The sequence below is a fragment of the Mesoplodon mirus genome (genome assembly GCF_964341445.2).
Source record: "Mesoplodon mirus genome assembly, chromosome: 2".
Taxonomy (NCBI): Eukaryota; Metazoa; Chordata; class Mammalia; order Artiodactyla; family Ziphiidae; genus Mesoplodon; species Mesoplodon mirus.
Genome location: NC_138977.1, coordinates 222,117,927 through 222,260,748, shown reverse-complemented (window position 1 = coordinate 222,260,748; position 142,822 = coordinate 222,117,927). Strand labels below are relative to the sequence as shown.

The 142,822-nt window shown below is 42.7% G+C and overlaps 5 protein-coding genes across 12 annotated transcripts; 3 read left to right on the top strand and 2 right to left on the bottom strand.

Moving 5' to 3' along the window:
• Positions 1 to 32,494: 32,494 nt before the first annotated feature.
• ACADSB (acyl-CoA dehydrogenase short/branched chain) lies at positions 32,495 to 71,648 on the bottom strand. 2 transcript variants are annotated; one of them, XM_082631965.1, is made up of 11 exons: positions 71,544 to 71,648; positions 49,724 to 49,883; positions 49,411 to 49,511; positions 46,413 to 46,619; positions 45,691 to 45,861; positions 44,243 to 44,368; positions 42,962 to 43,054; positions 39,728 to 39,817; positions 38,671 to 38,808; positions 36,221 to 36,320; positions 32,496 to 35,490 (listed from the first exon to the last, which is right to left on the bottom strand). In XM_082631965.1, exons 1-11 carry the CDS (start codon positions 71,583 to 71,585, stop codon positions 35,420 to 35,422), a joined length of 1,299 nt encoding a protein of 432 aa, XP_082488091.1. In that variant the 5' UTR covers positions 71,586 to 71,648; the 3' UTR covers positions 32,496 to 35,419. The 2 variants fall into 2 exon arrangements, with proteins under 2 accessions (XP_082488092.1, XP_082488091.1); XM_082631966.1 differs by lacking the exons at positions 38,671 to 38,808; positions 39,728 to 39,817 and having other exon boundaries at positions 32,495 to 35,490.
• A 158-nt stretch (positions 71,649 to 71,806) lies between these two features.
• Positions 71,807 to 87,229, top strand: IKZF5 (IKAROS family zinc finger 5). 4 transcript variants are annotated; one of them, XM_082631993.1, is made up of 6 exons: positions 71,816 to 71,917; positions 72,652 to 72,720; positions 73,431 to 73,579; positions 80,135 to 80,315; positions 82,368 to 82,550; positions 83,156 to 87,229. In XM_082631993.1, exons 4-6 carry the CDS (start codon positions 80,183 to 80,185, stop codon positions 84,097 to 84,099), a joined length of 1,260 nt encoding a protein of 419 aa, XP_082488119.1. In that variant the 5' UTR covers positions 71,816 to 71,917; positions 72,652 to 72,720; positions 73,431 to 73,579; positions 80,135 to 80,182; the 3' UTR covers positions 84,100 to 87,229. The 4 variants fall into 4 exon arrangements, with proteins under 4 accessions (XP_082488118.1, XP_082488119.1, XP_082488120.1 ...); XM_082631994.1 differs by lacking the exon at positions 72,652 to 72,720 and adding an exon at positions 72,912 to 73,010 and having other exon boundaries at positions 71,817 to 71,917; XM_082631992.1 differs by lacking the exon at positions 72,652 to 72,720 and having other exon boundaries at positions 71,807 to 71,917.
• A 107-nt stretch (positions 87,230 to 87,336) lies between these two features.
• PSTK (phosphoseryl-tRNA kinase) lies at positions 87,337 to 117,169 on the bottom strand. The gene is made up of 7 exons (XM_082632024.1): positions 117,078 to 117,169; positions 104,420 to 104,905; positions 101,752 to 102,043; positions 101,306 to 101,504; positions 92,038 to 92,113; positions 91,418 to 91,511; positions 87,337 to 87,899 (listed from the first exon to the last, which is right to left on the bottom strand). Exons 2-7 carry the CDS (start codon positions 104,633 to 104,635, stop codon positions 87,700 to 87,702), a joined length of 1,077 nt encoding a protein of 358 aa, XP_082488150.1. The 5' UTR covers positions 104,636 to 104,905; positions 117,078 to 117,169; the 3' UTR covers positions 87,337 to 87,699.
• Positions 117,170 to 117,319: 150 nt separating this feature from the next.
• On the top strand, positions 117,320 to 134,506 carry LOC309798610 (ATPase PAAT-like). Of its 4 annotated transcripts, XM_082611126.1 has the most exons (6): positions 117,320 to 117,624; positions 118,387 to 118,590; positions 119,413 to 119,485; positions 122,565 to 122,771; positions 128,812 to 129,263; positions 133,031 to 134,506. In XM_082611126.1, the coding sequence occupies exons 1-6, from the start codon at positions 117,461 to 117,463 to the stop codon at positions 133,263 to 133,265; spliced, it is 1,335 nt and encodes a 444-aa protein (XP_082467252.1). In that variant the 5' UTR covers positions 117,320 to 117,460; the 3' UTR covers positions 133,266 to 134,506. The 4 variants fall into 4 exon arrangements, with proteins under 4 accessions (XP_082467252.1, XP_082467253.1, XP_082467254.1 ...); XM_082611127.1 differs by lacking the exons at positions 128,812 to 129,263; positions 133,031 to 134,506 and adding an exon at positions 124,237 to 124,912; XM_082611128.1 differs by lacking the exons at positions 119,413 to 119,485; positions 133,031 to 134,506 and having other exon boundaries at positions 122,665 to 122,771; positions 128,812 to 129,082.
• Positions 134,507 to 140,658: 6,152 nt separating this feature from the next.
• Positions 140,659 to 141,885, top strand: FAM24A (family with sequence similarity 24 member A; the record flags this gene model as incomplete). Its single annotated transcript, XM_082643830.1, has 2 exons — positions 140,659 to 140,768; positions 141,708 to 141,885. 2 exons carry the CDS (start codon positions 140,659 to 140,661, stop codon positions 141,883 to 141,885), a joined length of 288 nt encoding a protein of 95 aa, XP_082499956.1.
• Between the last annotated feature and the right edge of the window lie 937 nt (positions 141,886 to 142,822).

Genomic DNA, 142,822 nt, shown 5'->3' with positions numbered 1-142,822 from the left:
TCTTGGAACCGGAAATTCCTCATCAGTAAAATTGTCATGATAATCACAAACTCACAACGTCACCATGAGGATAAAAGATGATTAACACCAGTGAAAGTACTTCAGAACAGAAACAACAAACTATATTGAACACTGTATTTGCTGAGTAATTTACATGGATGATCCCTTTTAATCTTTATGATGACCCTATGACAAAATTACTACTATGGGGCTTCCCTGGTGACGCAGTGGTGAAGAATCCGCCTGCCCATGCAGGGGACATGGGCTCGAGCCCTGGGCCGGGAAGATCCTACAGGTTGCGGAGCAACTAAGCCCGTGCGCCACAACTACTGAGCCCACGTGCCACAACTACTGAAGCCCGCATGCCTAGAGCCCGTGCTCCGCAACAAGAGAGGCCACCGTGATGAGAAGCCCTTGCACCGCATCGAAGAGTAGCCCCTGCTCGCCGCAACTAGAGAAAGCCAGCGCACAGCAACGAAGACGCAACGCGGCCAAAAATAAAATTAATTAATTATTTAATTAAAAAATATCACTACTATGATACTCATTATCTCTGGTCCCATTTTAGAGATAATGACACTGAGGTTCTAAGAGGCCAGTGATGCTCCCAGTCTCCCCAGGTAGGAAGGAGCAGTGCTGTCCCTGGGACCTGTGTGCTTTGCCACCTGCCAAATGACCTCAGCAGCAAACACTTTAGATGTCAGGAATGATTAATCGCAACAGTTGCCATAGCGCCTTTTGTCTTGAGGGAGACGGCAACCCAATCCAGCACTGGGGATGCGGAAGCTTCTGGAGCAAAGAGGCCTGATGATGGCACCCACCGGCTAAGGGAAGCAGCCGGGGCAGCACAGCCCCTCAGCAGAAACGCCCAGTCCTTCCTGCTGGCAATCTCTCTTTCTGCTGGGAGAAGTAACTTCTTGCTTTCAGCTTCTAGGTTTCTTTCGTTAGGCTACGGTTGTATTTCCACAACAGCCTTGCTGTAAACTGCCTGCTACCCAGCGTCCAGTCTGACGATGGTCTACGTTCCCTTGCTGTCTCTGGTGGCCCTCAGGCCCGTGGAGTTATATCTGAAGTGGTCACCGGTAAGTCATGTCATTCTCCAAACAAAGGTTATCATTATTCACGTCAAAGAGTAATCAAGTGGCACGCACAGCAGGGGGAAGGTAAAGGTATGTAGAATCTGCAAATGATGGCGAGGGGGCCACAGCCCCAGAACAACTCCAGGTGGCAGGTGAGTGGGCACCCTGTGATGGTGAAGATGCCCACGGTCTATCTGCAGTTCCCCCTTCCTTTAAGGACAATGGCCCTGTGAATACACACATGTATATTTAAACCCCAAATGGGTCTATGATGTTCAAGGCCACTGATAAATCCACATGGTCCGAGGATTCCGTAGCACGTTGAGAACAAGGCTGCTGACCGGAGTCCACACTTGGGTATTGGATTGCTTGCGATGGGGAACCTGAGCACCTGCCTTCTTGCTCAAATAGAGGCCAGGCTCAGATTGAAGCAGTAAGAAGACATTCATAGCATTAGCAGTTTAAGATGTTACAACCAAATCTCTATTTAGACCCCCAAGCTGGTTTTTTTTTTAATGGCTCTGGTCCATCTGTTCATTTAAGAAATATGTATTGAAGCCTTATTCTGTGATTATTTTATAAAAGGTTTCACCAAAAACATTTGTGGTTGATTTCAGGGAGTCAGCCATCAGGTGATCAGATTTTAAGTAAAAGCAAAGAAGCCTGACTGTGCAGGCGGTGGCTCCATGCCCCGTGCATTGGGCTTTTCTTTTCTTTTTTCTTTTTTTTTTTTAAGGCTATTTATTCTTTTTTTTTTTTAAGACCATACTTCATTCAGATTTTTTTTTTAATTTTATTTATTTATTTATGGCTGTGTTGGGTCTTCGTTTTTGTGCGAGGGCTTTCTCTAGTTGCAGCAAGTGGGGGCCACTCCTCATCGCGGTGCGCGGGCCTCTCATTATCGCGGCCTCTCTTGTTGCGGAGCACAGGCTCCAGACGCACAGGCTCAGTAATTGTGGCTCACGGGGCTAGCTGCTCCGCGGCATGTGGGATCTTCCCAGACCAGGGCTCGAACCCATGTCCCCTGCATTGGCAGGCAGATTCTCAACCACTGCACCACCAGGGAAGCCCCATTGGGCTTTTCTGAAATACTCATTTCACAGGTCTCCAGTCATCAGCAAGGAGAATGAAAACAGGGAGTAGGGGTAGGGATGTTAACACGTTTGACCTTGGGGCCCTGGAACAGTGCGCCTCCCGAGACGGTAGGGGGCTTTTTGGGGTGTCCGAGTGGAGGGCAGACAAAGGCCTGAGGTGGAGGACCTTGGCTTGGCCGGGGGACACCAGGCCTTCACTTCCTCCAGTTCGTCCTCATGGGAAGCTGGGGCTCTGAGCAGCGTATCTGGCCCTTCTAATTTGTATACATCAGGTTTACTTCCATCACCTCCCTCGATCCTCACAGCTAACCTGGGAGACTTGTACTGTTATCATCATCCCCATTTTACAGATAAGGAAACCAAAGCTCGGGAGAAAAATGGCTCATCCAAGGTCGCACTTCTGGCAAAGAAGCAGAACCAGGACTCCAATGTAGGTTTCCTGACCCTGACCCTGACCCACCTATCTGGAGACAAGCAGGTGAATTTCCCTGCTTCTTCTTGGAAGACAGTGAAAAGAAGGCGTTGGCTGGGGCCCAATAAAGGTAGCTCTGAAGATGTACTCTGAAGCCAGTTTTGTTGCTTTTATGTAAGGTTTGTATATTCTCGGTGCAGTTCTGGTTGTGCTTAATTTAATTATTTGAAACACAGCATTTTCACAGCCCCCAGTAAAAGTACGTGTAATTATGGTGTGTAATGATGTAAGAATCCCTGGAAATCCTTATGGCAGCCCCTTCCGTGGGAAGGCTAAAATTCCTGAATGAAGCAGCCCACTGCTTCTTTACGAAAACATCCCCTTTAATTAGGTCACATTAAGGATGCAGTGCCCGTAAAATTGGATTGTTTAAAAATAATGAAACTTTAAGCAGGAAAAAAAAAAGAATTTTAACAGTTAAAGATTTTCAGAGGGTGATTAAGGGAGACTTTTCTCCAGTTCGAACTGATTAAAATGTCACCAAGGGAATCAGACGCTGGGAAGAAGTGAAAGGAGCACATTTATCCCTATGATGTGGGTGAAACCATGGTGAGTTCTAGCTCCGAGAGGGCGGCCATGGTGAGTCACAGGGACGGAGTGTCAGAAGCTTAGAGGCTGTGGGGCATCGCCAGTTACGGTGTGATTATGGGTTGAAATACGGTTGACGGTTTTTGAAAGAAGCCCAACTACATGCCTTTTGGGCTTTCATTTTAACACTGGGAAAAATCAGTGAAGCCCACCCAAGATGCCAGTCTGGATCCATCTCTCCTGCCACCATCCCTGGGGCCCTCCCTCAGGCACAGCCACCATCAGAACCCACCTTGTTGACAGTGGTATCTGCTTGGTCTCTGTGCCCCTAGACTTCAAGCCTGGGATCAGAGAGAGGAGGCCAAGAATCTTCCTCCCTTCTGCTCTGGAAGCTTCCAGAAAGCTCTCTAGAGAGTCCTGGAAACCAGCCCAATGAGCTGAATTGGGAAGAATGGTGGGGGGGCATGTCTGCTCACTCAGGGAGGGGGTTCAATTTCCGGCTGAGGTTTCATCCTGCTTCCGGGTTCCCTCCTTACCATCTGTGGAAGATCGTTCCGGGTCATGAGCATCCCTCACATTCATCCCTCATCCACTCACTCCTTCATCCAGAGTCACTGGGTGGGAGAGCTCTCTGTCTCTCGTGCTCCACGCACTTACACCCTTAGGGGGAGAGGCAGACAGTCAACAAGGGAAAAATACATCATTTCAGGTGGTGAAGAAAGGGAGTATGAGCAGGGATGATTTGGGTGACGGGGGTGGGGGGCAGGAGGTGGGAACGGACCCCGGGAGGCTCTCCTGCTGGACACAGGTATGTCTGTGGTTCCAGTTTCCTTCACCAACTCACAAAGCCTGCGTGTTTCTTGACCAGGAATCGCTCCCAGGGCTGGTGATGAATGGCACCCAGAGCAGCCCGCTCCCCTGCATAGGGGCTGCCTGGAGGTCTGGAATGAGGCCGGCCCGCCTCCTGGCAAGCCCCCCAAATGCAGCCCCCACTACCTGCCTTGCCTTCCCTGGGCCTCACACATGGGTGCCCTGGGCTGGAGAGACCAATTCCCTCCTAGAATTGAGCTCTCGGGTGGCGACACCTGTCCTGCTCATCATGGTGGGTGAGATGAGGGGCAGAGTCCTCTGGGGGATGGGTCATTCAAAGAGGGGAGGGGAAACGCCATTTCCTTTCTTTCCTCCTGCCTCATTGGTCAGGGCCTTTCCAGGGCAGTTTTCCTGGGGTCTCCAAGTGTTTTATTAAATTGGGTGCAAAAAATGGGAAAGTCCAGGTGAATGCTGGTGCTCTGGGCCATTCAGACTCTCAGGAAACAGGGCCAGTTTAACATCATGCTACAGCTCCCAGGCTTGGCTGGACCTTGACCCTAATTTATGAGGCTTTTTCAGAGCTGTTTGAGCCTCAGAGACAGGATTGGGTCTCAATCCCACTGCAGAGGGGGGAAACTGAGGCTCACAAAGAGAGCACGAAGGTCCTGGCCAGACACCTAGCAGGCACCTGAGGCTCCGGTGGGAGTTGTGTGCAGCTCCCAGTCTCTGGGGGACCTCTGAAACCCCCCAGCTTGAGCCTGGGTCATGGGCCGGCCCAACATGAGAAGCAACAGGGGGCAGAACATTTCGGGGAAATCATCCTCTTGTCTATCACCTGCCTCTGCATCGGGGCATTCTGATTTACTGATGATTCTCCTTAACTGAGAATTAACTACCACGGGCGCTTCAGTCTAATTGTTCTGAAAGAGGGGACACAGTGACATCCCCTTATGTGGAATAAAGCACCAGCCAGACCCAAATCCTAATAATGTGATGTCAGAACTTTCTTTGGGGCCTGACAGCCCTGCAGGGCCACCGTGATGCTCCCTGGTTATCACTGAGGCCAAGATGAGTCCACGTCAACGCTAATTAACGGGCATGCCTGGCAGGTGGGACGCCAGCCAAGTCCCAATTCCCAGCAGGGCCTGGGCTTCCTACCCACTGCCTTCCTCCACTTCTTCTCCCCACAGTGAGTGGACAGTGACCTGGCTCCGCTCCTGTGTCCTGAGTGACCTCAGGCCAGCCTAGCCTCTCTGTGCCCAGAACATCTTCCAAATGGAGATGATCAAACTTGCCCTGAGCCTTTCTTGGGCTTCTCGTGAGGGTCCAATGGGCCAACACATGCAAAAGAGAATTGAAACAGTTGTTTAAGTATGTCGTTAAAATCATCATGATTGTTAAAAAGCCCTGCATAGGGCTTCCCTGGTGGCGCAGTGGTTGAGAGTCTGCCTGCCGATGCAGGGGACACGGGTTCGTGCCCCGGTCCGGGAAGACCCCACATGCCGCGGAGCGGCTGGGCCCGTGAGCCATGGCCACTGAGCCTGCGCGTCTGGAGCCTGTGCTCCACAACGGGAGAGGCCACAGCAGTGAGAGGCCCACGTACCTCAAAAAAAAAAAAAAAAAAAAAAGCCCTGCATAGGACAAGCCACATGGCTGAGGAATGGAGTAGGGTGGTGTGTGCCGACACCCCAAAGACACGCAGGCTGTAGCGGGAAACCTGCCCTCTGAGCTGGGACTGGGCTGCAGGAAGACCTGCTTCCAGCTCAAAGCCTCCCTGGCCACTTTGCTCCGTCAGTCCCCAGACAAGGGCTGGGCCGGCAAGCCAGGACCAACTGTCACTTGCCCGCAGGCCTGGAGCCTAGCTCTTGGGTCAGGCCATCTGCATGCAAGCCAAGGACAGATGAGACATTTAAGTTTTACCAGCTCTTGACATAGAGAAGTGGCTGCCATCCTTTTTTTCAGCTGAGAGAACAGGCATTAAATGACAAAACATTAGCTAGGGCCTAGATTCACAAAACCTACAAGTTCTGAAGCAGCTTCATGAAATGTAGACTTGCAGGGAGGCTGGAGAGAGAGTGGGCCAGGCCTTCCTTTCCAGGCGAGGCTCTTCAAGCATCTTGTCCATTCTTATATTTATTGTTTTGCCCAGTCACTTGATTCATCTGTCTGTTTTTCTGTGTCAACCCATTTTTTAAAAGTTTTCATTCTTATTTATAGACTGACTTTAATAAACTCTCCTCAAGTACCACGGGTTTGTCACTGTCTCGGATGAAAACATTATTAATGGTAGGCTGGTTGACCAGGGACAACGGCTACCCTTTATTTTTTCTTTTTTAAATTAATTTATTTATTTTTGCTGTGTTGGGTCTTCGTTTCTGTGCGAGGGCTTTCTCTAGTTGTGGCGAGCGGAGGCCACTCTTCATCGCGGTGCGCGGGCCTCTCACTATTGCAGCCTCTCTTGTTGTGGAGAACAGGCTCCAGACGCGCAGGCTCAGTAGTTGTGGCTCACGGGCCTAGTTACTCTGCGGCATGTGGGATCCTCCCAGACCAGGGCTCGAACCCATGTCCCCTGCATTAGCAGGCAGATTCTCAACCACTGCGCCACCAGGGAAGCCCACGGCTACCCTTTAAACCCCTCGCAGCTGACCAGACTGCAGAAACTGGGCTGGGGAGAGGGGCTGCGGCCGAGGAGGTCAGGGGTCAGCCATCGTAGCCCATCGTTAATGCCCTTTCCCATCATCACAGCCAACCACGCCCGCAGGGGGAGCGTTCTGCCCCTACTGTCACGAACGGTCCCCAACTGTCCAATGCACTGGAAAATCCACAGCAGTGGCCCTGGCCTATTTGTTTAAAATAAAAACAAGTAAATGGGAGGTGGAGACAGCCATTTAAGGAGAGTGTATCTGACCTTGCCAAGGGGTGGGGAGCCATAGGGAAGCATGAGAGCAACTTGGACCAGACTGGGGGAAGCAGGGTGCCTCTCACCTAAGCTCCTCCAATGAGCTGCCTTGGCCAAGCTGCCCTGTCCTTAAAGGCAAGGAGCTCCTGGAGAAAGATTTGAAGCTCGGATCCTGCAACCCAGGTCAGGGCTGACATACCCATTAGGCACAGTGCCTAGGGCCCAAAGCAGTGTTTTAATTTTCATTTCTTCTAAAATCAGAAGCAAAAAACAATAATATAACAGTAAAGACTATATAATCATGAATCTAGCCCAGCTTTTACTGCGTTGGTCATCATACCAATGCAGTCATAAAGTACAATTTAAAATACATAATATATATTTATACCCATATTATATAGTTTAAAAGTATTTTTAGTTATGTATTTTTAAATTAATTTTTTTAATGGTGGAAGGGGCACACAAAGGCAAAAGCACCTAGGACCCATGAGAGTTCAAATGCAGCCCAGCCACTGGTCCAGACTCCCAGATGGTTTTAGACTACATCTGACATTCTTCCCCTATGGGCAATCCATAATTTCATTAAAAGGCACACCCCAGCTTTGTGGCCTTCTTTTGTTGCCAGGGATAACAAACATTCCAAAGATGCTGGCTTTACAGGGCAGAAAAATATGGGGTCAAATTGTAAGTCAAGGCTGCTCCTCTTAGCCTTAAAATTAGCTATTTCCACGTAAAGTCTTGCACAGGCTCTTAACAGACCACAGTCACTGGCCTCACTGGGAAATGGGCTGAGTCCTCTCTGTCACTGGAGGACTAACCTGCTTGAAATAGACATGTTTTTTTCTAGTGACTTAAGCTTAACAATTACTTGGCAGTCTCACACACCACTTATTTTCGTCTCAGGAAAGGCCTGCCGTGTTGGGTGGCACAGTTAGGGTACTAAAGGCAGAGCTGAAGGGCCGAGGTGCCACAGCTTCCCCAAACGTGTGGCCACTTGGACGTGGGAAGTCCTCCCTGGCCACGGGGCCCAGAGCCGTCGAGGTAAATCACGCCGCGTCACCCATTAAAGTCTCATGTTGTTGCAGGGTGGTAATTTTGACAGCAAAATCAGCCACAAAACTGCATATGCTATTGGGCGACATGCAATTTTAACTTCATTCAGGAGTGAGACCTTTGAGACGTTGTTACCTGCAGGAGCAAGCAATCAAACAAGGATGGACAGGGATGTGTCAAATAGAGGCCCTTCCTAAATCACGCCGGGAGGCCCAGATGGATACATTTAATATATTCTGGTCGTGAGTGAAGTGCTCATGGCAGAACAACTGCTCCTTCAGCGATATCACTCATGGGAATGAACTACAGTCTCACTGACAGCCTGGAAAAATGCGCCCACTTTTCAAACTGCATAAATGGTGCTTGGACACAGTAACTCAAAACTGGACACTTCATTTCAAGTTTAAGGCTAGTGGCCCGGCCACAAACTATTACTCCATCTTCTTTATGTGTGGTCCATGGTTTTGTACTCTTTAAGAATCAAATAAATACTGGTGTAATGGTTAGCAACTGCCAGTTCAACGAAAAATACTGCTAAATTCACCAATAAGTCTTTTTTCCACACACACAAATTTATGCCCCAAGAACAGAGCCCATTCCTGCCACAGAGTCTGGATAGTTTTTTAATGTAGAGCGAGACTCACTTTAGTGATAAGAGTTTAAACCCTTCTTCTTTTCTCCTTTCCTCTCATAGATCTAGCGCTGGGAACAGAGGGAGGTAAACGATCCATATACGTTAAGTGGAGGCACATTCACTCGAGGCGGTCACCACTTGGGGGAGCCAGACAGGACTCCTCTCCACCCCGTGCCAGCTGGACTCAGCTTCTGGAATTCCAGTCCACGCCGGGGAATCTTCCAGGCTGGCTTCCTGGGCGTCCACCATGAGCTGAGTCCTAGCCAGAGTCAACTTACTGGGATAGTGTTGCCGTTGACAAAAGTATCTCCTGTTTTCAGAGCGTTGTTTTTAACAAACAGCTTTATTGAGGTATTATTCACATGTACAGTTCACCCATTTAAACTTTACAATTCAGTGGGGTTTAATACATCTGTAGATACGAGCAAATGTCACTACAATTTTAGAACATTTTTATCACCCCAAAAGAAACCCCAAACTCATTAGCAGTCACTTATTTCCCCTCAATCCTCCAGGCCTAGGCAACCACAAACCTACTTTTTGTCTCTGTAGATTTGTCCATTTGGAATATTTATGTAAACGGAATCAAACAGTATGTGGTCCTTTGGGACTGGCTTCTTCCACTCAGCATAATGTTTCCAAGATTCACCCATGTAGTAGCATGGATCAGTAGGTCATTCCTTTTTATGGCTGGGTAATATTCCATTGCATGAATAGACCATAGTTCATTCGTTAGTTGACGGACCAGAGTGCCTCCCCTCCCCGCCCCAAATCTTCACAGCAGGCCTACTATGTTCCAAGCATGCAGAGGGCGGCACAGCGTGTGTTTATCCATGGCTTCGAGGGCTTGTGATATACCCTGAGCAGCACCCCTGGTACTGTTAGTTCCTGGTTAGTTGACAGCTGGGGACTGCCCAGCTGTCTTACCTGGGACAACAGCTCAGAATGTGGTTTTCTGCTCAAGCATTTTCCTTCCACAAGGGATGGATACACCCTCTGTGGGCTCATTACCTTGGGAAATGTAAGCGCCTCCCAGTGAGGGAGGGAAGGAGCTGGCCTGCATGTTCTTTAGAGAAGCAGCCTCAGGGGTCCCTGGGGTTCGGCACCCTGGCAAAGACCACTCAGGGGGATAAGCTGCAGAATGCACAGGTCTGGGCTTCAGCAGGGCTCCTCTCCATACCTGCCCTTGGGTGAGGGGTTGCTGTGACTTAGTCACAATTCCAAGGGTGGAAAGTCCCATCAGGAGGTTGAGTGAGACCCAGAGAGGCTGGTTTCAACAGGAAGCCAAAGCATAGATTTGGGCACTGCAGCTCCTGCTTCTCTGTGTGCTGTGCAGAGAAAGCTGAGGAATCGTGCCCTGGGCAGAGGCTACAAGTTCCTGCCTGACATCCCTTCTCCCCTTATTCCTTATTGATATAACCTGGATTATATCCAGGTATCAGTACGCCCAGTTCAAAGACTACATTTCCCAGATTTCCTATCTGCAAGGGCTGGCCAATGAGAACAAAGCAAAAGTTATTGGGCAAGGATTACAGGAAGTCTTTCCTTTAAAAGAAACAAACTTTTTATTAAGAAAATATTCAGGCATGAAAAAAAGGTAGACCAGGGTAATGGACACCCATACACACCCATCACCTAGATTTAATAGTTGTTAACATTTTACCATGTTTGCTTCTTTTTTACTCATGTATTAACCAGCCCATAATTCAAGTTAGGAAATCTCTTTAAAAGAAGCTGACTCAAATGGGAGACAGGTGTCCTTTGTCCCTCCGTGCTTTAACCTTCTGTTTTCCTAAATCACAAACAGGAAGGCTGGAGCCCCAGCAGCCATCTTGTGACTCTGAAGCCATCATGAGGATACGAGCCAGGGATAAGTATGGCAAAGTGGAAAGAGGGAAGGGTAGGTTGCCAGATTAGCAAACACAAACAAAAACCAAACTAACAAAATGAGATACAAAAAACCAAAACCAAAAAAAAGCAAATAAAGAAACCACCAGTTTAATTTGAATTTCAGATAAAAATGAATGATTGGTTTAGTATGTTTCATGCAAAATTGGGGACATACTTATAATTTTTTTTTTTTTTTTTTTTTTTTTACGGTACATGGGCCTCTCACTGTTGTGGCCTCTTCCATTGTGGAGCACAGGCTCTGGACGCACAGGCTCAGTGGCCATAGCTCACGGGCCCAGCCGCTCCACGGCATGTGGGATCTTCCCACACCGGGGAACGAACCCGTGTCCCCTGCATTGGCAGGTGGACTCTCAACCACTGCGTCACCAGGGAAGCCCCATACTTATAATTTTAAAATTACTTATTGTTCATCTGAAATTCAAATTTAACTGGGCATCCTGCATTTTGTATGGCAATCCTGTAATGGGCCTGGGTCTCTGGTGCTTGTGGACCTGCCATACAAGCACTGGACTGTCCACTTAGACCTCCCATTTTATCTAATTAATTCATTTAATGAGCATCTATATAAGTGACTATTATGTGCTCAGTCTTGGGCAAAGTCCTGTGAAAACAGTCAGATTGGCACATGGGATTCACAGTCCAGTGCATAAAACGAGTATTAAGACAAATACCCAAGTACCAGTGAGATGAGTAAGAAAAAGGGGGCATGGGTTCTCCCCTCCCCCACACTCGCCCATACTGATTATTCCCTGAACACTGGGCTGTTTCCCACCTCTGGTCTTTGCCCACACTGTCCCTCATCATGGAATGTCCTCATCAACACACCTGCTCATTTCACTTCATTCATTCATTCAGCAAACTTTGGTTAAGAACCTTCTGTGCTACGTACTAAGGAACAGAGGGCCTGCCCTGCAGGGGCCTATGGACTCAGTGCCCATTGATGAAGCTTTCCACGTGCCAGCATAGAGGTAGGATTGTGTGATGATGGTGTTACAGGGACAGGAAGAGAAGGAGAAGGGGAAGGGCAGGCCAACAACAGAGTGGGGTCTTAAGGGATAAATAGGAACTCACCAAGCATGTGGCGTGTGAATGCAGCCATAATGGATGGACGAGTGAATGAAGCTGACCACACAGATGAGGCCACCCACTTCATGACTGGCTCCAGCCCCTCCTCTCCTCTCTGTGGGGAGCAAGCCAGATCAAGGGAGGCTTCAAGGTCCCTACAGGGTGGACAGAGCCCTTCTTGGGAGCCAGATGGCATTTCCCTGCCTCTGGTTATGCAGTCATGCCCTGAGCCCATTCCAGAAGGAGACGCTGGAGTCAGGGCATTTGACTCTCATGGTCCAGCTTCCTCTGACCAAAACTTAACACTTCGCAAATGAAGCTGGAAGGGCCCTGAGTTGGCAATTTTTCCAGCGCCGCCAGTGTTTCTGGAGTCCTCCAGGTCAAGGCTGGAAGGTCTCTCTTAGCCACTGTCTGGTCCAACCGCCCATTTAACTGATGAATAAACTGAGTCCCAGAGAGGGGAAAACCTTGCCAAAGGTCACATTCCACAGCCTGGTCCAGTCCAGTGCTGCTGGACCCCCGTTCCCTGGCCTTCCAGTCCTACACGGAGCCTTCCTGTGCAATCAACAACAGAAATTATACTCAGCAAAAGTTATAAATGACACCTTGCAACCAATTGTTTGGGGCATTCTGGCAGTGGTCCAATCCCCTGTTCACAGACCTCAGCCCTCCTAGGCCGTAAGCCCCAGGCAGCTCAGCTTAGCAGCCGTCCACAAGCACCAGCCACCTTAGAGGATATGGCCGCAGCTGACCTAGGAGGGGGCTCCTGGCAGATGGCCAAGGTCTCTGAGGGACCCTGTTACAGGGGCGCAGGAAGGACTCCTCTCCCAAGCTGTCTCTCTTCCTTCCCCCGGGTTCTCCGCCCTCCAATCCAGCCTGTGATGCTGCAGCCACAAGCAAACACAGGGTTGGAGCCACGGCCAGTTACTCCCGCTGAGGAAAGGGAAGAGGCTGAGCAGATGTGGGACTGCAGCCTGGCAGGGCCAGAGTATCCAGTTAGCTGCCAGGGGGATGGGGGTGGGGGTGGGGGGGGAGCCATCACGGATCTTGGGGGTGGGGGAGTGGCTGCTTCCCCCAGACTTTGGAGAAAGTGAGGACAGGGTTGGAAAAGCCTTCCTGGGAGGGCAGCCCAGGAGCTGGGGCTTAGAGGACCTTTAGGATCTGCCTGGACAACTTGTGAGTCACTGATGAGGCCAGAGAGAGGCCGGGCCTCCCGACTCCAAACCCAGAGCTCCCCTTGGGGTCCACCTTAACCCCAAGCCTTCCGTAAACGCCAGCTCCAGCAGATGCGGATGTGGTCCGGATGGCCCGGCGAGGATGTTCCAGGGTCCCGTGACGGGGCCGTCCTGGGTGAGAGTGTCCTCTCAGGAGTGGGGGGCATTACCCTTCATGGACTCAAAGGTCAGCTGCCGATTCCACCTTGCCACCAGTAATGAAGAGCGCAGGAGGCAGATGGAGGCTGTCCCGCGCACAGTGTGCTGATTCCGCTAACCAGTGGACCCGGAAATGGCCGATTATTTGCGCCGCCATCAACAGACAGACATGCTGCCTCAAAGCTCACTCGTCTTTAATGCTGTCCCCCTGTTGCGGATCCTCAGGCTGATCGCTCCAGCCAATTTCCAGAGATGCAGGCGGCAGGAGGAGGGGGTGAGTGACGGAGGTGCGGGCCTTGGAGGGAGCCCTCCGCCAGCACTCAGACTGCCTGGGCTCCCAGCAGTGACCGGGGGCCGTTGGGGCAGTCCCAGCACCTCCACTTCTGCTTCTGTGCCCATGGGGCCTTCCCTCCCAGGGCTGTGGCCTGGACCAAGAGGCAGGCGGGCTGCTTCCAGGGCCAAAGGCTCTTATAAGAGAACAGAATTCCCATTGTGGCTAGCGGGCATTTCTGGACTCTGTGCTGGTTCTCAGACCCGAGGTGGCCCCTCTCCTTGCTCATGGGGTGGTGGATGAGGGTAGGGCCAGAATGCTGTCTGAGACGTGCAGAGCTCGGTTCTCAGATTCTGGGACGTGCCTGAGGCCAAACCAGGGGCTGTCTCCTTGTCTGCCATTCAGTCCCTCTTGTGTCCCAGTCTTGGAGCCCCAGTACTTTGAGCTTGAGTCCAGTCCTCCTGGGACCATTTCTTTCCAACAACCAACGGTCCTTTGCCATGGGGAAGGCACCCATACTGGGAAAGCCCTCCCTACCTAGATAACAGAGACCTGCAGTGGCTGGCTCCACCTGCAACCTGGGGGTGAAAGCTCCGGGGAAATGACTCTGTGTGTGTGTGGGGGGGGTGGGTTTCCCCCTCACTCACTCTGGGCAAAGGTATGTAAGTGATGCATCTCTGCAGCTCTGAACCCCTAACATAAAGAATGTACACCTTTTGTCCTGGGGATCCTGAGACCTCACCTGCGGTATACAAAGTCCGTTCATCCTAGGAAAATTGGTACTGAAAAAGGCCCACTTTAAATGGATCTGTGTTAAACAGGGATCTCCTTTCTTAGTAAATGGTGAAAACTACAAAGACTTGATGTGGAATTTGTCTTAAATCTTAAATTTGTCTTAAAACTTATAAATTGTATTACAATTTATTAAAATTAATTTATCTTGTGTTTTAAGCTACGGCTATAATTCCATCCATAATCTTTAAGCAAAGAATGAATCAAATGTTGATTTGGGGGGGGTATAAATTTTTCAGCAAAAAATTGTGTCATGGCTCACTCTGTAGCCATTCCTTGTGCTTGATTTTCACAGCATGGTCTTACCAGGTGTCATTTTTGCAAAATTATCCAAAGGCTTCATGCATTTTCACAGAGGTGTTCGTTAATCCATGGCAGTTAAATCGCTCCCTTTTGAGTGTCTGCTGTGTCATCACCTTTGCCCTTTTTTTACTTCATATCAAGAATGGCCAGATCCTCATTTATCAATGGTTTTGCATAGAATTTGAATGCTTCTTCAGCATCGTTTTCACTTCATGAAATCCTGTTACTTTGGCACAATTTGCATTTTCACCTTGCAATCAATTTATACTTTGCAATCAATTTATTTGGGTTTTGCGTAGGTGGGCAAAGATGGACACCAGAGTTTAGCAGAAGGGGGTGTTGGGTGGGCACCACGTTTATAGATGGTCAGTTTTTTAGTGAACACCGTGTTATGATGTCTCTAACTGCCCTAAGGAAGCTACATGACTGGGGGACTCAGGTACTGAATCCTAGGATAATAAGGACCCATGTGTGGTACTCCTCATTTTATGTATCCAGATCCTTCTCTGCGAAGAGTAGTGGAGGCAACATGCTTCATCTTCCTGGTCTCTGCTGGTTCCTCCTGGACCACATCTGGGACTCATCCTGGTAGGGTACATGAGCCTCTGAAAAGGACCAGCCAACTCTATCAAAAAGAGCTCCAGATTTAACCATACCCTCCTTAATTTGGTTTCCAGCAGCCTTCTCATCCCTGGACAGAGCATAGGATTCAATCTGAGATGCCGCTTTCCTGCCATTTTCCCTGGGGGCACCAGGCAGCAGGACCCAAGGAAGTGGTGAGCAATATTTAGGGACATCTGTTTCATTAAACACCTGTGGTCTTCCAAGTCAAATACTAAATAATAATAGTAATAAGTAAAATGTGTTGAGTGCTTACTATGTGCCAGGTATTGATGCAAACATTTCACAAGTGTTATCTTACTTAATTCTCACTACCCTTTAAGTGCTACCCCCATTTTACAGTTAAGAAAATAAACATGTAGAAAGTTGATTTCTTTTTTCCAGATCATACAGATGATAAATTGCGAGTTGAGATTTGAATCCAGGAAGTCTGACTCTAGACCTCAGACTCATAACTAATACTGTGTTGGAAACTAACTTGGCTTTTTTCTTCTGGGTTTGAATAATGCTGGCGGGTGTAGAGTTGACTAGTTATAGGATAATCTAGCTCCTGTCCCACATTTGATAAGGGAAGAAAACTTGCCAAATGCAGCCTCCAAAATCAATAGCAAAGTGCCATACTGAAACTAACAAGTGTACTTTATGTTTACTCATGAATCCATTTTGAAAATTCTGTGCGTAAGTCAAGAAACTCTCCGTCTTTTAGGAATTCAACCCCGAAAAGGCTGGTGTCTCTCAGTTTCAGGCATGGGAAGTATTTTCTCAAAGATGACTCATTTCTTGAAACTAATAAAATAATTGGGTTGAACATGCTCAATGCAGACTTTCCCCTACCAGTGAGCTCTTTTATAGCCGCTGAAAAGTCACTTTTTGGGGGACTCATTATCCCTCAAGATCCTGTGTCGCTCATTTACATTAGAAAGAGGAAGTTCATAAAAGCCCTTTCTTATTTTCTAACACGAGTTCAAATCAGGGGCCATTATCACCCTATAGAAAGACCCAAATGGCATATGGATCATTCTGGAGAAGGGGGTGAGCGCCTTTTAAGAGAATTGTTTTAGTTTTTGCAGGAAATTAATCAGAGGGATGGGCTTTGTGGAGCGGGGAGCAAATCTAATCTGTCCTTTGTTCGAATTTGCCTTGCTCCAATTCCTAGCAATTGTAGACAACATGCTCTTTTGTCCGGGAGACACTTGTTACATGCATAATTAGAGACTGCAGTAGCTGTGTTTAAAGAAAAACTGTTTTCCAATGTAATGTGTGATCTTGATAATAGTATTTTCATCAAAGGTAGCAATTACATTCATTAAGCTGGGACTGGCCGGGCGGCAAGGAAATTAAGTGGAAAGTGAATAAAAAGCTCCCCTCCCCCCATGTTATCTCCTTCTCTTTATAAGTTGAAATGCACCATGGTGAGCTGGAACTGGGAAATACATAGTGCATATAAAAAAATAAAGTCCTCCTTAATCTTTCTGAATAATGACCCGGCAGATATCCCAGGGACGGCAACTATAGATGCACTTTTCAAATTAAAGGGCTTTATTCTCCCTTAATTTCCTATGCAAGTTTTAAACGAGCTCAACATATGATTCAGGTCTTTAAAGGCTGCAGGGCTCTTTAGGATTCATTCACTGTTCTTTGCACACATAAATTGTTTTGTGCTCTCAAAAAAAACACAACAAGGCATAAATCAACCAGTGTACGAGAGAAATAAAGCCATTTGCCTATTTTTAATTACCCCTTTAACTATCATTTAGGCTTCCTTATACTTTAATTTTAAAGATGCTATAAATGAGGTCCACACGTGGAGGTGGAAACACATTATAGGAAAAGAGCGCCCCCTCCAGGTTCTTGAATCTCACTGTGTTGCTGTGAGAAATTTATTCTGGAAAAGAAAAAAAATCCCACACATGTATATGTGTGTGTGTGTATCTCCTCCAGGCAGATGCTCTGTGTCCCTCCCCCATCCCCCTGGATTAAAAGTCCTGCTTGCAATGCCTCAAAGCGTTTGATGATTTCAATTTTATTCAACAGAGCACAATGATAGCCAGACATTTCTGGGCAAAAGCAGATGGAAATATGCCACCTCCTATCAGCACCCTAGCTCTGGCCAATGTTTGACCTGAAAAGCTTTTTGAGAAAATGAAACCAGTCCACAAAAATCAATTGGGGACCCCTATTTCTTGTGATTGGACATGCATAGCTCTGCGGCAAGAATCATTATCTCTAAATTGATTGACCCAAATGTCATGCAGATCATCTTGGAGTGGGAAGCCGAAGAGCTTGAACGGCCTGCGCATTTTCTGCTGGCTGCACAGCCAGATGCGGCAGTGGCCTTGATAGCTAACCTCTAACCAAGCAGGTCAGGGTATTCCACTCTTGGCTAAAGGAGTTGCCATAATTTGAGAAAAAGTGGGACTTCAGAAGTTCTTCAACTTTACTTTCTGATCTGCTCGTTAGCAGTTGATTTGACTTTATGAGACAAGGGTATTGAATGCGGAGCCAGGAGACCAGCCTGTGGTCCCAGCTGGTAATAAGCTAAGGTTTGTTGGATGGCTTACTATCTGCCAGGTACTTGGCTGGGGCTCACACGCACTGTATTCTCATTCTTCACAGCAAGCCTTCGAGGCGGGGGCGTTGGTATTATCATTTCCATTTTACAGTCAAGAAAATAAAACCTTAGAGAGGTCAAGTAAGCTACCTCGGTCTGTATAATTAAGACATCGGGGACCAGACATCCGTACCCTGCAGTCTGATATCAAAGCCCAACCTCTTGGTCATGAGAGCAGGGGCTTTGGCCTTTCCAGACTCAGGTTCCCTGGACGTAAAGAAGGGGGTAAGCTGACAAAGCCCTAGGGTCCCAAGCAGCTCGACATCTACCACTACAAGATTTCTCAGAAAACCTTTCAAGTTATCTTGTTGAAGCAGCTAGTTTGCTTTGGGGGGGGGGGGCTTCCTTTGAAAAGCCATATGTAGTCCCCAGAGCAGAGAGAGGACAGAGCCGGGTACCCAAGGATCACAGGCAGCTGAAGCTGCCAGGAGGTGGCCCAGTGCCAGGTGATGGGTGTGGATCTTGGTCCACCGACTCAGGTGAGCAAGAAGGAAGCAGGGCATTGAGGCTCAACGTTCGGGGATGTTTTCTAATAATCATTCCCAATTACCCTCTACCCAAGCCCTCTCTCCTGCTCCCTTGGCAGTAGTAGATCTCAGTTCAACGTGACAAATTCAGTCATTTTTGGTTCATCGAACAGCCTCGGTTTGTTCTTAAGACTTAGCCCCGTTCATTTAAAAACTGCGGTCTCGTGTCCATTTTGAGGCTCGTGTGTCCCGCATCTCAGCAACGGCCCCGCCTGTCTCGTGTCTCTAACAGTTTGTGGCGTGTGTGTGTGTGTGTGTGTACGAGGGAGAGCGCAGGGTGTCTCTTGACTTTTTCCTTTTTCCCTCTGGCGCTGGGGGTGGTTATGAGTTGGGGATGAAGGAGGGGGAGGCCTGGGCACGTGCTGTCTCTCCCCTCCATGACTTTGTGTTCCTTCCCTCTGTGCATGTCACGAATGCGGGCTGGCTGTCGCGGGGACTTGCTTCCTGGGCCCTGGGGGTCTCCTGCAAGAGCGGCTGCAGTGTACCGCTGCCCCGTGGCATTCCTCCTCCGTGCATCCCTCTTTGTCCTCAAGGGAAAAGCGTCTATAGAGAGATGGTATAACACAATCTCATCCACCTCCTGTGCCAGCTCTCCGGCCTGTGGGCACAAGCAGGATCCATCTTCCTTAACTTTTTGGAGCCAAGAACTCAAGACGGGGTGGTCCTGACCCTTTCTTGGGGGTTCCCCCATTGTGCCATGGTTTCCTGGGTCTCTTTTCTCCTGCTTTTATGGGGAAAATCAATAATCCACTGGCTAAGTAAGGTGTCCAACTGGGAACAAAATGCCAGGCTGCCTTCCTTGTCGGATCCTCAACCTTGGATTTGGGGTGGTAAAGCACCCCTTCCTGCACTCTGGTGGGTGGCCTCCCCTCATTTTGAAGGTGGTTTACCGAACTGGTGCCTCTCTGAGGCCCCGGGGGAAGGTGGCTGGTCCTACCCCTGGGGGTTTTCTGAACTCAGAATATGAGATACTTAGGTATGGTGACCTTATCATTTAGTGCCCAAATTGGAAGGCTCTTTTGAAAATGAAGGACGGCACGATTAATACTCATCCCGAGACAGCAGACATGACCTGGGACTGTCTGGGGAGACGGAGACGTGTGGCCCCTGATCCTTGAGCACCTCTGGACTCTAGCTCCCGTTCTGGAAAAGGGAAAGATCACATCCTACACCCTCTCTACCATCAATCAGTGTGATGTCAGCTCTGAGCCCCATCCCAACAAATGGACGGGTATCCAGCTTTGTTCAGGGCTCCTTTCTCAGCAGCTCTGTCTGGGCTCTGGGGTCTCACGCAGGGTCGAAGTGCCTCCGTCATCTGCCTCCACGAGAGACGTCTCTTCCTCTGGTCCCGGGTCCTTCCTTCCAGATGGCTCCTCTGCCGCGTCTGGAACCTGCTTGTGGTTCAGCATCTTTTGTGAGGCCAGAGGGCTCTGCCCAACATCCAGCCTCTTGGCGTCCCAAATACCTTTCCCTCTGGCACACATTTCCAGGGTGCTAGTCTAGGCCACGTGTGGGGCATGGAAGGCCTCTCTTTCCTCTTCCAATCTGAAGAAATCCCTCTTTAATTTAGGGCAGATTCATTTGGGGCAATTCCCTTCAAGACTTATTTTCCACATTGGATTTAGGTTTCTCCTTTCCTTCAAACCCCTTTTGTCCACTGAAAACGGGGACGAAATTTGGGGAAGTGCTGCTACCAGCCTTGTGGGAAGCACAGAACATAGAACCTGCATAAATGGGGAGAAGAGAAAGGAGAAAATGCCAAAAAAAAGAGCAATACCTCCCCAAATGAATGTTTCCATACTCTTCAAAGCCACAAGTTCTTGGAGACCAGTAAAGTGTGCTTGGCCAGGTGCCCCGGACGCCACTTGTTCTTCTGCGGAAGCAGCTGCTCCATCTTCTAGAGCCACAGAGACCTATAGAACTTTCTCTAATCATTGATATGCCCTATATCCACATGGCCCAATATGGTAGCCACTAGACAAACATGACTAATGAGCACCTGAAACAACTGAGGAATTGAGTTTTAAATTTTATTTAATTTTAATTTAAATAGCCACATGTGGTTAGTGGCTCTCATACCGGACAGAATAGTTCTAGAAAAATCATTGAAGAGGAGTGATAATAACCCAACTTACATTTAAAAGACTGTCTCAGGCTTCTATGGAAAATGGCTTGGATACTGGGGAAAGTAGAAGCTGGAAGCCAATTAGGAGGTGACTACGCCGTTCCCAGAGAGAGATCATGCTTCCGATTGGACTAAGGTACTAGTAGAGGTAGAAAGATCTAGAGACATTAAGAATTATTTTGGAGGTAGAACTGGTGGAGGAGGCCCACTGGTTACTGGGTCTCTGCATGCCACTCTGAAGACCCCATTTGCAGTTAAACAGATCCACTCTCGATGGTCATTTCTGAACCACTCAATCCTCACAGAGCCCTTGAAAGAGGACAGGTCTTCTCTCAGAGGGGGATGCAGCTGGTTGCCATATGTACTGGGTTGAATAGTGTCTCCCATAATTCATGTCCACCGGGAACCTATGAATGTGACCTTACTTGGAAATCAGATCTTTGCAGATGTAATCCAGTTAAAGCGACGTCATACGGGATTAGGCTGTGCCCTACATACAACATGACTGGTGTCTTTGAAAGAAGAGGAACATTCGCCTGGAGCAAGGAGGGCCACGTGATGATGGAGGCAGGGATGGAAGTTGTGCGGCCACGAGCCAAGGAGCTCCAGGATTGCTGGCAACCACCAGAAGCTCAAATAGGCAAGGAAGCGTTCTTCCCTAGAGCCTCCAGAGGGGATATGGACCTGCTGACACCTTGACTCCAGACTCCTGGCCTCCAGAACTGTGAGAGGATGTATTTCTGTTGTTTTAAGCCACCCAGTTTATGGTGTTTTGTTACGGCAGCCCCGGGAAATAGAGCCACCCAGCCAGCATCCACTCCCTGTTCCTGCCTAGCAGACCTAGATTTTGCTCTGGTAACTACCCTCCTCCAGTATCCATGTACCTAAGGAAGTGGACCTTTCCTTGGGTGGGTACTCCTTTGCCCTAAAGGTAATACTACTTTCTTGCCAGGGATGACTTTGGAACGAGTATGGGACTCAAAATTGGCCTGGAGGATAAGAGAAATCTGTGGAGGACTGTTCTTCCGTCTCTCCTAGAAGCTCTTCTTCTCCTGGACATTATTGTGTTAAAGGGTAACACCGGCAGCTGTGGCAGCACCCTGGCTACCTGCCCGAGGATGATGTCCGTGGAAGGATGGCAGAGCATAGAGATGGGAAGACCCTGGGCCTGATAACTTTGCTGAGCTGATGAATCAAACAGCCCTGAGGCCCCCCAGACTCTGTGAGGTGACTGAGACAAGGCTCATACCTCCTCCATCCAAGTGGTTTATCAAACTCCAAAGCCCCTGAGAAGAGTGTTGGCAAATGCCATTGTCCCTATCTGGTTGATTTTCCAAATGATGTTTTAGTGTCCCCAGCAACTCCCAGCTGGCCCCCACTTGAATGAAGACAGTGAGTAAAAGAAAGGAGAAACATTTACTAAGCGGCTACTCTCTCAAGAAAAAACACTAACCAAAGAGCGCTTCCTATCTGGCCATCCATCCTGCAGATACTTTTGCTCAGCATCTGGCCTCAGCTGTTTTGGAGGCTGGGGCAGGGGTGATGCCTTAGTCTGTTCAGGCTGTTTCTCAGTTTCTCAGTTCTGAAGGCTGGGAAGTTCAAGATTATGACGGCATCAGATTCGGTGTCTGGTGAGGACCTGCTTCCTCATTGACAGCCATCTTCTCACTGTAACTTCTTGTGGCTGGAGGGGCAAGGGGTCTCAGCCGGGTCCTTTTATAAGGGCAGTAATCCCATTCAAAGCACCTTCTAGAGGCCCCACCTCCTAATACTTTAACCCACTTTGTGGGTTAAGATTTCAATATATGAACACAAACATTCAGTCCATAGCAGATGGGAAAGATTCTTTCTCTCTTACCCCAAATTAGGTAATTCCACCAAAACTTTTCATGGTTTCTTGGGTCTCCCTTCTGTCCCTGGCTATCTCAAAAGTTCCTCTCGGGGCTTCCTTGGTGGAGCAGTGGTTGAGAATCTGCCTGCTAATGCAGGGGACACGGGTTTGAGCCCTGGTCTGGGAGGATCCCACAGGCCAGGGAGCAACTAGGCCCATGAGCCACAACTACTGAGCCTGCGCGTCTGGAGCCTGTGCTCCACAACAAGAGAGGCCGCGACAGTGAGAGGCGCGCGCACCGTGACGAAGAATGGCCCCCGCTTGCCACAACTAGAGAAAGCCCTCACACAGAAACGAAGACGCAACACAGCAAAAACAAATAAATTAATAAACTCCTACCCCCAACATCTAAAAAAAAAAAAAAGTTCCTCTCATCCAGAAAAAAAAGTGTATCTCCTAATTTCAGAAGTCCTCACAACCCACCTTTTAATTCCCCAAACTTATTTTGACATATTTCTCCTCCTTTTTTCCTCCCTAATAAGAGTAACTGAGTCCTCCTTTGGTCTAAATGTACTTAGCGCCCATGAACTCAGGCTCAGCTGCAGACAAACCTTCAGTTCAGTGCCTGGAGTATCCCACAGACGTGCTCCCAAGTCCATTTTTCTTCTCCAGGGCCAGGACTGCTGGAGGCTCTCCCTTTGAATGTTCTTCTTCTTCCCTCCCACCCCCATAGTCAGCACCACTGGGCATTTCCTGACTGTTTCTAGCTTCCTGAGCTTGCCTCCTTCCTTGTTCTTAAGATTTTGATTCCCTTTTACCCCACATCTGAAAGCCAGTACCTAACGATTCTTGGCTCCAGGTCTCATCTCATCCTTCCCTTGTCAAGAATAAAAACGTTGGGAGGGGGACTTCCTTGGTGGCGCAGTGGTTGAGAATCCGCCTGCCAATTCAGGGGACATGGGTTCGAGCCCTGGTCCGGGAGGATTCCCACATGCCGTGGAGCAGCTGAGCCCATGCTCCACAACTGCTGAGCCTGTGCTCTAGAGCCCGTGAGCCACAACTACTGAAGCCGGTGCGCCTAGAGCCCGTGCTCTGCAACGTACAACGGAGAGTGGTCTCTGCTCGCCACAACTAGAGAAAGCCCCACGCAGCAACGAAGACCCAACGCGGCCTAAATAAATAAATAAATAAATAAATAAATAAATAAATAAAACGTTGGGAGAGACGTCCCTGGCGGTCCAGTGGTTAGGACCCCGTGCTTCTAGTGCAGGGGGCTCGAGTTTGATCCCTGGTCAGGGAACTAAGATCCTGCGTGCTGTGCAGCGTGGCTGAAAAAAAAGAATAAAAGCATTGGACTCCTTTCCTCAGAGTACCTGCACCTCTACCCAAAGGCTATCAGCTGCTTTTAGGATAAAGCTGGATGGGAAAAGGGGGCAGAGCCTCCACTTTCTCTCTGGTCTTGAACCTGACCTCCCAGTCAAGGCTGAGAAGCAGAAGCTTTGCTTCAGATATCACATGCCTGGTTCATACACCGTGAATGGCCGTGGTGGTATCCAGCTTTGCTTTCCTTGTGTCAGGAACCAAATCTTAGAACTAACAACCTATATGAAGATGTGGCAACAGAAGCAATTTTAAAAGTAGATAAAGGGGGCTTCCCTAGTGGTGCAGTGGTTAAGAGTCCACCTGCCGATGCAGAGGACACGGGTTCATGCCCCGGTCCGGGAAGATCCCACATGCCGCAGAGCGGCTGGGCCTGTGAGCCATGGCCGCTGAGCCTGCGCGTCCGGAGCCTGTGCTCCGCAACGGGAGAGGCCACAGCAGTGAGAGGCCCGGGTACCGCAAAAAAAAAAACCCAAAAAACAAAAAAACTAGATAAAGGAGTTTAACTTATTTCATCACAGTTCCAAGAATTTGGCAAGTTGTCTCGGAGCATTTCAGAATGATGTATTCCGCAAGTATTGTACGGATATTCTCAATGTTAGTACTGCACTTAGACCTGGGCAAGGGGATCTGCTGCCCCAGGCCCTGCATTTCATAAACACACAACAGTCCCTGTATTCACTGGGATCTGGTGCTCATGCCGGCACATGGTGACCTGAGCCCTAAACATCCACTCTCGTGACTAACACCTTCCAAGTCATGGGGGACCGCATCTCCTCTGCCCAGAGTGCCTGGAACAAAAGGAGCCTGAATCCTGATGAGGACAATATCAGAGAGAGATACTGCTTTGGAGGTGAGGAGGATTTGCTTAGGGAAAAGACAAATTCACTAACTTGTCAAATCCTTCCTCTTGGAAAACAAGAGTGGGATAGATCCTTGCATAACCAATGATCATTTCCCAAAGCACAGAGCTTCCCTTTTCTGGCTTCTCTGTGTTCCAATGGACAGTTCCAGAAGTTCCCATGAATTGGCATAGCTTTCCAACAGTTTTACATGGTGGCTGACAACATTTTGTAATGCTAATAATTCACACGACTTTTAACTTTATGTATGTATGTCTACATGTAACATGCATGGCATGTGACACCAATTCATTATATTAGCTGATGGACACTGAATACCAGAATTGTGAATGGTGTTCTTCTTTATAAAAAGTATTTAATAACTAATTGAAATTTCAAAAATCAAAATTAAAAATTAAGTTTTATTTAAATAACAAAAAATTTATATAAGTTGGAATTTTATTTGGCCTGTAAAATTTATTTATTTATTTATTTATTATTTTTGTCTGTGTTGGCTCTTCATTGCTGCGCATGGGCTTTCTCTAGTTGCAGTGAGTGGGGGCTACTCTTCGTTGTGGTGCGTGGGCTTCTCATTGCTGTGGCTTCTCTTGTTGTGGAGCATGGGTTCTAGGCGTGTGGGCTCAGTAGTTGTGGCGCGAGGGCTTAGTAGTTGCAGCACACGGGCTTAGTTGCTCCACAGCATGTGGGATCATTCCAGACCTGGGATTGAACCCGAGTCCCCTGCATTGGCAGGTAGATTCCCAACCACTGCACCACCAGGGAAGTCCCTGGCCTTTTAATGTTAATAATTTTGAGTACTTTAAAAGAAAAATAACTTTTGGAAACAGATGAAGAAGAATTTAAATTTTAAATTTTGCCTTAACTTCAATTTACATTTTTATGAAGGTACATTCTTTAATTAATTTCACCCTCTTTATTAATTAAAAAAGTAATTACTGATTAAAACAATAAGACTAGGGGAGTTCCCTGGTGGCCTAGTGGTTAGGATTCTGGACTTTCACTGCTGTGGCCCAGGGTTCAATCCCTGTTCAGGGAACTGAGATCCTGCAAGCCATGTGGTACAGCCAAAACTTAATTAATTAATTAATTAATTAATTTTAAAAAACCAACAAGACCATAGCTGGGCCTCCGGTGGTAGGCTAGCCCCAGGCCCAGGGACATCAGGGCCTGGCCTCCTCACCTTCAGAGAACACTTGCAGAAATGCTGGCGGGGGAGATGTTCTCTCTTACACAGGGCATGCTGAAATTACTGTGGGAAACCCATAAAGTGAGGTAGTAAAAATGCAAGAGGAAATAGGGGCCAGAAAAAAGTTGGAAGTTAAGGGCACAGGACAATTTCAGAAGAACATAAGAGAAAAATGAGTCTTGAGAGGAATTACAGAAAAGCCACAAAACCAACCCACCTACCTGAGAGCGCTCTCTTCTGGATGGTACCAAGGAAGCATGGGGATTTTCTTTCAAGAGATATTCCTTTTAGATGCCTGTGGACTATTCTGACTTTTAATTTTTATTTATTTATTTTTTTTGCGGTACGCGGGCCTCTCACTGTTGTGGCCTCTCCCGTTGCGGAGCACAGGCTCCGGACGCGCAGGCTCAGTGGCCATGGCTCACGGGCCCAGCCGCTCCGCGGCATGTGGGATCTTCCCGGACCGGGGCACAAATCCGTGTCCCCTGCATCGGCAGGCGGACTCTCAACCACTGCACCACCAAGGAAGGCCCTATTCTGACTTTTGCACAATCACATGAAGCTCTTTCCTCTAAGGGGCCAGTGGTGAACACTACCGTATTTGATTTGGATTCAGCTTCTTCTTCATCTATATTATTCGTCAAAGATGAAGAAATTAACTTGTTTTGAAATTTTTACTCTTCTGGAGATTACCCTGGATTGCTGAAGCCCAGTAGAAATTTCAGACCAAAAAATCTGCTGGAACGAGGCAAACATCTGTATAAACTTAGGGTCAGCTGAGGTGAGAAGTGTGCTAACCCCAAGACAGCATGAATGTCCACCAAATTATGCCTTCTTAGAGCACGACAGTAGATGAACGGAGCCTACATTTTTTAACGCTGAAAAAACAACATCCATGCCTTTCTATAGCTAGCCAGTTTTTTTTTCTTTTGTATAGTTTTTTTTTAATTGGGGTATAGTTGCTCTACAACGTTGTGTTAGTTTTTGTTTTACAATGAAGTGAATCAGCTATATGTGTATATATATATCCCCTCCCTCTTGGACCTCTCTCCCACTACCACCCCCCAATCCCACCCATCTACGTCATCACAGGGCACTGAGCTGAGCTCCCTGCGCTATACAGTTTCCCACTAGCTATCTGTTTTACACATGGTAGTGTATATATGTCAATCCCAATCTCCCAATTCATCCCCCTCCCCCTCCCCCTCCCATGTCCACACGTCCATTCTCTACATCTGCATCTCTATTCCTGCTCTACAAATAAGTCAGAAAAACAAATACCATATATTAGCAGATATATGTGGAACCTAGAAAAATGGTACAGATGAATCTAGCCAGCTTTTAATGTTGGTACGTTTCTGGGCTTCCCTGGTGGCTCAGTGGTTGAGAATCTGCCTGCCAGTGCAGTGGACACGGGTTCGAGCCCTGGTCTGGGAAGATCCCACATGCCGTGGAGCAACTAGGCCCATGAGCCACAACTACTGAGTCTGCGCGTCTGGAGCTTGTGCTCCGCAACAAGAGAGGCCGCGACAGTGAGAGGTCCGCGCACCGCAATGAAGAGTGGCCCCCGCTCACCGCAACTAGAGAAAGCCCACGCACAGAAACGAAGACCCAACACAGCCAATAAATAAATAAATAAATAAATAAATAAATAAATAAATAAATAAATTTAATGTTGGTACGTTTCAGTCTGAGTAATTCCCAAGACTTCTTGCCCATTGGACAAGTGCAGGGTTGTTTCAGTCTCACAAAAGCCCTTTATTACAAAATACACTTAAAATGAGCTCAGCAGCGATCAATAAGTATATCCTTAGCCTTTGTCTACTTGGAAAAATCAATTGGGTTGAAAAGATGGAGTATTAATGAGCAAAGGAACTGTACATACATTATACACTGATAGGTTTCTGTTGTATGACTGAGTGCAAAATAAGGCAAGGGACCCACAGAAGCTGTCCACTCAACCAGATGTGCTCCCCCCAGACTCCCCAACCCTACAAAGGTGCAAAACCTTACAACTCTGGTATTACTTTATTGTGTTTATATCTCCAAGAGGAGAAAAAATCCATTTCTCTCTAAGAGAAATTAATAGATTTAAAAACACCGAATCTAAGGTGATTTATCTCATCAGTAGTTTCTTCATTAACTCTCTTGCTAACAAAGGTAAGGTCTCATTAACGCAAGCCCCAGCGAGTCTCCTATTTTGGGGTGGGAGAATTGCAATGAACACATTGCCCAAAATTGCTTTTGGTTCCACAGAACTAGGTGCACAGCTTCTAGCTGGAGCAAGCCTTCTCACTAGCGCCCTAGAAGACTGACTGGTCACCTGCAATGAGTCACCTCTGGACTTGGTAGAAGGGAGGGGGAGGTACCCTGCCTGCTCCTCCCACTCTGCCCCTCTAAGCAAGTGGGGTGTTTGGGGAGTCCTGGGCTTGCTTAGTCGTTCCTGCTATATTGGGGCGCTGCAGACGTTGAAAAGGAACATGGACACTGGGGCTGGAATCCCTTGAACACTACTCGTTTCAGTATGTGATGAAAATGCTCTGGGGGATTCTGACACAGGCAGATGCCAGGCCCAGTGATCTGACCGGTAAATCAGGAAATCTTCCTTTTTACAAGGAGCAGTGGTGTTGTGGGGGCAGAAGACCCAGGAGAAGGCTGTTTCACTGTTCCCAAGACCTTCACCTGTCTTTATACCACTAGTAACTATTTACATTGTCTCCTAGACCTCAATCTCCCACCTTAATCCTCCTGCAATTTAGACATACATTTCCAAGAGGCGGCTGGACATCTTTCTGGAGGAGATCTGAAAATAAACATCATATCTAATGACGAGGAAGCTCTGGGACTGGTAGTCCCTGGTCTGCACTTTTAGGACTAGAAGTTATTCTAAAACACAGTGAGGACGTTAGCGTGGAGGATAGAAGAGGTGCAATGGTGGAATCTTGGTAAGTGGTAGAATTTCCACTTATGGGCAAAGAAACCAAGAGTCAGCCAAAAGTAGACATTTTGTCAAAAAGCAAAGGAAGCAGAATCTTAGAAGTGGGGTATCCAAAGCTATGTTCGGAATGGATATAATCAGTCACGAATTAAGGGTAAAAAGATAACTTTAAGAACATGGTTTAAACTCACTGACAAAAGTGAACGTCAAGCAAAAAGGGATTAAAGGATCAGGCGATGAGTACGAGAGGTTGGTGCAGGGAGAATGGAGCAGCGGCTCACGGAAGCTTATCCTTTAAGGATGGGGAGACCCGAGCACTTCTGTAGATTGAAGCAAGGAGCCAATCGGGCTAGATAGGCTACAAATGAAATTCAGAGAGAATAATACTAACCCGAGTTCCTAGGGGAGGTCTTCTTTTCTTTTTTTTTTTTTTGGTGTGACACCCTGACTGACCAACTTGAGTAAAATCAGACTTAGCAGGCACTACTTTCATCATGGGCTGGAAAACTTTTCTTTACGCCTCGTGGGCAAGAGGCAAAATTAAGGAGATTATGCACATACTTATATACCATTTAAAATGTTAAAAAAAAATCTAGTTTGCAGGTCATAGGCCCTAGTTTTGCCCACCCAATTTAAACCTGGGTCCTTGGACTTGAGATGTTTTGAAATTTTTTTTTCTTGTCCAAGAAAATATTATGTTTGAATACCTCAGATTGAATCACATAAAATCAAATTACAACTAAAGACAAGATGCTAATCCCAAGGCCAGAGCAGATGGTCCAGTTCATACCCGAGTATGCGCCCAACCCAACCCAACCCGGGGAAGTCCCCGCTCAGCAAAGAAAGACACACACTGCTTTTCGTGGGAGGGTCTTTCAACGTGGTCAGTGCTATTTACCCACAGAGGTCAAACCTTCAAGGGATTAGGTGTCAGCCCCTTTTCTGTCCTCTCTGTGTCAGAGTCTTTGTCTCCTGTGTGGCCAAATGGAGCTGCCTACATGGCTGTGGCTATTTGAGAAAAGCAGAAAAATTGGTTAAAGGGGAATTGATGCACAAGAGTGAAAAATTTCCATAACCCTATACACAGCTTTATTTTCAATTACGCAAGATTATATTTACTTTATTACAATTGCACAATATTATACAATTATAAAAATTCAAACAATCTAGATGATGCCAACGACTCTGACGCTGTCTTCTTGGTCCCCACTCCCAGCACAGCCCTCAGTGTGATGACTGTATTTTCCCAGTTTATTCTAAGAATTTATATACATGCTTGGACTTACAGAAATATATAGATTTGTACTGTTCTCCACAAATCTTATGTGATTTGTTATTTTCTTAAACAATATAAGCTGGTGATGATTTAACCTCAGAACATGGGTCTTATTCTTTTAAACTGCTGCACAGGATTGCGTAGTGTGTATGTCCATGATTTATATATTCTCCTACCTAGCCATTTCTAATTTTTCACTACTACAAACTACTCTGTCCTTAAAGTCCCCGACGTGCCTTCTTGTCCATCCTCCCAGAAGCACTGACTAAAACAGCTGTTTCCCATACTTTTATCGACAATTTGTAATTTATATCTTTATTTTCCAATTAACCAAGGTTATTTAAAGTTCTGATGAGCTTTTTTGCATCCTATGTTTTGGTTATTTACTTATTGTGTACAGTGAATGTTGCCTGTAAGTCTGTCTTTTTGGAGTTTGTAGAAGTTTCCTTTGTGGCAAAATTCTAAATTAGACAATTCATTTGCACTTGAAAATAAAAAGTTCCCTCTCTCTCTCTCTGTATATATATGTATATATATCAAACTTGTTAATTATGCTACCCAATCCCTCTCTGTTCTTACCATTTCCTACTTGACTTGTTGATTTCTAAGTCAGAGGCTGTGATCGTGGCTTTGTCAATGTTTTCACTGTATTTTTATTTTTTGTTTTGTTGTATATAGTTCCTATGTTGTTAGAGACATAAACTTCATGACTATTGGACCTTCTTGGTGAAGTCTTCCTGTTTTATTATGAGACATCCTTTTCTTGTCCTTTAAAATTATTTTTGCCTTTAATTCAGTTTTTTAAAGTTATTTATTTATTTGTTTGTTTGTTTATTTATTTATTTTTGGCTGCTTTGGGTCTTCATCGCTTTCTGTCTTTCTCTAGTTGTGGCAAGCGGGGGCCACTCTTCGTTGTGGTGCGCGGGTTTCTCACTGCAGTGGCTTCTCTTGTTGCGGAGCATGGGCTCTAGGCACGTGGGCTTCAGTAGTTGTGGCTCACAGGCTCAGTAGCTGCAGCACACAGGCTTAGTTGTTCCGTGGCAATGTGTTCCCTGCATTGGCAGGCGGATTCTTAACCACTGCGCCACCAGGGAAGCCCCTAATTCAGTTTTGATTGCTGTTCCTGCTTTCCTTTTAGTAGCATTTGTATGGTCTTTTTCTTTCTCTTTATCGCAACTTTCCTGTGCTGCTTTTTTTTAGGTGTTTCTAACGTTATGTAGCTGGGATTTAAATTTTCCTTTTGTGCCATCTTGATATCTTTTATTTCTAACATTTGAGTTTAACCCATTTATACCTATAAGTCCTACTATGTTTGGCTATATTCCTGCCTTACTATGTTTTACACTTACCATGATTTCTTTGAAAAAAAAAGTTTTGTAAAGTTAGGTTTTTTTCCCTTTATAATGTGGGCTATCCATACAAGTGATGGCAAATCAAACATCCTAGAGCCACCCACTCAGATTTGCATCCTGCTTGTCTTTCTTCCTACCTCAGGGCGGCTTTTTGATGGCTGTGATGGAGATGATTTTTTTTCGTGGGGGGGTATTTCCGTAGTTCCCTTTTCAATACTTTTCTCATCCCTCTACTGCAGCGGTCCCCAGCTTTTTTGGCACCAGGGACTGGTTTCGTGGAAGACAATTTTTCCACGGACGGGGGGTGGGGGATGATTCGAGTGCATTACATTTACTGTGCACTTTATTTCTATTATTATTACATTGTAATATATAATGAAATAATTACAGAACTCACCATAATACTGACAGGAGGTGGAGCTCAGGCGGTAATGCGAGCAATGGGGAGTGGCTATAAATACAGAGGAAGCTTTGCTCGCTCACCTGCCACTCCCCCCGTGCTGTGCGGCCCTGTTCCTAACAGACCAAGGACAGGTATCGTCCATGGCCCAGGGGTTGGGGACCCCTGCTCTACTCATCTTCCTACTGCCCTATCCACCTACGCTCCCATTCTTCCTCTGAGAACACAGATGATCCCACCATACCTATTTATTTCTTTTACAGGCCACGCTCTCAGCTAGCTTCTCTGCTTGAAAAGATCTGAAACAATCCCTGAAGAATTATTAGCTAATAAAGGGCTAGTTGGCAGTGGCATTTTACTGGAAGACTCCTGAAAATTAACAAACCTTAAAGACCCAAAGGAATGAATCTGGGAGGGCCTTCATCAGCCAGACTGCCCATGTTTGAATCACTTCTGTCATGTATCAATAAGCAATTTATTTCCCTCTTCATGCCTCAGTCTCCTTGCCTTTACAATGGGCTAACAAGAGCGCCTACTCTATAGGGCTGTGAGTTACTACGTGTCAAGAGCATAGAATAATGGCTGGCACATGATAAGAGCTCAAGAGAGCTTAGTGCTATGTTTATCATTCTAACAGATCTAAAGAAATAATTTTGCATAGGGTTGGCCTTGCTGGTTTTCTATGTGTGAGGATACACCAATGAGAACAGAAAAAAGACACCTGACATAAATACATTTCGATAAGAATCTGGTCTTACTCATCTTTGCATGGCAGCTTGGAGTCCATAGCACCTTGGGCCCCTGGTCACAGCGACTGCTCGGCCCAGGTCACTGAATGACAAATGAAAACAGGGACAAATATCTAGATTTCTAAAATAATGTAGGAAATAATGGGGAACAGATAGGCTGAAATCTCCTATAAGGTTAGACAATAGCGTATTACTGAGTAAAATGTTCAACGATATAAAATTTCCAGAGGTACTACTATAAACATGAGCATAAATATCAGCTAAATAAGAGCTATACTGTGAAGATGTGCTCCAAAGAGGTGACCTCTCTATTGAAGAGCTGCTTATTTTGTTTTTTAAAAAAAGGGAGTCCCTTTGGTAACATTTTATTTAGCATCAAGAATTTAAAGTTAAATTATAAGACCTCTTCCCTGAAAACAAACAAAATTGGTTTACATGAGAGTCAAGCTATCAGCTTGGTAAACAGAGGTGTTGTGTCTATCTTGCAGGAAGGTTACATTATTTTCTTACTTCTGTATGTATAACAAACAATTTTGCTTTATTAGAGTAGCAAAAGTCTCCAGTTCGTGCTTTATTTTTTCATTCTCCATAGAATACTGACTTTGTAACACGGACTACAGTCTGATACGTACCATTACAACAAAAGTTTCACTTTATGAAAGATCAGCAAAAATACATCAGCAAGGATATAACTAGTGCATTTACTAAAACACATCATAGTCATAAAACCAAGTGGTCACACATAATAATCTTTACATTTGACATACCAGCTACATCCTTGGAGAGCCAGTGTGTTTGGCAGGTGATTAATATATGTAAGTAACGATACTGATCAATCTTAACACTTCTGAAGTGTTAATTTTTTATCAGTCAAACCTAAACTAAATCAATAGAGTCTTGAAACATAACAAGGATGAAATCCAAACTTTGTTGAACAGAGACAGTAGTTAACGGTAGGACGAGCACGGAATGGGGACCCAGTACGTGTGGACCCTTGTCTTATCTTTGGCCCTGGATGGATGACCTTGGGCAAGTATCCTGGGCTGTATGAATCCTTCACTCTTAAATGAGAGAGTTGGCTGGATGGTTCTCTAAACTCTTTCTAGATTTCGCTTTCTATAATTCTACAATCTTTGACACCAATTCATTTTTGTGTTGTAAAGTGAAACGTCTAACAATACTACCTTGGCAGTTGGGTTGAGTCCAGCTCTGCCACACAAACACGACTTGTTGCTTGTGTTCAAGTCTCTTCCTTCTGAGCCCCATGATGGCCCTATCATCAAATTAACAAACAGTAGTGACAGGCTTCAGGAGGTAAACAAGCTTGTCCTCCACGAGACACAAACTCAAGACCCCCAAAGTCATGGTTATTAAGAAAAGCTATAATGGGAGAACTATGGGGAAAACCCACAACATCCTCTTTGGTAAATGGTACAACACAATTCACTAATAGAAGAAGGCAGGTACAGATATTAATTACAATACATAATAAATTTTAATTTATTTGGGAACCTGCACAAAAAATATATACACAATTAGAACTGTATCAATATGAACTATAAATTCAAGGTCTAGATGTACACGGGAGCCTCTCTCATGCTAATCTGAAAGCGGCTTATTGTAGTTTCACGTGTTTGTAACTCTACAGGAGGAAGCTGGGATTCTTTTTACTAACGTTGGCTTCTATTCCGTCATCTGAAAAGTCCACCTCTCTCACATAATCACAGAAATTAAAGATGTCCAAGCCCCCCTTTAGGGCATTTCCTCCATCCCCTACTTTCCTTATCAGATTACTGTCTTTTTGTTCTAAAACACTGAATGACTGGCTTCCATCAGCCCTATCTGAAAATCAAGTAGACTTTATCTCTTTTGATCTAAGGTCTAAATTTGTCCGTATTTCTTCCTAATATTTTAATGTAATTCCTATCTCAATTGTATTTACACAGTTCTGAATATTTAACTATGGTATCCATTATAGAAATTAATTCAATGAACATGAACGCACAAAGCAAAATTACTTTGAAAATGTCAAGTTTTCTTAATAAACATTATCCTTTCATTAAAGTACTAAAGTGCTTCCCTTTTGACAGCAGTGATTACTTTAAGCAACTGTATGAGCCTTGAAACATTTTTCAACATCTCTAACCCATGCCCCCTTCCAGAAAATATAAAACACTCACCCTTCACTGTCCTCCTCCCTCCTGAGGGGACTGAGGACCTGTACCCTACAAGGTCTCTCTGATTGAGAATCCCTGATACTGAAGAAATGGCATCGCCAGCCGTATATTATGTTGAGCTTTGCCTTTCCATAATTTGACTGTAAAACAACAGATTTATTTTTGCCTTCCCAGAAATGTCACGTTTTATATTACCAAATATGCTTTTCGAACTCCACACTCCCTTCTATCCCTCATTCCTTACAAGATTGTAGTACACTTCTTTATGGGGACAAGACATCTCCTCTTGAGAATCACTGAACCAAAATATAATTTCTGAATTACTATTCATGATAAAGCTCAATAACTAAGTTTGAGAAAACAGTATTCAATTTAAAGACAGAAAAAATGAATATTACAATATTGAGTATATTCTAATTATTAAACCAAATTATTTAAACTTCATACTTGAAAACTAACGTAGAGACTTGTTTTTAAAATGATCTACTGAAACCATAATGAAACCCACCTTTCATACTGGTCAATTATAGTAACAAATTATATTGCTTTCCTTTGTTGAAATGCTTTCTTTGATTATATAAACTACAGAGTTATACCCTCATTTTCCACCCAGTTTCAGATATTCAGAACTAAAACTTTTAGATTTTTCTAAATAAATTTTTATCAGTTGCATCCTAGTTTAGCACCTTAGAATCGAATCTATTTCTTCTATAGAATTGCCAACTCTCACAAACGTCTCTCTGACTGATGCACAATGACAGGGATATAAAGTACCCATGTCTGCAAGAAATACTTACATTGTCTTTATTTTTCGAAATTCTAATAGAGTGAAATTCTATATACCCTGAAGCTAAAATGATAATGCATATAGAGTTTTAAAAATAGTTTTGGAGAAAATATGGATGTATTTCTTCCCAAAATTTAAAAATGATTTTCTGAGCCTAAGTTAAGCAGATTGGAAAGAGGAGACAGGAAAGGTCTACCTCCAGGTCCAAGGTGAAGGGCCTAAATAAAATCATTCAATGCAGCCCCCAACAAGGCACAATAGTTTAAAATTTTACACGAGTGACACCAGGGAGGGGTCCCACTCCCGTGGCTGTCAGTATTCTGAATCTATGCGCCTTGCAATGGTGTTCAGCTGGATATTTGAAGTTCCTTCATATATTGTACCTTAAACAAAGGGGAGAAAAGGAACAATTAGGAGTGGAGCTATGGTTAAGAGTCTATGCAAGAAACAGCTCTGCAAACATTACCTCTGCATTTACTGTAAAACTTTACCAGGAATAGTGTCCAATGTCCCCTGAATATGGTACTATTTGACAAGGTAATTCTGCCTAAGAGATAACAATTTTCTATTTGGTTTACAGATTTCCAGAATCAGTATTAAACAGTTGGAAGTTTTTTGTTCCTAAACTATCAACACACAAGCCTGGATGGTTCCTCAGGAACAGGCAGCTTTCATAACTGCTGTTTCTATTTTCCCACCTGGCAGTGGAGCAGCAGAATGCTCAGGCTTGGGTAGGCACTTAGTGTCCAAAATTAGAACTGAGCTTCAAACAACAGCATTAAACTAATAGAAAATATTAACATTTTTAGTAAAAGAAAAATTAAGACAGTAGATTTTGTTGTGGTTTTACTGAAAAGCCTTCAGAGGCCTTGAGGCATTTAAAAAGGAAATTTGATGTTTTAAAAATATATATATAAAAATCTATTTTTTTGAAGGAAGAAGTAGGGGAAAATAACCCAGCCACAAGAAAAGGAGAGCCAATAAACGTAATAACTGAAGAGATTAAAATTGCCTTTGCCTACGTACCAGTAATAAAAAAAATCAAACAGATACAACAGCCTAAAACACCTACAGAGTCAAATAAAACAAAATAAATGTAAAAACTCTGTTTACCAATCTTCGCATCTCGGAAGTATTTTTCCACAGGGTAATTTTTGGTGTAGCCTACTCCTCCCATCCACTCGATACATTTGCCAGTTATTAGGCCCGCAATCTACCAAAAAGCAGCAGCAAATCACATGTTGAAGCCACATAACTTATGCATTACAAACACTCTTGTAGAATATTCTTAGTAACATGGATTCACTGTTATTGGCAGTTGGAAGGATTGATGTCGTTTTATAAATTAGCATTTCTCCTTAGTCCCATTCTCTATACATACATTTATGTAAAATATCCTATTAGTTCACAAAATTCTTATTTTCTTAAGAAAATTAGGGTATTTGTTTAGACTCATACTTGTCGACAGGTATCATTTACTCAGCAAATGTTAATCAAGGGCCTTCTTATGTCACCCACTCTGCCAGCCACAATGGTGAGGGGTGGCCAGTCACTCACTGCCCTTTTGGTCCTGCTGGTCATTCAGAGAGACAGACATTGAATCGCAATCACTGAAACTGAAAAACTGTATGGGGCAAGACAAGAGCCTGCTAGGGAAGCTGCCATGACTTAGATGGGGGATAGGTGAGGAAATTACAGCCTTGCTGAGAACTAAAGGATGAGTTAGGGGACATTTCAAGCTGAGGAATGACACGTGGAAAGGCTCCAAGGGGAAAATGGGTTCGTCAGCCTCAAGGGCCTGAGGACCAATGGGCTGGGATCGGGGTGACCTGTAAAAAGGGAACTGGGGGCAGGCAGGCCGCACATGATGGTGAGCAGTTTGAATAACGTACTGGCCCCCAAAGATGTCCACAGGAGAATCCCCAGAAAGTGTAAATGTTCATCACCTACATGGCATAGAGACTTGCAGGTGTGATTAAGTTAAGAACCTTGCGATGGGGTGATGATCCCAGACTATCTGGGTGGGTCTCGTGTAATCCCAAGGATCCTTATAAAGGAAAGAGGGAGGCAGAGAAGATGATGTGACCATGGAAACAGAAAGCAGTCAGATCTGAACACCCTACACTATTGGCTCTGAAGACGGAGGGAGGGGCTATGAGTCCAAGAAACAGAGTTGGCTCTAGAAGCTGGAAAAGAAAAGGAAATGGATTCTCCCCTAGAGCCTCCAGAAAGGCAGCTCTGCTGACACGTTAATTTTATCCCAGTGAGACTCATTTCAGACGTCTCACCTCCAGAGCTGTGAGATAATAGAATTGTACTGTCTCAGGCCACTAAATTTTTGGTAATTTGTTAAAAGTAGCAATAGGAAACGAATAAAAAGGTCCCATTTGTTGTGAGGAGCCACTGAAGGGTTTAAAGCTGGAGAGTGGCATGACCTCACAGATACCTTGAAAAGGGACACTGGATGGGAGAAAGCAACAGGGGAAAACAAGAGGTTAGAAGGTGACTCCAGTGGTTTGGTAAAGAAATGGCACAGCTTGGACTAGACAGGTGGCAGTATGAAGGGAGAGAAAAACAAATTAAAGAAATATTTAGGGGGCTTCCCTGGTGGCGCAGTGGTTGAGAGTCCGCCTGACGATGCAGGGGACGCGGGTTCGTGCCCCGGTCCGGGAAGATCCCACATGCCGCGGAGCGGCTAGGGGACGCGGGTTCGTGCCCCGGTCCGGGAAGATCCCACATGCCGCGGAGCGGCTAGGCCCGTGAGCCATGGCTGCTGAGCCTGCACGTCCGGAGCCTGTGCTCTGCAACGGGAGAGGCCACAACAGTGAGAGGCCCGCGTTCTGCAAAAAAAAAAAAAAAAAAAAAAAAAGAAATATTTAGGGGGTTGAATCCTCAAAACTGAGGATGGATTCAACTGGGGGATGAGGGAAAGGAGGGCGTCAAGCGGACTCAGGTTTGCGACTGGGGTTGGGGGGAGGTAGGTAGGTAAAGCAGAAGCGGGATCTATTAGTCTGGAACTCAGAAGGGAGGCTGAGGCAGAAGATTAAATCTGAGGGCTGAAGAGGTTAAATAAATATTTGAAGCCAGGGAATGACTAAGACATACTGCCGAAGCTGGGAGAGAGCAGCCCAGTGATGAGGCTAAGTTTCCACCGAAGTCCAGTGTGTTACATGTAGAATGCATATGCATGAGCGGGAAGCATCAACACATGGACAGTCCCTTCTTGGGCATTTTTATTTCACATTATCTCCAGGGCATTCACTTCCTCCCAACCATCGTTCAGCTGAGGCTCATCCAGGGATTTACGGTGGGCCTTCTGCCTGAATGGAGTGCCCCGGTCGCCACCTAAGAGCCTATGAAAACATGGAGACCTCACAGAATCAAAGCACCTCCCTATGGAAGCTTTACTTTTTTGCATTTCTGGTGCAGAAACTAGAAAGTTCATGTTATTTTACTTGAAAAACAAATGCGTAACCAACATTTCTAAATGAAGAGGTTAATAAATAAATATCTTTAAAAAAATAAAAAGACTGACATTTTTTTTTCTTTTTTTTTTTTTTTACCTCTGATGCATAGTACTTGGCCATAGATGATTCTTTAATGAATGGCCTTCCAGCTTCTAAAAGCCTTGCAGCGTTGTATGTGAGTAATCTTGCAGCTTCTAGCTGGGTGGCCATGTGAGCCACTTGGTGTTGGAGCCCCTGTAACATTCAGGCCCAAGGTAGAGAACTGTGATTTCCGAAAACAGCTCATTGTCAAAGTCCTGCCTGGATGTGGAACACTGACAGATTCAAAATATACCCGTCCAAAAATTCACATTCATTGCGCAAGAATAGTTTAAAATCTGCAATCTAAAATAAACCACTACAGGGACCTCCCTGGCGGTCCAGAGGTTAAGACTCCGCGCTCCCAATGCAGGGGGCCCGGGTTTGATCCCTGGTCGGGGAACTAAGATCCCACATGCCGCAACTTCTGAGCTGGCGCACCGCAACGAAGACCCAGCGCAGCCACAATAAATGAGTGAAAGAATGAATAAATAAATAAATAATAAAATAAACCACTACGTGTATTGCTTCTTTAAAAAATTTCAAAGTTCAGGTAATTGATAACTGCCAAGATTTAAAAAATAAATGATCATAGAATTAGGTTTAAAATTTTGACTTATTTTTAACAATGTGTCAAATACTTAAAACATTTACCTGATTCTGAATCTCCCTAGACGGTACAGCGTGTTATCTTTATTTTACAGATGAGGCAGTTGAGGTTTGGAGAGGTGAGGTAACTAAAGCTAGTAATAGTAAGACAAAGAACCAGGATTTAAACCCAGGAAGTCTGACTACAGACCCCATGCCCTGGAACTCTGAAGCAGTGAGGAGGCAGCTCCCAAGTGCTCACCAAGGTATCCTGCATCATGCCATAGCCAGGCCTCAAGGACTATTGCTCTGCCCTTGGAGAAGGTCAAGGCAAGCACAAGTATATGCACCAAGATCTATTCCTTTCACTCTGTGCCTCTCCCATTAAAATCCCCGAGGGGATTCCCTTACAGCTTTGTAACGAAGCTCTTCATTAATGGGAAGAGGGAGAGCACGGCACTGTAGAAAGATGGTAATAATTATATACCTGAAAATCAAATATTCTTTTGCCAAATTGTTCCCTTTCTTTAATATATGGAATAGTGTAGTCAAAACATCCTTGAGCCAGTCCCAGCATCTGTTAAAAAAAAAAATCAGAATTTCTTATTTTTTATAAGTTTATGCTCTTAATTATTCAAGTTATGAAGTTATTCAAGTTATGAATGCTTTTTACAGCCAAATTGAAAAGTTGGGGTAGGGAAAGGACTAGAGATACCGAGATGGTGAGGTCTAACATTAATGACCTTCATCCACTGCATTTATAGAACTTAAGTTCTAGTAATTGGGAGAAAATTTGAGTAATTTCCTGTGAAGAAGAGCACATTTGATTCCAGGAGCTAAATCTCCTGGTGTGGCTGTGCTCATGCACCCAGGTTACTTTTTGGGATTCTTCTCCCTTAGGCTTGAGTCTCCAGGCACCAAGTGAGCCTCAGAAATTTTGTTCAAAGACTGGCCTCAAAGACTAGAGTAGCTGCCTCTAGTCCTTCTAGAAGTCAAGTGTGCAAGGTCATTTCTGGTCTTCTTTTGTATATGCTCAGGATTAACAAAGAGTTTTGGTGGGTAGGGAGGGCATCAGAACATAAAAGAGCAGCGTTTCTCAACCCTGGCAGCACATGAGAATCATCTCGGGGAGCTCAATAATGGGGGGTGGGTGAGTGTGGCCTAAACACCAGCATTCTAAAAACTCTTTAATGTTTTAATGCACAGCTAGAGTTGAGGATAACTGCACAGAGGAACTGGTAAAAACATCAGTTCATACATTTCAAGAACTAATCAGGATGTGGTGACAGTTTTAGCTGGACGGTCTCATTGCAAACTAATCTCCGTAACAATTGAATGACTCAAGCTTAGAAATTGTTTCTAAATTCTAACACTAGGTAGCCATTAAATCACTATCTAATTACAGATGGCCAAGAGGCACATGAAAAGCTGCTCAACATCACTAATGCAAATCAAAACTACAATGAGATATCACCTCACATCGGTTGGAATGGGCATCATCAGAAAATCTACAAACAACAAATGCTGGAGAGGGTGTGGAGAAAAGGGAACCGTCTTGCGCTGTTGGTGGGAATGTAAATTGATACAGCCACTATGGAGAACAGTATGGATGTTCCTTAGTAAACTAAAAATAGAAGTACTGTGTGACCCAGCAATCCCACTCCTGGGCATATACCCAGAGAAAACCATAGTTCAAAAAGACACGTGCACCCCATGTTCATTGCAGCACTATTTACAATAGCCAGGTCATGGAAGCAAGCTAAATGCCCATCGACAGATGAATGGATAAAGAAGATGTGGTACATACATACAATGGAATATTACTCAGCCATAAAAAGGAACGAAATTGGGTCATTTGTAGAGAGGTGGATGGACCTAGAGACTGTCATACAGAGTGAAGTAAGTCAGAAAGAGAAAAACAAATATTGTACATTAACACATATATGTGGAATCTAGAAAAATGGTACCGATGAACTGGTTTGCAAGGCAGAAATAGAGACACAGATGTATGTAGAGAACAAATGTAAGGACAGCAAGGGTGGAAAGGGGAGGGTGGTGGTGGGATGAACTGGGAGATTGGGATTGACATGTATATACTAATATGTATTAAATAGATAACTAATAAAAAAATCACTATCTAATTATGCCAAACCATGTAGGTTTTAGAAAAAGGAAAAGAAAAATCAATGGTTAAAGCTTTTGGGGGATATGCCCACAAACTTATCAATATTTCATTAGTGTTCATTCAAATTTTCCTTTAGCCTTTTATTTTGAACTTTCTGGAGAATGGAATATTACGTTAAAAACTAAAGGACAAAACCCCAAAAGTAAATTAAGGTGAGACAGCGACTCACTGCACTTTTGGCTATGAGAGAAGATAATGTCATTAAACCCTTATAACTAAAGTTTACAATATGCCAACAATATGGTATATTGACACAAAAACCGTAATTATCAGTTGTCAATCAAAACAGGCTTTTCCAAAACAGTGTAAAATGTTTTCACTATAAATACTGAAAAACTAAATTCTTTACAACTACAGAGTCTTGAGGTTGGATGCCTCCAGTTCACTGTTACATGTGCCTCTTTCTCCAAAAAGCATCCACAGTATTAACCAAGAAATAATAACTATCAGACTTTACCTTTTTCTCTCTTTTTTTCTGACCTTAACTTTTAATTAGGTTAAAAGATAACTTGGAGTAATTAGACTAAAGCCCAGGCTGTGCGTTTACTGCCAGACATCTATATTATTTACAGGTCTGGGAACAAGGAAATCCAGTGTTGTAGTTTTTAATGTCATATCTGATGAAGTTGAATCACAGAAAAACTTTAAAAAGAACAGATAAGCCAGATCTCTTTACTGACCTATTATCTAGTTTTGTGGGAAACATGGGTTAAGTTTTGATCTGAGAATACTTTGTTAGCAAATTAACAGCAGCAAAAAAAAAAAAAAAAGAAAAAAAACCTAGAGTACAATTACAATTTAAATACTCCAAAGAGATAATATATGCAACATCTTCAAAATCTAAAAGCTGTAAGTTTTTGAATTTTGGATACTCATTGATTAAAAATAAATACATTACAAAAATGAAATAATTCATAATAAAACCAAAGACTTTATTCATTTTGTGATTCTAGAAAATAACTGATATCACCTAATAGAAAAATTTAATATGCTATAAGGGCAAATTTGGTAAAAAATTGAATAGTTTTCATCATACGTATCTGTTTAATTGTTGCCATTTTGAGTGCCATATCAAAAAAATTGTCTGATTTTCACATGCAAAACACTAAGCAACAAATCTTTTATTATCTATAGAGACTCTTACTACACAATAGAATGTTACTTATTCTTAATTTTAAAAATTTCAGAATGAATCACATACTTTGAAAAGTTGATTTAAAAAAATACCACATTTAATCTATAATGTACTTAAGAAGTTATCGAGCCAGGTATTAGATAATACTTTAATGCTCTCAAAGCAGAAAAACTGTTACCACTAAGCCATTGTTTGGTTCTCAGGACATTATATAATTGACCAAAGTGGAATTTTAAAGAAATCACAGCCAGAAGCTATTCTTTTACCTCATGGAAGGGAAGGGTGCCATCTTGTGTTCACAAGCTTTCAAATACTCATTGGTTTTACTGCAATTTTTTCTTTTTACATTTTAATTGACTGTGTGTGGAAGAGTCAAGTTAAAGGGCTAAAATTTGACTTACCTGTGCAGCAATTCCTATTCTACTTTCATTAAGACCCCCGATGGCGTACTTATAGCCATGTCCAACTTGTCCCAGGATATTGGCTTCTGGAACCTGAAAAGAAAAACGTGCAGTTATTTCCCAATTTAATTCAACATAATTCATTTTGGTAATATATTTTTTAATGCACATATACTCCCAATTTCTGTGATAATTCTCTAGCATGGTACTTATTAAACTCCAAAGAAATTATCTGCTATGTCTCTGTCTTCCTCTAAACTGTTTCCCACATGCTCTCAGAAGGATAGGACTCAAGTCCATGCTGTTCACTATTGCATCCTCCAGAGCCCAGCACAGACGTTCAGTGAATCTAGAAAAATGAAATCTCATACAATTAATCAATAACATAAATGAGTAACAATTTTCCCCAAACACTTATCTGTATGCTACAATGTAAGATAAAATATAAGGAATAGCAGAAAACATGTAAGGGTAGTAAACCTTTCTTCTGTTGAGACTATTATCACAACAAAAATCAGCTGAGGGCCGTGTGCTTGTGTGTGTGTGTACACACAGGCATGTGTACCAAACAGAAAGGAGGAGAGAAGAAATACATAAAACTATTCAACGGTTTACTTGAAAAAAGATCTAGACTAGGTAATTTTAGAAAATACACTTAGCTTCTTAATATGGGCAGTTAGGAGAGAGAGTGGGCAGAATGGAGAAAGAAAAGGGAAATTAGGAGAAGAAAGACAGTTGGGGTGCAGTAGTGAGGCTCACAGGACATCCATAAGGACACCCCATGGGCACACACACAATCACCAATGAGCAAAAAGGTCACAATCTAATGAGTGGTAGAAAATCCATCACATCCTGTCCGACCTATGTAAAGTTCTAAAGCACAGCATTCTAGTTATCTTTTCCTCGTTTTTTTTTAAGACTCAACTCTAAACTGTGGGCGCTGCCTGGCTGTTTTCCACTCTCACTGGGCAACACCCCCATCTTGTGGCCTTGCTGGGCCGACACCACACTCCTCGGAAGCTATGTGTGATGCGCAAGTACCAGGTTCATGAAGTATAAATGAGATTAATCCTCGGGCTGGCTCTTGAGGCCAGCTGCTGGGCAGACAGGTTGCCACCTCTGGCCTAAACTCTCGTGGGAAGTACATTTAGGTCATAACCTAACCTAAGATCATCGTTCAAGAGTTTTACAAAGTACTCTCCTATGCACGCCTAATAGTGCGACGCCTTTCTCGCACAGCTATACTTCCAGGCAAAGCCATTCCACATCTAGGATACCCACCTTGACATTTTCAAACGTTAATGGGCAGGTAGAAGAAGCTCTGATTCCCATTTTGTTCTCTGTTTTCCCTATATGAAGGCCCTCAGTATCACGATCTACCAAGAAGCAGGTAATTCCTTTATACCCCTGAAATGAAGATTTAAAATGCTATAACCACTTTGACTGATAAGATCCCTTGTTTCCAGAGTTCAAAGTAAACAGAAAATGAAAAACAAACCTTAGGGACTTCCCTGGTGGTCTACTGCTTAAGAATCCGCCTGTCAATGCAGGGGACATGGGTTCGAGCCCTGGTCTGGGAAGATCCTACATGCCGCAGAGCAACTAAGCCCATACACCACAACTACCAAGCCCACGCTCTACAGCCCGTGAGCCGCAACTACTGAGCCCGCGTGCTGCAACTACTGAAGCCCGTGCGCCTAGAGCCTGGGCTCCGCAACAAGACAAGCCACCGCAATGAGAAGCCCACTCACCACAACAAAGAGTAGCCCCCGCTCGCCGCAACTAGAGAAAGCCCACGCGCAGCGACAAAGACCCAGTGCAGCAAAAAAACAAAAAACAAAGCAAAACAGACTTTAGCAGTAAGTACTAATGGACTCAGAATTACAACATGTGTATTATGAAACAAGAAGTATGGGAGGGCATTAGGTTCAAAATCAAGAACCTTACTATTTATTTTACTCTTTCAGAAACCATTGTGGCTATTAAAATTATTAAGTGACACTAAAGTATTATATGATGAATTCCACATTTTAAATTTAATTTTATTACATATTTTATTTATTTATTATTATTATTATTATTTTTTGCGATACACGGGCCTCTCACTATTGTGGCCTCTCCCATTGCAGAGCACAGGCTCCGGACGCGCAGGCTCAGCGGCCATGGCTCACGAGCCCAGCCGCTCCGCAGCACGTGGGATCCTCCCGGACCAGGCCACGAACCCGTGTCCCCTGCATCGGCAGGCGGACTCTCAACCACTGCGCCACCAGGGAAGCCCCCATTACATATTTTAGTTTTAAAATTTAATTCAATTAAATGCTACACTAGACAAAAAACACAAGATATCTTTATCATTTTGCTATATGTCTATTTTCCAACTGAATAAAACATTTTTAAAAATAAATGTACTATTAAATAGGTAAATTCTTCATTATTAAATAGAAAATCTGAAATTCTACCAAATTTAAGATTAGCCTCCTATGTAACAGATTAGGAGATTAATTAAATGGTCTTCCATGTAGCTAATGTTTATTCATGTTAATTGTAATATTTATTTTAGGATATTAGTAAATCAGAGGATGAAAAGATGTCAGTTGTTTAACCCTTTCAGTACTGAGGAGAATGAAGAATTTAAGACTAAGTCCTAAAAAGGAAATGGAAGTAGGAAAAAAGAAATGAAGAGAAAAGATTAGGAGGGAAACGGGGAGCAGCTTTGTTTTCAAACTTACAAGAGTAAGGTCTACATTTGCCATCACCAAGAAGAGCCCAGCATCCTTGGCATTGCTAATCCACATCTTTGACCCGTTGATGACATAATAATTTCCCTTTTTATCAGCTTTGGTCTTCAAAGCAAATGAATCGCTACCTGCTCCAGCTTCTGAAAGGCAGAAACTTCCTATCTACACATGCAAAGAAAAAATTCCAAATTAATACCTATATTTATACTTTGCATAACAAATACCCACTTACAGCAAAATAAACATTTGAAAATCAAACTTTTAGCTACTTCTAAAAGCCTGTACATATCAAAATAGTAATGGTATTCTGACAGTATTATTTTCCAAACTATACCCCACTATTTGTCTAAGGCAGAGTTAAAGACCTAAGCACACATATTCAATGTTAAGTTTAATTAAATTGGTTTTCATAATTACAGGAGAAAGACATCTCAGTGTAAATGAAACTACCAACAAAGGTATTAGACAATATAATTGGGACCAAAAAAGAAATAATTTTATTGTCCAATGATAATTCCCTAAATTTCCAAGTGGCAAATGAGAGGCAGAGTGTATTTTTCTAGTAGCATTAATTTATTGAGCATTGCTTGAGTTATTAATGGTGCTGTGTTGTGGTCCTGAATAGAAAAGCCAACACTGCGGCTGCTTTTCTCCTGAAAATATCCTATATTTAGAAAAGATCAGATCCATTTCAATAACTCATCTCAACTCACTTGTTCTGTCGCTAGCTTGGGCAAATAGATAGACTTCTGTTCTTCTGTTCCGTATTTTCCAATTAGCCTGTTAATTATTGTGTTCTGGATGTCACATACCAGAGCCACAGACGCATCAACTTTGGCTAATTCCTCTATCACTAGGACAGAGGAAAAAAATGAAGCTCCTGTTCCTCCATACTTGGTGTCAATTTCAATACCCATCAACTAAAGGAAAAATAAGGAAACACAGATTAAGAAAGTTATTTTTATATGGGACAATTCCTTGCAAGAACAAGTTCAAAAATAATTTGTAACCACATCAGCTTAATTTAAAAATTCTATATGTATATCTTTCTTTTATTTGGTATGGCTCTTTCACTCTAAGTAACAAAAAAATCTATAACAGAAACTAAATATATTTGCAAAGGATAAAATTACATGCTAGAACTATCTATTTGTTTCCTTTTGGGATCTAAAAAACAAGAATAAGAGAGGTAAAATGCTTTGAAGGATACTGGAATGGAATAGTGAGAATGTATATAATTAGGAAACTGAAGAAAGCAGTGGAATATCTAGTTTCATTTAGCGTAATCTCTTTGAGTCAACCCCCCACCTTGACTCTTTCAGCCGAGATAATAATTGAATGACCATTCCTTTTGCACCATTTTAGCAAGTCCAGATGGTTAGCAGACCACATGTGGTGGTGTTTCCTACAACCACACTAGACAAGGCCCAGGTGCCTGGTAAACATGGCCAAATACTGGTCAAGGCTTTCCAGTAACTGCCTGACTGTTCAGTAACCAGTCCTAAGTCTGGAACATGAAACGTCCGTAACACTCCATTTTTAAGTGTCCTCATTTCAGAAGGAGAATGTGTGCACACGTAATTCAAGACCCAAAGCTGTGAACAGGTAAAAGGGCAACGCTTCTTCCTATCCTCTCCAGGCACTCTAGAGTCACACGCACTACAGCCAGGGTGTGGCTGTTATATCCTAAGCTGATGGGAAACTTAGCTGATATGAAGTTAGAACCACATGGGGGAGGACAGAAAGGCTGAGAGAACCAGAAATGATGTCCTATGAGGAAGAATTCAAGGATTGGGGTGTGCCTGAAGACTGGGGCCAGCATGAGAATATCGGACTATCATATCTTTTTTTTTTTTTTTTTTTTAAGGAAGGATTCTTTTTTTATTTTATTTTATTTTTATTTATTTTTGGCTGTGTTGGGTCTTCGTTTGCTGTGCGAGGGCTTTCTCTAGTTGCGGCGAGTAGGGGCCACTCTTCATTGCGGTGCGCGGGCCTCTCACTATCGTGGCCTCTCTTGTTGCGGAGCACAGGCTCCAGACGCGCAGGCTCAGTAGCTGTGGCACATGGGCCCAGTTGCTCCGCGGCATGTGGGATCTTCCCAGACCAGGGCTCGAACCCGTGTCCCCTGCATTGGCAGGCAGTTTCTCAACGAATGCGTCACCAGGGAAGCCCCCGGACTATCATATCTTTAACAGCTGTCAGAGACACTGCTTCTCTAAAAAGGTCACCAATTTCCCCTACACTGGAAATATCTGTCAGTTATTATGGCAGGTGACCTCCACAGAAGTGGGACAACAGAAGCTAGGAGTCACATGAGGCCGAGAATAGCTGGTGCAGGATGTGCAACGCAGACCCTCCACGGGGTACGACATCCAGACAGGAGCAGCTGTGGAGGTGGCAGGCAACTCGTCGCTGCGTGTGACCCTGCCTGTAAGAACTGCTCCTCGGGAGAGTGTTGCTCAAGACGTCTCAGAGAAGCCTAGAGGTTCTGAAAACAACGAAAATGAAATCTGGCTGAGAAGTGGACTCACAGATGCTGTTTGACCCACTGTGGCTCCACATAAGATTCCATTTTCCCAAGTTTCATTACTAAAAGAAAGGTGGAAAAATCACTACAATACATGGTATTAAAAAAAAAAAAAAGCTGGTATCTTTTAAACAGTAACAAGTAAAACAGGGGGCCTTCCCTGCTGGTGCAGTGGTTAAGAATCTGCCTGCCAACGCAAGGGACACGGGTTCGAGCCCTGGTCCAGGAAGATCCCACATCCCGCGGAGCAACTAAGCCCGTGCGCCACAACTACTGAAGCCCGCGCTCCACAGCAAGAGAAGTCACCACAACGAGAAGCCCGCGCACCGCAACGAAGAGTAGCCCCCGCTCACCGCAACTAGAGAAGGCCCACACGCAGCAATGAACACCCAGTGCAGCCAAAAATTAATTAATTAATTAATAAAAAAAGAAATAAAACAGTTACGTGGAAAAGGCTAATTTTCAAACAGGATAACAGGACAAGATTTAAGCCAATGGATCTGAGTAGGAGCTATTAGGTCTGGGATAGCCTTGGTGTTCCAAACACAAAATCTTCACACCTATAGAGAAGGGAGAGATGAAGAGTGCAGTGGCTCTGAAATGTTCTCCCTGGGGCTCCCATGCTGATAACCTCTCCCTTAGAAATTGGCTGCCCTTGTTAATGTGGAATTCAGATACCACCTCTTGCTTTTAAGTTTTCCACATACATAGGGATCCAGGTAGATGTGCTGGTATGAAGTTTAAAGTAGGGTTTCTTAACCTTGGCGTTACTAAGCTGGATAATTCGGTCTTGGCAGGCTGTCCTGTGCACTGTGGGACATTTAGCAGCATCTCCAGCGTCTATCTCAGTAGATGCCAGCAGCACACCCAGTTGTGACAGCCAGTCTCCAGACATTGCCAAATGTCCTTTGGGGGACAAAAAACAGCCCCCGGTTGAATACCTCTGGTCTAAAGAAATCGCTCTTGCTTCTAGCCTTTTACTTAAAAAGCGCGGTATTTCTAATTTAAAATGTTAATTCAATTAAAAAATTTTAACTAGGATCTCAATCTAAAAGAGATCCCAGATAATTCTGATTAGGAAATCATGCTATCATTACAATTCCTAAATTTAAGAGTATGCATACATCTTAACACTGGAAGGTATTTATGAAAGTTTGAAATTGGAAGAATCATTAATTATATACCCCTTGTTGAAATAATCCTCGTATTACTGATTTTTCCATTTTTGAATTTTCATCCATTTTTGAAACCAAAGGAGCAATTTGTTCCTGGGCAAATTTTTTAACTGTAGGGAAAAAAAAATACTGGTAAGTCTTTATTTTATTAATATGACATGTTACTTTTTTCAAAAAAATTTTTTTTAATTAATGTCAAAAATTCCATTCATAAACTTAGATGAACACCTCTCCCAATCATGTCACATGTCATGTGATCTCACATTGTAGGCCCAAGTAATGACCAGAGGAATACTGTGGTGAAATTGAGAAGTTCACTCACCGGTGCTCTTTATCATCATCTCCTCATCTGTAAATGTTTGCAGAGGGGCATAGGGTAGGCCCTTATTTGTTGTTTTGAGTCCAGCTTCTGACTGGGAAGATTTTAGGACATGAGGAGGATTTTTCCAGGAAGACAGGCAAATTGGGAAGTTTCTTCTTAGCTGTAGGAACAGTCCCCATTGAATAAGGAACACACACACAAAAGGGAAGAAAAGTACTGGAACATCAGTTTCTTTGGGAATAACTTTATAACCCATTTGTATAACTTCTTTCAGCAAAATAAGGGAGACTGGGACTTCCCTGGTGGCGCAGTGGTTAAGAATCCGCCTGCAATGCAGGGGACATGGGTTCGAGCCCTGGTCTGGGAAGATCCCACAGGCCATGGAGCAACTGAGCCCATGTGCCACAACGACTGAGCCTGCGCTCTTCCCGTGAGCCACAACTACTGAAGCCCGCACGCCCTAGAGCTCATGCTCTGCAACAAGAGAAGCCACCGCAGTGAGAAGCCCACACACTGCAGCAAGGACCCAATGCAGCCAAAAATAAATAAATAAAATACATTTATAAAAAATCATAATAATAAGGGATATTAACCTGGCACATTATTTTAAGATTCACCGTCTTGTAACCAAAATCACAAGTTGGTTTGTTAACATATATCTCCTTTATCCGGAAATGAGCTGTTCTGAATAAACACATTTCCCAGATAATTAACTTCTACCTTCAAGGAAAGAGAACTTTTGAGGCGGAACTTATTCTTAAAATGTCACATTGCTCTAACTTCTTGGATAAGGAAACCGGACCTCTAAGAGTACTGACTGCCCACTGTGAAGAGAATTCTCTCGTGGGGCAGGACTGAGTGAGGGCACAGGGGCAACTGAGGGAGGAGAGTGCCCCAGCCCACCCTGCCTGGCTGCAAGCGGCTGTGCTTTTTTGGTTTCCATGGCCAGTTTTGTTTTTTCAGCTTCTCATTAGTAAGAGAGCATACGGGTTAAGAAGAAAATGGGCTCTGGAGCCTGAAAGAACTAGCTGTAGTCTGATATTTACTAACTATGTGATCTTGGGCAAGTGGTTTTTAACCTCTCAGTTAAAATCTCTCAGTCTTAGTTTCCTTCCTGGTAAAACGTGGATAATAACCTTTTGGAAAGTTTTGTAAGGATTAATGAAGCAATCCACAACAAGGGTTTAGTGTGGTACCCACCGTACAGTAAGAGCTCAGCAAATAGTAATGACTAATTCTACTCTGATCCCTAAGAATATAACAGAAGGAGTCATGGTTGTAACTTAGTTAAACTGCAAGACTAGCTCTTCCTGCCATTAGTGTGTCCCCCTGTTGCAGGGCCCCAAATCCTTCAAGTCAGCAAAGGATTTGCTACAATTTTGTTGAAAAAAGAGACCATCCAGTTTCAAATGCTTGTTATACCTTCCCAATATTATTCTGTAGAATTCTAGTACAGGGGAAACAAATGAGGAATTCGTCTTTCCCTGAACATAAAACAAAACAAAAACATGCCAAATGAAAGAAACCAGCCACAAAAGATCATATATTATATGAGTCTATTTATAAGAAATTTCCGGAACAGGCAAATCCATAGAGACGCAAAGTAGAGTGGTGGTTGCCTGGGGCTCAGGGTAAGAATGACGAGTGACTGCAAAAGGGCACAATGATCTTTTTGGGGTGATAGAAATGTTCCAAAACTGGATTGTGGTGATGGTTGCACACCTCTGTATATTTACTGAAAACCGCTGTATTATACTCTTAAAAATAGTGAATTATATTGCTCTGTAAATTATATATCAATAAAGCTGTTTAAAAAACTAGTGTTTTCCTTTCATTCACCAAAAACCCCCCAGAATACACTGAGCATCTGTCAAATGCCTAAGAGAACATGTAGGGGTGAAGTTCACCAGCTTCTGAGAAGCTTAGGATCTAGTTAGGACAAGATACAGTTCATGAAACAGGCAAGAAACAAAGGCAAGCTTTGCAGATTAAAAAGCAAATGTAGTAATATGATGCAATATATTTTCTCAATAGTTTTGAGTGTACACTGAAAAGCTTATTGATAAAAAGAGAAAAAAAGAAGCAAGAGTCACCATATTTGAAACCATTGTTAATCTCTCCTACATATCGGTCAATCTTTACAGTTCTGTGTCTTAGATATATTCTGCTTTGGATTCACCTGGGAAAAAAGAACACTGGCCAGTCAGAAAAAAAAAGTGTCTGTCTCAATTTTTCTAGCTAATTTTGTTTTGAGAATAAGGAGACAGATAATTTAGGGCAAAGTTGCATGGAACATTTTTTTCTCATTAAAAGACAGAGCTGGGGGCTTCCCTGGTGGCGCAGTGGTTGAGAGTCCACCTGCCGATGCAGGGCACGCGGGTTCGTGCCCCGGTCCGGGAAGATCTCACATGCCGTGGAGCGGCTGGGCCCATGAGCCATGGCCGCTGAGCCTGTGCGTCCGGAGCCTGTGCTCCGCAACGGGAGAGGCCACAACAGTGAGAGGCCCCCGTACCGCAAAAAAAAAAAAAAAAGACAGAGCTGGGACACGAAAACTTTGAACCAGTTAAAAGAAGGGTGGGGGGGCTTCCCTGGAGGTGCAGTGGATGAGACTCCGTGTTCCCAATGCCAGGGGCCTGGGTTCGATCCCTGGTCAGGGAACTAGATCCCACATGCCTGCCACAACTAAGGAGCCCACCTGCCGCAACTAAGACCCTGCACAACAAAAATAAATAAATAAATATTTTTAAAAAAAGGAAAGGGGAGACATGAGATACTGTCCTCTTCTTGATGAAACATGACATGAATGAAAAAGCAGGGTAAAGAGAAGCGAGGTAAGAAATGCAAATGTGAAGGGGCCTAGGCGAGGGGGCGTGCAGGGGAGTGGGGCCAGGTAGCAGAAGGAGAAACAGTGATCATCAGCAGCAGGCACAAAGAGGGAAGAAGAATGGGAGAACAGATGCAACTAAGTGTGGGTGCGATTTTGCTCAGTGGCTGGATGGGGCCCTCAATATGTATCCAAATGAATGAAAGAATGGGCCAGGCCATCTTCTCCACAAAATGCTCGTGAAACTTGCCCTATTACATTTCAAAAGCTGCAATACATTGTACACATTTCTTATTTCTAGGGGAGATTTACTTCACTAAACTCACTACAGAATTCATTGTGTCTCTTTGTCAATATATCACCTTTCTACCGAAGTTTATCTTTAGCAGAATGCCCAGCACTGAGAAACAAGGCAGTGGGTCTCACTACACCCATTTTTCCCTGCTGACACAACTGTGACCCCCTTTGTCTCAATACTGCTACTGACAAAGTAGATGACTGTTCAACACATAGCAATTACTTTAGACACAAGATAAGAGAATCCAATGTACTTTAAAAAGTGGTATACAAGTATAGGGGGAGATTACTGAAGATACTTATCATAAAATAGTCGCTATATACGCTAAGTGAATGGAATCCGTTTTTAACCGAAGCATTGAAAGATAACACCTATCCTTTTTGGCAGAAAAAAAAATTTCCTTTTAACATGACAGTTTTTAATAAAGGAGATGTTTCCTTGCCTTGCCTTTAACCACTCAGCCCAAGGTTTCCACGATGATTTTCAGCTGTCCCCTGCCCCTCAGTGTTGACCCTCAGCCTCTGCAGATTTGGTGCCCACTCCATCAAAATGATTTTCCACAGTTATAAGCCATTGTACCACATCATCACATTTTTTTGTATAGAGCAGCAATTGCTACTTGAATGGAATAATGGTTATTTATGCCTTGCCAAATACTTTTCGAAGCTTGAGTCTGATCTGTTTCCTACTCAACTGCCTAGAGTTCTGTCGCACTTAGAAGTCCTGATGATCAAATCTGGGGTCTGCAGGCTCCTAAAGGCAGAACAACAAAGTCCACAAACTTGGATGGGGGAAAAACTACATTTTATTTCACGAACCTCTAACTGAAATGTAGCATTCCCTTTGATTATGAATGTAGGCAACAAGTTACAGCAGTACTGAGTTATCTGTGACTGTCACTAAAAGAAATTACAGATATTTTTATATCAAATAACAGTTGAAATACTGTTGGTGCCCATCACTACTTCAAAATCATAGTAGTTATTCAAACTGCTGTCAGGTCTTATTTAAGAAGCACATAGTCCTATATGGCAATGTAAAATATTTTTATCACTTTTATTGTAACTGATTTCCTCTGTGATCCTATATATTTAACTTTATGCATTTTAAAACATTTTGAGAAAAGGTCTAAAAACTCGACTACACTGCTGTCTATTTTCCACAGATGGCACACAAAAAGGTTAAGAACACCTGACTGCCGAGTGTCCTGGTGAAACTTTTGCTAAACTCATTGAGTGAATCACAGTCTGTCTCCATTACGTTCCAGCTGACAAAGTACTGTTCGAAACATCCTTAAAGCGCTTCAAGTTAAGAAGCTTTCGCATGTCTGAATGGTAAAAAGAAGACACAGGAGAGGTGCTGCGATCAACTGCGAAGACCCACCTCAGCTTTTCCAAAGGACAAGTTCTGATATAACAAGAGGGCTTCACCTTAAACCGTGACAGTCATTGGTTCCCACCACATGTGCCCTCCTGGCTCTCCTCACTGCATGTGTGCATGAATGTGTATTTTTTTTCATATTTTGATTCCATTCTAGTACCAGAGTTCACAGGGTTCATTCTAGCCAGATTTTCTTATGGTAACTTCTGACACTGAGAAACCTGGCTATGACTCATGATCTAGGATGAATTTGCTTATTCAAACCTAGTCCACATATAAAATCGTTTCAGAACTGCTACACACCACTGTGAGAATCAAATTAATCAGAGTGCTTGTGTCCAGTTCTGTCTTTAGCCTCATGGTTCCCAGTCAAAACATTGTTTCTGAAAGTTCTTTCTTCCCCACCCCTGTATCTCAGTGTGGTTGTGTGATTCACTTGTAATGATTCTGGGACCAATTCCAACATTCGAGAGGCTTCCCCACACCAACAAGAGGTTTTCCAGCACCAGTTGAGTGTCCTACTATTCAACTCAATTCTGACACCATCTACCTGTGAAAGCAGCTCTTTTGCCCCATTCCTGTCTCCCTCTAACCTTCAAAAACCTAAATACAGGAATGAGAGCACTAGGCAATTTAACCTAACTCCTGGCTTATACTTTCCTGAATGCACACCATGCCTTGCCTAACCTGTTGATTCTTTTCCTGGAAAGAATAACTAGCTCCTACCCCCAACATCCCCCATAGCAATCCTGCAGGCAGATCACTGGGCAAGATAACAGTGAAGAGAACCAGACAGCCTGCACACAGTGGAGAATGATGCAGAATCCAACCTCCTGCCTCAATGATTCACTGAGATTCTTCCCCCTTTTTTCCCTTTAAAAACTGTCATGGCTGAGCAGAATCTTCAGAGCTGGTCTCGGGACATGAGCCCACCTTTCCCCAGATTTCCAGCTTTTCTGATTAAAGCATCTTTCCTTTCTTCTGACACTTGCCTCTCAATTATTGGCTTTTAAGTGGCGAGCAGCCGAACCCGAATTCAGTAACAGATTTTGGCACCCAACGTGGGGCTGCGCTCTTGGGGCGTCTAGTTGCTTCTGGCAATCCTGAGTTGGAGCTGCCAGCTGCGGTGACTTGCAGGGTTGACCTCGGTGAACGTGCTGCTCATGGCTGGCCAGCCCTTACAGGGGATTCTCAAGTAAGTTCCAGCACCTGCTGGAAGGAACTATTCATTCCAGGGATTCTCCTTGCACTCCCCCTGCTTGGCCAGCTGCCAATTGTCACTTTTGGTCAGTGGAAATGGAAATGCGCACTTAGATGAGCTTATGAGCTCCAGGACCAGTAATTTAAGACTGGACTTGGTTTTCTCTGCCTGTTAAGAGAAAAAAGTTTTCTTGGATAGCTGCTTTTGATAACAGATTGTGTGAGTTTCTTTGCCTTTAAGTGATCTGTATTTGCTTTTGAAATCTTTTGTCACTTTGGTTACCTAGAGTTTTGAAACTTTTTGATATCTTTCACAAACTTCTCAAATATCTACTTAAAGTTCCTTTGCGCTCCAGCTAACTTTGGGATGTGTCAGAGGGGCCTTGAGGCATTTCAGAGAGAACTATTTAATAGTATCATTTGGTATGTTAAATTACATGGAGAGCATTATCACACGAGTGATAAAACTATTTAGAATATACTGCATGGATAAATGCTATTAATACAGACATTCTAAAATTATATAAAATTTCTGAAATTTGGGTATGTCCTGGTATATTATAATTCTAGTTGTTATCTTAAAATGTCGTATGTCACAGCAACTTGGTTAAGCTTCTTTGTCAAAAACATTGTAATCAGATCTTTAACCTTGCCTTTTTAAGTCCATCATTCAAAGACACTTAAACTGATGCTTTGCAAAACTGCTTCATTTTCAAGAAGATTCATAGAAAGAACTTTTTGACAAGTACAGGTTTTTGATAACTTTTAAATCATACTGCTGAACTGGGTAAGATATTCAAAAAGTCTAATGGAAACTCTGATTTCATAAAACTGTTAACAAAAAAGGATTAGTTACATAAACTTGAGTAAACTGAATATGGTTATAATTTTTTGGTTTTGTCTAAAATACTACTGGCTTTTAATCTGTATTTGTCCAGATAGAAGGAAACCTTTCCCTTAAGCTCATTATGATTTACAGCAATTTGGTAAATTACCCATTTGTAAGCAGAATTGAAACATTTACTTTTTCTGTCTGATCCCTCCAGAGACTGGAAACTCTTAGGTTCCCAGCAGCTTTATCGGGGAAATTAGGAAGGCCACCTCCTTACAGGTGCAAAAATCTCAAGGTATTTTGGGAACCTCAGAAAGCGAGGAATTCACCGCAATCTGTAAGGCAAACTCTATGCCCCTGAGTTGGGTGACACCTGGAGACCACAGTGTCAGATCACACAGGTTAAGGGCTCAGCCCCACGACGGCCCACACTCCACATCCCCACACACCAACTGCAAGCCCAGGTTGTCACCTGGGCTTCAGACCCACTAGCTATACATGGGAAGTCCCCAGTCCCCCTCCTTGGGTTCATTTGATTTGCTAAAGCAGCTCTAGAGAGCTTAGAAGAACATATTACTTATGGGATTACTGGTTTGTTATAAAAGGATACTACTCAGGAACAGCCAGATTGTAAGCAGATAGAGTAGGGGGTCCCCAGAGAGAGAGAACCAGGCATGGCTTTCTGGACATGAGAAGCCACTTTTGGCCTAAGCCATTTTGTGATCTAAGCTTGGCCACAATGTTTGCACTAAAACATGTCTCAGTAACTAATGATCTTAAGGAAAGTGAGTGAATGCAGGAAAAAAAGGAAAAGAAGTCAAGAATCCCCAGATCAGTGATAAAATAGTCCCAAGGTCCTCTTCAAGGGATATACATAACAAACTGACACATATCTTTGAGTTCTGCAGGAACTAAGGGCCCCATCCAAGAAGAGGATGATGTTGACCTTTTTTGACCCTTCAGTCAACTAAAGCTTGGACTCTATCAACCTTTGCCCCAATTCTATGCTTAATTCTCCTCTGCTCCAGCCCCCTCATGAATATGCAGGTACCCTTAGCGTAAAACCTCCCCAATTTTGCTGGTGGGAAAGATCTCCTTACTTAGCAGCAAATAATAAATCCTTCCTTCTCCTGATCTTTGGCTTGGTTGTGAGAAATGGAATATTTCCTGCCATGTCAGTAAACAAAGGATGTCAGTCAACAGCGCTTGCAGCCCTCCAAAGTGAGCTGGTGAGCCCTGAGGGAGCTCAGGAAAAAAGAATACCTGCCACCTAGCAGCCATCAGACTGCAGCTACTCCCTACGGTGAGCCCTGAGGAAACTCAGGATGTGAAAATACAGGATACTGTTCCCAGCTAGCTGAGGTGCAGATCAAAGGAATGATTTCAGTGAGCCCAGACTCTTGCGTCTTCCCATACAGTCCACAATTGTGTCTTCTGGCTCCACACCCACCAAGAGGTGAACACAGTTTTTCGGGTAACAGGATAAAGAGATGTATAGGGCAAGATATGGGGACAGGTATCAGAGCTTCCATGCTCTCTTTCCAAGAGAACCACACTCACAGCACCTCAATGTACTCACCAACTGGGAAACTCAGAACCCTGTCCTTTTGGATTTCTATGGGGGGCTTCACGTGACCCCTGATTCAACCTCTAACCCCTCTTCCCTCCCAGGAGGTTGAGTGGGACTGAAAGTTCCAACTCTCCAAGCCTGTGGTTCATTCCCCTGGCAACCAGCCCCCATCCTTGGGCGTTTCCCAAGTCACCTCATTAACATAAACTCAGGAGTGGTTGAAAGGAGCTTGTTTTGAATAACAAGACACCCATTTAACCTTTATGGCTCTGAAGTGATTTCAGATGCTCCCATTGCTCTTGTTACCTAAGAAACCCCAAAGCTTTGGGCGCTGTGAGCCAGGAACCTGGAGGAAGACCAAAACACACATTTATTGTTACAGAGAAAAACCACAGGTCCAAAATGGCATCGCTTATGCTAAAGTGCATGATATCAAACCTAGATTTAATACGTGACCTAACTGCAGTTCTGACCTTCCCCGGAAGTATATAATCCAGAAGATTTGGAATTGTCTGGTCAGTACCAATGGGACTGCCTGTCACTTGGACCCTCTCCATCCCCCTCACCAAGAGGAAGCAGCAGCAATGTACCTGATAAAAGAAAAAAGACACCTGGGCGCACGCCTTCTCCCAGATGTCCTGACCCCAAATAGCCCTTTCTTTTCTTTTGCCCAAGCCTCCTGTTTATATAAAATCCTTCCATTTTGAACAGCTCTTAAGAATGACCTTCTCTTTACTAGATGGGATGCCACCCAATGCACAACCATTGAATAAAGCCAGTTAGATCTTCAAATTTACTTGGTTGAATTTTGTTTTTTAACATTATTATAAATCACAACATCAGAACTTGTAATACAGTGAGATTCATTTGCCGCAGCCTGAATTCCATCTTCCCTCTACACGCTGGTTTGATTTTATTTTTATATATAAAATAACATTCACCTTTGCGGTGTATGGTTTCATGGGTTTTGACAAATTCAGAGTTGTGTATCCAAACACAATTCCTCACAGAATAGTTCCATCACTCCCCAAATTCCCTCATGTTGCCCATTTTGTAATCAACTCCTTCCCCTCTTTCATTGGAGGTACAATCAAAACTCTAACCAAGAATGTGTCCAATGATTACCTTTTCCGAGCCTGCATCCAGAAGACAGACACAGACACACACACGCTCACAGCTTTATAGTCACCAACCTCAACCTGGTCTCTTTCTCATTCTCTGACATGATTATCTCAGAGCACTCAAAGCTTCACCCCTCACTGGCAGCTTATAACCTCTTCTACTGGAGAAAATAAATGCCAACAAATGGGAACCGCCTCAACGTTTCACCACCAACCCCATACGTTGTCCCGCACCTGCACCTATTTTTTCTCCTCTTCTCTGGATCCCACCCCTGCAACCTCTGCAGGATGCTCAGCCATACTTTTGTCTTCCATGTTTTTTCCAGTTCTCCCTGCTCTAATGCTGACCCTGTGAGCCATCCTTGAGCCTGGTATCTGCCTCCGGGGACCAGCCTCTCCCTTCCTTCCTTCACAGCCACATTGCTGAAGAGCTGCTCTACTAGCTGTCTCTACTTCACTCCTCAGCCCACCCCAACATGGCTCTGCCCCCCACCAATCGGCAGGATCTCCTCCCTTCAAGATCAAACATCTCCATGCTTTTCGGAGTTCAGTCTAGTCACTGCAGCTGACCCAGTTCAGCTGAGCGCTCCCTCCTTTCAGATGCTCCGTCTCTCCGACTCCCAGGACACTCAGCTCTCCTCATTCTCTTCCCATTCGTTCCCGCCCCACGTTCCTCAGCCCGCTCTAGCTTCTCCCCTGCCCCCCATTGGACCCGGAAGTGTTGGAGAAGTTTGACAAAGACTCTCCTTAACCAAAGGAGTCGAGCTTCTCTTTCTGACTAGGTCCCAACCTTGGGCTGAGTTCAAGTGCCCCTCTATCCAGTTTTAGTAAGAGTCCTGCTGGGACACATGAATGAAAACCCCCTATCCTCGGTATCTCATCACTTTGGTCCACCTTTGGCAAGATCCTGTAGAGCGTGGGTCTAGCAAGAATCCCCCTTATTTCTGCTGTTTTCTCTTTTAATTTTCCACCCACTGACCCCCACCCTGCTTCTTGGCTATAAATATCCACTTGTCCTTGTATTTGGAGTTGAGCTTGATCTCACATCCCTACTGCAAAACCCCAATGCAGGAGTCCCTTCCTGAATAAAGTCTTCTTTACCATCTTTTACAAGGGTCATGAACTAGTTTGTTGTTGTTGTTTTTTAAACAAGCTGTTGTAGTGGGTAGAAGGGAATGGACGGACCCTTATACTTTATGGGTTAGTGTAAAAACTGATGTAATTACTGTCCTAAGCGATAGTAAAGATAAAGACATACATGCCCTAAGGCCCAGCAATTCCATTTGAATTCATATGCACAATTATAAACATGCAAAGAATGAAATGACATCTGAAATGGTGAAAAATTAAGAATCTAATTAACTATCAACAAAGGAATGCATATGTCGTGGTATATTGATTTAACAGTATATTTTACAGCAGTTAAAGTGAACTAGGGAGCTACATATATCAACATGGATAAGTCTTGAAAATATATTAAGCACAAAAAGTAATTTGCAGAAGGATTTATTCCGGGAGACAGCGTTTATGCACACTTTAAAAACACACCAAATGTTAGTATATATTCTCATTGATACACACAGATGCAGTCTAAAAACATAAACAGGAAGCATACACATCAGCCTCAGGAGTGTCGTTATGTTGTGATTTCTCTTGTGTTAGGATTCCCACTCACCTTGTGTGAAACTCACAGGAGTTGAGGTATGTTCAGTAAGTCAAGATGGAGTCATGGCAGAAAATGTGGAGTCCCAGCGTCTTAGTGTGATAAATTAAGAGTGTTAAGGAATTTGTCTGGTAAAGCCTGAGGAAAGACATCACTGAAACAGAAGGAGCAACTGCTGGAGACAAGACCCCTTGGGCACCGTGACCATTACACCTACTGGCCGACTCCTTAGAAAGAACACTGAGATGACTTGAAGGCTCTTGGTTGGAGGACCCGACTCCTCGCTGCTGGGCTGTTGCAGATGGACGCTGCCAGAAGGCCCTGCTGGAGCAGAAGGCGACTTTGCCTCCATGCTTGTCTCCACACCCGTTGCTGGACCAGGGCTGCCACTCATGCTGAGACACCTCCTTTCCGGACTTCTCCTGGGAGGGCTTGTTATCCCCTTGTCTAGTTTCCCTACTTTGACCAACCCGTGTTGTGTGCTAATTGTGTGCAATAAACTGAGTGAGATCAGCTACCTTTTGTCTGATCTCCGGTCCTGTGATCCAAAACTGGCCTCACTGCCCCGGTTATAAGTTACTTCTGTGGAGAGGGTGGAAGTGCAGGGTTTATGTCAGAATTGTTTTATTTCTTTATTAGAAATATTTAATAATAAAAATTTTGATGTTAAGATGTTTTAAAATGAATAAATACCTCAACCACGTATTCTTTGGGCTTTCAAAGTAGGCTTGTTTTTAAAAATGCTAGATGTAGGTCTTAAGTAATATGTTCAGGGCTTCCCTGGTGGCTCAGTGGTTGAGAGTCTGCCTGCTAATGCAGGGGACACAGGTTCAAGCCCTGGTCTGGGAGGATCCCACGTGCCGCGGAGCAACTAGGCCCGTGAGCCACAACTACTGAGCCTGCTCGTCTGGAGCCTGTGCTCCGCAACAAGAAAGGCCGCGATAAGTGAGAGGCCCACGCACCGTGATGAAGAGTGGCCCCCACTTGCCAGAACTAGAGAAAGCCCTCGCACAGAAATGAAGACCCAACACAGCAAAAATTAATTAATTAGTTAATAAACTCCTACCCCCAACATTTTCTAAAAAAAAAAAAAATAATATGTTCAGCATCACACTACAGAACAATTTTATGGACTTCTTAAGAACCTAACTGCAAAATATAGTTATACACAATTAAACTAAAGAAACTAGTTTATCCTGGGAACTTTTACCAATGACTCTATTAGTGTCTTTGAAACAAGTCCCCCTGAGATTTAAATCAGGGGATGCCACTCTTGGCTACATACCCAGATCACCTGGGGGTGCTTAGAGTAAAAGATTTCAGCCCCACCAATTCGGGCTCTGATCTAACAGACTCAGGATGAAGCCTGGGCTTCTGCATTTCTAAAATGCTCCCTGAGGTGTGTGAGTGGAAAAAAAAAAAAATGTTGCCTGCCAAATCAGTAAACAAAGGATGTTGCAGCCATCAAGCCATCACATTACAGCCACTCCATTGGTGAGCCCTGAGGAAACTCAGGAGGAGAGAGCACAGGATACTGGCTCCAGATAGCTGAGGTGCACATCAAAGGAATGAGTTCAGTGTGCCCAAAACTCTTGCATCTTCCCATACACAGAAAAGTGCTAAATTCATTAACTTGAGATGTCTGTTTTTTTGCAGTACGCGGGCCTCCCACTGTCGCGGCCCCTCCCACTGTGGAGCACAGGCTCCGGACACGCAGGCTCAGCGGCCATGGCTCATGGGCCCAGCCGCTCTGCGGCACGCGGGATTTTCCCGGACCGGGGCACGAACCCGTGTCCCCTGCATTGGCAGGCGGACTCTCAACCACTGCGCCACCAAGGAAGCTCTGGACTTTTAATTATCAGCAATCTTTTGATGTTCCTACCACCTGGTCTTTGTTGCAAAACCCCCTATATATCTTGGCCCCTCCCTTACCTCTTTTTTGAGCAGTCCCTCAGTGATGAGAGGCTGTCTCCCCAGCTTGAAGTCCTCAGAATGTCCGCGGAATAAAACAGAATTCTCATCTTTTAGGCTGTGCATTTTTTCAGTTGACAGGTGACTCTCACATGTAGCATGAGCTGGAATCTGTGTTTACATGCTTGACTCATGCCAACCCCTTATAACTTTCAAAAGCCAAATTATTCGCTTGCTGAACAAGTTAAATGATCCATGACTGCACCTTCCCTGCTCCCCCTCCACCATGCCCCCAGCTGTCTTACTTAAAACTTTTTGGTTTGAACAGGTAACTATGTTCAAAAAAGCTGTTGCCCTATTTCCCATCCAGCCCACTTTCAACATCCTCCATAGGGAATAGGGGAGATTCTTATGTATCCTTCTGGTATTCTTCATATACAAACATAAGCAAGTAGAAATATAGTTGCTTATTTTCCTCCTGGTCCTTCTAAGAGAGCATACTATATACCATATTCTGGCCCATTCATTCATTCATTCATTCATTTCCCCATGTAGCAATATATTCTGGAGATGTTTCTAACATGTAACAATTCCCTTTGTTATTATAAGTAATGCTGTAACAAGGGAGCTCTTTGCTGTGAATGTCAATCTGTATATTGACTGTGGACTTGGTTACACAAACCTACAAGTGATAAAATACCATAGAACTATATGTACACATTTCTTGGGAAGAAAACTTCTCTACTGCCTTAGGTTCTAATGGTAGAGGTTGGGTGTGGGGGCGGGTAGGAAATGACTGACAATAAATGGATTTATAGGAGAAAAGACAAAGTTTCTTTATATCTACAGATGTACTTTCAGGAGGCTTTGTTTAAATTTAGATAATGTTTCTTTCTTGTGGCTGCTGAATGGTCAAATGTTTTAGGTTTAGAGTAATTTTCATACCACTTTGTTGGGCTATCCTTTCCTTGGCATTACAATAATATCAATTTCCTGGTTTCAATAATTGTACTATTGAGATACAACCATGGGAGAATCTGAGTGATGGACAGGGGGGACCTCTCTCTACTATTTGTATTTATGCAACTTCCTATGAATCTAATTACATATTGCAAAGTAAAAGGTTTCTTAAAAAATGCTGCAATGAATAACTTTTGATGTACATTATTTCACATCTGTAGCACAAGCACGAAGAGGAAAATCTGTCAATGTTAAAAATAAATTCAAAATACTGACAAATTTTCTCTAATTGTCCTCCATAGCAGTTAAACCATTCTCACGCCCACTAACAAATATTTAATGGTGCCTGTTTCCCTAGAATCTTGCCAAAACAGCTTGTAGGCCAATTTTTTGATTTCTGCATCCATCTCGTAGGTAAAAAAAACATTGTATCACAAAGTGTTCTTATAGCTGTCTTTCATTTACGAGTTTGCACCCCTTTTCATACATTTAAGAACCATGTCTAATTCTGTTTTTGTTTATTCATGTCCTGTGCTCATTTTCCTATTCAGTTTTTCTTTTTTTTCCTATTGATTTCTAGGAGCTCAATATAAATTAAGGAAATTAGCTCTTTGGTGACAGGTGTGAGCAGAACACAAAGAGCTTCCCTCATCATCCAGTTATACGAGGGTAAAGTCGCAACCCACTGCAGTCTCCCACCAACAGTGTACCCTAAACGTAATTCAGACTTTTTTTAAAACCTGCAGGCTCAATGAAGCACTCTGTGCTTTCTACAAAAGGGTCCCTAGATGGATATATTATCTCAGGAAGAATTTCAATGACCCCAGATTCTTCCTGTGCATAAAAAAAAAAGCACTAAAATCATTAACTTGAGATATTTGTTCCTTGTGATTAGTATTAGTCTTTTATCAAGATGTATGCTTGACTGCATGTCTTTCCCAGCCGAAATCTTCCTATATATGCTGGCTCCTCCCCTACCTTTTTGTAGCAGTTTGTGTTGAGCTACTTACTGAGAGGCTGTCTCCCAGGTTTAGTCCTCAGTTTGAGTCCCTGAACTCACAACTCTCATGTTGTGCATTTTTCTTTAAGTTGACAGAGGAGCTGCAAATTTTTTTCTACCGCTTTTTCATCTGTCTTTTGATTTTGCGTATAGTTTTTTTGTTTTGTCATGCAAAATGTTTTGATGTTTATGTTGTCAAAAGTATCAACCTTTCTTTGATTGACGGCTTTAAATTAGGATGACCTTCCTTACTCTAATAAAGGGATTTACCCATGTTTATTTTTAGGATTTTATGCATTCTATTTTTACATTTAATCTGAGTTTTTATGTAGGCTAAAGATAACAGATGCATGAAAAAATTTTTCTTCTAAGTCCTTTTTGACTTAAGAAGTCCAAAAAGCTCATATGATGATTCCAGAGCTAGATAATTAGAGTGCTCACTCTTGGTAAGCACATTTTGATGGTATTTTTAATGTCCTCTTGCAATGAAGCAACTTTACAGATCAAGGAAAGGTAAAATACTATTACGTTATAATTAAATGTGAAATGTTAAAAAACAAAGACAACTGGCCCCAAATGGAATCACTTGTGCTAAGCCCACATCACCAAACCAGACTTAATACCTAAATTAATTAGTTTCAACTCCTCCCAGGAATGGAATCTTAAGACCAGTCAATCTGGAATTACCTGGTCAGCACTAGTGAGGTCATCTGCTTGACAGACCCTGCTGTCCCCTAAAGGAAGGTGACTTTGCCGCAATCTTCTCTCTGCTAGCAACTTCCTAGTCCCACCCCCTCCTGCCTATAAGTCTTTTATTTTGTATAGCTCTTTCGAGCTTCCTTTTGTTTACTAGATGGAATGCTGCCCAATTCATGAACTGCTGAACAAAGCCAATAAAATCTTTAAAATTTATTCAGCTGAATTTTGTTGTTTTAACAGTAAGATACTCAAAGAAGGATCTTTTAGCTCAAATAACCATTCTCCAAGTTGCTGGAAACTAAAGAATATTTTAAAATTAAATAACAGTGAGATATAATTACACACCTATCAGAATGGCTAAAATAAAAAAATTACTGACAATGCCAACTGCCAGCAAGGATGAGGAGAAACTGGATCTCTCATACACTGCTGACAGGAATGTAAAATGGTAGGGGGTCATGTTGGAAAACAGTTTCGTGGTTTCCTATAAAAATGCAGTTATCATATGACCCAGTAATTGTACTCTTGGGTATTATCCTAGAGAAACGAAAGCTTAAGTTCAAATAAAAACCTGCACACAAATGTTCATGGCAGCTTTATTCACAATAGTCAAAAACTGGAAACAATCTGGATGTCTTTCAACAGGTGAATCGTTAAGCAACCATGGCATGTCCCTATCATGGTATGAGGACCCACATGGAACCTCAGATTCCGATAAAGATTATTCCAAGCCGAAGACATTTGAGATTCAACAGATGCAGAAAGAAGTCTTCTTATCTGACTGCGGGCTTTCTCTCTAGTTGCAGGGAGCGGGGGCTACTCCTCATTGCGGTGTGAGGGCTTCTCACTGTGGTGGTTTCTCTTGTTGCAGAGCACAGGCTCTAGGCGTGCAGGTTTTGGTAGCTGTGGCGCGTGGGCTCCAGAGCGCAGGCTCAGTAGTTGTGGCGCACGGGCTTAGTTGCTCCGTGGCACGTGGGATCTTCCTGGACCACGGCTCGAACCCAAGTCCCCTGCATTGGCAGGCGGATTCTTAAACACTGCGCCATCAGGGAAGTCCCCACACTGATCGTTTTGAATTAAAGATACTTAAGAAATAGCAGTGCAAGAAAGCTACTGACCTCCTCTGTCCCCCTGAAAACAGGAAATAATCTTCCCTGTGAAAGGCACTCTCCCTGTACCAGGAGGGTAGAAGGCATCCTCATCACCAGAGACAGGGAATTGAGGGCAGAGAAGGCTGTATAAACAAAGCTTGTTACTTCTTCACTAACTAGCTACCCCCAGCCCAAACCTCTTTTTCTTGTCAATTCTTCACAAATGTACTGTTTCTTTGTCTAAAGAGCATAAACGCTGCAGGTTTTGGTCACTTCTTTGAGTCTCATATTTTTTATGGGCTCCTTTAAGTACAAAATGTGTTTTTCTCCTGTTAATCTGTCATGCCAATTTAATTATTAGACCAGCTAAAGAACCTAGAAGGGAAAAGGGGAACAGTTTTCCTCCCCTATACTTATTAATGCTGTTTTATCCTCCAGGGTTTATATGTTCTTTTGTTCAGTAAATGACGCAATGCTTTTTTCCCTATGCCCTAATAGTTCAAGGACTCCCAGTCTTCTACTAAGCAAAACTTTACTGAATTCTGACTAAACCTGGGATGTCCATTTTAAGATCTGACTTAAGTACTGCATACCTGACTTTAGATTTTAAAAGTTGATCCTGGGACTTCCCTGGTGGCGCAGTGGTTAAGAATCCGCCTGCCAATGCAGGGGACACGGGTTCAAGCCCTGGTCCAGGAAGATCCCATAAGACACGGAGCAACTAAGCCTGTGCACCACAACTACTGAGCCTGCGCTCTAGAGCCTGCAAGCCACAACTACTGAAGCCTGCGTGCCTAGATCCCGTGCTCCGCAACGAGAAGCCACCACAATAAGATCGTGCACTGCAACCAAGAGTAGCCCCCGCTCGCTGAAACTAGAGAAAGCCCGTGTGCAGCAACGAAGACCCAACACAGCGCCCCCCCCGCCCCCAAAAGGTTGATCGTTTCTGTTTTCATATGCCCGAGCCAAAACTTTGGCACCAGAATCTCTCTAATCCATGCTTGCTTTCTCCCGAAACAGTAGCTTCTGTCCTCAGGTGTTCTCGAAAACTCCTAAACAGGTGACCTTTCCCTTCCATTAGCCTCAGGCTCCTCATCCCAGTACCAGTAGTTCCTAACAATATCACCACCTTCTAGAAGAGCACTGCCTCAGGAGTGGGCTAAATAAACCAAGACAGGGCACAGTGCCAGGAACCAGCATAAAGGAGACCTGTTTGCCTTCCGTGTGACCTTAGCCAAGTCAGCAAGTTCCCTTTCCCAAACTGCCAGTGTACAAAAACGAAACCAGAGACTAACTTCCCTTTATTTCCAGAGGAATCCTAAAAGATAGGATTATTAATGAACTTTTTTTTTTAATTGTGCAATTAACTTCGGTCCAATACCTTACCAGGTACTGGGAATTTCTTTGACCCACCCTCCTTTTCAGGGAAACCAGGCTGGTAGCAGAAAGAACAGTTAAGATAGAAGTAAGGACACCTGAGTTCCAGACCAGGTGTGGCATATTCCAGTGCCCCAGATGAATACCAAACTGAGTCAAGGGAGCACTAGAACCTCAGGCAGTTCTTCATGGTTCAATGGACCAAGTTCACTCGCTGCCTCAATTTTCAATCCGTATCTCCATAAATTGACCCTGGGTTAGGGGGCTGTATTTTGAACTTCTCAAAAAAACACTTGCCTCTGCTTTCCTTGGGTTGTTTCCTTTACGTGGCACAAACTCTGCTTGTACTTTTGCTCTTAGGACAGGACTGAAATATCCCTCTCCCTCTTTTGCTCCAATTCTGAATAAAGCATGTTTGTCACAAAGCCTCCTCTGATATCCTACATTTATTCTCCTTTTGCTTTGTCTTTCTTCAACATTTACCCAGAATGGTCTGTAATGTACTCCAAAGGCTGACTTGAACCCTCCGGTGCTTCCATTCCCTCAGACGCCCCACCACTCATCTGTGGCTTTGCCTGTCTCCTACTTCTCTAGCTCTTATTTTTCTGCTGGTCTCCGGATCCTCCTCCTGCCCAGCTTCCAAAACTCTCCAGGGGTACATTTTACTGACACTTTTTAAAGTCTAAAAGAGAATTAATTAATTTTCCTTCTGTTCCCCCTAAACTACGTTTCCTCCAGACATCCCAATCTTTGCCCATCACTAAGCCACTCCATTTAGAAAATGTGGAGTTCATCTAATTCTTCCATCTCAAGGTAATTATCAGCTCTTCTCAAGTCTTTATTAATGTATCTTCCTCGCTAACCGTCACTGGTACCGCCCTAGCTGAGGGCCTCATTACGCCACAGGTGAACGTTTGAAATGGGTCTAAGTGGTATCTGTGCTTTTGAGTTCCTTCTGCAAGCTACTGACCATTTAGCTTGTAAAACTCTTTGGCAAACAGCACCTCAGAATCTCAACTGCTCCTGTTGGAATCTTGAAGATCAATTCGTATAGTCAACAAACTGGGCACAGGAAATAGGTTGAGAGCTTTTTACCAGGTTGTAAGGAGAATGGTCCGTTCTTCCCACCCTTCTGGAGCACACAATAGTACAGGTCTACACCAGCGGTACTCAATCAGGGGCAATTTTGCCTTTGGTTGTCACAACTCCGGTGTGCTAAACATCCTACAGTGCACAGGACAGCCTCCCACAATTGAGAATTATTTGGCCTCAAATATCAACAGTGCCCAAATTGAGAAACCCTGGTCTAGCACTTAGGAAAAAAGGAATCAAGACAAATGGAGCCCAAGATAGGGTTAGTATTCGAGGATCCTGAGAGAAAGGAGAGAGAATCTTACGGCTGCCAGAGAAGATGTTTATAGTTAGTCTTCCTGGCACCAGAAAGAAGGATGGTGAACAAATTATAAAGAAACACTGTCATTTCTGTACTGATGAGTAATAACATTATAAATGATTGTGTTTTAGTAAACAAAAGGTCTGTTATGCGTGACTGTGGGCAACACTGTTTGGGCTACATGCACTGTTATAAGAACAAGTACGGACCTAACCCCTGAACATGACAGGGTCTTGCCAGCTGAATTCATTCCAATCCTCTGCAAACGTATCACATCAGCTATCCTGGCATAATTATTCCTCAAACAAGCAGAGTATACTCCTACCTCTACACCTGTGCTTATACAACCCTTGGCCTGGAATCTTCATTCCTCTGCGGCTTTACCTAAACCTAAGACATCCCTTCTTTTTTTTTTTTTTTTTTTTTTTTGCGGTACGCGGGCCTCTCACTGCTGTGGCCTCTCCCGTTGCGGAGCACAGGCTCCGGACGCGCAGGCTCAGCGGCCATGGCTCACGGGCCCAGCCGCTCCGCGGCATATGGGATCCTCCCGGACCGGGGCACGAACCCGTATCCCCTGCATCGAGCAGGCAGACTCTCAACCACTGCGCCACCAGGGAGGCCCTAAGACATCCCTTCTTTTGACGCTCAGTTCAAGCCCCGCCTCCTGTAGGCATACCTGTCCAAGCTATTTAATTAGCACTGGCAATATCTCATGCATGGCAATAATAAGCTAACGTTTAATGACAGCTGACTCTATGCTGGGCACTATTTTAAGTGATTCATACCTACATATGAATTAATTTAACCTTCACAACGACCCCATGGTATATGTACTATTATTCTCCCCATTTTACAGATCAAGAAACTAAGACCCAAAAGTGGTTAAGTAAGCTGCCCATGATTATACTAGTAGGAAGTGACAGAGCCGGGGTTCACACCTGAGCAATTAGCCTGCAGAACTCATGCTCTAAACCACTGTGCTATAGGCAACATGCCATCAATCACATTCGCTAACTTATGCAAAGGAGGTCTAAAAGCTAAGCAAGACTGAAAGCCACAATAAAACCAAAAATTCCAAACAACAGGTCTTTGATATCTCTGAGGAAGGGGAGGCAGGAGTGCATGAAGGTGAAATTTAGAAACAGACCAGAGTTAGAACACCAGCTTTAACACTTTCTAGTTGAGTGACTTTGAGCAAGTCACTTACTTAATCTTTTTCAGCGTGAGTCTCTGCATCTGAAAGATTAAACTACTTTTTAGAATGGTTGTGAGAATTAAATGAGATGATACAGGTGGGGCACCGAGCACATGCCTGCCACACAGTATGTGGTCAATAAATGCTGGCTCTAGAGCAAGAGGGACTCAAATTGTGAAATACGGGGGACTTTCTTTGCTAAACTATTACACAACAGTTATAAAATAGTATTAAAGAGTAATCATAAAAACGTATTTCTTTGCAACAATACACTAATATGATTTTACTAATTTCCTTAATGCCCCAAGCCTGTAAAAGAGTCAAACAACATTAATTATCTCTAAATTAATTATCTCTAATGAAACAAAAAGAACCTTGCCACTGGGCATCAGACTAAAACAGCAAAGAGCCTTTAACTCATCAAAGAGAAATGCAAATAAATATAAAAAGCAAACAACCAGCAGTGGGAAAATTCCCATAAAGTGTACCGACAAAGGGGAATGTATTCAAATATGCGACAGTTCTGGAAAGCATGCCATAAGATGAAGGGCTGAATGTTCAGTGTAATGAGAACCCGACGCCAAGAGCTGTGCAAGAATTAACAGTTTTTGCAGGTCCGGAGAGCAGAATTAGGTAAAACTGGATATTCCCGGGAGGCAGGTTTCAGTTCAAGTTCTAAGAAGTGAGACAGGAAAGGGTTCCCCAGTGCTACGGTGAGCCTAACCATGCAAGATGTAATGTCCCAGCTGTGAGATGAGGGGCAGAGGAAATTGTCTTTCTGGCCGGTAACTCCAACCAAGTCCGAGGTCCCTTCCTAACTTTGGAGCAGGGCGGAGGAATGGAGGACGGGCGAACAATGCACAGAATGAGACTGTGCTCGTATTTCAACAATCTTTTTGGGGAAGGGTTGGGCGGTGAAATGTAATCATTGGGGAAAAGCGACATCAGAGAAATGACATCTCTACCAAATGCCTCCAAAGATTCAAGACTCGGTAGCTTTCAGGACCCAGTGGCCTGCAAAAGATATCTTGCAGCCGTGTCTCTCCGACTCCATGCAAGGTGATTGCTCCGTCAAAGAAGCTTCTAGACCAGCCCCTAGCCCCCTTCTCACCAGCTGCCACTCCCAGCCCTCCTTACAGAAACTGAGGCCGGCTCGGCTAGAGGCCTGGAGAGGGGTCGGGGTCGTGGCCGGCCCGCGGTGAGGGGTCTGAGAGGGAGGGAAGCGCGGGTTCCGTCAGGGGAAGACCCCGCTGCCGGGGCCAAGGTCATCCGGGACCCCCAAGACGCCCGCTGCGAGCGCACTCACCAGCGCGCCGCCGCGCAGCAGCCGAACTGTGGCTCCCTCCATCTGCGGCCCAGGAAAAGCGCCGTCAAGGATCCCGGGAAGCAGCTCTGGCGCGCCTCCAGGCCGCACACCAATGCCTGGGGGCGGGTGGAGCCAGAGCCCCGCCCACACACACTCCCTAGTCCCGCCCCCTAGCCCTTACGGAAGGCCGAGAGAGACAAACAGCTCCCTCTCCGCTTTCGCCCTGCTCACGCGAGAGTTAGGAAAGGCCGTTGGGCGGTAAGTGAACAGGAGACACAACAAACATGGCGGCGGTGACGAAGACGGCGGGGGCGACGGCGACAGTAGCGGCGTTGAACAAGGCGGAAGGGGTTACTCGGTGCGGCTGTCAGGAGGTAAGTAGCTGGTTACCGGCTCGGACGGCGGTTACACGGCTGAGGAGAGCGGTTAAGGAGGAGAGCGGTTAAGAAGGAGCGGCGGGAGGAGAGAGCGGGGTGCTCGCGACGGGCTGACTCCGCCCTGAACTCAGCCTCAGGGAAGGGGCGGGCGTGGTCGGTTGGTCGGCGGGGGTCACGATCCAGGACCTTCCTGGCCCGAGCGCGGAGGTTGCGGTGTCTGGCCGCGGGAGCCCCGAGGAAGCGAGCGGTCCCTGCGGTGGCGTCGCCGTCTGGCAGGGGCTTGGCGGCTCCTGGGTAGGGAGTTGCCTCTCGCTCTGACAGGTGGTCGTGGTGGTGGGGGCGCCCCGAGGTTTGCGTCTTCACCGGCTCCCGGGGCCAGGGGATCAGCCGAGGTGCGCGTCTCCTAGGTGTTCCGAATCCTGGTGAGGATGCCGCCCCGACGCCAGTTCCGGGCTGTTCGTTGGGAGGACTTTTTAAAGCCTCCGTCTTTTATCTGACGGTCCTTCCTAGATCCGTTTCTACTGCTTGTGCACTCTAATTTTGGGGGAGATGTGAGGTTTGGGGACGATTTTGCAGCGAAGAACTGTTCAGGTTCGTGCAGGTTTTAAGTCTTTTAATAAACTGTCCGGCGTGCGAGTAGTCAAGCCATGCATCTAGTAAGTGCTCGGTAAATTGAATCTAAATAGAAGTTAAATCGGTTCCAGCTGCCACTAACCACGTGGCCCATTTAGTGTCCCCTTAGTGTGCTGTTTAGGCCCGAAGAGGAGTGACAAGTGGGAGAAGTAAAGCCGTTTTAAATGGTGAGCTCTACAGAACTTCAGTTTGGAAGAAACACAACTTCCTTAGAACAACTTTTTAAACGTCTGGACTAACAATTTTACAAATCCCGTTTAATTTTGGTTTATGTTGTGCATTCAACACAGCTACAGGTTAATACAAGTTTGGGAGTTTGTTACAGCGAATTGAGACGTTTTGTGTTTTTTGCCCCCAGGGGTCCCAAGTGTTTCCCAAGAAAACCCTAAGTGTTTTGAGTTGCGATAGAGAGGATAATAAAGATGGGAATCAAATGTGCTGTTATTGGGCGTGCCTGGTGGGTTTTCTTTTCTAAACCTTTTCTCACAAATGTTTCCCTGTGGGGCTAGGCTAGTACCTTGTTTTTATGCAATTGTAGCTGTTCAGCAGTACTAAGCCTGAGCCCCTGAGCCTTTTAGAAGTGTACTACGAACAAATGAAGTTAATAACTTAATTTGGAAAGACAGTAACATTTTTGCCAAAAAATGAAATCCACCAGTGGAAAAAAAAGGATAGTCGCACTGATGCATGTTACTCTTTGGTGATTATTTGGAGCTTTTGCTGAAGTGAACCTGCTGCTTTGTTGTTTGTCTGTTAGCTTAGTTTTCTTTTCTGGTAGTGGTAAAATTGGCACAAGTTATTTTATTAGCTTATTAAACCCGTAGATCCTAATTTTTTGTCACAAAGGTTTTGACTTGTGGTGTATTTTTCTTTGCAGACCTCTGTATGGCTTTTCAATTTTAGTTGAAATTCCCTCCATGGCCTTTTGGAGTCCTTTGGTGTATCTCCAGAGTAAATTTCGATTACTCTACATTTCATCCATGTTGGAGTGGCAAGAAAAAGGAGGAACTGATTTGGGGTGAAAAGGTTAGATTGTGTAACTCCTCTTTTTTATTTTTCCCAGCTTGTATTTATTTAAGTTTTACTTTTATATTATGTTTTCTGATTTCTCAGCACCTCATAATGTCCCTTTTTGCCTTCAGAGAATTGTTTTTTTTTTTGATGGTTATGTAATCAGAGGAAATGTGTTCTAATTCTTTTTGAAGTCCATGTTATTCTCTGTACAAACGAAACCTCATTTGTTAGACTTCTCCATTGATATGTATTCTATGGCAGAGTAAATCTTTCGGTGACCATGATTATTAAGCTATAAAAGTAAACACATTCAGTAGAACTGCAGTCACTTAATGTGTATAGGCCTGCCTAAACCCCAAATTAAGTTACTGTATAAGGAAATTAGTTGTTAGTTACCTTATGTTTAATAACCCTACCAGAAATGGTAGATGAATAAAATAGATCCTACTATTGCCTAATCATGTTGTTCTCAAAATCTAGAGTTTGGGAGGAGGGTAGGTTAAAGAGCCCTTTCTGGTTCTTATATCACCTCTATTTCATAGTTGTGGTTGTCTTCTAATTTGCATCATGATGCCGCTGCTTTACATTGTTTGCCCCTGGTTAAGAGGGGTTGGTTGTGTGAGTATTGATGGACAACTTCCCTTTTATGAGACTGAAGATCAGAGGACTTGAATATCAGAACCCAAGGAAGGTCAAGAACAGTTTAAGTTACCTGCTTAAAGGTAAAGAAGTTTTTGTGTTCTTTGGGGATATCAAAGCTTATTCCTCAACTGCTTCTTTCCTTCACTAGCGTGAGTGGTCTCTGGTTGTTTTCTAAGAACCTTATTTGTGAGTTTTGAATGGATAGTTTGGGAGAGCTATTGGCATAAAAATAATTTAGGTGCATTCTAGCCAGTTTCTTTATACACATGTATCTATACCCCATGGAATACCATACCAACTTAACTTTAATCAGAGGGGTCACAGGGAGGACTCAGAAATTTTGCTGTATCATAAGAAATGATAATCATAAAGTACGGGAATGAGAGCATTATCGTTTGCTGATTCCTAACGTAGATTTTTATGTTACATTCACAAAGGTTTTAAAATTTATCACTGTCTTAGATGCATCTCCAGATACCAGTTAATTTATGGAGTTCTTAGATTAAACATTTGGTCCTAAGACTGATGATTACTTTATTAAAGACAGGAAGATAGTTTGGATGCAAAACTTTTTTTTTTTTTATATCAAGAAGTCTTCTGTAGTTTCAGAATTATTCTTTTTCTATTTATTGTGCTTAGAAATACTGACTTGAGATGGAGAAAGCTGGGGTTTGAACCATAGAGTCCATCCGGATTTAGGCATCTTTCATGCATACTCATCTGTTGTGCAGACTAGAGCTCTGCAAGGGCCTGTAATGCTGCATGGTGGGGAGGTGATATAGGTCAAGTGGACACAAAAATGCTTAGGGATGGGAAGACAAATTTTAAATCATTGCAGAATGTCTACAACTATAAACCATATCAATATATTTAAAATTCTTAAGAATAGAGTTTCTCTCAAGTTTACAATGTTATCTTCCCTTTTTTCATTGGCATCCTTTATTGTTGTTGTTTTTTTAAGTCCATCATGCATTTTGATTGAAAATCGGCATACAATTTTTGGCGGGGAGCACAGTGAAACTTACAATGTGACAATGTGATAATAGCCAAGACTGTCAAAATATGCCAGTCGTTCTCTGTGATTAGGCTTATTTGAGTTCTTAAAACTTGAGATGCATGTATAAAAATATCATTTTCTTCTTCATGGCAGTCCTGTGCCTTTTTTTTCTGCATTATCACATGTACCTTAGCAGTGTTATGCTTTCTAATCAGGATTTGGTAAGATTGATCTTGCTTATTGAAGCCTATCAAAGTATGTTCAGATATTTTCCAGTGGCAACATCAGTTTTCATGTGAACTGATTGGCAAGAGGTGATGCAGAGTTGCAATGAAATACCAGGATTTCTTTCTAAATTATATAGCTTTTATAATTAGGACACAGACAATCTGTAGGGCCTTACAGCGTTTACAATTTAAGAAACAACTTCCCAGATCTTACTCTTTTCTTTTTTGGGGGGGGTGGGGGGAGAGGTATCTCCCTGTCCTTACACCTTTTATTACTTTTTTCCTTTTTATATTGTGGGGTCTTTACCTGCTTCAGTACTGTGTTGAAGAGCTGTAGTGATGCAAGCATGCTTGCCTTCTTGATTCTAAAGGGAATGCATCTGAATTTTCTCCATTAATGGTGATGTAGATTTTTGGAAGCTAGCCTGTAGCAGCTTGAGGAAGTGAAAACATTCTAAGTTGGAGTAAATAACTGCTCTGTTGTTTCCTTGCACCCAGTGTTGCCATTGATACTCAATATCTGATTGCTTTTCCTATGTGGATGGGCTGCTCTTCCTCACTAGAAAGTTTCATATTATTCTCTTTGTCCTTGAGATTTTAAAATTTCACAATAATGTGTCTAAGTGTTATTTACTGTTATATATTCTATTTTGCACTCTATGAACCCTTTCAGATGGAATTAAAAGAAATCTTTAATTCTGGAAATTTCTTGATCATTTTTTTAAAAAGCATTTCTCTTCTTTATTTTCTCTGTCTTTTTGGAATTCATTCTTCATCTTTATCTGCTATATTTCTTACCTTTTTATGTATACTTTTACATTGCTCCCCATCCCTGTATGTTTTGAGGTGTGGGGTTTCTTTTTCAGTTTTATTGAGATATAATCTTATTATAGATTATTTTTTAATCTTATTCTTGATAATCTTTTTCATTGGAGCCGACTGGCTCACTTTTTTTCCCCCTAACCAGAGGGCAAATTTTAAAGGAGAAATAATCAGCAGAATCAAGTATAGTCATAAAACAAATACTAATCAGTGATTAGGAAACAGAAGAGCAGTTCAAGTCAACAAGGTAAGATGGGAAAAAAGCAACTGAAACAGACGTGTTCAGAAACCAGCAGTGATCCTTAAGATTGATAAAGCAGAGCCAGACTAAAGCAAGTGGTTTAAAGAGGTGGCCTAAAAGAGTGAAATAAGAAGAGATGAGTTTTGGGAAATTGTAAATTGATTTGGGAAATTGCAAATCGGGATATATGAATAATTGAGACTAAGGTGGACCATGTTTGTTTCATTGTAACTAAAAAAGAGATATATACAATGGTAGCATAAGACACTTGGAATCTGGGACAGTGAGGAATTTCTTAATCCAAGGTATAACCATTTTTGCCTGCAGAAATAGGTACTGTCGTCTGAGAACATGCCATAAACTACACATCTTGTGAGATACTTTACACTTATCTGTAAAACTTAAAACAGCACTGCAAACTGGTATTATTATCTCATTTTACAAAGTAGGAAACTAAGGCTAGAGAAGACCCTGTTCAGAGTCTTTAAGCTAGTAAGTTTGACCTAATACCATAATATTCTGTTGATCCAGAGGACAGATTTTCAGTAGCTTCAACTTTCTAGAAAACAGTGAAAAGAGATAGTAATAATAATAAACCCCTAGGCATCTTCTAAGAAGGGAGGAAAGGAACTATTCGTACATGTTGCATCAAGAAAAGTGAGAATTTGGTCACCTGCAGGTTCTTATTTGGCTAAATGTGTTCAGAGTAAAGAACAAATTAAATGTAAGAAGAGAGGAAGACAAATACGAAAGTAAAATATATCAGTCTGGGGCCAGTAAACAAGGGAAACCAAAACTAGTCCTGTGTTCCTTATTAGATCCTAATAAGGAACTAATTGTTATACAGTTCAGTGATCTATAGTAGCAACACAGTCAAGGTAGTCTGTTTCCAGTAGATTTCTAGTTAAGTCAATTAAAATAGAAGTCTTGGGCTTCCCTGGTGGCGCAGTGGTTGAGAGTCCGCCTGCCGATGCAGGGGACACGGGTTCGTGCCCCGGTCTGGGAAGATCCCACATGCGGTGGAGCGGCTGGGCCCGTGAGCCATGGCCGCTGAGCCTGCGCGTCCAGAGCCTGTGCTCCGCAACGGGAGAGGCCACAACAGTGAGAGGCCCGCGTACCGCAAAAAAAAAAAAAAAATATATAGAAGTCTTAGTTCTTAAAATGTTGATCAAGCTTTTGTTAATTAGAAAATGTGCTTTTATCTCATTTCCACAGCTCCACATTTCTTGCCGCTGAAAAACTTAGGCTGAAAAGGACCCAGAGTAGTCCAAATATTCTTGAAGAAGAAAAACAACTGGTGGACTTAAATTACTGAGATATTAAGATTTTTATTATTAAGACTGTGTGGTGTTAGTGTGAGGATAGACAAAAATAGACCAGTGGAACAGAATAGAGAATCCAGAAGTAGAATCACATATATAATCACCTGATTTAGAAAGGTGATAAAAGAGTCTAGTGGAGAAAGGCTGGTCTATTAAATGCATGTTGTTAGGACAGTTGGATGTCTCCTTGGGGAAAAAAGTATATTTTGATTCTTACTTCACCATACACAAAGCTCAATTCCAGATAAAAATATGAAAGTTAAAAAAAGTAATAAAATTTTTAGAAGAAAATACAGAAGAACACCTTCATGTAAAATATAGGCAAGGACACCAACAACTAACTGTAAAGGGCGGGGTGGGGGGGAATGGGTAAATTGGACTATATTAAGAATGTCGGTTCATCAAAAGTTACCATTAAGAAAATGAAAAGGTGGCAACCACAGAGTGGGAGAAGTACTTAACATATACATATCTAATAAAGAACCCATATCCAGAATATTAGACGAACTCTTACATATTACTTAGAAAAAGATGGACAACCTAATAGAAAAATGAACGTGAACAGATACTTCACTGGGTATGAAATAGAGGTTATAGTGGATAATTGAAGTACACAGCTTAATTAATTGTCAAGCTATACAAATTAAAACCAGTGTGATACCACTGTACACCCACCAGGGTGGCTAAGATGAAAAAGGCAAAAAATACCTGAGTGTTGGTGAGGACGTGTAGCAACAAAACTCTTGTCCCCCACTGGTGGGAGTGTAAATTGGTACAGTCACTTTGAAAAATGATTTGGCATTATCTAAAGCTGAATATATGCATATCTGGTGGCCCAGCAATTTCAGAAGTCAGGGTTGTGGAGCCCTTGCTGGTGCACGGGGGTGGGGGTGGGGATTAGTACTGGAAGGGTGCACGGGGGGCCCCTGGGATGCTGGTAGCCTTCTGTTTCTTGACATGGGTGCTGATTTTAGGGATGTGTTCATTTTGTGATGATTCACCGAGCTCTACCTTTAGGATTGATGTGCTTTTCTGTGTGTATGTTATGCTTTGAGAAAAATTTATGCATATATACAGAGAAGTGACTAATCATTGGCTTTAAGTGCCTACTACTGGCTATTAAAGATGAGAACTTTTTTAGATAGTAAATTACTCATTAAATGGTTGGGTTTAGGGAAAGAAATTTTTAGCATATGGCATATTTAAGAAGACCATATACATTTACATAAATATATTTTTATTGGAAGAAAAAGACCTGTTGTCTCCTAGGTGCTAGACTCCCTCAGCTTGTTCTTACTAGGAAACTTTTTGGTTATTTGATTTGCGAATTTGGGCTATAAACCTGTGTGAGGACCAGTTTCGTTTATGACTACAAAATCTGACATGAGGCTTATTCTCTGTACATCAGCATCAGGGATTTTTTTCTTTAATTTTTTTTTTTTTTCCTTATTCTCAGAATGAGTAGGATGCTGGGTGGTGGTAGAAGTAGGGATTTGGATTTCTAGGGCAGGGGTCAGGAAACTGTAGCCCATAGGCCAAACCTGGCTCTGTTCCTGTTTTCGTAAAGCTTTATTGGAACACGGTCACACTTATTCCTTTACATAGTGTCTGTGGCTGCTTTTAGCTATAGTGACAGTTGAGTGGTTGCAGCTGAGACCACATGACCTGCAAAGGCTAAAATATTTACTGTCTGGTCTTTTACAGAAAGTTTGCCACCCCCTGTTGTAGATCACCTACTTCTAGAGTACTCATTCATGTGAACCCTATGTTTTAAGAGCCTTTGCTGTCTGATATGATAGTCACTAGCCACATGTAGCTATTTCACTTTTAAATTAATAAAATAAGAAACTCAAGTCATTTGTATTAGCGACATTTAAGCCCTCAGTAGCTACATGTGGCTTGTAGCGGCTGGATTGGACACGCAGATGTGCTCCATGTCCGTCATCCACAAATTCTCTGCAACAGCCCCGACCGAGCCACTTGGTTTCTCTGCCGTCTCATTCATTGATAATCCCTGCTGATATGCCTGTTTCTTTCCTCTGAATTTATTTTCTCTTTTTTCCTCTCTTTTTAATTTCTTTCTATCCTCTAAAAACTAAGTTTGAATCCCAGTTTATTTAAATATTAAATATATTGTTCACCACTTTGTGTTTCTTTAGTTCATCAGGAAGATTATAAGATACTTAAAGGCGGGGACTGTGTTCTCTGTTGCTTTGTAGTGCCTGGCACATAATAATCTTTGTCACTGTTGTTGTTTTAATATGTACTGTATCTCCCTAAATAATGTAAAATTATTTCATTTTTTTTCCCCTGTAGGTATAACGAACTGTAAACTAAAAAAAAAAAAAAAAATCAAAAGCAAAGATGGGTGAAAAGAAACCAGAGCCTTTGGACTTCGTGAAAGATTTCCAGGAATACCTGACTCAGCAGACCCATCATGTCAACATGATTTCTGGATCAGTTAGTGGGGACAAAGAAGCAGAGGCTCTTCAGGGAGGTAGACTCATCTTAATACTATTACATTATTCACTTTTTACAAATATATTAGTGTTTGTGTGTCATTACCCGTAGTATGAAGCCCACTACTGTTCACTAATGTGAATCATTCCATTTTTCCTAGAAAGATATGGGCAGTTTTTTTTCCCTTCTTTAAACATGTCAAGTTTTTGCTGAGGGAAAGTAAAGCTCCAGCAGGGCTTACCGTGGCCCAGAGATGCATTATGGTCTTGGGGTTCTAAATTCCCTTCCCATTCTCCCGGTTCTGTTAGCTAACAGCAGACAAGGAACCAAAAGGGGGTCCAGCTTCATTACATAAGGGGTTTGGCCATTAGGAAATCTGGGTTGGACCTGAGACAAAATAGGGGTTTCTGTTTCTTCTCTTAAAATGAAGAGAAGGCCAACCATGTATACCCACCTAGGAGGAGAAACCAGAAGAGAAAGCAGTGACCTACCTGAGCCTATTCTACCTGACCTACAGTAGATAGACTGTCTGGTTTGCTTACCACACCAAGACTGGAATCTATTTCTGAACTTAGCTCAGGAGGTAGCAAACTACAGGCAGTGGGCCCCATCTGGACTGCTGTTTTTACACGACCTGCAAGCTCAGAGTGGTTTCTACACTTTTAAATGGTTGGGGTGGGGGGGGAACAAAAGAAAAATAATGTCATGACATGAAAATTATATGAAATTCCAACTTTAGCATCCATAAATAAAGTCTTATTGAAACATAGCCATGCTTGCTAGTTTACCTGTTTTCTATAGCTGTTTTTGAGTTACAATAGCAGAGTTGAGTAGCTGGGATAGAGACCATGTGACCCACAAAGCCTAAAGTATTTGCTATCTGACCTTTATAGGAAAATTTGCTAAACCTTGACCTAGGTGGTCTAGGGCCTTATAATCCAGGGACCAGCAACAGCAGAGACCAGGACCCTTGACCTAGATGGTTTAGGGCCTTGTAATCCAGGGACCAGCAACAGCGGAGACCAGGCATCACCTGGGAGCTTGTGAGAGGTGCAAAGCGTCAACGTGCCACCCCAAATCTACTGAATCAGAAGCTGTATTTTAATACGATCCCCAAGTGATTTCGTATACACGTTCTGTTTCGGGAGTTACTGGCTTGGGAAAGCAATGGGAGAAGGGGGGACACTGAGCCTTGCTGTGCCTCCAATGCAACGGGCCTGTTGGATGTTGGACTTGCACCAACCAGCAAAGTCACTTCTCCTCGTGAAGGACAGAGGAAACAGTAGAGCAAAGGGCTTGAATTGTCTGCACCTGCACTGCTGCCGCCGGCAGGTGGGGTAGAAGTGCTTTTCCCACGAAGCTGTAGGAACAGACATTTCCCTCTGAGTACTTTAGGGTACGATTCCCGGGCTGAGGTCCAAGAGAGCAGGTTGTAGTCCCCCGTCCGTTGGTTTTCCAGATTATGAGCGCTTGCCCCTTCAGTTTCTTTATCTATACAAGGAAGTCGTTTGATTAGGTTAAAAGCAAACAGCCAAACACCTCTTAACTCTGAAATTCTTACAGATCATTAACATTCAGAGGTAGCAGAGACAACATTTCCCTATATGTGCTTAATTAGAATTTTAAGATCCTAAATGCAACCCAGAATCTAGAACATACGTGTAAGCTGAGTGGAACAGCAAAACTCAACATTAATTGTTTTAGATGAAATAGATGAGGATTTTGGGAGATGATCATGATTGCCCATTGTGTTTGTAGAAGTGGCTAGAAGCTTAAACATGTGTAACTGCCATCACTGTTTACCCCCCTGTCTCCTTACCTGTCAAATAAATACCATACCCTGTTACCTTCCTCAAAAGTATGTTGAGGACTGATATAATTTATGTGTTAGTAATTTGAAATCTCCCTAATAGAATGCTGCTTTTGTATAAAGTTAACCTCAGTTCAGAAAGACTGTGATTTTTGTGCCTTTAACTTTTGTGCTAAGCAAACGGTCAATTTATGAAAGATTTTCTACCACTCAACACTAAATTGCTAAATTGAGTTGATTCTGAGACGCATAATTTCTTTTGCTGTACTTTGTTTATAGCTGGAACAGATGGTGATCAGAATGGACTTGATCACCCATCTGTTGAAGTTTCCCTGGATGAAAACTCAGGAATGTTAGTAGACGGGTTTGAAAGGACCTTTGATGGGAAGCTCAAGTGTCGGTACTGCAACTATGCCAGCAAAGGCACCGCACGGCTCATTGAACACATTAGAATCCACACAGGTAACGGGGAGGTGGCTGGAGAGGGCATTTCTTTACGGGCAGGTTGATCTATCCTATAAATAGTTGTGGTAGTTTGAAAATGAAGGTGGATGTAAGGTTTGAATAAATGGAGAAGTGACTCCATTTTTACACAGCAATAGAATATAGCATACAAGGAAATGAGGCCCCTTGTACAGCTTCCCTTTCCTTAGCCATCTTCCTTCTTAATCTAAATAATCTCAGCATCTGTCTGCTTCTCAGTTGGGCAGGTTAATGCTGAAGACAGCATGAAGTGATAAAATGTTTTTATCTTTATCCTTACTAAGTACGTTTCCTTTGCAGACCAGGGAAAAGGTTTCTGTACGGTTGCAGGCTACCCTGCTAACCCTCAGATGTCACCTTAGCCATCCCTTCTGTGAAAGGGATTCATTCCACTAGTCAATATAGTATAAAGGTTGTTATATGCAGGTTTCTTAATAAATTTTAATAATTTTTTTGCAAATGTGTTATTCTGAAAAGCATTTTATTTTTTGATCAATTTCTGAATCTAATGAATGGACAAAATATGAAACTTTTCATAAATGAGCTACTCTTGCAGTTTCTCCCCCATTTTTCTTTTTAAACAGGTGAGAAACCTCATAGATGTCACTTATGTCCATTTGCATCTGCTTATGAGCGTCATCTGGAAGCCCATATGCGTTCCCATACAGGAGAAAAACCATATAAATGTGAATTGTGTTCCTTCCGCTGCAGTGATCGAAGTAACCTGTCCCATCACCGAAGGCGCAAGCATAAAATGGTACCAATTAAAGGTACTAGGTCTTCCTTAAGTAGCAAGAAGATGTGGGGGGTTTTACAGAAGAAAACAAGCAATCTGGGCTATAGCAGACGAGCACTAATCAACTTAAGCCCACCTTCCATGGTGGTTCAGAAGCCAGACTACCTTAATGACTTTACCCATGAAATCCCGAATATCCAGACTGACTCCTATGAAAGTATGGCAAAAACCACACCGGCTGGTGGCCTGCCAAGGGACCCCCAAGAACTCATGGTTGACAACCCTTTGAACCAGCTGTCAACTCTCGCAGGACAGTTGTCCAGTTTGCCGCCTGAAAACCAAAACCCCACATCCCCTGATGTAGTTCCCTGCCCTGATGAGAAGCCTTTCATGATGCAGCAGCCCTCTGCTCAAGCAGTAGTTTCTGCCGTGTCAGCCAGTATTCCTCCGAGCTCCTCTCCCACTAGCCCCGAAGCTCGGCCATCACATAGTCAGAGGAACTATAGTCCGGTGGCAGGTCCGAGCAGTGAACCAAGTGCTCACACGAGTACTCCCAGCATGGGAAACAGTCAGCCGAGCACTCCGGCTCCAGCCCTGCCGGTCCAGGACCCTCAGCTTCTTCACCACTGCCAGCACTGTGATGTGTACTTTGCCGACAATGTCCTTTACACCATTCATATGGGCTGCCATGGGTATGAAAATCCTTTTCAGTGTAACATATGTGGGTGCAAATGTCAAAACAGGTATGAGTTTGCCTGTCATTTTGCAAGAGGGCAACATAACCAACACTGATGGAAAACAACCACTTACGCTTTACTTGGTTTGCCTTTTCGTGGTTTGTAGTTTACTGTTGTTTTCTGCAGGGGAGGGGTGGGGGGTGTCATCCCTATTAAGGTGTTGGCCAATTTAAAGTCTATACATAGTATAAATTTGACAGTGGAAGCAAAATTTCCTTTTTTTTTTTTCCCCATAAAAACCTCATCAGGGTCTTTTATGTTTTAGAACAGTTGGACACGTTGGTGTCTGTTTTTTCCTTTCATTTAGACATTTGAGAATTGGAGTGCAATGATAATCTTACAAGTAGTCATTTAAATTTCTCACATTGATGGTCCATAAAAACTTCAAGGCTGGTAGGTGCCCTTGGTATTTCAACATCTACACTGCAGCCAGATGTTATTTCTGCCATAATTTCAAAATGGTAAATTACTTTCTCTTACAAAATCTGTTACAACTTACTTCAGTGTTTAGTGGAGGAATTGCCTTTAAAATTGCCCTGAATTAAAAACTATTTAGTTAACATAGCTTAGTTGAATCAGTAGTTTAATTTCACCTGATAATAGTAAAGCAATTTCAGTTTAGTAAATCTTTCTTTTTTCCATAAGGGAAAATATAAAACATTTAATTCTGTTAAAGTTATAAAAATGAGGTAAAAGTTCTGAAAAGAAATGAAACTTAAGACTTGAAATTGAAAATGGAGTTTAATATTTAAAATACCTGCCTATTCAACTTGTAGTTTAAACATACAGCAATTTTCCATTGGATTCTTTTTATTATACTTGTAATTTATTTTAAAAACTACAGGTAAATACATAAGAACGCTAGAAATATCAGAGGATTATCTATGAAGATGCCTTTTTTCCTTTTAATCTGAACTGTTCATTTAAATCTTCAGTCTGATGTTACACGTGAGGTTGATAACTATACTGAGAATCTGCTATTCCTCCTATTCCTTTGATGACCAAAGAGGTACAGTGGAAGTCATCCATCTTATTCCTAGGAAATGCGGTCCTTCCCCCAAAAATCTGAAGTTTCCTTTTCCTGCCTTCTATCCATTTATTGCCCATAATTTTCAAGAAAAGGTAGGTATAGAAACACATGGGAAAAGGTGATGGTGAAGTGGTATTTACAAAAATGAGAACATATGTCCAAAACGAATTCTAGACTCCTCTTCAGAATTGGCCATTTAAGATATTTTCTGTGAATTCAAGTTGTAATGCTTATTTGCAGTTTTACCAGTCTTTAATGTACAGCAAGAAAACTATATAAAACTGTGAATCGAATCGTCATTAGTAGAAGAGGATAAAAAAACGTGTGGAAATAGATATAAAAATGCATTTAAACATGGTATTTGTTTACAAAAGTAAAACTTGCTATATAAATCCACAGTAATTAATTTTGATTAGGAGGCTGTTTTTGTGTAATAACTAGCGTACTCTGAGGACAGCTTGGTCAAACAATAAAATATATTGTGACTAACTGTTGGTTTCTGTGTACTTTGCAAAATTTTTATTTTTAATTTGGTTCAAATCTTGAAAGTTACTAATTGGCTTCTTAAGCAAGTATTCTAACTATTAAGCATTATAACTAAGAAGGACTTCTACACTTAATAGTAAGTGAAAGGGTAATGTTGATGGTGTAAGTCCACAAAAACCCCCAAGTGCCAAGTTAGTGCGTCTTCTGCCCTCCCTTCCCAATGCTAGAAAGCCATTAAAATGAGTTCTGTGGTTTAATATCCAATCTAAACGAATCTCCATCGCATTGTTGAAAAAGCAGCATCAAGGAGTTTCTGCAAACAAATCTTGTCAATCTGAGGCTTGTGAATCTAAAGTCTGCAGCCTGTTCTGCTCTGTTGCTTGGAGCGCTCACTGCTCAGATCACTTTTAGTGCAGCCATTTCCAAATGTGTAACTTGGCCCTCGTATGTATATATTGTCAGAAACAAGTTGCTGTCATTTGGAAGCTTTTGTGGTTATTTTTTTCTTCTATTTTATTCTTCATATAAAAGCAATACCACAAAATAGAAAATGAAAGTTTTCATTAAACAAAAAAGAACTCTCATGTTAAAACCAGTTTATTTACTGTATATTCTGGGCCAAATAGTGACAAATACATTTTTTTCTGAGAACTAAAGAGATGTTTTGAAAGTACATTTAGTTCAAACAGATTTTTTTTCACAATTGCAAACTAGAATGTATAATTTTAAAATTCCTAGGACTTAAAGAGCACAGTTGTATTCCAAAGGTATCGATGCTTGAAAGCTGTAGTTAATTCTAAATGCACTAAAGTTTTTGAAGCAAATCTACCTTAGAAACTTTTTTAGTATTGTATTTCTAAAAATATTTAGGATTTTATTTAAATTTTTTGTGAGTTAAATTCTGTATTGGAAAGATGTTAGTATCTTCTATTAAGTATTGAATATGTTTCTCCCATTTTATTTTTAATCAAATATTTTATAGAAATGAGTTCAGAAAAGTTTAACATGCACTATTTATAATACTTTGCTGTTAACAGGCAATGTTCTGAAACTAAATTTATTTTTGTTCAGTGAACATAAGTTTAGATGTTTAAAGTTGGTAGATACTTTATCTCCACTAATATTTTTTTTAAGAAACTGTGAAGAGATTAACAGGGAGTAATTTTATTTCAGATTTTATGAATATAGTATGTAGCTACAACTTCTTGAAATTCAAGTAAAGGCTAGACTTTTACTTTGAAAAAATTTCACTGGATATTTTCCAGTGCTATTTCATTTTAGAAATAAGTGTTTGCCATTCATCTGCAGAACTGTTTGACAAAGGGAATATTACTAAAAAAATGTTCAGAGATAAACCTCATTTAAGTTCTACAAAAATATTTATCAAATGGATATATTATTTTTTTAAAAATTCCCTGCTAAGGACTTTTCATTAAGTAGTCTTAGAGGGTATATGGTTTCTAGAACTTGGTTTTGTTAATATGTACTTTGATGTCAAGAACGTATTTTATATGTAAAACATAAAACTTGAGTATGGTTGCAAAACACACTATTGTTTAGGGATTCCAGAAAGCAGTTTAATGCTGAAATAACTCTATCTAGTATGTAGTTCATATTGTGAATGAAGCTCTGCTTTTGTAATATATGAATAAAAAATAACACTTTCTAATGATCTCGATTTTTCTTTTTTGAAAACTACGATCCAATTTTTAAAATAATTTTCCAGTGTGTAAAATGTTAATTTTTTTGGAAGATTTTATGGCTACCTTGCTTTGGGTTTGTAGAGTGCCTTACCCATGAGAAGACGTTGCATGAGTTAAAAGCAAAAACAGTTCCATAATGAGCATCTTTTCTCCTTCCTAATTTCTTCTCTTTATTTAAGGTGTGACCCCTGCCCCCCCAACTGTTCTGGCACATAAATGAGGAAGGCTTCCTCTGATGCTTAATTATCCATGTCACATCTGACAAGTGACTGACTGAAGTAGTTTCTGTTATGACAAATGGATCTTTTAGAATGGACTGATTCCCCGCCCCCTTTGGCAATTCACATCATTGGCCTAGAAAACATCCAGTAATACAGAATTGTTTAAATTAGTTTGCAAAATCGTAACCAAAATGGCTTTGATTGGAAATCAAGTTTTAATGCTGCTTGGAAAAATACTTCTGTACAATGTTTTCTTTCTCATAATGAAAAAAAGAAATAACATCTGATAAGTCCATGGTTTGTTGAAAGCACGGGTATTTTTTGTTTCCTTGTCTTAGGTCTTCCAAAAACTCTGCTTTGAGCTTGTTAAGTTCTTCGGCTAGAAGTTTCAAGTTGTACGGAAACACCTGTCCACCTAAAATAAAGATGATCTCAACTTATTTGTGTAAATTAAATCAAGCTGGACTGATGACAGCAGGAAATTAATTTGATTACTTCAGACAAACCATTCAGATTCTTCGATAAATCATAATTGAGTTGGTGTCATATGTAGACTAAGGTCACATTAATGTGATACAGGCAGATCATTTAAATAACTTGCTATGACATGCGCGAGCAGAAAAGGCAAACCTGAAAGGGACTTCTTGTTGACAAAATAAGTTGACAGTCTTATTGAATTAACAGGTAGTAAGGCAAAAAAGCAGAGCTAGAAAATGACAATTTGGCTTTGAAGGTCTGATAGACAATACCTAGAACAGTTGTCCAATATAATTTTCTACAATGATGGAAATATTCTATATCTGCCCTATTCTATCAAGCAGCCACTAGCCATGTGGGTAGTGTGACTGAGATGTTTTTGTTGAACATCTTTACAGAGATATAAGTCACATAACATACAGTTTACCCATTTAAACTACAACTTAGTGGTTTTAGTATATTCACAGATACAAGCAACTATCACCACAGTCAATCTTTGAACATTTTTATCATCTGTACTCTTGGGTATCACCCTCTTAACTCCATTCCCCCTCTCTCTGCCCTCAATCCCTAAGCAACCGTTAATCTACTTGAGGTCTCTAGATTAACCCATTGTGGACATTTCACATGACTGGACTCATAATGTGTGCCCTTTTGTGACTGGCTTCTTGCACTTTGCATAATGTTGGTTTTTTTGTTTTTTGGGGTTTTTTGGGGTTTTTTTTGTTGTGGTACGCGGGCCTCTCACTGTTGTGGCCTCTCCCTTCGCAGAGCACAGGCACCGGACGCGCAGGCTCAGCGGCCATGGCTCACGGGCCCAGTCGCTCCGTGGCATGTGGGATCTTCCTGGACCGGGGCACAAACCTATGTCCCCTGCATCGGCAGGCGGGCCCTCAACCACTGCACCACCAGGGAAGCCCTGCATAATGTTCTTAAGGTTCATCCATGTTGTAGTACGTCATTCCTTTTTATGGCTGAATAAGCCATTGTGTGCATAGACCACATTTTGCTTGTCAGCCGGTGGGCATTTGGGCTGCTTCTACCTTTCGGCTATTGGGAATAATGCTGCTATGAGCACTTGTGTACAGATGTTTATAGGAACATTCGTTTTCATCTCTAGGTCCCGTGGTAATTACATTTAATTGTCTGGGGAACCGCTAGGCTGTTTTCCAAAGCAGCTGCACCACTTTACATCCCCAGCAGTGGTGTATGTGGGTTCTGAGTTCTCCACATCCTACCACGTGGACTTCTGGATTCTAGCTGTCCTAGTGGGTGTGCAGTGGTATCTCACTGTGGTTTTGGTTAGCACTTCCCTGATGACTAATGATGTTTTCATGGGGTTACTGGTCATTTGTATATCTTCCCTGAAGAAGTTTCTATTCAAATTCTTTGCCCATTTAAAAAACTGGGTTATTTTTATTATTGAGTTGTGAGAGTCCTTTATGTATTTCGGATATAAGTCCCTTATGAGATGTGATTTGCAAATATTTTCTCCCATTCTGTGGGTTGTCCCTTCACTTCCTTGATGGAAGGAGAACAATTTTTAAATTTTATTTAAGCACCGTTCTAGAAGCTAGTACCACCTCCTTCACACGCACACACAAAATTAATGGGTAGGAAAAGAGTCAAGAGTAATTCGGGCATAACCCTATGCCTCCTTCCCTTCATTTTATGGACAGGCAAATAGTTGAAAGAACTCGTACAACAATTTTTGTTTTCATTCTGATCTGATGCCATTTTTGTTCCAGCTCTCTTTTTCAAGCTTTGGATTACAACGCATAAATGGGTTGCAAGTTGCAACCAGTGTTTTTCTAAGATGGAATCAAATGGAACACAGTTCATTAAACATGTGAAGGTTTTGTGAAACTTGTTTCTATGCAGGAGTGTGTCTGTGTACTGGGCTACACACTAGGTTACAGTATTATAACCTGCTTACGGATCATGGTTCAAAAAGGTCTGAAAAGCAATATGGTTGGTATATTGTTTCTTTTTCCAATGTTCTAAGTTTTTGTAAAGGTATTAATAATAAATGTTGGTGATGTGGGGGAACATAACAGAAAGCACCAACTAGAATCAGACTTAGCTCAGCATCAGGTTGCCCAGGTACAATATTTAGCAGGTGTTAAGTTCAGCCTTGGGCAAGTTACTTATCCTCTCAGACCTTCCATTTCCTCATTTGTAAAATTACACTTACCTGATAGGATTCTAAAGACTAGAAACTATATTTATAAGGCACTTAGCATATAAAAGGAGTTCAAGAAATGTTAAGCTGCTGTTATTTTTTAAATCAAAGTTTAAATATAGCAAAGAGTTCAGTATTTAAAACCTGAAGGAGGGCTTCCCTGGTGGCGCAGTGGTTGGGAGTCCGCCTGCTGATGCAGGGGACACGGGTTCATACCCCGGTCCGGGAAGATCCCACATGCCGCGGAGCGGCTGGGCCTGTGAGCCATGGCCGCTGAGCCTGCGCATCCGGAGCCTGTGCTCCGCAACAGGGAGAGGCCACAACAGTGAGAGGCCCGTGTACTGCAAAAAAAAAAAAAAACCTGAAGGAATTATTTTATAAAAGTATAATTTATCACATATTTCATCTAAGTTCAGACTGACAATGTACCAAGCCTGTTCAAACTCCATGCTGATTTTACACCTGGCCCCTGACTCCCTCTCCCCATCCCTTACTTCACCCCAGACTCAATGGCTTCTTTTCTGTTCTAGAACATACCAACTCTACCTGTGGACTTTTGCACTTGATGTGTCCACTGCCTGAAACGATCCTGCAGGCATCAGCATGGCTTGCTGTTTCCTTTCATTCACACCTTTGCTTCAATGCCATTTCCTCTGAGAAGCCTTCCTGATTACCCTTTTAAAAATAAATCCTGGGCTTCCCTGGTGGCGCAGCGGTTGGGAGTCCGCCTGCCGATGCAGGGGACACGGGTTCATGCCCCGGTCCGGGAAGATCCCACATGCCGCGGAGCGGCTGTGCCCGTGAGCCATGGCCGCTGAGCCTGTGCGTCCGGAGCCTGTGCTCCGCAACGGGAGAGGCCACAACAGTGAGAGGCCCGCGTACCGCAAATCAATCAATCAATCAATCAATCAATCAATCCTCCCATCACTACCTTGCCTTACCCTACTTTACTTTTCTCCAGAGCACTGGCATATATTCATATATTTATATATTTTTTGTTTGTCTCCTCACTGTGATGTTCTGCTCCCTCTCAACTCCCCAGTATCCAAAATAAAGCCTAGTACAGAGTAGCCACTCAGTAAAAACCTATTGGATGGATGAATGCCTGGTTCCAGAGGTAGAAGTTTTAGCTTAATATAACCAAGTTGCATATTTAAACTGAAAACATGATGTAAACTTTATGAATGAAAGCAAATAAACTACCCATGTCCAGGGAACAAGAGTAGCAGGAAAGAATAGTCTCAACTAAATAGAATCTTAACTACTCAACACACCTTTCGCTTCCTTCATTGTCTGAGAGACAATTCTTCGGAGGGTCTGATCAGCTTGATGAAGAATGTTAGTTGAACAAATAATTCTGTCTGTTTCCTAGGTAATAGACATTGTTATTGGAACAGTTATCTAGTTTTACAAAAGAAATAACTAAAGTGTAGGGGATGCATAGGTGAAGAGATACTGAAAAGGAAACGTGACTTTTCTGTTTCAGTTGTTCTTCCCTAGGAGAGGGTCTAAACGAAATACATCCAGTTGTAAACTGGGTTCCATGTAGGCAGTATGCTGGTAAATGTCTAAGAATGGGCTCTCAAAAACACAAACCTATCCATAGTATTTTGTCTGTTTCTACAGTGTAAATATTCCCATCCATGCCCACTTCGAGCTACCAACATGTCAACAGGCTCCAACGTTTCTGAAAATTTAACAGTCTTTGACCAGGCAGTGCAAGCTCCCTGCAGAGTACCACTGCATCCAGGTGTCAGGAGCTGAATGCTGGTAAGATGCCAAGGCAGGGACAAAGTGTCTCTCACATGTTACTCATATTGTACACTCAGGTCAAAAAGATCTTCCTACAAAAAGTTCCTTCTCATTTATACTAAATCTAAACTGGAAGACTTACCTTTTGTTCCACATTCTCCTCCATGTACTTTATTGGATTTTCCAAAGCAGTAAGCAGTAAATCAGTCAATTTCAGTCTATAAGAGAAGGTAGGATAAAATAAATCCTTATATCAAACACCTGTTTTTAAAGAACTTGTGTTTATGGGTACTAAGCTGAATTCTAGAGGAATGAAAGTGGTATATCCAAACTCCTGAACAAAAGGGGAAAAGCAAAGTGATTTGGGAGCTACCTTCTACTTGCAAAATTAAAATGTAGAAGCTCAAAACAAGTGATAAGCCCCCCAAATCCCCTCATGTAAAAAATATTAATTTCCAAAGACTCATATCAATAAGGTTTTAAAAGACATTCTCTCTCTTCCCTCATTAACTGCTGAACTTTAGGCTCCTAGAACTTTATATTCCCTAAAGGAGGCTTAGTCTTTATTTTCTGGCTTCTGCTCATTTACTGGATGTGAATTTGCAAAGTTCCCCACAGGACAAGAGGTCATCGAGGGTTGCAGCAGAATTCATTTATTCATTTAACAAATATTTATTGAGCATCTTCATATATGAAAAATGTACAACTATGTGCGTGAAACTATGTGCTAAGCTGGGGGTGTAGCAAGATCCCTACCCTCTCTAAGCCTGATAAGATAATGGAGAGAGACAGAGAATAAATAAATAAGCAAAAAATAATAGTTTCAGACAGCGACAAGTGGATAAGTGAGCAAACAGGAAAGCCAGTGAAGCTTACATACGTGGGAAGGGTAGAGGGGACGGCAAGCACTATGGCCCCGAGACAAGAACAAGCTTCTCGTGTTCATGGGACAGAAAAGGCCAGTTTGGTTGAAAAGGAGCAAGGGGAGAGTTGTGGGACATAAGGCTGGGGAGTTAATCAGGATTAGAGCTGGGGGGCGGGGAGGATAAATTGGGAGGTTGGAATTGACACATACACACTACCATATATAAAATAGGTAACTACAAGGACCTACTGTAGAGCACAGGGAACTCTACTCAATACTCTGTAATGGCCCATATCGGAAAAGAATCTAAAAAAGAGTGGATATAGGTGTAGGTATAACTGACTCACCTTGCTGTCACCTGAAACTAACACAACGTTGTAAAGCAACTCCAATAAAAATTAAAAACAAAGAAATTTAGGGATCAGATTTAAAATTCCAAAAAAAGGAAAAAAAAGAAAGTACTGAATGTCATGTCTCTGAGAATATAAATTATGAAGTCTGTCACTCAAACATCATGTGCACGACAGGCAGATTTTCGTCTGATGAGATTTTTAATTATACGAAGTGAAAACTTTTAATGTAATCATGAGAGAGTGACATGTCAAAGTAAAGCTCTAATTTAAGTTTTCCAGAATAGTCTCATCTTAAAAAACAAGATTCTTTTCCCCCCAGCGTTCCACTCTCTCTGTTTTTGCTGACCTAAACTTTTCCTCCTATGAGTCACCAAACTAGAAAAACAAAACATCTTCCTTGAATGGACATATTTTATTTATTTTTTTTTTTCAGTACGCCTCTCACTGTCGTGGCCTCTCTCGTTGCGGAGCACAGGCTCTGGACGCGCAGGCTCAGCGGCCATGGCTCACGGGCCCAGCCGCTCCGCGGCACGCGGGATCCTCCCGGACCGGGGCACGAACCCGTGTCCCTTGCATTGGCAGGCGGACTCTCAACCACTGTGCCACCAGGGAAGCCCCCGAATGGACATATTTTTAGTAAAAGAATAGAACGTTAAAAAAAAAAAATCAGGGTGAGAGTGTGCAAGTTATGGTAAGGAGTTTAAATTTTACTCAGATACAAGGAGTAGCACTGAAGAAACGTAAGCCAGTGAAGTCACTGAATTAAACCTTCACCTCAACGTGATCTTTCTCACAAAGAAAAGAGCCCAGGTTCTGGAATGAGTGAGACTGCAACGGGTCCAAATCTTGGCTCTGCCATTTACTATCTGGATATGTTACTTTACTTACATGGGCCTCAGTTGACCCATCATGAAAGGGGGATAATTGTATCTGCCCTCAAAGGGTTGTTGTGAGGACTGAATCAGATTATACATATAAAGTGTTCAGAACTTGCCCAGGACATAGTATCTGCTCAACAGCTGTTGCTGCTAATAGTAGTACTAGTAGTAGCATTGGTAGTGGTACTGGTAGTGGTAGTGGTAACAGGAATAGTGGTAACAGCAGTAGTGGTGATAGTAGTAGTAGTAGTAGTAGCAGCAGCAGCAGCAGCAGCAGCAGTAGTAGTAGTAGTAGTAGCAGCAGCAGCAGCAGCAGCAGCAGTAGTAGTAATTAGTAGTAGTAGTAGTAGTAGCAGCAGCAGCAGCAGCAGCAGCAGCAGTAGTAGTAGTAGCATTGGTAGTGGTAGTGGTAGTGGTAGTGGTAACAGGAATAGTGGTAACAGCAGTAGTGGTGATAGTAGTAGTAGTAGTAGCATTGGTAGTGATAGTGGTAGTGGTAGTGGTAACAGGAATAGTGGTAACAGCAGTAGTGGTGATAGTAGTAGTAGTAGTAGTAGTAGTAGCATTGGTAGTGGTAGTGGTAGTGGTAGTGGTATCAGGAATAGTGGTAACAGCAGTAGTGGTGATAGTAGTAGTAGTAGTAGTAGTAGTAGTAGCATTGGTAGTGGTAGTGGTAGTGGTAACAGGAATAGTGGTAACAGCAGTAGTGGTGATAGTAGTAGTAGTAGTAGCATTAGTAGTGGTAATGGTAGTGGTAGTGGTAACAGGAATAGTGGTAACAGCAGTAGTGGTGATAGTAGTAGTAGTAGCAGCATTGGTAGTGGTAATGGTAGTGGTAGTGGTAACAGGAATAGTGGTAACAGCAGTAGTGGTGATAGTAGTAGTAGTAGCAGCATTGGTAGTGGTAGTGGTAGTGGTAGTGGTAACAGGAATAGTGGTAACAGCAGTAGTGGTGGTAGTAGTAGTAGTAGTAGTAGCATTGGTAGTGGTAGTGGTAGTGGTAGTGGTAACAGGAATAGTGGTAACAGCAGTAGTGGTGATAGTAGTAGTAGTAGCAGCATTGGTAGTGGTAGTGGTAGTGGTAGTGGTAACAGGAATAGTGGTAACAGCAGTAGTGATAGTAGTAGTAGTAGTAGTAGTAGTAGTAGCATTGGTAGTGGTACTGGTAGTGGTAGTGGTAACAGGAATAGTGGTAACAGCAGTAGTGGTGATAGTAGTAGTAGTAGTAGCATTGGTAGTGGTACTGGTAGTGGTAGTGGTAACAGGAATAGTGGTAACAGCAGTAGTGGTGATAGTAGTAGTAGTAGTAGTAGTAGTAGCATTGGTAGTGGTAGTGGTAGTGGTAGTGGTAACAGGAATAGTGGTAACAGCAGTAGTGGTGATAGTAGTAGTAGTAGTAGTAGTAGCATTAGTAGTGGTAATGGTAGTGGTAGTGGTAACAGGAATAGTGGTAACAGCAGTAGTGGTGATAGTAGTAGTAGTAGTAGTAGTAGTAGCATTGGTAGTGGTAGTGGTAGTGGTAGTGGTAACAGGAATAGTGGTAACAGCAGTAGTGGTGATAGTAGTAGTAGTAGTAGCATTGGTAGTGGTAGTGGTAGTGGTAGTGGTAACAGGAATAGTGGTAACAGCAGTAGTGGTGATAGTAGTAGTAGTAGTAGTAGTAGCATTAGTAGTGGTAATGGTAGTGGTAGTGGTAACAGGAATAGTGGTAACAGCAGTAGTGGTGATAGTAGTAGTAGTAGTAGTAGTAGTAGCATTGGTAGTGGTAGTGGTAGTGGTAGTGGTAACAGTAATAGTGGTAACAGCAGTAGTGGTGATAGTAGTAGTAGTAGTAGTAGTAGCATTAGTAGTGGTAATGGTAGTGGTAGTGGTAACAGGAATAGTGGTAACAGCAGTAGTCGTGATAGTAGTAGTAGTAGTAGTAGTAGTAGCATTGGTAGTGGTAGTGGTAGTGGTAGTGGTAACAGGAATAGTGGTAACAGCAGTAGTGGTGATAGTAGTAGTAGTAGTAGTAGTAGCATTAGTAGTGGTAATGGTAGTGGTAGTGGTAACAGGAATAGTGGTAACAGCAGTAGTCGTGATAGTAGTAGTAGTAGTAGTAGTAGTAGCATTGGTAGTGATAGTGGTAGTGGTAGTGGTAACAGGAATAGTGGTAACAGCAGTAGTGGTGATAGTAGTAGTAGTAGTAGCATTGGTAGTGGTAGTGGTAGTGGTAACAGGAATAGTGGTAACAGCAGTAGTGGTGATAGTAGTAGTAGTAGTAGTAGTAGTAGCATTGGTAGTGGTAGTGGTAGTGGTAACAGTAATAGTGGTAACAGCAGTAGTGGTGATAGTAGTAGTAGTAGTAGTAGTAGCATTAGTAGTGGTAATGGTAGTGGTAGTGGTAACAGGAATAGTGGTAACAGCAGTAGTCGTGATAGTAGTAGTAGTAGTAGTAGTAGCATTGGTAGTGGTAGTGGTAGTGGTAGTGGTAACAGGAATAGTGGTAACAGCAGTAGTGGTGATAGTAGTAGTAGTAGTAGCATTGGTAGTGGTAGTGGTAACAGGAATAGTGGTAACAGCAGTAGTGGTGATAGTAGTAGTAGTAGTAGTAGTAGCATTAGTAGTGGTAATGGTAGTGGTAGTGGTAACAGGAATAGTGGTAACAGCAGTAGTCGTGATAGTAGTAGTAGTAGTAGTAGTAGTAGCATTGGTAGTGGTAGTGGTAGTGGTAGTGGTAACAGGAATAGTGGTAACAGCAGTAGTGGTGATAGTAGTAGTAGTAGTAGCATTAGTAGTGGTAATGGTAGTGGTAGTGGTAACAGTAATAGTGGTAACAGCAGTAGTGGTGATAGTAGTAGTAGTAGTAGTAGCATTGGTAGTGGTAGTGGTAGTGGTAACAGTAATAGTGGTAACAGCAGTAGTGGTGATAGTAGTAGTAGTAGTAGCATTGGTAGTGGTAGTGGTAGTGGTAGTGGTAACAGGAATAGTGGTAACAGCAGTAGTGGTGATAGTAGTAGTAGTAGTAGTAGCATTAGTAGTGGTAGTGGTAGTGGTAACAGGAATAGTGGTAACAGCAGTAGTGGTGATAGTAGTAGTAGTAGTAGTAGCATTGGTAGTGGTAGTGGTAGTGGTAGTGGTAACAGGAATAGTGGTAACAGCAGTAGTGATAGTAGTAGTAGTAGTAGTAGTAGTAGTAGCATTGGTAGTGGTACTGGTAGTGGTAGTGGTAACAGGAATAGTGGTAACAGCAGTAGTGGTGATAGTAGTAGTAGTAGTAGCATTGGTAGTGGTAGTGGTAGTGGTAGTGGTAACAGGAATAGTGGTAACAGCAGTAGTGGTGATAGTAGTAGTAGTAGCATTGGTAGTGATAGTGGTAGTGGTAGTGGTAACAGGAATAGTGGTAACAGCAGTAGTGGTGATAGTAGTAGTAGTAGTAGTAGCATTGGTAGTGGTAGTGGTAGTGGTAGTGGTAACAGGAATAGTGGTAACAGCAGTAGTGGTGATAGTAGTAGTAGTAGTAGTAGCATTAGTAGTGGTAGTGGTAGTGGTAACAGGAATAGTGGTAACAGCAGTAGTGGTGATAGTAGTAGTAGTAGTAGTAGCATTGGTAGTGGTAGTGGTAGTGGTAGTGGTAACAGGAATAGTGGTAACAGCAGTAGTGATAGTAGTAGTAGTAGTAGTAGTAGTAGTAGCATTGGTAGTGGTACTGGTAGTGGTAGTGGTAACAGGAATAGTGGTAACAGCAGTAGTGGTGATAGTAGTAGTAGTAGTAGCATTGGTAGTGGTAGTGGTAGTGGTAGTGGTAACAGGAATAGTGGTAACAGCAGTAGTCGTGATAGTAGTAGTAGTAGTAGTAGCATTGGTAGTGGTAGTGGTAGTGGTAGTGGTATCAGGAATAGTGGTAACAGCAGTAGTGGTGATAGTAGTAGTAGTAGTAGTAGTAGTAGTAGCATTGGTAGTGGTAGTGGTAGTGGTAGTGGTAACAGTAATAGTGGTAACAGCAGTAGTGGTGATAGTAGTAGTAGTAGTAGTAGCATTGGTAGTGGTAGTGGTAGTGGTAGTGGTAACAGGAATAGTGGTAACAGCAGTAGTGGTGATAGTAGTAGTAGTAGTAGTAGCATTGGTAGTGGTAGTGGTAGTGGTAACAGGAATAGTGGTAACAGCAGTAGTGGTGATAGTAGTAGTAGTAGTAGTAGCATTGGTAGTGGTAGTGGTAGTGGTAGTGGTAACAGGAATAGTGGTAACAGCAGTAGTGATAGTAGTAGTAGTAGTAGTAGTAGTAGTAGCATTGGTAGTGGTACTGGTAGTGGTAGTGGTAACAGGAATAGTGGTAACAGCAGTAGTGGTGATAGTAGTAGTAGTAGTAGTAGTAGTAGCATTGGTAGTGGTAGTGGTAGTGGTAGTGGTAACAGGAATAGTGGTAACAGCAGTAGTGGTGATAGTAGTAGTAGTAGTAGCATTGGTAGTGGTAATGGTAGTGGTAGTGGTAACAGGAATAGTGGTAACAGCAGTAGTGGTGATAGTAGTAGTAGTAGTAGTAGTAGTAGCATTAGTAGTGGTAATGGTACTGGTAGTGGTAACAGGAATAGTGGTAACAGCAGTAGTGGTGATAGTAGTAGTAGTAGTAGTAACATTAGTAGTGGTAGTGGTAGTGGTAGTGGTAACAGGAATAGTGGTAACAGCAGTAGTGGTGATAGTAGTAGTAGTAGCAGCATTGGTAGTGGTACTGGTAGTGGTAGTGGTAACTGTAATAGTGGTAACAGCAGTAGTGGTGGTAGTAGTAGTAGTAGTAGTAGCATTGGTAGTGGTAGTGGTAGTGGTAACAGGAATAGTGGTAACAGCAGTAGTCGTGATGTAGTAGTAGTAGTAGTAGTAGTAGCATTGGTAGTGGTAGTGGTAGTGGTATCAGGAATAGTGGTAACAGCAGTAGTGGTGATAGTAGTAGTAGTAGTAGTAGTAGTAGTAGCATTGGTAGTGGTAGTGGTAGTGGTAGTGGTAACAGTAATAGTGGTAACAGCAGTAGTGGTGATAGTAGTAGTAGTAGTAGTAGCATTGGTAGTGGTAGTGGTAGTGGTAACAGGAATAGTGGTAACAGCAGTAGTGGTGATAGTAGTAGTAGTAGCAGCATTGGTAGTGGTAGTGGTAGTGGTAGTGGTAACAGGAATAGTGGTAACAGCAGTAGTCGTGATAGTAGTAGTAGTAGTAGTAGTAGTAGCATTGGTAGTGGTACTGGTAGTGGTAGTGGTAACAGGAATAGTGGTAACAGCAGTAGTGGTGATAGTAGTAGTAGTAGCAGCATTGGTAGTGGTACTGGTAGTGGTAGTGGTAACAGGAATAGTGGTAACAGCAGTAGTGGTGATAGTAGTAGTAGTAGCAGCATTGGTAGTGGTACTGGTAGTGGTAGTGGTAACAGGAATAGTGGTAACAGCAGTAGTGGTGATAGTAGTAGTAGTAGTAGCATTGGTAGTGGTAGTGGTAGTGGTAGTGGTAACAGGAATAGTGGTAACAGCAGTAGTGGTGATAGTAGTAGCAGCAGCAGCAGCAGCAGTAGTAGCAGTAGTAGTAGTTAGTAGTAGTAGTAGTAGTACTAGTAGCAGCAGCAGCAGCAGCAGCAGCAGCAGTATTTCACAGAAGCCTGGGAAAGGTATATTTGTCACATCATCTGTCAACTTCCAATTCAGGGCCACCAGACTTCAGACTTCAGTCATAGCCATGCTGTGACTATTTTGGGCCATATTCTTAAGACCCAAGACAAAACCGCAGATTATGTTCAGGGTTGGTACTGACACTGGCAACGCTCACACTCCTCCTTGCTTCTAGCAAGAGCTGGCCCCCGGAGCAGTGATGCTCACCTTAGGCTGCTCTCATGGGCTAAAATGGGGTACCTCAATGCCTCAACCAGCCATTCACTTGCGAAGGAAAACAGTTTCAGTATTCCAGAAAGAGTAGCCATCAATTGGCTACATGCTCGCCTTCTCAAAGTTTCAAGAGATTATGAGAAGTTAAAATTAGAAATCTCAGCCATAGCTTATTTCATTAACCCTATAAACAACAGTTACTTAAATCGAATTTTTTCTTTTTTTCTTAGAATGTTAGAGTATTACAAAATCCATGGGAACTGTATCCTGGAAACAAAACATTTTGAGGAATGAGTTTAAAAAATTAGCCTTTTAAAAACTGCTGATCTGTGACTTCCCTGGTGGCGCAGTGGTTAAGAATCCGCCTGCCAGTGCAGGGGACACGGGTTTGAGCCCTGGTCTGGGAAGATCCCACGTGCCGCGGAGCAACTAAGCCCATGTGCCACAACTACTGAACCTGAGCTCTAGAGCCCGTGAGCCACAACTACTGAGCCCGTGCGCCACAACTACTGAAGCCCACGTGCCTAGAGCCCGTGCTCCACAACAAGAGAAGCCACCGCAATGAGAAGCCCGTACACCGTAACGAAGAGTAGCCCCCCGCTCGCCGCAACTAGAGAAAGCCCACGTGCAGCAATGAAGACACAATGCAGCCAAAAATAAATAAATTAAGTTAAAAAAAAAAAAAACAAAACCCTGCTGATCCCCTCTGGACAACAGTCAGGCAGGAACTAAGGAACTGTGGGCAATATACACCTCGAACTGCGCTGTTCCGTGCAGCAGCCGTGGGCCACATGCAGCCAATTAAGTTTAAAGTGATTAAAATAACATTTAAAATTCAGGTAATAAGTTGCACTGGCTATACTTCAAGTGCTCAATGGTCAGTCGCATGTGGCTAGCAGCTACCACACTGGGCAGGGCAAACAGAGAACATTTCTATCATCAGCGAAACTTCTATCAGAAATGTGCTGAACTAGAACTCTCCAGAACTCTAGAACTCTCAAGACCTACTTTAGGAATGAAATGCATTAGACACCATAGCCACAAGCCTCACATCTACACAAGCAGTGTAACAGGAGTGAGGTTTTAGGCAAATTAGGATTTAGTACCAGTTCTATTCCTTTTCTCTCTATAAGAAAACTACTGGGCAATCTGTTTAGACTATGCTACTTCAGCAAGAGCATCAGAGATGTGCCCTACTCTGAACTCCCTGCCCTGACCTCTGGGAAACAGTATAATTTTAACGAGAGTACACATTTGCAAACAAACCTGGGTTCACGTCTCAGCTGTAACTTACAGTCTCAGTGACGCTGGGCAAACTAAACTTCCTCACTCAGTTTCCTCTTCTAAAGAAAGGGGAAATAATGTCCCTCTCCAAGGCTTGTGTGAAGAGTAACCAGGTGGATACAGGGAAAGCATTCAGCACAGTGCCTGGCTCAGCAAAGCAGCTAGTGAAGGACACCTTTGAGTAGGCTACCTGGCCTCTGAAGCACACGCTGGGCTCTGAATTGTGAGGCTGTTGTGTTCCCAAGCATTTTTCTCAGGGTTGGGCTTTTCTATCTTGCTTCCCATCAGGTGGATGGTCTCGGCAGGCACTGGAAGTGGTCTCTGGCCATTCCTCTGTAGACAGGTCTCGAGAGAACAGTCTAAAAAGAGCTGGCAAAAGCCTAATGAATCTGAAAACCATTCAAAAACCACAAAATTACTAGGGTACTATTTTTCCAAAATGTGAAATAAACATACTTAGACAAGTTAATCCACCTGCAGCAGGAAAGACCATTTTGCAATACTGAACATGTAGCTTTGAAAATTCAGTAAATCCATATAAACCTCCTAATCCAATCAAGTCCTCACTAAAGACAGTAGTGATTTTGATATGCGAATAAATGTCTCTGAGTGTAAGAAAAAAAATGTGTTAATTACATTTCCGAGCCAGCTGATAGACTTCATATCTCATACTTTGATAATAAAAGTTGTCATCTAAAATCAAAAGCAGAGGTCTAGAAACAGCAGTCTTTGTTAAGAGATAGTGAGACTGGGCCTCAAGTGCTGAAGAAGATATCAGATCTTGATCCTTCAAGCAGGTTAGAAAATCCTCCCACATGGCTTCAGTCCTGCTGGGTGGGGCAGACATCTGACACTCGTTAATGACAGCCAGAAAGAAGTATTCAAGGTACTTCAACAGTTCCTGGCGAAGCGATTTCCACTGGGATGGCTGCAAAATACCGTAGAATTGCAATTTATATTAGGCTTTGGCCAGTAGGGTCATGCCTCAACAACCCCCTGCTCCACATGATAATTTCTGAACCATTTGGAGTTCTCTAGACACAACTTGCTTTCTCATCCTCATGTCTTCATATACGCTGTTCCCTCTGCCTGAAAAACTACTCAGTGGTGTTAGTTCTCTGTGAACTCTTCTCAGACTCAACCATGCAGAAGGCAGCTCAGATCGTCCCTTGCCTATCATGACACCTTGTTCTGTGTATATTGGGTCTCCACTCTAACAGGGTTTACATTGTTTAGGTATCTCTATGTCCCTGCTAGATCAATAGTCTACTGTATACCCAGGCTTCAGCAGAGGGTCAGACACCTAATAGATGCTCCAGAAATGTATATGAAATGACTGAATGAATAAGTGAAGAAATGAAAGAATGAAAAGCTGTTACCATCCAGGAGAAAGGAGGAACCAAAATCAATACCCTGGGACTTCCCTGGTGGCACAGTGGTTAAGAATCCACCCGCCAATGCAAGGGACATGCGTTCGATCCCTAGTCCAGGAAGATCCCACATGCTGCGGAGCAACTAAGTCTGTGCGCCACAACTACTGAGCCTGCGCTCTAGAGCCTGTGAGCCACAACTACTGAAGCCCACGCGCCTAGAGCCCATGCTCCGCAACAAGAGAAGCCACCGCAATAAGAAGCTCCCGCACCGCAATGAAGAGAAGTCCCCGCTTGCGGCAACTAGAGAAAGCCCACGTGCAGCAACGAAGACCCAACGCAGCCAAAAATAAAAAGAAAATCAATATCCTGCCAAAATAAAATAGTCTGGCTCAGATATAGCAATGCTCATTTTCCCTTGAAATAAGAAAAGTTGTAGATAGAAGGAGGATCAGCTGAAAGGTCCCTGGGTCCAGATGAAAAGACCTCAGGCTAACAACAGGATTGGAATGGGATAGGGAAAGATAGAGGAAGCAGATTGAGGAGAAGAGAATAAATAGCTTCAAAATATAAGTAGTCTTGCACTGCTCAAAGGCTCTGGTGAACACTGACATAGTTATGAGGTCAAGGCTGGAGGGAAAACACAAGGACAGGAGATCAGGATCCCTCTCCTGTCTGTCCATGCTCTACCACATCACTGAGATTATGGCACATAAAACAAATACATCAGCAAAACCCACTCAAAAGGAAACAGAAACACGATCACTTCCTAAAAGGTGAGATATCCTACTCGTGGTGACTGGATGAGCCCCATGGCCTTCGTCTGTATGGGGAGAGTGGAAAAAATATAATAAGAAAAGTGAGGGAAAACCTCAGCAGATACAACAATCCCTATCAACAACTTCCAGCTTTCTCCATAGTGGTAAAAATACTATTACTTAAGTAAATCCGGTGCTACCAGGGGCCTGATACTGTATTTACCTCACAATTAACCAAGAATGAGGAAGTATATAACTTTGGTGGAGAAGTTCAAAATTCTTCCATGTGCCAAAGGTACTGTATTTTTGCATATATACTTACAGAGTGGAATCACACCATATTTGAATTTTATTTATGTGAATTCATCTACATTCGGCACTAAATGACAAAAATAACTTTAAAATTTTCAGAATATCTTAATCAACGAGTATTTTCTCTAGAGTGAGCATGAGATGGGTGACGTGAATCTACTCTTCCCCGCGGAAGTCTCAGTTTTCACATGCTTCTCAAGGGGATGCATCTCACAGCGCTGAGGGTGATCGGAGGGCTTAAAGAGAAGTATGTACTGGGAACCCAAGTTGACCCCTAAATACAAGCCTATTACTTCATCTGGTGGTCAACGAAGAAACAGCCATCTTTTCCTATTCTGGCAGAAGCAGGTTTACCCTCAATTGAATGAAGATCCAGCTTCAGAGGCCAAGTCCTTCATTTGTACAGACTCTATTGTCACAGGAGGGGCCCTAGTAAGTACCCTGTCACTTATAATTTTGTATCCTTTTTCTTTAAAAGTGTTTCCCCAAACCGCATAACTTAAAGCCCCACAATACCTGGATTCGCCTGGCTGAATGTTAAATTGGCTGTGTTGGAATTTTTGAGAGATTCTGTCCTTCTTTTCAGAACAACCTTCCCAAAGGATTTTCAGGATATTTGATTATGGGGGACTTCCACCTTGCACGCTGACTTCAGACCCTAACCTTATGCTGGTGGCTGTTTGCATCGTTTTCTATTTCTAGTCAACTCATTCTGTGTTAAGCCAGCTCCCCTTTCCTCGAACTCCTGTCTCTCCTCTATCAGAGATCCACCTCCCACACCAGGTATTACCCAGAACAAGTATCGCGGAGTTTGTAGATTTCCCTCCGCGACAGCAGTCTAGGCCCCGCCCCCTCCGTACTGACCAATGGGCGAGCGCTCGCCTCCTCTAGGAACGCGTCTGGCATGACGTCATCATAGGCGACAACGCCCACGGCCCAGCTACTCTCCTGCCGCAGAAGGTGGCTGAGGGCACGCGCGAAGGTCGACTTTCCTGCTGCGGGCAGTCCGCAGAGGACGCAGAGACCTAGCTTCTTCGGCTTCTCGCTGCGCACTCCTCTGGCGTCCTCGCCTGCCTTCATGCTGTCGCGAGAGACCCGAGGTGGCTGCGAGCGTTGTCTGCGGAAATGTCCGCCAACTGCGCATGCACAGTCTCCCTCCGCCCTCTTGCGCCGCCTGTTGGCGCAATGGAGGAATGGGCGAGCCTTCGGCTCCAAACACTATGCGTGGTCGCGGTTGTATCCGAGGTCGTCCCCTTGGTCCCCTGAACCCCTGGTACTGAGTTTTCTGTGAGACGAGTCCTCTAGTCTGGGAAGTCCACGGGGATGCGTTTCGTAAAACCTGGACGTTTCCTAAAGGGTCAGAAAGTTAGACAAACTTCAGTTAGAATCATCCTTCCTTCCGGAAACTTGCAAACCATTAAGATCTGCGCCTCGGGTTTTTGTTGGTTTTTACGATGAAGTCCCTTGCCTAGGAAAATCGCAGAAGAGACTTCGAGGCTTTTCCTCCAGCAGTCTTTGGAAGGTCAATTACTGGAAATCAAAAAATAGGAATCGAATCTGAGTCCGACGACTGCGCTCCGCTGCCCCTCACAGATGTGATAGGTGGAAGGGCAAAGTAAATAGTAGTCATTGCATCCTAACGCCGCCAGTCGGCAGCAAGTGTGAGGAAATAAAGGCAGGAAAGGAACATCCCCAGACTTCAAGTCCAGCGCATTCATGCAGAGCACACTAGGTATTTTAGTGTTAAAAAAGAAATGCTAAGCTGTGAAGAAGTATAAAACAAATTCCCTCTGTGGGGATGTGGTGTAGAAAAATTGAATTCATATTCTAGCTTTCACCTTATTTTAGGAGATTACTTCTTAGTCATATGAAGTTATGTTTAAAATGTGAACAAGTGAGTGAAAATCAGTGTATACTGGGACAAAATATAATCAATAACCCAATGCTAAATCTGATATATCTGTGATTACAGAGCATGTACACATAACGTTATCTCATTTTCTTTCTCTTGGATTGAAGGTGAGCATTGAATTAAACATACTTTTCATTTCATGACATTTTATTGTCATAGGCCCAGTGCAAGATCCCTCTCCTTAATTTACTTTTCATCACTTATCCCCACTCACACTCATTTCCTCCCCTTTTCCTAGGCAACCTTTTTTTTTTCTCGTTTAAACATGGTTATTTTTTGTTTACTTATTTTAAGATAGACGTTTTAAAGAGCAGTTTTACGTTCATAGCAAAATTGAGCAGAAACTACAGAGAGTTCACATATACCTCCCCCCACCCCCAGTCTCTCTGGCTATCAACATCCAGTGTGGTACATTTGTTACCATCGATGAACCTACACATATTATCGCCCAAAGTCCACAGTTTACACAGGGTTTACTCTTGGTGTTATACATTCCATGAGTTTGGGCAAATGTATGATGCTATGTATCCATTATTACAGTGTCACACAGAATAGGTTCACTGCCCTAAAAATCCTCTGTGCTCTACCTGTTCATCTCTCCCTACCCCAGCAGCTGCTTATCGTTTTGCTGCCTCCATAGTTTTGCCTTTTCCAAGTTATATAGTTGGAATCATACAGCCTTTTCATATTTGCTTCTTTCACATCTTTCATGGCTTGATTGCTTGTATCTTTTTAAGCACTGAATGATATTCCACTGTCCGGATGAATCACAGTTTATCCATTCACCTACAAAGGTTACCTTGGTTGCTTCCAAGTTTTGGCAATTGTGAATAAAGCTACTATAAACATCTGTGTGCAGATTTTTGCATGGACGTAAATTTTCAACTTATGGTATCTGGGTAAATACCAACGACCGTGATTACTGGATCTTGTGGTAAGAGTATGTTAGTTTTGTAAGAAAGTGACAGACTGTCTTCCAAAGTGGCTGTATCATTTTGCATTCCCACCACAATGAATGAGAGTTCTTGTTGCTTCATATCTTTGTCAGCACTTGGTGTTGTTAGGGTTTAAAATATTCTAATAGGTGGGTACTGTAACCAAACAGGACCCTATGGGGACTTCCCAGAACAGACACCACCCCCCCACCATGTCCTCCGCCTGTCTCTTGTCTGTAGAAAAACTTTAGCCTCCTAGGCCTTCCCCAGGTTCCAAACAGTAAATTTAATCAGAGAAGTGAGAAAATGCAGAAAGAAAGGAAAACAGTCAAGCAAGACAAAATAATAATAGTTTAGTCATTAAACAAAGTCAAGGACCTTTAGTTCCTCCTCAAGGGTTATAGATAATATTCTGAGCCAAGTTCTTTGAGCTCTTTTGCAGATACTGAAATCCCCACCAGGTGGAAGAAGTTAACTCTATGCTGCTAACAAGCACGTATGCATGGGGTCCTGGAATCAATCTCCAGCAGATACTGAGGGATGACTATCTTCTCTGGTGAGGTTTTTGTTCAGATCTTTTACCCATTTTTAAACTGGGTTGTTCATTTTCTTACTGTTGAGTTGTAAGTGCTGTTTGTATCTTTCGGATAAGTCCTTTATATGTCTTTTGCAAATATTTTCTCCCAGTCTGTGTCTTGTCTTCTTATTCTCTTGACACTATCTTTGGCAGAGTGGAAGTTTTTCATTTTAATGAATTCCAGCTTACCAATTACTTCTTTCATGGATCGTGTCTTTAAAGTTGTATCTGAAATGTCATCACCAAACCCAAAGTCATCTAGATCTTTTTCCTATGTTACCTTCTATAAGTTTTATAGTTTTGCATTTAGCATTTAGGTCTATGATTACATTTGAATTAATTTTTGTGAAAGATAAAAATCCTGTATCACATTTTTTTTTTACATGGGTTATCTGTTTGTTCCACCTCCATTTTGTTGAAGACTTTTTTCCCTCCATTGCATTGTCTTTGCTTCTTTGTCAAAGATCAATTGACTATACTTGTGTGAGTCTATTTCTGGGCTCTGTATTCTGCCCACTGATCTATTCTTTTTGCCAATACCACACTGTCTTGATTGCTGTAGCAGTAAAGTTGGGTAGTATCAGTCCTCTGACTTTTCTTCTCCTTCAATACTGTGTTGGCTATTCTGGGTCTTTTGCCTCTCCATATAAACTTTAGAATAATTTTGTTGATATCCACAAAAGAACTTACTGGACTTTTGATTGAGATTGTATTGAATCTATAGATCAAATTGGGAAGAATTGACCTCTTGACAATATTAAGGCTTTCTATCCATGAACATGGAATATCTCCTTTCATTTAATCCTTCTTTGATTTCTGTCATCAGAGTTTTGTAGTTTTCCTCACATAGACCTTGCACAAATGTTGTTAGGTTTATACCAAGTATTTCATTTTTAGGGTGTAATGTAAATCATATTGTTTTAAATTTGAAATCCACTTGCTTGCTGCTAGTGTTATGAAAGCAGTTGACTTTTGTATGTTAATCTTGTGTCCTGCAACCTTTCCATAACCACTTATTAGTTCTAAAGTTTTTGGTTGATTCTTTGGGATTTTCTACATGGACAGTCAGATCATCAAAGACAGTTTTCTTTCTTCCTTCTCAATCTGTATACTTTTCATTTCCTTTTTCTTATTACATTAGCTAGAGCTTCCAGTATGATGTTGAATAGGAGTGGTGAGACATTCTTGCTTCGTTCCTGATCTTTGTGGGAAAGCATCTAGTTTCTCACCATTAAGTATGATGTTAGCTGTAGTTTTTTTGGTAGATGTTCTTTTTCTTAAATTTTATTTATTTATTTATTTTTGGCTGCATTGGGTCTTTGTTGCTGCACATGGGCTTTCTTTAGTTGCAGCGAGCAGGGGCTACTCCTCGTTGCGGTGCACGGGCTTCTCACTGTGGTGGCTTCTCTTGTTGCAGAGCACAGGCTCTAGGCGTGTGGGCTTCAGTAGTTGTGGCACGTGGGCTCAGTAGTTGTGGCCCACGGGCTTAGTTGCCCTGTGGAATGTGGGATCTTCCTGGACCAGGGCTTGAACCCACGTCCCCTGCATTGGCAGATGGATTCTTAACCACTGCTCCACCAGGGAAGTCCCTGTAGATGTTCTTTAGCAAGTTGTAGTTCCCCTCTATTCCTAGTTTGCTGAGAGTTTTTTTTTTTTATCATGATGAAAATGTTGGATTTTGTCAAATGCTTTTTCTTCATCTATTGATATGATTGTGACTTTTCTTCTTTAACCTGTTGATATATTACATTACTCAGTTTTCAAATGTTGAGCCAGCTTTGCATGCCTAGAATAAACCCCACTTGGTCATGGTGTCTAATCCTTTCTATACATCGCTGGATTTAATTTGCTAATATTTGGTTGAGGATTTTTGCATATGTATTCATGAGAGATACTGGCCGCTGGTGTTCTTTTCTTGTAATATCTTGTAATGTCTGGTTTTGGTATTAAGCTAATGCTGGTCTCATAGAATAAGTTAGGAAGTATTCCCTCTGTTTCCATCTTCTCAGAGATTGAAAAGAACTGATATAATTTCCTCTTCTAATGTTCGGTAGAATTCACCAGTTATTTTGGACCAGTTATCTTTTTTAACAACCTGTTCTGGAACAAAATGATTTTTTTTAATTTTTATAAAAATTGTTTTATATTTCAGAACATCAAAATGAACTATTATGACTTCAAGTTTAGGTGTCCACTATCTAAAAAGACATGCTTTTCAAGGACAGGTTCAAAAATAAGCATGTGATGTTGGCATACAGCCATAATTAGAGTACAACCCTGAATTTGTCTCACTCCCACCTGAGACCCAGAAAAGGACAATAATGTGATGAGATACTTACTGAATATGTGGTCTCTTAAATTAACCGGGTGCCAACATGGTAACATTGCATTTAGTACCAGAGACAAAATATTTGAGAGTCCGGGTGGGTGAATTTTGGGGTCAAATAATGGGGCCCAGACCACTTGGGTATGTGAACTATGTCCTGCTCCACACACTCCCTTCTTCCCTCAGCCCCAGGGCTGACCACTTCGCCCTAGGAAAGGGAGCTACTCTTGGCTGTACTTCAGTGGAGGAAATACTACACACCTCTCAGAGTGTAAAGGTGTGCCACAAAATCATTCTCTTCTTGAGAATGATCTTAAGAATGTAGTATCTCCTTATCAAAGAAAGCAAGTGATAACTCACATATATCTCAGAGTTGCTGCCTTTCCTCCAGAATTTATATAGTCAATTGAGCCATCCTCAAGAGATATTTGTGACCCATTTTCCCTCACATATAAACACATAACCTGAAGGCACACAGGTCACTCCTGTTTAGGATTTATTGTTAAACTTGATTTAAATCACTATTAGACTGGTTATGTCACATGGGCAGTGTTAGTTGTCATCATTCTGTTCCTTCTGATCCTCAGAAGAGAATGGAGGTTGGTCAGTAATCCTTCATGCTGGAACAGTCACTCTGCTTTGAACTTGGGGTGAGACTGCTTGACTGACCTTACTTTGCTGGTTCTCTTCTATCAGTTCTGCCACTCACAGCCACAGGCATTGCATGGGACTCTTGCCTCACCTAGACTACCACATGGGCTGTAGGAGGTACCCAGCACCCAGTTCCAATTTTAGCTTTAGCTAAATCTTCCCATGTTAGGGGTGTTCATTCTGTTCTTCTCATGAGAGCTTTCAATTCACTGTGATCCAGCTGCCTGTTCCAAACATGTTAGTTGACCTTAAGGGGAACTGTATTCATCTGAGAGCAAGTGAGCAGAAAAAGCAATGTGTGACAACTCCGGGTTTAAGTTTCCGATCTGTATAATGAATGAAGTCCTCTTAAGGGGACTTAGAAAATCTGAGATTCCACCTTCTGACATCCCTAGTATCTTCAGAAGCAGATTTTCCCCTCTGGTTACTTTTAACACTGTTTTCTACCAACTCAGCACTCAAGTTCTTTCATCACTAACAGAAATTGCTAACAGTCTAACTGCCAAAGCCCACATTTATTTAAACATAGCAAGAGCCATAAGACCTCATCCCTCACCACTTTTGTCCATCTTCTCTTTTCTTTACTGATCCTTAGAGCTAAGCCTTCTGGAACACCTTTCTAGTCACAAACAGATTTTTACTTTTAAAAAGACCTTGAACTGCTTTACCTTAATGTCAAAATGACTCTGATAGCATGGCATTGTTCACAACCTCTCCAAAATCTCACTTGTAGTTGCTGAGAAGATTAACTAATACATGTTTACTTTGTGGCCTAGAAGACACTTAGTAAATGCTGGTCTCCTTGGCTGCCACCCACTTATAGGTCTGTGAAAATGAACTTCCTTACTTTACTCTCCAGTGAGGTATTGCTCATACCCATTTCAACAACTCCTCCTCTAAAGTTTATGCCAAAGTAAAAATTATAAGCTTATTTGCTTTTTCTATAATCACTATTAATGTCATTTCCAGTTGAATCATCATGTCACCAGTCTTATCTTCCTTCTTAGCTTCTTTAAAAAAACCTAACAAAGATAGCCTAAAGTGTGAGCCAGATACTTAAATGTTACCAAATCTTGAACTAATTTTACAGTATCTAGTGTTTTTCTGATTTCCCAAAGACCATTTTGCTCTTGGTGTTGTTAGGATGAAAGCAAAGTAAATGACCTAATATGCTGAAAGTGGGTACTTAGATCCAGAATAATCATCAATCTCACTAACCCTAAGAACCACCAAAGTGTCTGAGGAAAGATCAAAGGTACAAGAAGCAGTTCTGCTAAGAAGAATCTGAATGCTACCAACCTCTGGCTCACAGATGAAACAGATGTCAATTCCTTGGTTTCTTAAGCTTCCAAAACAATTTTCTCAGAAGAAAGCAATTCCTAGAGATTTCCAACAGAGATTTTCACTGTTTCCTTACTTCCATCATGGTGTCATATGTTTAAAATTATTATAAAGATGTTTAAAACAATCAACCCCCTCGAAAGCCTAATAAATGAGCCTCGTATTTTAACACTGCAAAAGTTAACCAGTCAATGTTCACTTGATATTTGTGTACCAAATACTGCCTTAAATGCTGGGGATTCACACATAAATAAAGACATCGTCTGGTGTTAAAAAAAGCTCATAATTTATTTGAGGAGAGAAAGTGAGAAAAATAAAATATGCACAGCAGAGATAAATATAACTACAAATTTTAAAAATTTACATTGGCTGTTCACATTACGTTGTATATAAAAGCACAACTCTCAAAGGTAAAACTGGTAAAAAGGATTCTATAGCTTCCCCTTAACCTGCAATCTAATAGTACAATGTATCCCTGGAAGGACTTCAATAAACATATCTCAAAATTCTACAATTTGGGCCTCCCTGGTGGCGCAGTGGTTGAGAGTCCGCCTGCCGATGCAGGGGATACGGGTTCGTGCCCCGGTCTGGGAGGATCCCATATGCCGCGGAGCGGCTGGGCCCGTGAGCCATGGCCGCTGGGCCTGCGCATCCAGAGCCTGTGCTCCGCAACGGGAGAGGCCACAACAGTGAGAGGCCCGCATACCGCAAAAAGAAAGAAAAAAAAAAATTCTACAATTATACATAAAGACAGGGAATTTTTATAAAAAACACACAATATTCAAAATGAGTTGTGAACATACTATGTAGAATTTTTGCTCAGTTACTTCTTCACAATGTGCAAGTGACACAAAAACATAACAAAAAATACTAAAACACATCCAGGGCTTCCCTGGTGGCACAGTGGTTGAGAGTCTGCCTGCTGATGCAGGGGACACGGGTTCGTGCCCCGGTCCGGGAGGATCCCACAGGCCGCGGAGCAGCTGGGCCCATGAGCCATGGCCGCTGAGCCTGCGCGTCTGGAGCCTGTGCTCCGCAACGGGAGAGGCCACAACAGGGAGAGGCCCGCGTACCGCAAAGAAAAATAAAATTAAAAAAAAATAATAAAACACATCCAATAGTTGATTTAGCTTGGATACTATTTTGTTTCATTATTAACTTACCAAAAGAAGAGTTAGTTCACATAGATCTTAAAACTCTCGGTAAGCAGTCTAAAACCCCAAGAATGCAGGATAAAACAATCCCATGAAATGGGTCCATTATAAAAGTTCTTTTTAAGCCAGGTATTCTGAAGTTGGAGTGGATTTTTCCATAGATGATACCATGTTATTCATGATGGTTACTTTTCAAGCCACTTTTTTTACTGGATTCGTTCCCATTAGTGTACATTGCTGTAGATCCAAGCAGAATAAGGTTGTTAATTTTTTTTTAATGTAGAAGATAAAACCCACTTAAACAAAAGCTCTTTGCAGTTTTCAACAGTTTAAGGGTATAAAGAGGCTCTGAAACCCAGAGTGTTTAAGAATCTGTTATAAGGCATGTGCAGTTAGCAGTAAAACATTGTTATGTGATTACTACCTACCTTACCCCCAATACCTATATTTGTATCTTTAAAGAAATCTTTTCCCCAATTTTAATTCCTCTCTTTACTAAGACTCTAGGGTAGTGACAGTGGGCAGAGACAGGGAAGCAAGAAAGCATGTGACAGTAGTGCAGGGTTCTTCTGTAAAGCTGCACACACCATCGCCTAATAAAACTCTACTACTTTCCCCACTTATAATTAACTGCTGTGACTAATGGAAGAATGTGCAACTCTTCACGTCTTGTTGCTGTTTGTGCCTTGTAACAGATTCTTAAACAGGAAAGGATACAGACTAAACATTGCAAAGCAAAGGCACATGGAGAAGAGTCCAAGAGAAACCAGGTTCAAGCATCCAGCCACGATGTGCGAAAGCATGCGCAGAGTCCTGCCAACCAAGGAAGCGCACCTGAGTCTTTGTGTTCAAGGTTTTTATTGGGGGTCAATCAGGTAGGCATGGAGCACCAATGTGCTGACATTAGTTTCTTAGTCTTTAGCCTCTTCAGAGGCCAAACTCAAAGAGTATAGCCCTGGAGGCTTCCCTGATGGCACAGTGGCTAAGAATCCACCTGCCCATGCAGGGGACACGGGTTCAAGCCCAGGTCCAGGAAGTTGCCACATGCTGCGGAGCAACTAAGCCCATGCGCCACAACTACTGAGCCTGCGCTCTAGGGTCTGCAAGCCATAACTACTGAGCCCGCATGCCACAACTACTGAAGCCCACGTGCCCTAGAGCCCGTGCTCCACAACAAGAGAAGCCACCGCAATGAGAAGCCCACATGCCACAACGAAGAGTAGCCCCCACTCGCTGCAACTAGAGAAAGCCCGTGCCCAGCAACAAACACCCAAAGCAGCCAAAAATAAGTAAATAAATTTATATTAAAAAAAAAGAGTATAGCCCTCACCACACATCATGCTGTTAGCATAACCTAGCTGGTGGGGCTGAGGCCCATAGTTAAAAAGACAATTTTATTAAGCAGATATTCCAGCAGCTTAGAGGATAAGACAGGAGTTGGTCAGGAACCAGGTCTTTCTTTGGAATGTGGGCAAGTTTTGAACATCTCACGCTTAACAAGTTAACCCTTTACTACAAAAACAGCTTTAGGATAAGAAGGTGTCACACAGGTGATAATCATGGATGTAGGCAGATTCAGCTACACATCAAGAGCTTCCCCATAATTTCTACATGTCTTCAGAAAGGCTGAAGCCAGGCTGTATTGAAAACTGTATACAGTCCAGAAATGTTGGACTAACCAGAACAGAGGTTATAAATGACGTGGCGGTGGCGAGCAGCTATAAATGAAGTTGGGGAAAAAGGGGTAGGAAGGTTACTCTTTCTTTCCCGCTTCTAACTTAATTGCAGGTCCAGCATTGAGGCAGGGTGAGAAGAAGGAACTCCAGGCAACCATAGGGCCTGCAGGGACCAGAAAGAACGGGAAGGGAGGAGAAGAGGTACAACTCAAGTGGTACCAGCTGGGAGGAAAGTTAAGTTCCCATAACCACCTTGCTGGGAAGTACACTCCTGGGTAAAAGGCAGGGGAAATACACTAAGAACTCATTCTACTTAAAATTAGGATGGTCAACACCTCAACTGTCGTACTACTAAGTGAATGGGCCCAAGAAAATTAATACCACAAGTCACTTCTTTCTAAAATGTACCTTTCAAATATGCATTGGTTCATATTCTGAAAACAGATTGGAAATATGCCTCTAAAGAGCATATTGAGTTCTTACACATTAAGCTGTAATAAACTTTAAAATAAGTGAGTGAAAGAATTGCATAGTACATCCTAGTGATATTGGTGGTAAGTTTCCAACATATATTTTATGATTTATTTCAAGGGGAAAAATAGGGCAAAAAAATCAGTTGCAATTCATGACGAGAGCAATTTATCGTATTAAGAGTGAGGTCAGGGCCTCCCTGGTGGCGCAGTGGTTGAGAGTCCGCCTGCCGATGCAGGGGATACGGGTTCGTGCCCCGGTCTGGGAGGATCCCATATGCCGCGGAGCGGCTGGGCCCGTGAGCCATGGCCGCTGAGCCTGTGCGTCCGGAGCCTGTGCTCCGCAACGGGAGAGGCCACAACAGTGAGAGGCCCGCGTACAGCAAAAAAAAAAAAAAAAAAAGAGTGAGGTCAGTTCTGAACAACCACCACCCTGGCTTTGAAGAAAAAAGCATAAGCTTGAATTTACTATTTTTGCCTTTTTCTGCATCTCTTTTTTTGTAATAAAGCTGCCAGCCAACTCTCACCAATCTATCAATTCCATACAACAAACCTGTACTCAACACCTTTACCAGGCATAGAATAATTACTAATCTCAACAAGCCTACATAGTAGGGAACACAAATATGTAAACTGATAAAGTCTGAAACCATAAGAGAATTATAGCACCTGACAAAGATTCTTGCTTGGCCAAACTTTATTCAGGCTCCTGAACCTTCTCCTAGGCTCATCTGGGCATTTCCTTATAAAATCTAGTTTTAGCAAGAACATTGCTAAGTCAATTTAGTCAACTTATTTTAATTCCAAATCCCCCATCCTCCATATCTGACCACCCTTGATAGCTAATCAGGTTCCTCATCTTCCATCATCCCCTGGGTGATGTCTAATAACCCTGGCCTCTCACCAGCAAGAATTCTGTTAGGTAGGTTCAGGCACAATCATTTTGACCCTTGAGGTTTCTCATTAGTAATTTTCTATCCACTGACCCCCCCTACCCTGCTCCTTGGCTTTAAATTCTCACTTGTCCATGCTGTATTCAGAATTGAGCCTGGTCCTACACTGAGGTCTTCTCCCCTATTATATAGTTATGAATAAAATCTGCTTTTACTGTCCAGTTTGGGCTTTTCTTTGACATAAATTAAAAGTATAAGAGTAGTACAGAGGAATGAGTTTAATTCTATAGCAGAGTGGAGATCTGCTTCATTTTGAACGATGCATAGGATTTTCCCTGTTCCAAAAGAACAGGCATTCCAGAGGGAAAAGCCTGCGCAAAGGTGGGGGAGATGGGAGGGCAGGGAGGCAGGCGCGAGTCAAAGTACAAAGGCTGTACTCGGTCAAGAGCAGCAAGCACCAGGAGGGGATGGAGTGGAAGTGGTTGAGAACGAAGGCTAATGACAGTAAACAAGCTTCCGGAACTGTTCAAATGAAAGCTAGTGCTTGAAAACAGAAGAAGCAGAGATGAAGAAAGATAGAACAGGTTTCCTCTAAGAAAACCAAGATTTGGTGATTTACTGGCTGTGCCAAAAAAAAAAAAGCGGAGACCATAGGAGTCTAGTTTCCTGACTCTTGGTCATTCAGCCTTATTCAGCAAAGTCAAAGTCCAGCTGATAGTATTGACCTGGCTCCTTAAAGTGGAGATGGGTGTTTCAGAAGAAGACCCTATTTTCTTTGGGCTGCCAAAGCTGGTCGTGTGAATTAAAGTTAACATATAGGAAGCAGGAACTAGAAGAAAAAATACTGATGTAGACAACCGAGAATGCGTCGGGAGTATTAAAACACCTTTGCAAATTAGGCCCTTTACACTCAAGGCCTTTGGAACTCTGGCATTCGACTTTTCTATATTCTAACGCCCTTTTTTCTTTCAAAAGGAGGAAAACTCATCTGCACAGGACTCTTCAGGAAGGGGACACGTAGTGGTGGTGGGGAGGGAACATCTACCTTCCTATCCAGGGGGCAAATGGACAGAGCCACCCGCCCCCACTTCCCCGGACCCAAAGCCTCAGGGTCCTTCAGGTCCAGCTCGCATTCTGCTCCACCGCAGACCCGAGGCCGCCGTCCTGCTCGCTCTTCTGGGGCCGGGAGGGCAGACCCCACCCCCCTTCGGGCGCAGGCCTTTCTCCACCTTCCACCCGGCCCGGGGGACACGAGGGCGGCCCGGGCCACTTGACAGGGCGAAGCCCCAGGGCCACACGCCTTCCTCACACACCACCCGCCCTGGCCCCACACCAAGGGCAACACCGTCCCAACCTCCTCCTCAGCTAAAGCCGAACGACCGGCACCCACCTGACACCCTCGGAGGAGAGAACGCGTGTACGGAGCGGGCTGAAGACTTTCTGAAAAGCCGACTCCACCGCCTGGCCGCCGCGTCCCCAGCCCCACGCACCCCACCGCAGCCCGCGGAAAGGCTCGGCGTCCGCGCCACAGACCCGAGGGTCGGGACGAGGTCCTTCAGGTCTCGAGAGCCACGACACCACACCTACCTCACGACGTACTCTCCTCACCGGACCGACCCTGCGGGTCAGTCCAGCCACCGGCATCCACACGACATCTCCGGGGCCAACGTCAAACCACCACTGGGTTCCCACGCGCACAGCACCACGCCTGCGCACAGCCCAGCAGCTGGACCAGGCTGTCAGTGCGCATGCGCCGGACTCCAGCTCTGCCCCCTCCGCCCAAACCGGCCGGCGCGCGCATGCGCGTTTACGGTAGTTGGTCTCTCCCGACCCCGGCGAGAAGCCGCGGCTCTGGGGTTTGCAGCCGGACGAGGCGGAAGTCGCTCTGTTCCTTTACAGTCCCTCAGTCTGGTGGAAATTAAAGAGCTGTAAGAGAGGTTCCGGAGCTGGCCTGGTGTGTAGGTGGCCAGATGGAGACCGAGACCGTACACCCGCCACTGACCCGCCGCCCGCCGCTGGCCTCTTCCTGGGATGCCGCGTGCGGAGCCCTGGCCCAGAGTCTCCATCTCAGCCGGTCTGGTCTCGGCGCCCGGGACGCCGACTGGGACGAGCTGCTGGCGCCGCCTGCAACCGGGTGCGCCGGGCCGGCGGGGACTGGGGTTGTGCTCGGTGCCAGCCGCGCTCCTGGGGGAGCCGGGAGGGGAGGCGGGGGCCGTGAGAGGAGAGGGTCTGGGCGCGGAGCCGAGCCGGTGACGGTCTGTGCGGGCGGCGAGGGCAAGGGGGCAGGTCCCGGGTGGCGGGCCCGCGGGAAAGAGGAGGGGACTCTCGCGTGAGCGTTGGGCGCAGGGGACGGGGGGCAGGTGACCTGAAGACTCGGCGTTTCACTCCCATCCCCCTTGTGTCCGTCACGTTGGCTCCTGAGGCCCCCTGTCGGGATCAGAACCTCCTTTCTATCCCGAAACAAAAACTTACTGTCGATCAAAATAGGCATTAAAAAAAAAAATCCAGATGTCGAAAATCTTCATCACCTTAGCTTTAAAAATGGCACTTTGGTCCTTTATTGCATTCTGCACCCCGCCCCACCCCCACTTCTGAACTGTTTTTTAATGTACACTAGCTGCCCAGTACATATATTTCATTAACTGGACAGGCAATTATAGGAAGTCGCTTAGAATGTATTACAGAAGTCAAGGGAAAAGAGAGTGGAGAGCCCTCACGTCTAAAGCATCATTTCCTTAGGAGTTCTGTATTGAGCATTTCGTCAGTGCTTTGCAAGGCGCTTGGTCTCCAAATGCAAATGTAAATGAATAGGATAACATGTCAACCCCTGTGGCCCATTAAGTGGGTTAATGACAGTGTTCAGAGAACTGTATAATATTCTTCATTTTCTTTTCAGCGAGGATCTGGTGATTTTGAAAAGGAACGTGAACAGCCAAGATGAAAACCCCTGCTTCCTTTACCTGAGATGTGACCCTCCTGGAGGTGAAGAAATCGTTTCTATTGGCCTTTTAAGTTCAGCAAGAAATATGGAAGTATACTCAGGAGAGGAGTACTGTGGAACCAGTAGGGGCAAGAATGTTTGTAATGTTCTGGATAACAGGTTTGTGACCTATGCGTGTGGAAGTGTTCTTCTGAAGTAGTGTTTTATTTTCTTGAGCTTTTGCAATATTTATTGATTCTCTGACATTGGTGCCAGATACTAGGGGAGAGAAGATAAAAACATACCAGCAGACATGAAAGTTTAGACCTTTAGGAATCTTAAAGACAGTCTAGATCAGCCTAGTTGTTTTTATAAACGTGGAAATTGAGAGCTAGTGGAAGAGAGAGAAGTTGGTAAAAGATCATAGCTAGTTCGTGGCAGACTGATCAGATGAAGTTCTGGTAAGTGTTTCTTGTCTGTTTTCTTTAACTCACAACAATCTGTTTTCCAGAAATTAAGTTGTCTATCAGTCTGGCACTTTGAACATTTTCCTGTAGGAAACTCTTTACAGATAGTGCCTGAGCCCAACACTGTGCCATACCAGTATACTTATTTAACCCATTATTATACTTCTTGATTTTTTTTTCTGATTTCTTTCAAAGATTCTGACCTAATCTCTCCTTAATACGAATCAAAATACGAAGTGTTTTATATACCGTGCATGTTGGATACAAGGGGTATGTTATTGAGCTTTACAGTGTGCTCTGTGCTGCATGAGTCTACATTTGATATCTAATTTCATTTTCTCATATAGCTTGTAAGTGGCAGATGTTGTCTTTGTAGCCAGTGCACTTCAGTAGGAAGTCCCAGCTGTTTATGCCTCACAAGGAAAACTGAATCTCAGGATTTAAATATTGTCCCGGAAACCTTTATTTTTAAATGTAACTATTAAAAGTGATAGTGTGTGAAATTTTTTATAAGTTAATTCCTTTTTATTTTTAGTGAACATGAAAAGATTATTTTGTACAAAAAATATCTAAAATTGGAGTCTTCCACACATGCTTGTAAAATAAAGGTAAGTCATTCCTCAATGTCACATAGTCATGCCTAAGCTAATTTTAAAACTACAGTTGTCTTCCTATTATATATACTTATTATCTGTAGGTTTGGTAATGTAGTGAGTCCAACTTGGTCCCTGGTTTTAGGTCAGAAATACTCAGTAAACATGTAAAAAGAAATTCTTTTCTCAAAACTTTTCAACATTCTTCTGTTAAAATTTGACCATTTATTAGCTACGATTGTAACCAAAAGTGGTGTTCAGCTGCTCGCCACTCAAAAGCCAATAAAGAGGCCAGGTTGGTGGACAGGAAAGTTTGCTTTGTTTAGGATGCCGGCAACAGCAGGGGTGGGGCGTTGGGGGTGCTGGACTCCTGTCTGAAGGCCAACTCCGCCCACTGACCATCAGGGGACAAGAGCTTCTATAGACAGAGGGAGGGGGCTGCATGCAGAAACAGCACAGCCAGCTCTGACCGTCATCTTGAAATTGGTCATCGGTGGCCTGACCAGCAGCAGCATCTCGATTGTTCTTCAGGTCCAGGGTTGGTTTGTTCCCTTTTCCTTGAGGCCAGTTTTCGGAATTGTGGCAGCTTATGTTGTGGCTACAGTCTGGTCATCATGTAGTTAACTTCCTTCACCTGGTGAGGGTTTCGGTATCTATAAGACAGCTCGCAGGATGTGGCTCAGAATATGATCTGTAGCCCTTGAGGAGGAACTAAAGGTCCTTGACTTTGCTTTATGACTAAACTATTACTGTTTTGTCCTGTTGACTGCTTCTCTTTGCTTCTCCATTTTTGCACTTCTCTGATTAAACTTATTCTTTGGCTAAAGTTTTTCCACAGACCAAAGGCAGGCTGAGGACAAGGTGGGGCAAGGACCATAGGGTCCTGCTCCATTTCCTAGTCATGTCATGTACTGTTGTTAGTACAGCAGTATAGTACTTTTGAGCCTTAAGAAAACGGAGTTAAAAACATTTTTTATCTTTATATAAAACGTAGGTGCCAAGAAAACCACAAGCAGTTTTCGTCCCCAAATCTAGAAGGATAGAGCACAATCAGGGAGGATTCAGACATGGGTACCACAAAGTTAAAGGAGTTTAGATTGGTGTCTTTAGCCTGAAAAATAGTATTCACATGAACTTTACTAAGGTCATCCGATCTAAGGAAATGGTACTGAGCTGGAAATCGAAAGCCCTATTTTTAAAAAATTTTTATTGGAGTCGAGTTGATGTACAGTGTTGTGTTAGTTTCAGGTGCACAGCAGAGTAAATCGGTTGTACATATACATGTATCCACTCTTTTTTACATAAGCCCTGACTGTTAAATGAGCTCTCTTGCTGACTAACACAATAACCTTGGGCAAGTTCCTTCACCTTTTTTGACCTCCCTTATGGGTAATATTAGGGAACTGAAGAAAATTCTTGGATTGATTATTTTTAATTTCTCAAATTCTGTGCTGATTATTGCTTACAGAAGAGCACACAACTGATTATCCCAAGATGTTGTTTTAGGTGTATATACTAATAGTTTCTAAATTCATTTAAATAAGACCATTCATTCATCCAACAAATACTGGAGTGCCTATTGATGCCAGATACTGTACTTGGCCTTCAGGAATTGGCAGTTATGAAATAAATTGGAACGAAGGCCTCACATCGCAAATATTAAAGCGGGCAAGACAGATAATAGGTTGACTCAGTGTGCAAAATAGGTACTACATTCGCTAGTGAGAAGGGCTTGGGGGTTAAAAAGCAGAACAGGGATAATATGGAGGTTGGAATGTGGGTGTTTACACTTCATGAGGTATTTACTTACTTATTGATGATCTTTGGTGCCACACTGAGTTTTTAGATCATGGGTCTGTATTCGCCTGTGTCTTTGTGTGATATATGGGTTTGTTGTGTCTCTGAAGGTGAATGGTGTTTGAAACTGTGCTGTGGAAGTACCAGGGAGTGAAAGAGTGTTTCATTTAGGGACATCCTTGGGTTTGTATGAAAGCTTCTTCTGGGCCAATAGTATATGTAAGTTAAAAGTAATAGTTACTGATGCATATGTTTGAGCACTTACTCAATGATATGTACTGGAAATTTTAACACATAACCCTCATAACAACCGTGTGAACTCATTTTACTCCTGATTCAAGTTTGGTATTTGCCCATGGTCACCCAGGCAGAGCCATCACTGAACTCAGGTCTCTCTGATTGTAAATGCTGTTTTCGTTCCACTCTGCTGCTTTGTTGTCCTACGCCACACATGAAATGTCTTTTGGTTTAGAAGCATGGACAACGTGAAGAAGCATAAAGCATTGGAAAAGCTACTGGGATAGAAACCAGAAGAAACAAGCTCAGAGCTCAACCTTGCTAATTGGGTGTCTTTTGCAAGTTAAAAAAAACACCCTGAACTCGTCTTTTATGTGTAAACTGTTGAGCTCTCTTAGGTTGTATTGATATTCCCTACAGTTCTAAATTCTAAAATCCTGACTTATTTATACTTAGTATTTCACAAACACTTTGCATGTGACACTGGACAGTCTTATTTTGTATTAAATAATACTATAGCAAGTTTCAGTATGTTACGATCTCAGATTGGTATAGTTTATCTTTAATTCCCTAAAGTAAGTAAGTAGAACATTATTTATACATAATCTTTTATTTAAAAAGGACTTTTTGCATTTACCTTGTTTTCTTGAGTCTTTTTTTTTTTTTTTTTTTTTTTTTTTTTTTTTTTTTTTTTTTCTTTTTGCGGTATGCGGGCCTCTCACTGTTGTGGCCTCTCCCGTTGCGGAGCACAGGCTCCGGATGCGCAGGCCCAGCGGCCGTGGCTCACGGGCCCAGCCGCTCCGCGGCATATGGGATCCCCCCAGACCGGGGCACGAACCCGTATCCCCTGCATCGGCAGGCGGACTCTCAACCACTGCGCCACCAGGGAGGCCCGAGTCTTTTTTTTTATTATGACTTGTTCTACAGAAACCTTTAAAATGTACTTGAAGTTAATTTTTAGATTCTTGAATGCTTCACTCTTCAGTATTAACAAGAAATGAGCTTAAATGATGATTATTTTTATTATCATTAATTTTGCTGAATTTTTGCATTATAATAGCTGCTCTCCTTTGGTGAAAAGCAGTGTGTGTTCATCAGTAAAGTTGTGGTACACGTGAGGCCACTTTCAGCAAATTCTTCAGCAGGCTCTCCTGCTCTAGGATCAAGGATAGACCTGGAGAGGGTCCAAACCATCATGGAGTCCATGGGGTCAAAGTTGTCATCTGGAGCTCAGCAATTGATGAATATGGTTATTTTCCAGCAACAGGTGAGTAGAAATGGATTTCTTTCCAGATACTGTTAAAATTCTTTAAATGATGTCTTCTTATAAGGACATGGAGAAACATAAATCTTTTTATTTCAACTTTTGTTATTGATTTAACTGTTAGTTTTACTAACTTTTCTAAAAATAACATTCTGTAGACCTACTCTCTTGCAAAAACATATTTCTATTATAGACTTCACAATTTTCCATGAATTCACTCATTTATTCATTCAGCAAGTATTTATTTAGCCCCTTCTTAGTGAATACCACAGTTTTGGTTACTTTAGAAGATTCAAAGATGAATTAGTCGATAACCTGTCGTTAAGGATCTCTGTGGTCTTGTTAGGGGAGTCAGGGCATCTAAGTGGGGAATGATGAGGAATGCTAGGAAAGGCTTATTAAGGGAAGCAGCGTTTTATCTAGGCCTTTAAAGAGGAAGGGTGGGATTAGGCAAGTAAACTTGGAGGGATGCAACTTGAGAGGTAGAGAACAGTATGGATTAAATCTTCAGTGCTAGAGGAATAGGATGTAGCTAGGAAATGAATACAAGTTAATTTCTCTGGAGTGAATAAGTGACGGGGGAAGTTTCAGGTAGACTGGGGCTGGATCTTAGAGGATTTTGAATGATGTTATAGAGTTTGTGGGTGTTTTTTAGCTCTGTTTTAATAAATTTAATCCGCTATTATGTGTAAGATGAGTCAGTAGGAAAGATGCGTCAGCAGAAAGTGAGGCTACAAGAAGCAAAGCAGCTCTGTTATTTCCGTCATCCAGAGGAGAGTTAATGAGAGTCTAAACTTGGAAGGAGCAACCTGATGCTGGATTGTGAGAGGCTACAACAGTGGGGCCATTGGGACTTGACAACTAACTTAATGTGGGTTTTGTGGGAGAAAAACAGAATCAAACGTGAAACTAAAGTTTTGAAAATGGTGATACCATAATATACATGGAACCCAAGGGGGGAAGCGACTTGGGGGAAACAGGAGTTTAATTTGGGAGTGTTGAGTTTTAGGTGTGAATAACACATGCCCTGGGATAATGATTCGAGGCTTTGGAAACACAGGTGGGGCTAGTGGAGTGGAGGGAGGTTTGGGAGGAGCATGCCTGGTAGATGATGGGGAAGGGGGTGAGGGGAGAGACCGGAGCCAGGAAGGAAGACCCTGGGAGAGTAGGTGCGTTTGCTAAGAATACGGGGAGAGGAAAAAGGAACCAGAAGAGCAGGACACAGCAGTGCTTAAGAGTCGCAAGAGATCTGATGTCAGGAGACCTGAATTCAAAGCTATTAGTTCTGTGTTATTTGGCAGCGCTTCCTCTTTTTGAGGGTAAATTTCTTCGTGTTTACAATCTAAACGATAATACTGGTAAGATCATAGGATGAAAGTTGAAAACCGATAACGTGAGTTAAAAAACTTACATAACTTTTGTGAGATTTGCCAGTATTAATTTAGGACGAGTATCGTTGGATCAACAGGCAGACATAGGAGAGCAGGAGAGTTGCTGATGATCTTGGAAAGCATGGAAAGGAGAGCTGTGAAATGAACAGCGTCCAGACTCTTCTTGCTCTGGCACTACTGTCTCACCTCCATACCTCAGGAGGCTCCTAGCTGGTCCTCCTGCTCCACGCTCCCTCTCCACAGTGCAGCCAGCATGATCTCAAAGGGTGCATCAGACTCGACATCCCCTGTGTCAAGCCCCCTGACTGCTTCCCTTGACACTCAGAACTGATCCAGATTCCTTACGCTCTCATCTGAGGTCTGGGCCCACGTTGTCTCCTCAGCCTCATCTCCTGCTGCATCTCCTTAGATGCCTTGCTCTAGACATTCTGATGTGGGTATTCCACAAATATCCAGACGTGCTCCCACCTCAGGACCTTTGCCCTCTTAACTGTTCTCTTTGGCCAGAATCCTCTCTTCCTGGTCTTTGCAAGTGTGCCTTTTTCTTGTTATTTCAACCTCATCTTAAACATTCCATCTTGAATGCCACCTTCGCTAACCACCCTGATTAAAATATTATTAGCCTTTTCCTCCAGATCTGTATCATATATTTTCATCAGCGCTTTCTTGCCTGTTTTTGTTTATGTGTTGTTTTGCGTATCTCATTAAAATACAAGCTTTGTGCAAAGAGGACCTGTCTGTCTAGTTTATGGCTCCGAGTAAATTTTATATAATATACATGCCCTTTGGATTATCAACTAAGTACTCCTTGGAGATCTTCAGGGGGTCACTTTGAATAGTGATGAGATGAAAACCTGATTTTGAGGGATTAGATAGTAAATGGGTAGTCAGAATGTGGAGGTAGCCAGGGTAAAGTGGGTTGTTTCAAGAATGATAGAGATAAGGAACCTGCCGGTATCAGAATCCCTTGGAATGTTTATAAAGTGCAGAATCCTGGCCCTCACCGGTGACCTGAAACACTGAGGCTGTGATTCAGGAGTCACCTATCTTATACAGGCAGTGCCAGATGAGTCTTATGCATAGCATAGTTTAAGAACAGATGTTTGAGGGGAAGGATCCAGTGGACATAGAGATTAAACATTTAAAAACAGAAGAAATTTTTTGTGTGTGGAACATGTTGGAAACATTAGAGAGGGTTAATGAATTCAGTAAAATCAGTTCATGGACTGATTTTTATGTTTTAAAACCTTGACTTTGGGAAAGAAATGACATGAATAGTAGTTTGTGGGGGTTATGCCCATGGTTTTAGGGTTTTTTGTTTAATTCCCAAAATAATACATTCTCTTTGCTATGACTTTCCGTCCACTCGCAAGTACATAAGGTGTATTGTAAGAGTGCTCTCCCAACTCTCATCCTGTTCCCCAGCTTGGTGTGTGTCCTTGTCGCATTTTCTATCAGATAGAAACACAAGTCCTCCAACCAACAGCACGTGTGTTGTAACCCCCCAACACACGTGCTAAATCATTATCTGTGGGGACATTTGGGAAACCCCCTGGGGAAGAAAGAAGGTGATCCTGTTAAATCGTCTTTTAAACATGCTAATAAAAGTCTTCTTTCTCGTGGGGAGGCTATATTTATGAATGATTCTCACAGGATACACCTGGTTCTCTAGGATTGCTTTTGTCCACAAACAAGGAATCCATGGAATGTCTTCCTGGAAAGTGTCATATAAGCTCTGTAACTATCTGTTGAGTATAAAGTAGGGATGGTTCACGATCAGAACCTCTCCTTCTACGGAACGGGCGTAAACCCACACCGTTTGCAACCTTCATATGTTAATTGGGGCAGGGCCTGTTCTGATGAGGAAAGAAAGGACCTGGGGAACAGCTTTCTAGACTCCCTGCTTCACCTTTGCCTTGTGGTTCCTTGTTTTCTGGAAAGTTTCTTAAAGTGATTTCTTATTTCCTTGTATTTGAAGTTCATATGTGCTGAGTTTCATTTGTTTTTGCTTTAGCAATTTAGAATAATTGAGTAGGAATTCTGAATCAAAGTGCCTGGCATATAGTTGTCATTTAATGTTATCTGAGGGAAAGCTGCACCGACTTTCTCAAAGAAAATATATTCAGTTATTCAAGGTTTTCACTGTTTACCTTTTTCATCTAAAAAAGTAAAAAGATCTTTTTTCTTGGATTTTCAAGGTGATACTTGTTCAAATTCTTTATAATTAAAAAAGTTAAAGACAGTGTCTTGAGAAATCTTTCAAGATGTTCAGAGATAAACAGTTTTTCAAAAATCTGGGGGTATATGTGTACTTATATGAAATTAAGTATACACATGTACAAGTATGTGGACACAATTCTGCATAAATGCTTTCATGTTTTTTTAGGCTGCTCTGTAATTTTTTTTTTTCACATAAAATATGACACGGAACCTAAACAGTAAGTACATATGAATTATTTTATACATATTCTTCTGCCTACTTTTAAAAGGGTTTGAGGTGCCTTGCAAGACAATATATGACAGCTCAAGAAAATTAAGAATTGAATAAAGTCAAACAAAAGAAGGAGAAGAATAGTCATCAGCAACTAAGGTTGGGTCATTTACTGCACTGCCATATAGATTAACCTGTGAATTTCTTAACATTTAATTCAAAGTGAAAAATAATCACCATAAGAGCTTTTATCTGAGAGAAATATGACTAATTTTTATAATCAGTGAATTTCTTATAATAAAATATTACTGTATATCAAAATAGAAAAACTCATATAGCATATGTCTTAATTGCATTTGGATTTTTCTAATTAAAATTTCTGCCAAATTAATTGTTGTGTACAATTTTGACATTGATTCCACTATTTATGTGATTGCTGTTTTGTAGAATTTTCAATTTTCTATCATAAAGTTTTTTTGCAGTACCAGAATTTTGCCACTACCAAAAATAATTGAGTTTTTCCTTTATGACTGAGTAAAGCTCCTTTTCACCTAAGGAGAGTTGTCTAATTTTTAAATTTTGTAAATATAATTGTATATAATCCTCGTTTTTAGGAATAATTTAAGGTTTTTTCAAAACTTGCATTCAATAGAAGAAGGTAAGATTTCTTTATAAAGAGAGTTTCTCCAACAGGCAGTTCAGTAGAAGTTCCGTGGGGCCTTTGTTGTTCCCACCCTACCAGCGTCCCTGCTCCCGTCATTCCCCTTTCCTGCTATATTTTCCCTGAAGTATTTATCACCATCTCTATTCACAGGATGTATTGTCTTTCTTTCCTTTTTTCTTTGTTGTTTGTCTCTCCCTGCTCCCTAGACTGTAGTGTCCACAGATCGGCAATTTTCATTTGTTTTGTTCACTGGCTTATTACCAGTGCCTGAGACAGTACCTAACACAGAGCAGATTTCTGGTAAATATTTGTTGAATGAATGAGTTTGGGGCTGGCTTAATCCAAGAAGCATTTCTTAGAATATCCAGACAATACACGGACTGAGTGTCTTCACCTAATCTTGTATAATTTTCTCAGTCTCTCTCACTAGATACTGAGCAACAGTAAGTATGAGATGATATCCCCTATAAGAATCCCTAGTAGAGTTCTGTGTTTAGAAGTTAAGATGGAGGTGTATAACTTAAGAGTTAGATAGGCTAGAGGTTGTTTTGGTTTTCTCTTGTGGAAAAAATGAAGAGCATAGCAAGATCACGGCCCTGTATAGGAGACAGTGTAACCTGTTCTCAAAGGTGAGCCTGAAAAAAAAAAAAAAAAAAAAAGTAGGGCTTCCCTGGTGGCGCAGTGGTTGAGAGTCTGCCTGCCGATGCAGGGGACACGGGTTCGTGCCCTGGTCCAGGAAGATCCCACATGCCACAGAGCGGCTAGGCCTGTGAGCCATGGCCACTGAGCCTGCATGTCCGGAGCCTGTGCTCCGCAACGGGTGAGGCCACAACAGTGAGAGGCCCGCGTACAGCAAAAAAAAAAAAAAAAAAAAAAGGTGAGCCTGAGTCTTCTCAGGAAATAATATAGCATAGCTGGTTGAGTTGAGGCCACAAAACATAATCACTATCTTACAAATTATTAAGGCAGACTTAGCCAAAAGGTAGCTCGTTTTAGTCATTGAAAATGTCACAGAAGTACTCATATAACATCATACCTTAAATATGTAACTATCTGGTCTATCTTCCAATGAAAATAAGTTGCATATCCTTAGGTTGGCTTACCATATGTGACGATGGGCAGATGATTTTTAATTCTATGAAAGTTATCAATTACTGTGACTCAGCTGAGAATACTACATTTTATTACCATATATTAAGGAGGCCTTTGTAGTGGAAACATTAAAATATGCCCATGCAAGTTGACTAAGTATGCTTGTATTTATTTGAATATTTTCCTTAGCAAAACTAGTGAAATGATTAGAAGTCCTGACTCTGGAGTTCGGTGGCCTGGGTTCCAGTCCTGCTTCTGCCACTGACTAGTTGTGTTACCTTGGCCAAGTTAACTTTAGTCTTGGTTTCCTAACTTAATATTGGGATAGTAGCTATAGCCTACTCCATGTGAAAGTTTTGAGGATCAAATGAAAGAAGGCACATTGCCTGACTCTGAGATACTCCAGAGGTTACCTGTCATTATGATTCATGTTAATAATAACATGTTTTTATTTACCTGGCTTAGAGTTGTATTCCCACTGGAGAGCAGCTTCAGGCAGTTTTGGAGAGCACTGGATACAAGCACATGATTGGACTGCAATCATCTTCTACTTCAGGAGCCTTCAACAAGTCATCCTCCACACCTTTCCCTTCCAGAACTGGATTGACATCTGGAAACATGACTGAAGACTTAAAAGCTTACATTGATCAAAGTACACAGCCAGCTGGTGGAGGAAATATGACAAGCCTCCAAGAGTGTAAAATTGTGCCACAAAACCATTCTCTTCCTGAGAATGATCTTAAGAATGCAATATCTTCTTTGTTACCAAAGAAAGCAAGTGACAACTCACATATACCTAACTCTGAGTTGCTGCCTGTTCTGCAGAATCTGTGTAGTCAAGTGAACCATCTCCGTGTGGGACCCAACAGCAAGTGGCAGGAAAGCATCACCAAGCCCGGCGAAGGCGCTGTTGTTACGTGAGTACTTAAGACAAGTGTGGTTTAGATTGGGGGCAGGAGGGGGGAGGCAGGTGGAGGAAAACAGGTTTGTTTCAATAACTACTGCCTGAAAATGTTTCCAGAGAGGATTTTAGGAGCTTTTACATTTCACCGTTAACACACTATAGGAAGGAAATACTCAGCAGAGTAGGATGGATTGCTTTGAAAGAAGTGGGTAAAACTGGAGATGCCGAGCACTTCTCAGGCGTCTGATGGAAGGGGTACAGGCAGCAGATAGGGTCAGAGTAGAGAGCTGTCTGCGTGAGTGGAGAGGAGCTGTGGGGACCACGATATGGACATTTTGTGCCCGATGGTATGAAGTGAGCCATTGGAACAGATTTCCTCTGTAGATCGTGTGTGACCGAGGCTAATTTTGGAGTCATCCAAACATTTTTCAGCTCTAAATTATTTCTAGTGTACAGGCCCTTATCCCCTGATCTCGTAATTCCATTTTTTCCAGTCCTGCTTTGATTGAGGGGTGGCTAAGTGTTTAGTATTTTCCGCATCCTTTATATAGACGTAATGTGTCCAAATTTCACACTAGATTGGAATTCAGGACTCTAATCATAGTTCTAGCTTAACTATTTTGCCTTACTGTTTAAATCTTTTGGTTTAGCCTTTTTTCCCATGTCAAATGAGGTAGTTCTATTGGTTGAAATTTTAATGTCTCTAATAGCATTGAAATTTGAGGAGTTTAATAAGTTATTGAAAAAAAAGTGGTTCTTACTTGGGCAGGACAAGGAAGGATAACAATAGTCTTTAATAAATAGTTGATAGTCTACATCAGTGTTAACTTGTGATATAGTAAAACAAAACAAACAAAAAATAAAACCCAAAGAAAAAAACCTAAACATTTAAAAACTGCTTCTGGGTCCAGCTGAGATGGAATGTCCCTATTTCTCTTAGATCCCCCTTTTTACCAATAAAATCCCTGGACATAATACAGCAAACATACAAAGACTGTAAAAGGTGGAAAGAAGTCAGATTGCTCAGGGACTGTGAGGCTTAGTGTTCCTTGGTTCCTAGTTACCTGAGAGTTTCTTTCATCATAGATGGGTATAGGATTTTGTCAAATGTTTTTCCTATGGCCTTTCATATGATCATGAATTTTCTTCTGTAGTCTGTTCATATAGTGAATTACATTAATTTCAAAAACTGAACCCACCTTGTATACCTAGAATAAATCCCACTTAGTTGTGGGCTGTAATTCTTCTTTACACAATGCTGGATCTGATTTGCTAATATTCTGTTGAGTATTCTTGCATCAATTCATTAAAGATACTGGTCTGTATTTTTCCTGTACTGTCTTTGCCTGGCTTTCTATGAGGGTAATACTGGCCTCATAAAATGAGTTCCATGTCTTAGAAGAGATTGTGTAAAATTAGTATTATTTCTTCTTAAACTGTTTGGTAGAAGTCTCTAAGGAAACCATCTGGGCCTGGATATTTCTTTCCTGGGAACTTTTAAATTACAAATTCAATTTCATACATAGTAAAGTTGTCAATTCTCCCCATTGATATGAAGACTTAATGTAATGCATACTGAAGTTCCACCACAATACTTTGTAGACATAGACAGGATTATTTTAAAAAATATATGAACAGCAAAAGAGGTAGAATAGCTAAAACAACTTTGAAAGAGAAGAATGAGGGCTTCCCTGGTAGCACAGTGGTTAAGAATCCGCCTGCCAATGAAGGGGACACGGGCTCGAGCCCTGGTCTGGGAAGATCCCACATGCCGCGGAGCAGCTAAGCCTGTGTGCCACAACTACTGAAGCCCGTGCACCTAGAGCCCGTGCTCCGCAACAAGAGAAGCCACCACAATGAGAAGCCCACGCACCGCGACGAAGAGTAGCCCCTGCTCGCCGCAACCAGAGAAAAGCCCGCGTGCAGCAACAAAGACCCAACGCAGCCAAAAATAAATAAATAAAATAAAATAAAATAAATTTATTAAAAAGAAAAAAGAAGAATGAAGTGGGAGGAATCACTCTTCCCAATGTCGAGTCTTATGTAGTGAGAGTATTCAAGATGATGTAGTGATGGCAGAGGGACAGACACATAGGTCAATGGAACGTAATAGAGAGCTCAGAAATAGACCCACACATGGACTTCCCTGGCGGTGCAGTGGTTAAGAATCTTCCTGCCGATGCAGGGGACACGGATTCAAGCCCTGGTCCAGGACTATCCCACATGCCATGGAGCAACTAAGCCCGTGTGCCACAACTACTGAGCCTGCGCTCTATAGCCTGCAAGCCACAACTACTGAGCCTGTGTGCCACAACTACTGAAGCCTACACGCCTAGAGCCCGTGCTCTGCAACAAGAAAAGCCATCGCAATGAGAAGCCCACGCACCGCAACAAAGAGTAGCCCCCGCTCACCGCAATTAGAGGAAGCCCGTGTGCAGCAATGAAGACCCAACTCAGCCAAAAATAAAAATAAATAATTAAATGAAAAGAAATAGACCCACATGAATATGCTCAACTAATTTTTGACAGAGGTGCAACAGCAATTCAATAAAGGAAGAATAGTCTTTTTAACACATGGTGCTGGAGCAATTGGATATCCGAAGGGTAAAAAGTGAACCATGACCCAAACTTCGTACCTTATACAAAACTTAACTCAAAATGGATCGTAGACTTAAATGTAGAACATAAAGCTATGAAACTTTTCTAATAATACATAGGGGACAATCTTTGGGGACCTAAGACAAGACTTATTAGATATGACACCAAAAGCAAGGTAATAGAAAATTTAATATATTGGATGCCATGAAAATGTAAAACTTTTGCCCTGTGAACGACTCTGTTAAGAGGAATAAAATACAAATTACAAAGTGGGGAAAAATATTTGCAAATTACGTATCCAACAAATGACATATCTAAAATATAGAAAGAACTGTCAAAACTCAACATTAAAAAAATCCAATTAGAACATGGGCAGAAGACATAAAGAGACATTTTATCAGAGAGGATGTACAAAAAGCAAATAAGCAAATGAAAAGATGTGCGACTGACCTCATGGCTATTAAGGAAATGCATATTAAAACCACAATATACCACTATACAGTTATTTAAATGGCTAAAATAAAAAGTTTAAAAGTGGTAATGATAGCAAATGCTGATGAGGATGTGGAGAAACTGGATCTCATTTTAAATCCTGTGAGGTTTTAAAATGGTACAGCCACTCTAAAAAATATTTTGGCAGTTTCTAATAACTAAACATACAGTTGTGCTCCTGGGCATTCATCCCAGAGAAATGAAAACATCTGTCCACACAAAAGCCTGTACACAGTTGTTCATAGAAGCTTCCAGTAATTTAATAAAGTGTGGATTAAAAAAGCAAAAAACTATTTAAATTGTACAGTTGCTTGGGGAAGTACTTGGAAAACCTTTAAAAAATCTTGCAAGATTACTTTAGATTTGGAGCTCAAAATCAAAAGGACCCTTTCTAAAGAGCCATTCTTTGAGGGTAGAAATTCCATCATCTTCATTTATATATTCTCATTTCAATTGTATGCTTAAATGTTTAAAGAATTGAAGAAATAAGAATGTTTTGGGCATTCAGGATTGTGGTCACCTGTTGAGTGTGTATTTTAGAACCTGGAAGTGTGTTGTACAGAGACAGTATAGTTGTGGAGACAAATTTCAGCAATGTGTGTTGGCTGCTTTATCATACTACAGTTTGGTTGTTTTTGTTATAATATTAGGGAAAATTGTTACATTATTATTTTTTAAATTTACTTTTAGAATGGAAGAGCAATCCATTTGTTCCTACTTGGAAAAGATTCTTTCTAAAAATATGGAACTGATGGAAAAGAAACTTATGGACTACATTGATCAGCGAATATATAAACTCCAGGAGCACATAGATAATAAGATTGCTTTGTTAGTGGACTTGCCACAAAGTCCCAACTCCCCACCCTCTGGCATGCCTCTAAGACATTATGACTCTGGAGAAAGACTTTCAAATGGAGAAAGATAGCACTGAACATGTTGAAAGTACTACAGATATTTATTACATATTTATTACAAACCCAAACCCCCAAAAGTCAAAGCAACTATTTAATGTCATTTGAGGATCACCGTTTACTTACATAAAGCAACCTCAGTGTTCATTTTAACTGACTGTTACTGTAAGTCTCATCCTGTACACTAAGAGTTAACATGATAGGGTCAAAAATTATTTTTGTTTTGCATATTTTTCACTTTTATAAGAAATTCACATATACCTCTGGGTTGCTTAAAGTGTTCAAATTTTTTAAGGATTTCTAATGCTTTTCATTAGTTGGTAGTTTATATGTGTTTGATTGGAATACTCTTAATATTTAGAAAGACCTTATGTTTTATGGGTGTACAAAATGCTTAGAATACTTGATATTTTCTCTTTTTCTAATTGATCTTAGAAAACTGGGTACTTAAGACTTGCAACCTTTAATTTCAGATCACCATATTACCTTTTTTATTGTTTATTTCAGATAAAAAATTAGATGTGATATTTGGCATGTGTAAAATTGGTTTACATTGGGGCCATTAATTTTGTGTTCTGTCACACTGTAGTTATGGATAGAAAAGTAAAAATTAGAACTGACCTATTCTTTGTTAGGATTATTACTTTAGATTTTATGTTTGATGTAAAATGAGAGAAGTCATCTTGTTTGATCTCCATCAACTCAGAAAGTAGAAGGAATTCTCTCCTTTTCTGAGCTGATACAGGTTCTTCTTTCCAGAGCCCTTTTCTGATTAAAGTGTGAAATGCTGAGGTTCTGCATTGAAGGATTAAGGCATATGAATCCAGGAGATTGCAGTTCTCTCTGGCAGACATGATTTTCAGAAATTATACCTATTGTATATGTGTTGTAAGGTGATATATTTGCATCTAAAAAATAAATGCATCCACTCTGGAAAGTACTTGTCTTAAACAAATAAAAATATTTTTTTCATCTAATATTTAAGATGAAAAAGGATGGTTTACACTCATTTAGTATGTTGTATTTTGATGAATTTAGTTCTTTGAAGTAAAAACTAATATAAAGTGTGTTCATTTATTAATCACTCTGACCTTAGGGACATGAGGACTTGTATATTACTTTTATCAGTCTTCTCCTAATTTATTAACAACATATGTAGGCATTAGGTAGCATTTCTTTCAGCACTCAGTAGAAATGTGTCTCATTTAAAGCTGAACCCTTTCATTAATAGTTTATACAATTTCTGATTACTGTGGTCTGTTCTTTGATTCACAAATTGCTTTAATATAATTACAACTAGAACACATGCTATGTTTTCTAAAGTAATTAAAATAAATACAATATTCATGATTATAGTAGTAGAAATAATTCAGATGAGCTTTAATTCCTGATCATCTGTTTCTTAATTTCTCCATGTTAATAAAAACCTAAATTACATTTTATATATATTAGAGATTCATAGGTATTGATTTTCTTATACTTACAAATTGCTATAGTATGTATATGTAATTGCTTTATTAAAATTATTATCACCTAAGAAAATACTGCCTGAATTTGCTCAGATAGAAGGAGCAGATCACAGTATGTACAAAATCTCTATTAAGTCTTTTTTTTTCTTGTAACTTTTCTCCCCTTGTATGTGGCACACCCAGTAAGTCAAGTCTGGGAAATCAGGGCTGGCAAATGCACCTTCAGGGGTGTCAGGGTAACCACTGCAGTTTGAGGTGGCTGCAAGGGGTGTGTGGGTGATCAAAAATTAAATCAAGATACAGGTTATTGGGGACTTCCCTGGTGGCGCAGTGGTCAAGAATCTGCCTGCCAGTGCAGGGGACATAGGTTCCAGCCCTGGTCCGGGAAGATCCCACATGCCGTGGACAACTAAGCCCGTGCGCTGTAACTACTGATCCTGCGCTCTAGGGCCTGTGAGCCACAACTACTGAGCCCGCACGCCTACAGCCCGTGCTCCACAACAAGAGAAGCCACCGCAATGAGAAGCCCACGCACGGCAGTGAAGAGTAGCCCCTCGCTCTCTGTAACTAGAGAAAGCCCGTGCGCAGCAACGAAGATGCAACGCAGCCAAAAATAAATAAATAAATTTATAAAAATAAAAAAAGATACAGGTTACATATTTTAATTTCCACATCGCCTCCCCTTTGAGTATTCATTCATCTCCGTCTTTCCTATGGTAGCATATTAAGGTTTTCATCCCTCTATCATCACTGGACTTTGATCCTTTTAGGTTCAGGGCAAGGAGTGCGTTTGAGTACTGCTGCCAAGTGGCTCATAAACAGAGACGACCACTGGAGACTCCTTCTCACTCAGCCCTAGCCTAGCTTTCCAGGCTCATTGGCCACCACCACATGACCTGCGTTGCAGCCCGTCCTTTCTTCCCAAGTCTCCTCAAGCTGTTGCTTCTGGCAGATGAGAGTCCTCCTGCACTGATCCCCACCTCTTCCTGCCCTAAATCACACTACTGTTCAAAGCTTCGCTGAGGTGCAGCCTTCATGAGCTGCCCTTGGTCTCTCCGTTCCTCAACAAGCGACTGGACACGTGAAACATGAAAAAACAACACAGAAGTTTCTTTTTAGGGTTAAGTAAAACAGTTTAGATTGGCTCAAGCATATGACGCATGTCAGGTAGAGGAAAGGCTTGAAAAGGTAGCCTGGGTCTGGCCTGGGAAAACCATCACTGCTCCACTCGGGATTTGTTAGCACCAAATAATCAGTGGCTCAAGCAGAAGGGTGACATGATTCCCTCTGGGCCTCAGAAAGAGCTTTGCTTGTGATCTCACTTGCAGAAATTCTTGGCATTCTGCTTTGGGTGCTATGAATGTACAACCATGTAACGTCTGATTGCCTGACAGAGAAGTCAGTGGTGCTCTTCATTTGCTCTCCAGTCTCTGTCAGAATCACCTGGGGAACTTGTTAAACATGAAGGTTTAACAAATGACAATCTAACAAATCACACCAGAGGGAGAAGTGGTCCCTGAGTAGGCATTTCAAAAGATCTCAGGGTTGTTATTATTTAGATAACAGGCTGAGCTTGGGGAGTCTGCCTTGATCTCTATCATAGCACACCTCGACACAGAGCCATCTGATCAGCCCCTCCCATCTGCCTTACCTGGGAGCTGGTTAGAAAGGCAAACTCATGAGCTTTACCCCAAAACCAATGAATCAGAATCTCTGGTGGGGCCCAGCAGAGACCCCTTGGCGAAGGTTCCATCAAAAACTAAATGTTTTCACTTGCACACTTTCTATCTGGATCAAGCCTGTGAACAGAACACATCTGTGCTTGGAGAAGAGCCGCCATCAAAGGGATCAACTGCTCACATTGGCATCACAGTTTACAAAGTGGTGACACCTCTGTTCTCACTGAAACCTCTCAGACAATAGCCACCACCGCCATTGTCAAGCCACGCATTACTCATTATCTTTTCATTTTCAAGAAGAAGCAACAGGCTCAGGGAGCTGAACTGCTTTGCCAACCATTCTATCAAGTAAGTGAGGAAGATGGGCCTGGAATCCAGGACTTCTTTCCTTCCCCTTGCTTCCATTCTCTGTTCCCCGTGCCCATGTGGGTTTTGGTATAGAACCTTCTTACTTGGAACTGATCCCCTTTGACATTTGAAATCCAAGGCTGTTGAAAGGAGAAGTGACTCCTCTTCCGTGGCCACCTCTCTCAAGGTAAAGCAAGTACAGCATCTTCCTAGTTGTCCCTTCCTTTCCTCACATCACTACTTCCTCCTCCTTTTTTATTTATTTATTTATTTTTGGCTGCGCCATGCACATGTGCAGCTTGTGGGATCTTAGTTCCCTGAACAGGGATTGAACCCATGCCACCCTGCATTGGAAGTGTGAAATCTTAACCACTGGACCACCAGGGAAGTCCCACTACTTTCTCCTTCTTAAGGACAGTCCCATGCCCTGCATTGGACAGCAGCCCAGGATTTCAGTTTTCTACCATTTTGACATTTTCTCTCCAAATGCCTTCAGAGACTATATTTCCAAGATGACTTAGAGAAAAAAACACAAGGATAGAAAAGCCTGAATTCTCTTTCCATCTTAGTTATTCCTGCTGTGTAACTTTGGATGAGTGGCTTTACCTTTCTTGGCCTCAGTTTTCTCTTCTGTAAGATTGGAGATATCACAGCCTACTTCATTCTCTTGTATGAAGTTTATATGACTTGCCTAGCACAGGCCTAGTATGTAGGAGATATCCAGTAAATGTTAAATTTTTCCCTCCCTCCTTCTACTCTTCTGTTCTCTATCTTCTTAAGTAGCAAGAGTGGGACTCCCCTGGTGGCCCAGTGGTTAAGAATCCATCTTGCAATGCAGGGGACGCCCATTTGATCCCTGGTTGGGGAACTAAGATCCCACATGCCGCGGGGCAACTAAGCCCGGGTGCTGCAGCTGCTGAGCCCGTGCACTCTGGAGCCCATTGGCCACAACTAGAGAGGAGCTTGCCCACTGCAACGAAAGATCCCATGTGCCGCAACTAAGACCTGACACAGCCAATAAATAAATAAATAAATAAATATTTAATAAATAAATAGCAAGAGTGACATACGTGGTTCTTAATATCATCACTCTTCCAGTACATTTGAAAGTCCCTCCTCTCTTCCATCTTAGGTGCTATAGGGAAGTCACATTCAAAGCCAATTATATTGAGCAGTCGTTCTTGAGTCCGGTTCCTGAGTCTGGTTCCGGAAGCAGCAGCAGCAGCATACCCTGGGAACCTAGTTGAAGTGCAGATTTTCAGGCCCTACCTCACAATACTGATTCAGAAGCTCTGGGGCTGGGCCCAGCCATCCATGGTTCATCAAGCCCTCCAGCTGATGTGGATGCATGCTCAGTTTGAGAACCGCTGGTCTATGTTTAAAAGCACAGGCTCTGCAGCCAGATTGCACGGGCTCCTTGCTAAAACCCCACTGACACCCTCCAAAGGTGTTCTATAACAGGGAGAAAAAAAAATCTAGACTTTTTACTAAGAGCTTTAAACCCCCATAAGATTTTGTCCTTGGCTAATTTTTCCAACTCCGTCTCCTACCACCACTCTCCCCTGGATGCATCCCACTAGCCACAATGGCCCTTTTCTTGTCCCTTGAACACACCAAACCCATTGCAGCCTTGGGATTCTGTTACTATTTTCTTTGCCTGGAATACACCTCCTCACTTTGCTCCCCCGTTTTTCTAGGCCTCTGCTGGAATGTCACCTGTTCAGAAGGTTATGTCAGCTATTTTTACTTTCTTTTCCTTTAACCGTCCTTTAAGGGGTAGATCTTTTCAGGACAAATTCTTTTAGTTTTTCTTCATCCGAGAATGTGCTTTTTCCTCCATTCCTGAATGACAGTTTTGCCAGATACAGAATTTAAGTCGTTTTCATTCAGCACTTGGAAAAATGTGATGTACTACTTTCTTCTGGCCTCCATGGTTACAAACAAGAAAGAAATGCGTTGTCATGTGAATTGGTGTTCCTCTGTAGGTAATGTGTTTTTTCTAGCTGCTTTCAAGTTTGTTTCTTTGTCTTTAGTTTTCAGAAGTTTAATTCAGAATGTGTCTTGCTGTGGATTTTCTTGGCTTTATCCTGTTCAGGATTTTCTCAGCTTCTTGATTCTGTCTTTTGCCAAATTTGGGAAGTTTTTAGCTATTATTTCTTCAAAACCTCATCCCCGTTCTCTCTCTTCTTTCCTAAGACTCTGATACCATAAATGTTGGATCTTTTGTTATGGTCCCAAAGGTCCCTGAGGCTTTGTTAATTTTTGTTCAGATTACTAAATTCTCTTGTTCTGTCCTCAAGTTCGCTGATTTGGTCCTGTCATTTCCATCTGCTACTGAACCCTTCCAGTAAGGTGTTTTTGTTTTGTTTTGTTTTTTAATTTCTGTTAATGTATTTTTAGTTGTATAATATCTATTTGGTTTTTTTGTTGTAACTTCCCTTTCTTTGCTGAAATTTCTATATTGTCATTATTTCAAGAAGATTTGGTATTGATTACCAAAGGCTTTGTAGGATGCTGTCTTCAATTCTTTCTGGATAATTCCAACACTTGATTCATCTTGCTGTTAGCATCAATTCATGGTCTCTTCTCATTCTGGTGTTCCTTCTCTGGTTCTGGGTCTGCCAGGTGATTTTTCCATTGAATCCTGAATATTTTGGCTATTATGTTAGGAAACTCTAGGTCCTATTTAAATCTTTAATTTTATCAGGTAGTCACCTGGCTTAGGTTTAGAATGCAGATCCTGGCCTATTTTTGTGGGATGAGGTTCCAATGACAATTTAATGTTCAGAGGCTTTTCAGTGCTACTTTGATCTGCTTAGGTTTTTTGGTGCCACTGGGGCTCCCAAGCCTCCAGCAGTGCTGCCTGAAGGAGCCGGAGATTCCCCAGGCTAGAGCCATTTGGTGCATCTAGGTGTGAGAGGGAATCTCTGGCCAACTTCCACTAGCCACTGACTGTCAGGAGGCTCCCACACTGTACGCCTTGCCACTGGGCTAGCCTGGGCTTGTCAGCAGGACTCGCATTAAATCCAGGGAGAATGAACCCTCCAGAGCCACCCTCTGTTGCTGGATTCAGAGTTGGAGAACATCGGGCCTGGGCTACCTTCTTCTGTCCTGATGCTATACTGCTCATCCAGGCCCAGGGTCCCTAACCAGTTTGCTTTCCTCTTTCCAACTTTCACAGTTCTCCTTCGTTTGACCTTTGTTGTGTTTTCTTTTGTTTTTTACCTCAGGTATTACAGTTATTCTTTGCAGAGAGGAGCAGGGAGAAACAAATCTAAGCTTTCTTGTCTGTATCTGGAGTCTCCTCATTTAACGTTACTAGATTGGCTGGGTATGAGTACCTTAAACCATATACACTTGACTTAGAACAGGTATTCTATTCAACTTTCATTTTTGTAACCCTTTTAACTATAAAGTATGAAAATCTTGCAATGTCCATGAGCATATATGCTTGAATCCTAGTAAATGGCTCTGTATTATTTCATTGTGTAGCTAACATAAAGTCATCTATAATTGAACTCTTAAGTGTAAGACTATTTTTAATCTCCCCATTTCTTTTTCCTTTATTTGTTAAATTATAATTTTAAATCCTTAAAATTATCGTGAGGGAAATAAGACCTGGAAAGTTAAAGACTTAGAATTAAGTGATTCAAAATACTGTATCTATTTCATGGGGGCTAAAATATACCTACACATGGAACCAAATTCAGAACTCCATGAAAGGGCTGGTGTCCAGAGAGCTGATGTCACAGAGCCTATGGCCTGATAGGCATACAAGTTGGAGCTGGACAGAGGCTGTGCTTCTAAAGTGAGCTCTTCAACCCTGGACCTTAATTCCTCCTAACAGGGATGATTCGATCCCTGTTTCTCAAATTACAGGTTTGATAAAATATCCGGTTCCCTAAAGTAAGATGTTTGACCTCAAGATCATGATGACCATTGGTGGCGGCTTACTGATGACTGCATTGGTGCTGATAGGTGGTGTCACCTGTCTTTACTTCAAAGTAGCTGACACATTAAAGTGAGTGATGTGGGTAAGAGTGGCTAACACCCCCCCAAATGGGATCCTGGGGCTCTGTGCTGAGCAGGGTCATCCCTTGCCCTGTGGCCGCCGCACCCTGGGTGAGGTCAGGAACAGCAGAAGGGTTTGACATGACAAAGGCAGTGCGTGTAGAATCTTGGCTTCTTCCCCTTCTGGTTTGGGGCTGTGAGCTCATAAGTAGAATGTTCTCAGCCAGGTGGCTCTGTGCTGCCTTGTCACTTAACCTCATTGAGTTTACCCTCAGCTGGTTGATTGCACACTGGCTGGCCCCACTCTGTTCAGGCTCTGCAGACTGGGGACTGTCAGGGAGACTGTGTGAATGAGTCTCTGCCTCTGTTCACCCAGAGGATGGGCTGAGCTGACCTCCTCTTGCCTGAGTTGGGGAGCTCTCAGGGTGTCCTCTCACTTGTGGCCTTGGGGACGGTGAGGGGGGCCTACAGGACTCTGGGGAAGCACCTGGGGAAGCTGACAGGGGAGTGTAGATCAGACAAAAGAGCATTAAATTGGGGGGAAAGAAACCTTCAAACATGGAAGAGATTGGTTGTCAGAAGCAGTGGTGTTCCCATTCTAGGGAAGTTAGGCCTGTGTGCTGGAAGGTGAATCCCAGCACCCAGGGGACGGCTGACTTTGGCACCTGTCATGCTCTGCACTTGGAGGACTTGCCGTGATCATCTCGTGACCCACACTTGCAATTCACTCTCCCTTATTTGCTGTAACTTGATTATACATTTCTGGCAATGTTAGGAGAGAAGCGGATTAGACAGGACCTTGGGACGGGGGCGGAGCACTGTAGTCTTGGGCTGGTGTCATGTGTCTGATTGGCTCCAGCCTCAAACTGTCCAGATACCCCCGACAATTGTAACAGATGGACTGAGAAGAAAAATTCTAATTCCATGCTTTGTGTATATTTTTCTGAAGTGCTGCAAAGGACCTTGTTGCTATGACCATAACCAAGAGTAATCGAGACGAGGTCGCCAAGGCTACAACCTCCATCTCTGAGTCTTATTCCAGCCTCCAGTGCTGCGAAGAATGTAGATTGCCTGCCGACTTTGACCCCCTGCCATTGTGCTTCTGTGACATAAACGATGGACTCTGAATACAGAATGAGTAGTAGAAGCTGTTTATAAATACCAACTGCTACCATCTGACCAGTTAAAGAAACAAGGATTCTGTCATATTTCCTCCTTATTTGTTATGACTATATTATGTGTGTATTTACATATATTAAGCAAATATATTTGTTTTCTTTCCTCTCTTATTTCCATATCATGTAACATAACATATATTGACTTTATATCAGCATTTAGTATTTAATTTTACATCATAGAATTTAAGTTACAGGATATCAGGAAAATAGTGAACATCACTCAAGGACTTCCCTGCTCTTCTGGAGAATGAACTAGTGTGTTTTGGGCTGCACGCAGAATAGCTGTATCATGTTAGGTGGAATTATGACCTTATTATTGCCTTTATCTGGAGATTAAGTATGCTTTACGAAGATGCATACAAGTGCCACGTTGACTAAGGGTGGACTTGTGGTGGTTAATTTTATGAGTAAACTCTACTGAGCTAAGGGATGCCCAGATCCCTACTAAACCATTATTTATGGGTGTGTTTGTGCGGGTGTTTTCAGAAGATATTAGCATTTGAATCAGAGACTGAGTAAAGATCTGTCCTCACCCGTGTGGGTGGGCGTCATCCAATCCCTTGAGAAACTGAATAGAACAAAAGGCAGAGGAAGAGCAAATTCATTCTCTCTCTTCTTGAGCTGGGACATCAATCTTCTGCCCTCAGACATCGGAGCTCCTCTTGGACTCGGGGACTCACACTAGCAACCCCGCCACCTCATCCCCCCTCCCCTGGTTCTTAGTGGCCTCGGACTGGGAGTTACACCACTGGCTCCCCTGGTTCTCAGGCCTTCAGACTCAGACTGAATTACACCACGGGCTTTCCTGGTTCTCCAGCTTGCAGCAGGCATATTGTGTCATATCTCATTCTCCATAATTGGGTGAGGCAATTCCATTATACGTGTC

Coding starts and splice junctions, on each gene's coding strand:
- IKZF5 (XM_082631992.1), top strand. CDS start 80,183: ATGGGTGAAAAGAAACCAGAGCCTTTGGACTTCGTGAAAGATTTCCAG. Junction 80,316..82,367: donor AGCAGAGGCTCTTCAGGGAG/GTAGACTCATCT, acceptor CTTTGTTTATAG/CTGGAACAGATGGTGATCAG. Junction 82,551..83,155: donor ACACATTAGAATCCACACAG/GTAACGGGGAGG, acceptor CTTTTTAAACAG/GTGAGAAACCTCATAGATGT.
- PSTK (XM_082632024.1), bottom strand. CDS start 104,635: ATGAAGGCAGGCGAGGACGCCAGAGGAGTGCGCAGCGAGAAGCCGAAG. Junction 101,505..101,751: donor CTATCAGCTGGCTCGGAAAT/GTAATTAACACA, acceptor AATGGTTTTCAG/ATTCATTAGGCTTTTGCCAG. Junction 91,512..92,037: donor AGGAGAATGTGGAACAAAAG/GTAAGTCTTCCA, acceptor TCTATTACCTAG/GAAACAGACAGAATTATTTG.
- LOC309798610 (XM_082611126.1), top strand. CDS start 117,461: ATGGAGACCGAGACCGTACACCCGCCACTGACCCGCCGCCCGCCGCTG. Junction 119,486..122,564: donor CACATGCTTGTAAAATAAAG/GTAAGTCATTCC, acceptor GCATTATAATAG/CTGCTCTCCTTTGGTGAAAA. Junction 122,772..128,811: donor TGGTTATTTTCCAGCAACAG/GTGAGTAGAAAT, acceptor TACCTGGCTTAG/AGTTGTATTCCCACTGGAGA.
- ACADSB (XM_082631965.1), bottom strand. CDS start 71,585: ATGGAGGGAGCCACAGTTCGGCTGCTGCGCGGCGGCGCGCTG. Junction 45,862..46,412: donor CCAAGCTAGCGACAGAACAA/GTGAGTTGAGAT, acceptor TTGCATGTGTAG/ATAGGAAGTTTCTGCCTTTC. Junction 38,809..39,727: donor AAAGAATATTTGATTTTCAG/GTATATAATTAT, acceptor TGAATGTTACAG/GGGCTCCAACACCAAGTGGC.